This window comes from Aedes albopictus, chromosome 2 (assembly GCF_035046485.1).
Source record: "Aedes albopictus strain Foshan chromosome 2, AalbF5, whole genome shotgun sequence".
Classification (NCBI taxonomy): domain Eukaryota; kingdom Metazoa; phylum Arthropoda; class Insecta; order Diptera; family Culicidae; genus Aedes; species Aedes albopictus.
In genome coordinates, this window is record NC_085137.1 from 291,651,993 (window position 1) to 291,796,171 (window position 144,179).

General features: G+C 39.5%; 6 protein-coding genes across 15 annotated transcripts in view; 5 read left to right on the forward strand and 1 right to left on the reverse strand.

Annotated features, from left to right (window-relative positions):
• The first annotated feature begins 851 nt into the window (after positions 1-851).
• On the forward strand, positions 852-2,692 carry LOC109414219 (negative elongation factor E). Its single transcript, XM_019688015.3, has 5 exons — positions 852-1,014; positions 1,086-1,266; positions 1,337-1,725; positions 1,785-1,896; positions 1,964-2,692. The coding sequence occupies exons 1-5, from the start codon at positions 934-936 to the stop codon at positions 2,038-2,040; spliced, it is 840 nt and encodes a 279-aa protein (XP_019543560.3). The 5' UTR covers positions 852-933; the 3' UTR covers positions 2,041-2,692.
• Positions 2,693-16,973: 14,281 nt separating this feature from the next.
• On the reverse strand, positions 16,974-91,360 carry LOC109414220 (titin). Of its 10 annotated transcripts, XM_062852073.1 has the most exons (8): positions 90,585-91,360; positions 80,841-80,972; positions 50,054-51,777; positions 38,755-40,415; positions 21,004-23,362; positions 20,728-20,930; positions 20,453-20,665; positions 16,974-19,894 (listed from the first exon to the last, which is right to left on the reverse strand). In XM_062852073.1, exons 1-8 carry the CDS (start codon positions 90,613-90,615, stop codon positions 17,617-17,619), a joined length of 8,601 nt encoding a protein of 2,866 aa, XP_062708057.1. In that variant the 5' UTR covers positions 90,616-91,360; the 3' UTR covers positions 16,974-17,616. The 10 variants fall into 10 exon arrangements, with proteins under 10 accessions (XP_062708057.1, XP_029715602.2, XP_062708058.1 ...); XM_029859742.2 differs by lacking the exon at positions 80,841-80,972 and having other exon boundaries at positions 90,585-91,359; XM_062852074.1 differs by lacking the exons at positions 80,841-80,972; positions 90,585-91,360 and adding an exon at positions 90,381-90,468.
• On the forward strand, positions 78,772-79,925 carry LOC109414222 (antigen 5 like allergen Cul n 1). The gene is made up of 5 exons (XM_019688027.3): positions 78,772-78,951; positions 79,018-79,188; positions 79,261-79,342; positions 79,404-79,566; positions 79,627-79,925. Exons 1-5 carry the CDS (start codon positions 78,811-78,813, stop codon positions 79,835-79,837), a joined length of 768 nt encoding a protein of 255 aa, XP_019543572.3. The 5' UTR covers positions 78,772-78,810; the 3' UTR covers positions 79,838-79,925.
• On the forward strand, positions 86,792-87,921 carry LOC109423715 (antigen 5 like allergen Cul n 1). Its single transcript, XM_019698700.3, has 5 exons — positions 86,792-86,986; positions 87,045-87,194; positions 87,261-87,342; positions 87,408-87,567; positions 87,627-87,921. Exons 1-5 carry the CDS (start codon positions 86,828-86,830, stop codon positions 87,850-87,852), a joined length of 777 nt encoding a protein of 258 aa, XP_019554245.3. The 5' UTR covers positions 86,792-86,827; the 3' UTR covers positions 87,853-87,921.
• A 37,397-nt stretch (positions 91,361-128,757) lies between the features above and the next one.
• On the forward strand, positions 128,758-130,616 carry LOC134287130 (uncharacterized). The gene is made up of 2 exons (XM_062848810.1): positions 128,758-129,823; positions 130,043-130,616. The coding sequence occupies exons 1-2, from the start codon at positions 129,160-129,162 to the stop codon at positions 130,201-130,203; spliced, it is 825 nt and encodes a 274-aa protein (XP_062704794.1). The 5' UTR covers positions 128,758-129,159; the 3' UTR covers positions 130,204-130,616.
• Positions 130,617-139,616: 9,000 nt separating this feature from the next.
• Positions 139,617-144,179, forward strand: part of LOC109423717 (TBC1 domain family member 13) — a 4,592-nt gene continuing 29 nt past the window's right edge. Inside the window, exons 1-7 of the mRNA XM_019698703.3 lie at positions 139,617-139,863; positions 139,931-140,004; positions 140,077-140,202; positions 140,257-140,432; positions 143,024-143,146; positions 143,316-143,839; positions 143,898-144,179. The exon at positions 143,898-144,179 is cut by the window's right edge and continues 29 nt beyond it. Of these exons, the coding sequence (XP_019554248.3) occupies positions 139,844-139,863; positions 139,931-140,004; positions 140,077-140,202; positions 140,257-140,432; positions 143,024-143,146; positions 143,316-143,839; positions 143,898-144,012 (1,158 nt within the window). The 5' untranslated portion in view covers positions 139,617-139,843 and the 3' untranslated portion in view covers positions 144,013-144,179. The remainder of the gene's footprint in view (positions 139,864-139,930; positions 140,005-140,076; positions 140,203-140,256; positions 140,433-143,023; positions 143,147-143,315; positions 143,840-143,897) is intronic.

Genomic DNA, 144,179 nt, shown 5'->3' on the forward strand with positions numbered 1-144,179 from the left:
AATATTTTTTTATAACTTTTTACTTCAACTATCTCACGATATATATGACGGCTGATGATTCTGGAGTTTGCAAAATGTATATGAAATTTTGGTGAAATTTGAACCGATTGTCCATTTTACCCCCAAGGTCTGATTATGTTAAAATTATTTCCAAAACTTTTATTTTGTTCAAATATATTCTTCTACGTGGTCTTTATTGGTTTAGGGTGTAAAACTTGTAATAATTTGAAAATAACTTAGGGGAAAACCTTAGCTATAATAGGCCGATTTTACATCATTTCCGATTTTTCACGTGATTTTTAAAGTTTTTGTCATTTTGAAGAGGTTTATTTGATTGTATTATCCAAGATCAGCAAAAGTATAATCACAAACTTATTAAATAAGTTTGTGGTATAATGATTTATGTTTAGGCATAAGCTTCAATCGTTAAAACATTTTGAAAAACAATAACAGCCATGAAACTGTATCCTGTTCATTTTACCCCACCTGTCCACTTTACCCCCACCACCCCTACTAGTTATGTATTTTTGAAATTTGCATACTTGGGAATTTTAGGGTTCATTCACAAATTTCATAACGCCAAAATTGGCCTTTCCTGACACCCACCCACCCCTTCGTAACATTACTTTTATGGGGGAAATTTTTATTTGTTCGGGCTGTAACACCGTGAATGACACCCACCCACCCCCTTCAGCGTTATGACATTTGTGAACAAGCTCTTAATCTAGTCCCTTGCAACTTCGCTTGCAACTTGTATCACCTTAAACGTGACGTCGTCAATTTCTTCCATTCTAGTACTGCATCGAAGCTTTTTCATACAACCATCTCTTATGAAAACATTGGCTGTTTGACAGTCGCTCGTGTTTACAAACAGAATCACAGAGACGCAGTGGGAACTTTCGACGGATTTTACTAAATTTTACAGTTTTTATAATGGTTTACATCCATTTTCCATCAAATTTAACCGAAGAAGAGCTAATGCTCCAAGCAAAATATGCCAAGCTGAAGAAAAAGGTAGGTTTCCGGTTGTCTTCACGCTGCAATAATCGATCACTGATCGCCCGGGAAATGAATTCCATTCGTAGAAAAAAGCGCTACAAGCTCTGAAGGCACCCAAGCAGGAACCGGAGAAGAATCTTATTCCCAAACGGCCCGCCGATGCCCGTGATGCTCGGGAGGTTGCCCGGAAACTTATCAAGAGTGGAGCCATCCAGGCTATCCAGAAACCGCAGGCAAAGCAGGAAAGCTCCTTCAAGCGTCCCAAAGGTAATTTGTAATTATTTGATGTTTTGCTGTGAAGGCGCGGCGCGACCTAATCAACTTCTTTCCCATGCAGGTCAGGAACGAAAACGTTCCCAGCAAGAGTCCAGTCCTGGAGCCCAGTACCAATCGTTTTCATCGGTGGAAACTCCGCCGGCCAATCCGGCGTCCAGTCCCGATACGCCAACGGAAAAGGATCCGGCGCGTACGCCGAATCTGTATCAGCAGTTTGCCAACGAACGTGACAAGGAGGAACAAGCTGGCAAGGCCAACAACGATTCTCCTCGGGACAAGCCGCGTTCGGGCAATACGGTGTATGTTTCCGGCAACAAGGTGACGGAAGATTTCCTCAAGAAGCATTTCATCGAGTTTGGTGAAATACTGAACATTTCCATGGAAATTGAAAAGGGAAGAGGATTCATTACCTTTTCGAAAACCGAATCGGCAGATAAAGCGATTAGTGAGGTGAGACATGGGAATATGCTATCATTGCTGTGTCTATAATAAAATATTGACCATTACAGCTTCACAGCAAGACAGTTGGTGGGATTCAGCTTCAGGTGCAACTTGCAAGACGGCAACCGCAAATAAATCCAATCAACGATGCTGGGTCATCTTCGACGTGGTCTGCATTGGGTAATTTAAAACATATTCAGCAAATGAAACGGTCTTCATTATCCATAATTGTGTTTTTTTTTTTCAGCTACCTATCGTTCACAGAAAGGCAAACATAAGGACAACCGAGAGTTGGTGTGTTATGACCATGATGATATATTTTAGGCTTAAAGTAGGTCGAATAAGATGAAAGGTAAGTGTTCGCATTCTTTTGAATACGCCTTTACGGAAATGATCGAGCCGGTTCGCCTAACTTCTTCCTAAAGGAAGTTTTTTAGAGGCGTGTGAAAAAATTCTCTCGTCAACATTTTACGAAAGAATCGTAAACAAAATTACCTCCCTCAAAGCAAATGGATTACATACATTCAGAGACTTCACCGTAGAGTTTTGAGGCTTCCTGTTTAAAATGTTTTCACAAATCTTGAGCAACATCCCAATAGTTGTTATCAACATAGGTATTCGTATTCGGATTAAATAATGACAAAACATTCAATAAGCAAATTCAAATGTTCGGTTTAAGGAAACTTGTACTTGAATCAATTGATCAGTAGTGTCAGTAGGTTTAATAATTTGCTTTGAAATTTTGAAAATAATTATCTATTTTTTGTAGTTCTTTATTTGCTAATCATCATAAAAACAAATGGTGTGTTAAAATTAAATAAATTTCATTTAATGAAATCATTTCTCACCGACAGGGCGAGTTACTTTTCGCGTTGATATGACGCGATAACTTATCGAAGTATGTATGATTCACAACAGAACTTTATTGTAATTTTAATTTACGTAAAACACTTGAAAATAATAATAGAGAATGAAAGATGCTTACTTTCGATTACCATAGTAAAATATCACTGCATGATTCATAAGTTGTTTTGACATGATTACAAGGTTTTTCGGCAATAAAGTAAAGGTGTTCTATTTTATATACTTGTAATGTACCCTTGGTTGGGGGGAGGAGAATGCATACTACCACATTCATTGTTCAATATTTTTTGCTTTTTTGCTTGAAAAAGTCTTTTGATAAAAAAAAATACATTTCGTACTTTGTATACGTAAAATTCAGCATATTAGTAGTTCCGTGCCAAATATTTAGCCCAATCCACCAAAGCAAACCATATTTACAACCTCTCACACTTGGTCATTTTGTATTAGGTTTTCAGATTTTTATTGCTAGGTTGCGCTGTGAGCGTTTAATAATTATACCCTTTGGTATTATTATTGTCACCTATATGCCTAACAACAAGCACGGTAAAGGCTGGGTATGCTACGCAATTCAGATTCCATTGTGATCCACTAGCCTCTGTCCAGCAACTCCTATCCCTACCTCCACGTGGTACCGACCGGAAACTATGAGCAACCTTAGGGAAGATCGGGTAACCAACCCCGGTGGGAACTTTGGTCGTAGGCTGATAGGGAAGGGGGGGTGTTCTCCAGGAGGAGCGGCTCACAACAGCGTCTGATCCCCATGTTAGGGGCGGCTGATCTACATCCAAGTGCCAGAAAAGGACTCTAAGCTCAACTGTGCACTATGGTTCTCCAGAAAGTAGGGGGTTGGTGTCAGGCCCTACGAGCCAGCCGTAAAAAAACATTGTAGCGGAAAATCAGCAACATAATACGAATAATACGAACCGAGACCAACGGCAACGACCCCAGCGAACAAAAAGGACTTGCGATTGGAAACTCGGTACTTGGAACTGCCGATCTCTCAACTTCATTGGGAGCACCCGCATCAACTGAAGGACCACGGTTTCGGCATCGTAGCGCTACAGGAGATGTGTTGGATCCATGGTGCGAACGTTTAGAGGTAATCATATCATCTTCCAGAGCTACGGCAACACACGCAAGCTGGGAACAGCTTTCATAGTGATGGGTGATATGCAGAGGCGCGTGATCGGTTGGTGACCGATCGACGAAAGAATGTGCAGGTTGAGGATCAAGGGTCGATTCTTCAACTTCAGCATAATAAACGTGCACAGCCCACACTCCGGAAGCACTGATGATGACAAGGACGCATTTTACGCGCAGCTCGAACGCGAGTACGATCGCTGCCCAAGCCACGACGTCTGAATCATCATAGGAGATTTAAACGCTCAGGTAGGCCAGGAGGAGGAATTCAGACCGACGATTGGTAAGTTCAGCGCCCACCAGCAGACGAACGAAAATGGCCTACGACTCATTGATTTCGCCGCCTCCAAAAATATGGCCATACGTAGCACCTTTTTCCAACACAGCCTCCCTTATCGTTACATCTGGATATCACCACAGCAGACGGAATCTCAAATCGACCACGTTCTGATTGACGGCCGGCACTTATCCGACATTATCGACGTCAGGACCTATCGTGGCGCCAACATCGACTCCGACCACTATCTGGTGATGGTCAAACTGCGCCCAAAACTCTCCGTCATCAACAATGAACGGTACCGGCGACCGCCACGGTACAACCTAGAGCGACTGATGCAATCCGATGTTTCCTCAACATACGCGCAGAATCTCGAAGCCGCGTTGCCAGACGAGGGCGAGCTCGATGAGGCTCTTCTAGAGGACTGCTGGAGTACAGTGGAAGCAGCCATCAACGACGCAGCAGAGAGCACCATCGGGTACGTGGAACGGAATCGACGGAACGAATGGTTCGACGAAGAGTGCAGAACGGTTTTGGAGGAGAAGAACGCAGCGAGGGCGGTAATGCTGCAGCAAGGGACTCGACAGAACGTGTAACGTTACAAACAGAAGCGGAAACAGCAGACCCGCCTTTTTTCGGGAGAAAAATCGCCGCCTGGAAGAAGCGGAGTGTGAACAAATGGAACTGCTGTGCCGTTCCCAAGAAACACAGAAGTTCTATCAGAAGCTCAACGCATCCCGCAACGGCTTTGTGCCGCGAGCCGAAATATGCAGGGATAAAGACGGAGGCCTCTTGACGGACGGACGTGAGGTGATCGAAAGGTGGAAGCAGCACTTCGATCAGCACCTGAACGGCGTGGAGAACGTAGGCACGGGAGCCCACGGCAACGGAAGAAACGACGACGCCAGTGCAGCGAAGGACGGAAATGAACCAACTCCCACGCTGAGGGAAGTTAAGGATGTCATTCACCAGTTCAAAACCAACAAAGCAGCTGGTAAGGATGGTATCGCAGCTGAACTCATCAAGATGGGCCCAGAAAAGTTGGCCACCTGTCTGCATCGGCTGATAGTCAGGATCTGGGAAACCGAACATCTACCGGAGGAGTGGAAGGAAGGGGCAATCTGCCCCATTCACAAGAAATTCGACCATTTGGAGTGTGAGAACTTCAGGGTGATCACTATTTTGAATCTTCCGTTGTCTGTCACCTAAAACAAATGAGTTCGTGGGAAGTTATCAGGCTGGCTTCATCGACGGCCGGTCGACAACGGACCAGATTTTTACCGTACGACAAATCCTCCAGAAATGCCGTGAATACCAGGTCCCAACGCATCACCTGTTCATCGACTTCAAAGCGGCATACGACAGTATCGACCGCGCAGAGCTATGGAGAATCATGGACGAAAACGGCTTTCATGGGATGCTGACTAGAATGATTAAAGCAACGATGGATGGGGACTGCGACAAGGTGACGGACTCTCATAACTACTCTTCAACATCGCTCTGGAAGGTGTGATGCGATGAGCCGGGCTCAACAGCCGGAGAACGATTTTCACAAAATCCGGTCAATTTGTGTGCTTTGCGGACGACATTGACATTATCGCTAGAACATTTGGAACGGTGGCAGAGCTGTTCACCCGCCTGAAACGTGGAACAGCAAAGGTCGATCTGGTGGTGAATGCCTCAAAAACAAAGTACATGCTGGTAGGCGGAACCGAACACGACCGGATCCGTCTGGGTAGTAATGTTACGATAGACGGGGATACTTTCGAGGTGGTGGAGGAATTCGTCTACCTCGGATCCTTGCTGACGGCTGACAACAACGTCAGCGGAAGTCGGGCCTACTACGGGCTCCAGAAGAAACTGCGGTCGAAAAAGATTCACCCACGCACCAAATGCACCATGTACAAAACGCTAATAAGACCGGTAATCCTCTACGGGCACGAGACATGGACCATGCTCGAGGAGGACCTACAAGCACTCGGAGTTTTCGAGCGACGCGTGCTAAGAACGATCTTCGGCGGTGTGCAGGAGAACGGTGTGTGGCGGAGAAGGATGAACCACGAGCTCGCTGCACTTTACGGCGAACCCAGCATCCAGAAGGTGGCCAAAGCCGGAAGGATACGGTGGGCAGGGCATGTTGCAAGAATGCCGGACAACAACCCTGTAAAGCTGGTGTTTGCAACTGATCCGGTTGGAGAGCGGCAGCCACAAACCGAGTATTGTGGTGTACTATTGTTGATTATGTCTTATCTTAATGATGTTGAACAAATAAATGTATGTATGTATGCCTAACAACTTTGTCGAAGACCGAAAAGTGATCCATCGTCTGTAAAAAAAATATACCCTAGGCAAAGACAACAACTGATTCAGGTGGCATTTTTCGAAATTTGTGTTTTTCATATAAATTTGGGCAACCCTACACTCCATATCGCGGGTCAGTTCCAGAATCTTCACAGCTCGATTACGTATGTACAAATGTCGTAAAATTGGATTTCGACTTTTTCAATCAGCATAAGACGATCTCAGAGACTGACCTCAGAACTAGGTACCCGCCGAACGTTTGTTCTAAGGCTTCGCACACTGTTTTCATTTGTTCTGAGCATGAGCGTGATTGACCAAAAGAGATTCGAACTTGGATCATCCGAGTGATAACCAAGTGCGTTACTTCTCGCTCATCTCGCCAAACACACTTCTGGTATTTGGTGTGCCCAGCGTTAACCGTCACTTGTTCGTACATGCGTTGCACATCTGTGGAGAAAACGTATTTATACAATCGCCACCGCAGCAGAATGTCAAACAATGGGCTCTTCACTGCCGGTTCCTGCATCATCAACACATCATTCAGGGACAAGTTGGTCGTTGTTTTCACAGACGCGTCAAATACAACGCGTAGTTTTGTCGTTTAAACGCCAGGCTTCAACACGCAGTGATGTGAGAACTAAGTCGGAGTCGTTCAAAACCTTTGCGTGTTCAACCCCCGGATGAAGTCTCCATACCTTTGTTTAATGTCGGGATGCTTCTCCAGTCGATTTCCATTGCCTTGAATGGCTTCTTCGTTTGTGCTTGAGAATCTCCAAGCTCACAAGCACCCTCACGGAATGGTAGTTGAACAACATATCTTCCAGCTTCACCTCATCTTTTTCCGATGGTTCAACCACCTGTTCGTCTATCATCCCGAAGCTCTTCATCAACTCATTCAACTGCCAATTACTGTTGCTGGTGGGAATCATATGGTAGCTCTGAACGCTTGCAACGTTAGAGCATTGCTTACGGGGCCGGCAACCAGCCAGCCAAGAAGACTCTCGCGCAGCCATAGTAGTTCAACCGACATTCGGATTTTGCCCGCCTACATCAATTCAAAGAATACTTCCGCTCCTATCAGCATATCGATTCTACCAGGATCGGAAAATCTCGGATCAGCCTGCAAGTCGTTGGGTATCGGCCAGCCCTTGGCTTCGAGTTTTAGCAGGGGTACCAAGTAACCAATGGCACTACCAGGTAATCCAAAGAAAACTTGTGATCATTCACTCTCGACTTCACTGTAGAGTTGATCTTGAATCTCACAGTTGTTTTGGAGCAATTCACATAGCAGGCCTAGCACGTCGCTCATTCTGTCCGAAACAACACGCCACCACCGGCATCAATCACGTCCACCACAGCAATTGCCAGCAAGACCAGTTTCGATGTAGTAGTAGCGGGAACTTCACATTTCGCCACAACATGGGGTCCGTCGACCTTGCTCGTCGCTTCGTCCTTGTTTTACGCCTTGTCCTTCGGGTTACGGGTTCGCTGTACGGTGTCCTCGCTTCAGACCAAAAAGCACAGCCCAGCTGCTTTGCCTTGGCGTAGGGGAACAAAGCCCAAAATGCCAAGATGGGGTAAAATGGCCCAACTCATAAAATCATTCCTGAATGGGACTTGATCATTACTATAGGTGAATGGTGTCAAGATATGTTTGCATCGAACATTCTTCTAGAAGCTACTCCACCAAACCCACGAAAAATCTTTCGATTTCCCAATGAAAATTGGCAACTTCCGGTTTTTCGTGCTTGCAATTAAGGTTTTCTGGCGATTTCATTATCAGCCAAGTGTTTCCAACGAGATTGAGGCGCCTATGGAAACGCATGGTTGTTGATGTCTACACTTTCCATGTTAGGGGTCATTCAAATATGACGACCATCGTTTTGCGGGGAGGGGGGTAACACTCCATTTATTGAGTATACGAAAAAGCGGGACAGAGAGGGGAAATAGAGTCGGAAATGCCCGAAAACTGATGGACGTAATTTTTGAATGTTTTCATGAAGTGGCATCTTACCCCATGGCAGAAGGTCTTTTTGCACCACTTCCGTTTTACGAATCAGTTTTTAAAATCGCTAAAAATAGATGAAAATACAATAGTTTGATGAATATTTTTGCTGAAGTATCAAGCAAATATTGTCTAGTTGCTGTTACCACTTTGAAAGCCTAATAAATGAGGCTATTTTCCATTGAAAACGATGAAAGTTTGAAAAATGGCATCTTACCCCACTTGACCCTACCGGCTATTAGCAGTCATCTTCTTGAAGTTCTCACAAGCTTCAATCGAATGTCCGTTGTTACAGATGGGACAGCAATTCGCATTGCAATTGATTGGTAGTAGCCGTATGCACCTTGCTAACTATAAGTGGAATGCCAGAACGTTGGTTCGTCACGTTTCTAGGTTTGTTCGTATTCGCATTGCTCCAACATGTAGCAACGTTCTTGCAAAAAATCTAGATCTCTTCATATTCGTGTAGTTGTCCATGCTCCCCAGTGGCTTCCCATGACCTGCTCGTTTCCGAATCCAGACGAGAAATAACCAGATTCATGAGTACCGCCTCAGACAATTTGTCCTGCATCTTTAGGTTGTGCAATTTCAGAAACTCTACTCGTTTTTCCACACCATCAAGTAGAGCCTTCAGTTCCGCATGACTCTCCCTTGTCATTGGTTTCAATGCCAGTAGTTGTGTAACATGGCCTTGGACCACCATGCGGAGAATCTCGAACTTCTTGGCTAAAATCCTCCAGGCCCCCCGTAATCGTTATCATTCAGTGTTTGTTGGTCTATGGCTCCCTTACTTACCTTACCAATCAGGCTAAGGCCGAGGTGGCCTCTGCTGTACATAGTAGCCGTCTCCATTCCACTCGGTCCATGGCTGTTTGTCTCCAGCTCCGCATTCTGCATAGGGTCCGCAGATCGTCTTCCACTTGGTCGACCCACCTAGCTCGCTGCACTCCACGTCTTCTTGTATCGGTCGGATGACTCTCGAGAACCATTTTAGTCGGGTTGCTATCCGATATCCTGATGACGTGACCCGTCCACCGTAGTCTCCCGATTTTCGCGGTGTTGACGATGGTTGGTTCTCTTAGCAGCTGATGCAGCTCGTGGTTCATTCGCCTTCTCCAAGTCCCGTCTTCCATCTGCACTCCGCCGTAGATGGTACGCAACACCTTCCGTTCGAAAACTCCAAGGGCGCGTTGGTCCTCTACACGTAGGGTCCATGTTTCGTGCCCATAGAGGACGACCGGTCACCATGGTGGAATGCAGTGGTGGAAAGCATCATGCGCTTGACGTGTTTTTTGGTTCGCATCAAACACAATCTTTGCTCACGCGCTCGCGAACCCAAAAAGAGAGAACGGTTCACGATTTCCCGAATCGACGAACCAACACAAAACAAATGTCGAACGAGCAGAATCGCAGTTGGTTCGCCAGAAGGATCACAATGTAGAGCACTTGGTTTGTTGCCATTTTTTGTACATTTAAAGGTAATTAGTTGGGTGTTTTATGATTATACCATACCAATAAATGATATCGACGAAAAGTTTACCAACATTCGATTTCATTACAAAAATATCGGCCGCGAACCTCTAAAATAAAAAAGCATCGCGCTTGCAAAAGATGCGATGCACTCGTTGGCGTTCGTGTCGTACGATCGTGAGCCACAAACGTGCGAACACAATCGCACAGCAAAGGTTTGCGATGCGATGGCATTTTTTTATACACGGTAAAAAATCGGCACTGTGATATAAACTGATTGGCACTTGAATTCGCACTACTGTTCAATCAGTTTGTTATCAATTACATATCATTTGACAAAGAACATCCAATGCCTCTTCAATTTTAATGTAACTTCACATCAATTCGTTGTTGACAATGTTTTGATTTCAAAACAAAAATTTAAAAAAAAAATGTGTACAGCCGCACCCAGATTCGATACCACGACCTTTAGAGTCACGATCAACTATTTTGCCACTACACTGCTTCACATCTGTTAGAGAGGTGCGAATCGAAGCGAAGCACTTTCTACCGCCTGTCATCTATATTTACTTTCATGCCCAAGACAGTCATTACCAAATCAACAACTTTTCACTTTGGATCGTATTGCTTTTTACAGTAGTGCAAATCGAAGGGATTTTCTGTTGATTTCTCTGGTGGGTTTGTTTTGGTCCACAAATCAACACTGACAGCATTGCGATCTCAAAGGAAAAGCACTTCTGATCATGTTGATTACGATATTGAATAGGTAAGGGATTTTTCCCTTACATCTAGCGTGCAGAATTTTTACCGTGTAGCGCGTAAGCACACGTTCGCGATCAATTTCCACCACAGCCGGTCACATCAGCGTTTTGTAGATAGTTAACTTCGTGTTACGGCGAACCAATGTTGCAATGGATCTTCTTCGCGAGCATTCATTTAAGCATCTTCGCGATCCAAAATTCGCTGCTGTTCATTTTCTATTTTCGCATCGTGAATACAATTCAAGCAACGTGAATGAAGGAACGAACGAATAAATCAATACGACCACATTGAAAAGCATTCAAGCAAACGAAGCAAACGCAATTCGTCGTGTCATTCATTCCACCACGAGCGTGCTGCCTGCGATGGTTCTGTTCGGTGACAACAACAATTACCGTGCAGACTAAAACTGCGGACAATTGAAACTTATTTTAAGTTTGGCACTGCTCTCCATTCCCGATAAAAAGATTATAAGAGAATTCAAACACAACACCACTATTGTTTTATATGCAATGGCATTAGCTGGCGTGAAAAAAATGCATATTTTGCTCCAGTACCCATTTGTGAAAAACAATTGTTTGAATCATTCAGCAGTCTAAAGCTCGATTCAGGACGGTAGTTTGTTTTCATTTGACACTGTCGGCGGTGGAGTGTCATACTGCAAAATGATCTCTTGTGCACTGTAATGCAGGCCCATTTTTCTTTAAATAAAAAAAACTTTTGCATTGCGGCATGTCAGCGCTGCGCTGTGGATCAATCAAACTTTGCCTGCATCAAACCGGGGAAGGTTTATTGACGGTGCCGCCGCGTCGACGCCTGATCGCAATGAATGTTTTTCTTGCTCTTCACGAAGAGCAGCCAATGCGAATAGCACTGCTCTTCATTTCGAACGATCCATGGATCGGGAATGAAGTACCTTAGGACGATCGGGCTTTCGGTTCATTCTCCGACGACGAACAAAGCACCGAATGAAGAAATGTGTTGTTCGTTGAATATCATGCCAATGCCGAGTAAACATTCATCGTGCTTCGCCAGTTCGATCGCTGCTCAGCAACACTGCGGCGAACTTTATTCGATCGTAGAGTTCTGCGGAGTCCAAAGTAAAGAACGATTTCCTGCCACAATGCGCCTCTGAATTTCTCTGCTGGTGTCGTTGTCGTCGGTCACCAGTGAGCCCAAGTACACGAATTCTTCAACCGCTTCGATTTCATCACCGTCGATATGAATTCGGGGTGGCGGGCGCGGTAATTCCTCCCTGGAGCCCTTTGCCATCGTGTACTTTGTCTTCGACACATTAATAACTAATCCGATTCGCCTGGCTTCACTCTTTTGTCGGATGTACGTTTCCGCCATCGTCATAAATTTGCGAGCCATAATATCAATATCATCAGCGAAACCAAGCAGCTGAACGGACTTCGTGAAAATCGTTCCACTTTTGTTTATCCCCGCTCTCCTAATTACACCCTCTAAAGCAATGTTGAACAGCAAGCACGAAAGACCATCACCTTGCCGTAACCCTCTGCGAGATTCGAAGGGACTCGAGTGTATCCCTGTTACTCAAACTACGCACATCACTTGATCCATCGTCGCATTGATCAATCGTATCAGTTTATCCGGGAATCCGTATTCGTGCATAATGGGACGTTGCATTCGCGGCATTTCTGCAACACCTGGCGGATGGCGAACATCTGGTCCGTTGTAACGCGTTCACCCATGAATCCAGCCTGATATTGCCACACGAACTCTCTTGCAATCGGTGATAGACGGCGACATAAAATTTGAGAGAGTATTTTGTAGGCAGCGCTCAGTAGTGTGATCGCGTGGTAGTTCCCGCAATCCAACTTGTCGCACTTTTTGTAGATGGGACACACGATACCTTCCATCCATTCCTCCGGTAATACTTCCTCCTCCCCAATATTGGTAATGACCCAGTGTAGTGCTCTCATCAGTGCTTCTCCACCGTATTTTAGAAGCTTGCTTGGTAGTTGATCTACTCCAGCGGCTTTGTTGTTTTTCAACCGGCCAACCTCTTGAAGGTCAGGGGCCGGAAGTCTTTCGTCCTGTGCACATACTCCTAGATCTGTTACTACGCCACCTTCGGTACTTGCAACGTCGCCATTAAGGTGCTCATCGTAATGCTGCCGCCACCTTTCGACCACCTCACGCTCGCTAGTGAGAATATTCCCGTGATTATCGCGGTGCATGTCGGCTTGTGGCTCAAAGCCTCTGCGCGAGCGGTTCAGCTTCTCGTAGAACTTTCGTGTGTCCTTAGCGCGGTACAGCTCTGCCATCGCTTCGCGATCTCGTTCTTCCTGCTGGCGCTTCTTCGTCCGGAAGACTGAGTTCTGCCTGTTCCGCACCTGTCTGTAACGTGCCTCATTCGCTCTCGTACGGTGTTGCAGCATTCTCGCCCATGCTGCATTCTTCCCGTTTTTCAGCTGCTCAGATTCGCCTGTAACGCTCTGTACCGTCCAGGGGCTGAATTAAACACCACACGGAATGTGATATCTTTCGTTTCAACAAAGTCCGCGACACCATTTTAATAAACTATATTGAACTTCCACTAACTCACACTTATCTTATAATTTAAGCCTCACTTTTTCACCTTAACATTGTTTAGTCTTTCCTAACAACTTTTTAACGAACAACTTTTTACATTACATTTTTCACTTAATTAGTATCACTTAAGTCCTGCCTCTTGTCTCGACTACAGCCTTTATTTGGACAGTATCTAGAGGTGTCCCATATGGGAGGTCAAGACTTATCCGTAGGGTTTGGCGACCATAGGAATGGTTTAGTGGGTACGAGGAGAGAGTAGTCCTGGATTTTACTTTTGTTGTAGAAGACGGCCTGTCAGACCTACACTACCCTAATCTTCTGTTAGGGTGTCTGTTGAGCAGATTATCCCCCTATGGTTTAGAAGAAAAAAAAAGACTTATCCGATATGCTGCCTGCTCTAACGTTGAAACTGAACTCCCCGCCAAAGCCTCAGTATTTATAGCCTAAATTTCCTAGCAATGCCCGAACCAGCTTGGGCGCGTCTAAAACTTCTACCATCACTCTCGTCTTGCCGAAATAGTCACGATACTTCCTAACAATGCCCGAACCAACTTGGGCGTATCCAAAACCCTACCAAAAGTAAATACTCAAAGTCCAAAACCTATCCTACCCGTCATCAGCATCATTACCATCAGCATCGTTATCGTCGTCGACCCAACCAAGCTTAATCAAAACTGCACCACACTTACCGGACCCAACGCGTTCGATCATGAACAACGTATTGTTGAGCGATCGTTGCCCCGGTCGACCATCCGTCCATCGTCACATGATCGATGATTCATAAAACCAGAGGTCAGTAACGTACGGTGCGATTTCCACGATTCTGAAATTCCACGCGTAGGTAGATGACCTACGATGAGCATTGCTATTGGCGTAAATTAAATTTAAAGCTGTTCTAATGGGAGTGTGGGTGAAATGCACTTTTTTCATTTGAAATTAATTTTTATATCGGAGTGTGTGGGAATATTTAGGTCTATGCACGCCCTCGTACCAGTCGTTTCTGTGATTCGGAGTCGCGAAGCCTAGTGCTGTAGCCGAGGTACTACTTATGGCGGATCGGATGTCCCTCCAGCCATCTTCAAGTGCAGCTGCGCCAAGCTGCTCTTCCGTTGGTAGGGCCACTGCTAACTGCTGCGCGTAGTCTTGAGCCACTTCTACGTTACGAAGTTGCTCGATGTTGAGCCGCGGCGTTCGACTTCGACGCGTGATGATAACTGTCGAAAGTTTTGAGCGCATGTATACAGCGACTAAGTAGTGATCCGAATCTGTATTCGTACTGCGGTATGTGCGGACATTGGTTATATCCGAGAAGAATTTACCGTCGATTAGAACGTGGTCGATTTGGCTTTCTATTTGATGGTCGGGTGATCTCCATGTGGCTTTGTGGATATCTTTGCGGGGGAAGAAGGTGCTTCGGACTACCTTATCCCGGAAAGCAGCAAAGTTTACGCATCGCTGGCCGTTATCATTCGATACGTAGTTCGTCGTAAATTATCCTGTCACATCTTGCAAAACCTAGTGATTTGCAGTTCCATGTTCCAAGTTTCCAATCGTAGTCCTTATTTTGTCACGTGGGTCTTTGCCGATTGTATCGAGTTGTATTTTCTCCTATGTTATTCGCAATGGGGATTTTTTTGGGTGGCTTATTGGGCCTACACCAACACTCCTATCTCGCCGGAGGGCCTTCGTGCCAGTTCTGTTTAACGTCCCAACCAACACTGGGACGACCTGGGCTACCACCTTGGATCTAGCTGGGCGTGGTGCAGCGTTTCTTACTCAGCCGCTGGATGCCAGAACAGACGCTGTTTGAGCCGCACCTCCTTGGTGAACAGACGATCGGGTCGTACCTCCTCAATCTAACTGAAGTCAGAAGGACAACAGTGCCCAGGCTGCACCACCAGCTAAGCACACAACTCTTAGCTGGCGGTCTTTGTCATCGCTTGACCCGTGGAAGCATGAGGTAGGAACTTGTGAGGATCAGAGCTATGTGAGTCCTTATCGACTCACACTCACTCGTTTTGCAGGTCTGTGGCTCCCACCAGCGCCTTATCGAGATAATGCATTTTAGTCGCTTGCGAATTATGCACGATATCCCTGAATCTATCCCGGAATTAGTGCTAGTTGTCATAGTGGCCATCGAACGTCGGTCGACAACGGCGTCTGTTGCAACAAGAGGGACGGCACAATCTGCGCAGGTCTCAGTTCTCCTCCGCTGTACTGCTGAATAGGTTGGACTTCGATCAGCTTCATTTGCCTTTCGACATCCTGGCTTTGGGCTTTTTCGTGCGCTTGGATCATCTTCGCAAGAAAAATTCGCACGGACTCATATATTTCCTCGAAGTCGATGTACTGCTGTTCAAACACAACTCGTTGTGTAGGGTCAACGAGATAAATCAGAATTAGCAATAAAAAATAAAATAAAAATGAAATCGTCGTTTCCACATGGTCGGCGTTAAGCCAGAGAGGACCATGTGTCTTTTTCCTAATTTTGTGAAAAACAACTTTAAAGTTTACAATAGCTTAAAACCGAGCATTTGCTAAGTGATTGATTGAACTAGGTCCACTCTAACTGAATGATTTTTTTATAAACCTACAATCAGCTACATTACGCACTTATTTTTTACATATTTTTGTCATGAGCATGGTGACAGTCGACAGGAGTGTTGTATGTGAATTGAAAGTTTGAAACTTGTTGTTATTTTTGTTATTACACACAAGATAGCATTTTTCAATTTTTATGTTCAGTCAGAATGGACCAAGTACAGCAGTTCAATATTACATGAATAATTGTCAACGAATTATTCATTTAAAAATGCTTAACTTAAACATTTACCGGCTTACGAATTTCGAACTATGTATCTTCATACATAGTTCGGTAAGTTTTTGGAATATTTTAGTTACACAGTACATAACAACTTATTCAAGATACTGACTTTTTTTTTCAAATATTCATTCAGTCAGAGTGAGCCAAGTACAATTCCAAAATTTCTGGTAAAATAAACGTCTCCTTCAAACCGGTGATGGCACAATTCTAAAGAATGCCAAAACATATTTCAATATCTATAGAATAACGAGGAATAAGTAATTCCAACGGAGATTCTGGATTTCTCAGTCTAGGGAATCCAAAAGATTAAATTTGCATTGTCCGTCATTTAGGCCTGATTTATTTGGCTTTTTTCAAGAGTAAAGCTGTCTATCGATTTTTGTTTTGTTTTTATCATTAGTGCCACAGTTTGTTTGGAGCTTCTTGTATCTTATACATGCACAGATCGAAAAAGGAGTGTAAAATTCTATGGCATATGATGCACATAATTGGAGCGTGGGATATATAAGAAGTTTACATGAAATGTCATGTAAAAGTCATAAAATATCATGTAAACTTCCATTATATGTCATGTAATTTAGCATGACTCTGTCTGTGTACATGACATATAACACAAATTTACATGATATGTCATGTAAATCATCTTTATAGTATGTTTGCATGACTAAACTGAAGTTTACTTGACGTGTAAATCTCATTATTTTTATCTGTGTGCTTTTTAAGCAAAATGGACAGAGGCGTATAGTTCTATCTTTCCTTTTCAAAACACCCGGTCTTATTAGCGTCGCGTCCAGCAGTTCCTAGCCTTTTCAGTCTCTTCCATTATGCTTTGTCGGCTGATATAAAATAAATGTTCCATCGCATCAAGATACGGGATGATGATCGACATTTCCAAAGTTTTTATGGTAAGAGTCTTCCGTAAGACATTTTTTAACACATTCTCTCAAAGTTCAGCTCAATAAATGTAATAAATGTTTAAATGTTCTACGACTGGTATAAATTTAATATTACGCGTAATGCAAAGAAGGGTAGTCATCTGATTTTTAATAAATTAGTCGTTATGTTCTTTGTTGCCAAAATGTTTATTATTTCTCTATCGAAATGTGATTATGGTACAAAAACAAATAAATTAACAATGAAGGGTTGGATATCCAGATCTTTACTCCCTATTTACAATCTCTGACTAGCATTGAAACTCGCTGGGTTTGGAACCACGTGTGCTATTCACCTGATATTCGCAATAAGTGTTATTCTGACGATAATTTCTACTGTACACTACTTGGCTAAATAAGAAATCCGTCAGCTAATTCTTGAATAAAGAATGGAAGATTTTTTTTCCAAGGTGCAGTGTTAGATAAAATGTGCAGAATTGATTAACAATGTGCGGGTTTATGTGCGTTGTGTGATAACTGATTACAGTTGTAGCTGTAGAATGGCGAAAATAAATATGATTTAACAGCTTAATGATCGACTTCTAATGTTTAGTAAACGCTCAAATGCAGATTGTAGAAACAATTTAAAATTAACGATGTTCTAAGATTAACACGATGCGTTACAAAAGTTAACAATTCCATATTGATGTAATAAAGAAATCTATGAATTAAGTTAGCTGTGAATGAGTATTTGTATCCAAGAAAAACAACATGGCTGTCGATGGGGACTTCCTATTCGTTTTGCAGGTGGTATCACAAAATCATTCAGTTAACGTCCGCTGTTTCCAGGTGGATTGAAGTAATCCCAATGATGGTGATGGACGGACTGTTCTCCACTCATTCCAAGGGCCATCAGGCCGGCAACAATAACAATAAGAATGATAAGAGCAATGTGCAAATCGCGTTTGTTTTCGTCTTTGCTACTTGCTCGCAAAATAGTCATGAGTTCATCTCCCGTTTCTCGGATTGAAGTTCCACAAGCTCGTATTAGCTGACTGCCCAAAGCCGGAATCGATGGTTCAGGAGAGCGCGTGCCGTGACGTTGCTTTCGTGGCTCACGTGGAATCTCTTCCTCAGAAGTTGATTCTCTTCTAGACCGATGATGCCTTCGACGACGGTGAGGTGCTTGTGGATAAGCTGCTTCATCGTCTGAAAGATTCCTTGTAGGATAGAACGGTTGTGGTGGCAGAGAATAGGGCAGATATTCTTGATATGGAAATTGGGCATGTATTTGAGGACTTATTCGTGGAGGAGGTGGACGAACAGGGATGGCTTCAGCTGCTGGCTTCTCTTCGGACGTTGCTGTTTCACGGACACTTTCACTGACTTCTGATGTTTGAGCTACAGAATCTGTAACTTCAGACTTTTCCTCAACTGCTGCTTCTGCAGGTTCAGACTGATTTGCTGTAGTTTCTCTTACTTGGCTTTCTCTCATTTTGCGCTCCATTTCCTTGAGTTTAAGTAATTCTGCTTCTTGTGCTCGCAACATTTCAGTTTCCCGAATTCGTTGAATTTCGGTTTCTCGAGCTCTCTGAAGTTCAGCATCTCTCGCCCGTTGTAGCTCCGCCTCACGCGCTCGTTGGATTTCAGCTTCCTGAATTCGCTGTTGTTCGAGTTCTCTTAGACGTTGATGCTCCAGCTCCATTGTTCGCTGCAGTTCAAGTTCACGCAATCTTTGGTGCTCCAGTTCCTTAGCACGTTGCTGCTCCAAATCCCGTGCTCGCTGTAATTCCAGTTCTCTTGCGTGATGTAGCTCACGTTCCCTCTCGCGCGCTTTCTCCAGTTCGATTTCGCGTTCACGAAGGAGCTCGCGTTCTTTTTCCCTCTGAAGTTCTCGTTCTTTTTCTTGTTGTTGAAGCAGGATTTGCTGTTGTTGTTGAGCTAATAGCAACTGTTGTTGTTGCTGTTGCTGCTGTTGGAGAAGAGCCATTTGTTGCTCTTGCTGTAGCAGAATTTGCTCCTTAAGCTGTTGTGTTTCGTGTAGCTGTTGGTTTTGCTGTTCTAGTAGCATTTTTTGCTGTTCTTCTAGCTTTTGTTCTTGTAAGAGTCTTTGTTCTTCCTGCTGTTTCCTCAAATCATCCAACTGTTGTTGATGGAGATGCTCCAATTCTGCAATGTGTTGCTGTTCGTTTGTTCTAATGCGTTCCACAATTTCTTCTATAACATTTTGTGGAATTTCTATGCTTGTTGGTATATCTTGAGTTGATGATACCAGAGACCGTCTTCGTGGAGGTGCCGATGGTCTCGATTGAACAGTTTGGATGTCTTCTCTTTGCATATCCTCATTTACTATCATTGATTCAATTTCTCGTAATTTTTCCGGTTCTATTGTCTCAACTGTAGCTTTAGGTTCTTCTGTTGGTTTATGTGGTTTCTTTGAATTGTCAGTTACTTTTTCCTCAGAAACGTACTTTTTCACTAGCTCTGCTATGAACTTATCATCGTCGATGTTAGCTAAATCCTGTTCGGTAAGATTTTCACTGCTCAAACTTGGCATCATTTGAGACGTAGAAGGAGCTGAAACCCTTCGCTCGAATGTCATTGCAGATGGCGTTTCTGGACGACTACCGTGAAGCGATAATGAGGATGTAGAATCTCTGAATTTTTGGATATCCCTCATCAAATTGCTTGCCTCCGCTAGTTGGCGTGCTCGATCAATCTCAGCTTGTTGTTCTTCTTTTAGAATTTCTTGAAGTGTTTTACCGGGTTTGCTGATTGTTTCCGACACTTCAATATCCAGTTCGAAGTCTTCGGATACTGGATCCGTTTGGATGGCGATCTCTACTTCTTCAATAACTCTTGGCTCCATCGTATCCAGTGTGGTTATTCTCTCTGCTCCGCCGTCAAAGTCAAATCGGTCATCATGGTCAAACCTGCGAGGTTTCCTAGTATCCCTTGGCGGACGTGGTGGAGGTGGCAGCGGTCGATCTTTCATCTTCTTAACAACCTCACCAGATTGAAGCGTTTCGTGGAGCTTCACTTGGTTATCAACCGCTTCGATGTCTTCATATTGAGTAATGTCATCCTTGCTGATGCTTGGAAGTTTGCTGAAATATAAACAGATATAAAGAGATTGATCCGAATATAAAATTTGGGGAATATGGCGGCTTCGGCAGTTTCATAAACCATATGGTTTGTCGCGGTGCACTTGGTGAGAATTCTGCTATCCGAGCATGGACATTGTACCTATGTTTTATCCCAGAAAGCAATGGACCAACATTAACCTCATTATCAACGTGACCAACGATTTTCAAGTAAATATTTTGTTTTCTATAGAATTGAGTGGCTAGTGCGAGATGATCCCACGCATGGGCTATATTGAAGAATCATAAAACTGCACAGTAGCCCTAGCCACTTTAATGCTTTAATGATGCCTTATGGATGTACAGCAAGCATTAAAACTAACAAAAAAATGTTAGAAGTAGTCCATTATACCTATAACTTCCTCGGATTATTTAAATGAATGGCTGTATACGTGTAGACAAGAAAAGTCGCGAAGTTGTGGATACTCTCCTTGAGTGTATAGAGAATTGGCTACCGACCCAGCTGCTTCATTCATAGGTCAGAAATTGCGATGCCGTTATTTCCCCTCTAAAACAACTCACCTAGCACTTTCATTTAGACTCGAAATTGATCTACCACGGGGTGGTCTGTTGGGACTGATGGTACTGTAGTTGCGAGACGGGCGGGCAGGAGAAACCGAGTGGAAGTTTGGTAGGGTGCTGAACTGTCGTTGATCCCCCAGAGAACGGGTTGATTTCCTACGGCGAATCGGAGCTGGCGGACGAGGCGGAGGTTCCTTTCGTACAGTTGCGTAGCTGTTTGAGAAAAAAAAGAAGTTTTGTATTGAATACATTCTTGGGATTTGTCCAATGCATACCCATTCGATTCAGACATGTCGATAGCGAGCTTCACCAAAGCGTTGTCTTCGGCTCCGAAAATGTAGGACTCTGCCCCTCTTGATGTTCTATCATCATCCATGAATTTCGACAGCTGTGATCGCGATCGCGACCTTCTGGGTGTTGGTATAGGCGTTGTGAAACTCTCCTCTTGTGCCAACGGGACATCGGCATTGAAAACGTGCTGGAATTCAACAAAGTATAGGTTATCTTATTGCAAGCAGTGTTACGAAAATCATTGAAACAAAACAATGTACCGTTTCGGGTCCTAGAGTAAAGCTATTGTATATGGGTTTGGATGTGAGGCCATTTCCGAATGGGGTGAGTTCCGATGGTGTGACGTCACGGAAACGCTTCTTGCGACGTCTAGGCGGTGTTGGTGGTATGGCTGTGCCGGTGAGGGTGAATCCATTACCAACGCTTTCCTCATCCATGAAACGCTCTTCCTTTTCTGTGCGGATTTCCGGCTGCTCGCTGCCATACTTACGATCTCGGCCGTAAAATTCCACATCTTGTTCCTCTTCCTGTTCGTACGAATCGTAGGGTACCTTTTGGTGATCATCATCGAAATGTTCGTCAGTGTATGATTTTTTATGCTTTCTCATGGGACGATCTGGAGGGAATGTCTTGAAAAAGTCAGCTTGTTTGCGGAATTCGTCAGTGAAGCTTTGCTTGTTGGAAACATCATCCGATTCGACGCTAGGTTGATAGTAGCGTCCCCCGGCACCATGCTCTGCGCGGTATTCCATGCTCATTCTTTCGCTAGCATCTGCTTCGTCGTCATAGTATGCGTCATATCTTCCCATTTCAGCCAATGCATTTTTCGGTGTGCTCAATCCTTCCTTAATGGCGGAGCTTATATATTCACCCATTTGAATGTTATCTTTGGAAATTCCCTTTTGACGGAGGAAGAATTCGTCATCATCGATTTCTTCTATAACACCCTTACGCCGCCGAATTCCAGAACTGCCAGAAGACTGACACTCTTTGTTGGAGTATGGGGTTGTAGAACGCATATCATAGTCCTTTTCTGAGTGTTCACCGGTTGGCTCACCCAGGAATCTTGCCCGATCATGCGCACTTAATCCCAAGGCTTCGCTTTCCCGAGCCGTTCGAAGACGATCCTCCTCATCCAAGAAATCAAAGTCGTTGCTATTCATATCGATATTTTGACGAATCTTCTGCCCAAGCGAGCTAGCCCAGAACTGTTTCTCTTCCTCCGACGCCAGATCTGACTCTTGTCGTTCCATGGGTGGCTTACGCTTCATAAACTCGTCATGTCGTGCCGCGGACAAAAGGTGAATCTCTCGGTTTTCTTTGTCATATTCTTCGAGTTGCTTCTGTTCGGCAGTGACAGCCAGCTCTGGCTCTTCAAACTCTGCCCTTTCCAAACGTTGTCGCATTCGTTTCTCGACTGATCCTTCGCGTTCGCCGAGCTCACTTCCGGTGAAGAAACGTGTGCTACCCGCATCTTCGGACGATTTCTCGGCCCAACGCGATACGAAACCAGTGCCCTTCGTACGAGACGTCTTTCCCGCTTTCGTAAACTCCAGTGGTGGTGGTGTAGAGGCTCGAACACTCGCATTACTTGGCACCGATTTTTGTCGCTTGAATTTGTCCAACAGACGTGGATAGGTACTAAAATCGGTGTAGTTTATCTTCTTCTTGGTGTCTGCTCCATCAAGGGCAGAGGGTGTCTCAATATCGGACGGCGATGCAGCGCTTGTAGCACTGGACAGAACTGGTTCTTTCATAGACTTGCTTCGTTGGATTTTCAAGGTTCCAATTTTTTCGGGCATTTTTAGTTTGGAAAAATCTGGCTTTTCAGTTAAAAACTTTGGCATTTCTGGACGTTTCAGCTTTGGCATCTTTGGCTTGGAAATTTTTGTGAATTCTGGTCGTTTGAAATCCGGTTTATGGAGTTTTGGCATTTTGATTTTGCTAAAATCTGCTCCTCTGAATTTCTTCTTTGCGGCACCATTTTCTGCTGTTGCTTCTTCGATTTCTGCTTGCTCCGTAACTTCCTCACTTGCTGCTTGAGTAGGCTCTGTTTCACCCGTCTCTTGTTCTGCCTTAGGTTCTGCAATAGTGAAATCCAGTTTTTCGATTTCAGGAGTGGTAACAATCTCTGGGGATGCTAGAGGGGCGACATCTTTGTCCTTCTTAATGTTGATATTCGTCATTTTGGTTTTGAATTTGTCGGTCTGTTTGCGTAACTTCTGGTGCAGACTTTTGCTACCCTCCTGCGCTTTGACCATAGCATTTTTGCTGCTTTCTTGCGCTCTGGCCATGGCTTTCTTGCCACTCTCCTGCGCACGAGCCATTGCTAATTTGACTTTGCTAGTCTTTTCCTGTGCAGCTGCCTCGACTGGTTCCGGAATTTCCATTGTCACCTGTTCTTCGGAGGGTCGATTGAAGTACCGATCCTCGATGTCCTTTTGCAGCTCTTCCATGCTGATGGTATCGCCGTCATCCAGAGGGACCCGGAGCGACGAAGTGGACAGTTTTCTTTTCTGGTCATCGGTTGGCAGCGCCAGAATACCTTTGGCTGCCGAAGGTTTTTGTTCGGCAATTTTATCGTCAACTGGCTCACCGATTGGCTCATATTCGTGATCACTGAAAGAAAAAAAAATGAAAGTTGCATATTGTTTAGTTCTCTGTTTTAAACTAGGTGTAAATTAAACATTAATACCACTAGTAACATGAAATCTACGATTACGTTTGTCAAAAAATAATTATCCGTTATATAACCCAACAATCGTAGTGGTGCAGTCTTAGCTTAGCTTAGACTGACTGTACATGCCGTGATTGATCTAAACTGGTGCCAATTGCACTGTAATCCAAATGAATAAGGCTGGGACACTCCACTTATTCTCAAAGTACTATTTAAGCAGCTCGTACATTGTTGATCAAAAACGGCGCCGGCCCTGTCCTTAGAATCAGTTGGGAAGGGAATGCTGAATAGAGTGCGATTGTTGCTGCTACTAAAGGCCGAAAGTATTGTGCGTGCCCACAATCAACACGGATAGTGTGTTGTTAAAGGGGAAGTATGGAAGATCTGGGAGTCACCTTTGGTCGGTGATGCGATCCCTGGATAGACGAAAGGGATGTGATTATGCTTGGTATTACTTTGAAGATGAAGTGGTACAGTTCGCTGAGTTGCACAACAAGCAGGCGTTATGTGACAGATTCACACTGTTTGTGTGTGGAAGTTAAATTTGATTTTGTAGTAACTTTGATAGTACCCTAAAAACACACAATAAAATCCACGAAACCTATTCACAGATTGCAATCTATAGGGTGCAAACATGATTTGAGAATCCGTGCAGAGCATATCAGATTGAAATTTCATATTAAAACATGGATTAACGTCATGGAATTATGTGGGTTTCCAATAAATTGGTAGAGTCATATTCAAAGTAACAGGTATACGATTCGACAACTAATTGGATCACTTCCAGAATGCCATTACAAAAATATACGCAGTAGTAACCCGATTTTGTCAGCTTTTTGACCCGGTATATCCACCTTTTTTGAACAAGAAAAAATAAAATTTGCCTCACTCAGCATTGCCTGAAATCAATATAAATTGAATTGATGTCTTTTGGCTTCATTTATAACACCGTTCAACACTAATTTTTGTTATGGGACCCTAGAAGTGTCATAGTGAAAGATTTTTTGAAAAATATTGGACCGGACCTTCACAGTTCAAAACCGAAATTTGTATGGAGAACTTGGGGTATTCAATTGATATGTGCATTAGAACGCGCTGTGCATATATTTAGGCGTTAGGCAATAACGAAATTAACCTAATTACCGAAAACGCCTAAAAATATGCATGGCACGTTCTAATGCGCATATCAATTGAACACCCCAAGTTCTCCATACAAACTTCGGTTTTGAACTGTGAAGGCCTGGTCCAATATTTTTCAAAAATTCTTTCACTATGGCACTTCTAGGGTCCCAAACCGCAGTTATTTTTTTTCTCATCCCATAACACCAAATTTTGTAAAATTTTGTCGAGTAGTGTAATTTCCGTAACGAACAAATGCGAAACTTATGAAAACGGTCAAATATGTTCGCCAACTAAAACCTTTTCACTCCTTTAGTGCCTAACCCTATCCAACTTTTAAACCAACATATTTTTATATTGGTAAAAGAGTTCTCTCCCTTCTTGGCGTAACGTCCCAACTGGGACAAATTCTGCTCTTCAACTTAGGCGAGTTTTAAAAAGCATGTTTTGAAAAACATCCTTTCGATACGCGAAGATGCTCAAGGAAGTTGAAAAATTTCCATTAAGAAAAGTTCCTGAATCGACCGGGAATCGAACCCGTTCGTCACTCTCATCATGATCTTGCTGAATATCCGTGCGCACACCGCATCGGTTTTATGGGCTGAAAGACTTGTCTTCTCAATAACCTCTGGAACAGAACAAACGTCAAACGTTACCTGTTGATTTAATTATCAGCGAAGGCGGCTAATAATAAGACAGACAGCTCCCACTCTGTCGCAGGCGACATGGTTGAAACGCCCTCAACGATTCACAGCAACATTAAAACTTTGATTGTGTGCCTGTACATGCTAGTAATCCTACATTATAGAGATCTGCGGAGGCGGCCATTGTGAGCCAATCGTGCAGAGAGAACTGTCAAAGTGTGAGCCAAATGAACATGCTTATCGTTCGTAGGAAGGCGTCGTTTGAATGGTATTGCAATCGGAACTAAATAAATAAAAATTATTTATTTTTAATATCGAGAAATTGGCGGCATATGTATGTTTAGTAAAAAGATAAAAATTTATTGATTCTGCTTTCAAAAGCTCATGCTTATGACGACACTTTTGTTGCTGAACTTGTCGAAAGAACTTCCATTGCTGCTTCTTGCTTCACTTCTGCCGATATGATAAGCGTAACACTTTTGCATTGAATTTCAGATTTCTTCGATTGCTCCGCTATTTCAACAAAAAATTGGAAAAAAAATTCTACCATAATTAGAAAATGTAAACAAAACAACTTGCACCACAACGAAGTCACGCAAAAAGTTTGAACATCTAGCTTTGTGGTAAGTGTTGGAAGCTGTTGTAAACAAAACAAACAGCGTTGCCGAATCGACGTATGCAACTTCCGCTCATCTCTATGTAGAGGATTTCTAGTACATGCTAATACGTACACGAGAATTGTAGCATGGCACTCAAACTCATTCACGATGTTGTTCTCTGAAGTCGTTTGCGGCGCTAGTGTGCTTGTAGCTCCTAAAGTATATGGAGCAAAAGGGGAGGTGTCTGTCTTGTTATTAGTCGTCTTCGATTATCAGTAAGACATCGCCACACATGTGACGCTGGGTAGAGCGCAAATCACTTCTTAAAACATCTTCAAGATATGAAAAAGTGCCAATTTTGCTTCTTCTTTTCAGAGATGCATCCAGGAGAATTTCTCCGGGAATTTCCCCTGGTGTTCCCCCGAGAATCCCCCGGAAATTTCTACTAGAATTTTCCAGGGAATTCTATAACGTTTTGGCGTAAAGTAATCGTTTTAAGTAAAATAAAGTTTGAATTCAGTTAAATAAATCTGGATAAATATGTTATATTTAATATTTTAGATTTTTAATTCAAAGTTCGTTTCTTTAAATTATTACTATTTTAGTTAATTTGTGGTTTTTTCTTCTTTTTAAGTAAAATATTATTTGAATTGGAATCGTTAAGTTGACTTTGGATTTGAACCATTTTGTAAAGCTAAAATTATCCGTTTCATGTAAAGTTTGTGTCTAGGCTAATCTAATAACGATTCATGCTACTTATCTTATAGTTTTTTTTTTGATGGTGCTAAATAGTTTTGGCGGCCATGTGCGATTTGAATTTGGCGCACTTGTAAATAATTGTGGTACATCGAAGGGACGACTATTTCAATAGCAGAAATTTACTTGACTAACGGATTGGACTTGACTCCATCACTTCCAAGTTGAGTCGGCTGGTGAACAGAAGTGAGCTTCGGCGACCTTCTGTCAGTTTTTAGATTTTAAAGGTGTAGTGTTTCTTAGAAATGTAGTGTAGTAAATTTGTGTCGTTTGAAGTGAATTTGATTTTAATAGTTTTTTTTTTGTTTTTCGTCTCGTAATGTTTTGATAATTGGATTTTGTCGCCAGAGGCAGACACTCTGTTTCCTGAGCATTCTTTTTATTTTTCAAAAGGTAATTGTTAAAATTGAATTCGTTCTGGTGTATGTTGTTTTAATGTTGCTGTGGACCTCAGCGTCCCAGAGACGCTTTTTATTTGGGCTTCAAGTCACCTTTTCGTGCTCTACTAGTGCTCTTCCTCGCCCGCCAACAGATGGCAGTCTAACGGAGTGAGGGCATACTTCCAGCCTACCTGCGTGCGGTTAACGTACGATCGGACAGAGTACCGGGCCGCCGACACCCCCGCCGCAACGTTAATTCAGCGAGCAGTTAGAGGAGCGCACCAATGTCGACAATTGGCCAAGAGAGGCACCGACAACGAAGAAAACCTGCGCAGGTACGTCACTCATGGCCAACAACACACACAACTTGACGCTCAATGGCGAAAGAAAAAATAGATACAAAATGAATTCGAATTATGATCAGAAGAATTCAGAGGAAGTTTTTGACATTCTAACTACCAATATGATCATCAGAAATATTTCGTTCTTTTGATTATTGGCTATTCTTTCAAGTTTTGCCATTCAATGATTTGTTGGTGTTGAAATATCTTATCAAAGATTTTCCTTCTTTGAATCATACGCTGTTCTTTCGAGCTGATGCGGAGATCAATGGTATGTTCATTGCAGTTCATCATTCATTTTTCGGCCAAACGGCATTCGGCCGAATGCCGTTCGGCCAAAAGATCCGGAACCCTAGACACTACACATTCCAAAATTCATAGAGATTGGAGCACTAGAGTGAAGGTTACAGCACATTACACCGCGCACCCTCCACAGGGATAAGCCAGTGTGCAATGGTTTAGAGGAAACGGCGGAACACGTTTTGTTCGTGTCCCCGCGTTATCGCACAATGCGTGACCGCATGCTTGCCACATGCGGGGAGGATACAACTCCGGACAATTTGGTCCAGAGGATGTGTAGGGATGAGTTTGGCTGGAACGCCTTTTCAACGGCTATTACCCATATCGTCTGGGAGCTACAGAGGAGAATGGCTAGTCCAAGTGCAGTACAAGAGGTGGTCCAGGGGTTCGAAGTCGGCTTCGTAGGTCATACCGGTGCCCTGCGGTCGAGATCGACCTTTACAGCGATTAAGTGGCCGCGGAGAGGAAGTCCCGGTAGCGGTGCTGTCGTGGCGTCGTCTACTGGGTTGGATCCGAGCCCGCGGTTGGGAAGGGGTCCCCGGCAAGGGTCGGGGTAGGTGAGACCCTGCTGTCTGCAACCTAAGGATGCATCTGATAGGGCCTGAAGGGTACAGATACTCTTCCTTTGCGGGCAGGTCAGATCGGGTTGCACGTGGGCATCAGTTCTTGATGTCCGCTCAGCAGTAAGGCGCGGGCGGGGTTGACCCTGCCCGCCTTCCGAGGACAAAGGGAGTGGTGAGGGCCACTCGGGAAACTGGCTAAGCACCAGCATGTTACCGTGATGGACTCTCCAAAGCGAGTCATCGATGTTCGCTGCTGCAGGCTACGCAGCTAACCTTGAGGGTGCAATGTGCACTAGCCCCTCTCTGAAGCAATACCTTCTTTGTGGTTCCGGAGAGACGTAGGGTTTGGCGACCATAGGAATGTGTTTAGTGGGTCGAGGAGAGAGTAGTCCTGGCTTCTAATATTGTGGTAGAAGACGGCCTCAGCCCCACACTATCCTAACCTTCCTAACAGGGATAAGCCAAAGCACAAAATTTTAAACGCGATATCTTGCCGTTATGGTGGATATCTTTAAAAACGATTTGCAAACTTTTGTTTTAAAATTGTTCGTATTTCAAATCTCGAGGTACTTTTTTCGTGATAAAAATCCTTGTTGAACCAAAAAGTCATTGGTTTAAGCGTAAAAAACTTGGAAAAGTATGTTTTAAGTCAACTGTGAATTTATTTATAATTTTTTTATTTATAAATTCAGTACCTCGAGATTATTATTGAACTTTTTGCCTTTTTTTTTGCATTTTAGCCTGTTAGTTATATATTTTACCATTTTATTTTTGTTTATAAAGACGTGGATCATATTCCTCATTTACAAGATATTGATAGTGATCGAACTCATTCCAGAGCTTTAAGGTCTCCAGTTAGCCTAGTGGTTAAGGCTATGGATCGCCAATCCGGAGACGGCGGGTTCGATTCCCGTTCCAATCGAAAAAAAAATCTCGATTCCCTGGGCATAGTGTATCATTGCCCTTGCCTTACAACATACACATTCATGCAATGGCAGGCAAAGAATCAATTAAAAACTGTGGCAGTGCTCAAGGAACAATAAGTTGAAGTGAGGCAGGTCAAGTCTCACTGGGGACGTAGAGTCATAAAGAAGAAGAAGAATAATTAATTTTTCTCCTCTCAAAATTTAGATCGTCAATGATAGCTTTGAAACTCAACCAACAACATTCAATAAAACGTCACCGACAATTATAACGTTGAATGTTGCTGACGTTGAATGTATATAAGACAAAACATTTCGATATTACTAACAATTATCACAAAAACCAAGCCAAAGGCAGTTTTGATCAATTTGGTGTTAATTGAAACGGCAAACGATAGGAACTATCGGTATTTCATATTGATGTATCGTAATTATCATATTATCGCTAATTTCTAGATGACGTTGTCAAAATGATCAATGTTTTGAATTACGCTCTTCATCTAACACAAATTATTCATTGAAATATTTTGTGAGTTATTATCATTGCCACCAGGCTTCACATTTTTTTATTAAATAAAGTGAAAAGCAAAAAAAATACCACTTCGAAGTAAAATTTATCAACATACAATTGAATATCAGTAAGTATGTTTCATACTTTTTCTCTTAAATTTGATGCTTTGAACCCAAATGTCGCATCAAAATGATTGACAGAAGGCATTATTATTATTTGTTTCATTACCCCTTAAATGCCGACGCATCATACACTCATTGCACAATTATGGGTCACACACAATTATTAGTCACTTTCCACTTTAATAGATAAATACTAATTAATTGCAAGCTTTTGTTAGCTATTATTATTTTTCGCACATAAGTTGATTTGTTTTGTGTCACTATACGTATCGCACACGGGCTTATACATCAAAACATACATATTTTCAATATTTTTTTGATCGGCGCAAAACTAGCTGTCAAAGTAACGCTTCGATTGTGTATATCGGACAGTGCGTGCGCTGCTTTCGTAAGCTCTGTAAAAGCGAGCTTCAGTGATTTTCATGTGCGAAATGGTATCGTCACCAGAACAATGGTATAATTAACGTTCTAAATGTAGAAATTCATGTGACTGCAGCCAATTAAAGCTTATTTCTGGCATAATTTAAGTGACTCATTATTGTGCCAAGGAACACCGAAAATCACACAATTATGGGTCACTTTTTGTGCAGCATAATATTGACAGTTCTGCGTACATGGGCATTGCATACTTTTAGGCGTTTATCGGTGGTTGTGTTGGAGATTTTGACCCAATTTTGAAAAATTTATTCCAAATCGTGAAAACACGCTTCGTTAAGAGGTTTGAGACCAGTTTTAGATTCTACTATAGTTGGTCTATCGAGAATAAGTGATCATTCATTGAAAAAATAGACAAAACATTATTTTTGAGCCGATTTCTCTTAAGTGACCCATAATAGGCAACAAATTGACCCATAATTGTTACACAGCCAATTTTGACCCATTATTGTGGTTTTCATTATTCACCAATATTTTAGTAATTTTCACCGCCTAAAATGAATTTTACAAGCAGATTTTTATTTAAAACAATAAAGAGGGGTTTCAATGATGAGAATACAAAATAAAAATAATGAAAGTGTTATTTTTGTATGAAAAACGATTCATATTATGAAATGGTTGTTCCTTGAGTGACCCATAATTGTGCAATGAGTGTACTGAGTGGTGACCACAAACTTTTGGTGGATGAAAAGTAGAGGAAAATAGCTGAAATATCATCTACATAATTTCCTCAAATTCTACTCTAAGTTACAAGTTACAAATATTATATTGGAAAATTATGCATATTTAAGTACTGGGCATAAATACTAAACATGTCTAAATCATGCCTAATATTTCTTTACCACATTTTGTTTTGAGTGAGATGTCAAATCAAAACTGTTTGATAATGGTTTTTCAACGGAGATATTGATGCTACTTCTCGAAAATCACAAGGCAATGCTTAAAAATCACTAACCGTGTGGCTTACCATCTTTGCCATATTCTGTTCCACTTGGGACAAACCTATGTTACACAGCAATTTTTTGTTGCGCGATGGTTCGAAATTGGTACACACAGATTCAGCATTTCGCTGTGAGAACTTAGCAGAACTGATGGGTAAACTATAATCACCCCATCCCATTTCCTTATGCTAATGTTTCGACATTTCACAAAATTTACAACAGTTAAATTCTTACCGGTAGTCAAACATGGTTGGTTTGTCCGAAATCTTCTTTGGTGCGAATACAATAGCCGACTTTCTTGGTTCTTCCACCGAATTCGGAAGCTCACCAGTTCGACCATTCGCCGATTCCTCTTTGGGTTTGTTGTACCGCTGCAACAGAGATGACTTTTCCAGGCGCGTCTTATCCAAGCTGACTTGACTGGTTGACTTGGGAGTTGGCGGTGAAACCGCTACTGTTGCTGTTGGACCGCCAGCCGTGGACGCACTCAGCGGTTTCGGTGTGTACTTTTGAAGTAGACTTGAACGTGTCGCCCGCTGTTGGTCCAGACTACCATGGCTTGTGTGTACGTCTTTGATGAATTTTCGAGCTTCTTCAATGTCCGTGGAATGCGTGAAGTCTTGCGATCCACTACGTTTAGCGTATCGTTGCAACATCTTCGACTGAGCTCCACCAGTTCGATCCAAGCTTTGCTGGCTGCTGTACATAGTTGTTGACATCGCGGGTAGGGTGTGCCGATTAAGAGCACCTTGGCTACCGAGAGGTAGCTTTCCAACCGAAGTGCTTTGTTTGGGTGGTGGTGGTGAAATGCTGTACTGTTCAAGGTGATTTCCAAATTCTATGGTATCCTCTTCGGGTTGTTTCGGTTCAATTTGGTCTGTGGGTACTGACTTTTGGGAAGCGGCCTTCTTTTTCTCTTCCTTCTGTTTCTTTATCTCTTCATTGCGTTTTCGTTTTTCTTCTTCGCGTAGGCGTTTCTCTTCCTCTCGTAATCGCTTTTCTTCCTCTTTTATTAGTTTTTCCTCCTCTTTCGCAAGTTTTTCAGCTTCTTTTTTGAGTTTTTCTTGCTCAGCTTTTGCTTTCTTCTCGTCTTCCTTTCGGTGTTTCTCTTCTTCAGCTTTGATTTTTTTGTCATCTTCTTTTCGACGTCGCTCTTCATCCTTTCTTAGTTTTTCGTTTTCCTTTTTGAGCCGTTCTTCTTCTTTTTTCAGTTTTTCTTCCTCTTTTTTCCGTTCCTGTTCCTTCTTTTGTATGTGTTGTTTTGCTTTTTCTTCTTGCTTTTTCCTTTCGTTCTCTTCTAACTTCGCTTGCTTAGGAACAAACGAGGGATGATAAGTATGATCACGTTTCTTCAGCTTTCTGTTTGGAGGTAATGACTCAATAGTTTCGCCGTCTTCTTCAAGGGCACTTCTTGCTTGTGGGACGGATAATACAGCAATTTGTTCAAAAGCTGAAGCGAGTGTACTTTTGATGGAGTCTCTCTTTTTAGTGAACTTGCTTAGTTCATTTCTGTCGCTGAATTCGTCAATTTCCATTGTTAGTGAGCTGCTTTCGTCTTGGGCTTGGCGCAGATCAGTCATGCTACGTCGACTGCTGAAGTCAGTGATGGGAAGTAGGAGGGTATCCTTGGTCGACGATGACACAGTTCGTGCAGGTGATTTGGATTGTTGCTTCGACGGTGGTTGAAATGGCGGTGAGGATGACAGAATGGGAACGCCTCCATAATGTTCCATGCGATCCCTATTACTGAACAATGGTGGAGATGGATCTTTTGGTACGACAGGTGCATCCTTTTTAGTGGGGATGATGGGCGTTGGTGGTTCGACAGTGATTGTGGTTTTGATGTTGGGAATGGGAATACTCACGGCCGCCACAGTAGCCAAGTCCTTCCTCGGTGGCTTAACCGGTTCTTTGCGTTTTGGCGTTTCCGGTTGGGGTTGGGAAACGACCGGTTGTATTGGCATTGGTGGTAGCGTAGTCTCTGGAAGTGGTTCTTGGGTTGGTGCACTGATTTCGAGCATCGGAGTAGGAGTAACTGCAGTGAGCATGGGCATAGGGAGCGCTGAGGCAATGTTTCCCATAACAGGCACGGAGGCCGCCACTACTGGTAATGTTTCAGGAGTAACAGGTTCAAGTGGAACATTCTCTTTCTGTATTTCTGAACTTCTGAGTGGAGGTGGCAAATCTCTTTGTAAACTTTTACGGTTGAGGCCTTTTGCCACACTTGACGATCGACTACGTAGATTTCGAGCATCGTACTGGTCGAAGTGATCTCCTCCGTAGTCACCTATTGTTTGAGAAGCAGAAATACTTTGTGATGAGTCCTGTTGATCGAGACTTTGTTGACTGCTGTAGTTGCTGTAACTGCTGATCGGGGGAGGTTTATTCCTATCCAAAGACTTCCCAAACCTTGGGGTGTATTTAGACAATAGAGATGATCGAGTCATCTTATCGTGGTCCAAACTTCCACTGCGTTGAAAGCGGGCCACGGGGGTGCTTTCTCTTGGTGCGAGACCCGTAAATTCTTGAGAATTATTGACAGCATTATATCGTTGCAGTAGTTTTGAGCTTTCCAACCTTTTTTGGCTGCTGTATTGCTGTGGCTCTGGCTTTGGCACATCTTGGGAGTCAAGTGAGTTTTGCTTGTTGTAACGTTGCAGCAGTTTCGATTTGTCTAAGCTACGTTGGCTACTTGATCTCTTCGGTTGAGTTGATGCAGTTTCGGGTTGAGTAGGGGGCCCTGTTCGTAGATCTTGAGAAGTCGTTTTCGGGTAATATTTTTGTAGAAGCGAGGAGTTTTGCAGACTTCGCTGGCTGGTCGATCGGGTGATGGGTGCAGAATCCGGTGGCTGTTGCAGTGGATTTTGTGAACCGGCTCCTGGTTGATAGCGTTGGAGAAGTGTCGACCTTCGGTTTTGGAGATCTTGCGTAGACATTGTTCACTACTGTGCACTAACACTGTTTGATTGTTCAAAAATCAAAGCACTTGTAGATTCAAGTTGCAGTATTTTCACTATCACTATAAGCAAAATTTCCGTGCCACATCATGAAATATTAGAGGATTGAGCTATGCTAGTTGAGAATTAGGAATGTTGTTTGAAAAGCATATATGTAGATGCCAATTCAATGGAGCATTTCAGCAAAGGTTTTTTTCGCCTGCCTAAGCTTTTTTTAATGTGGGTGCCGAGGACCTTGTATTTCTCCGGGATAATTTGCTACCCTTCTTAAGTTGCAAACTCGAGGCTTAATCAGTGTGTGATTTTTAATATGTTGTTTATTAGCTTTATTTTTTACCCAATGCATTCACATTAGGCGTGTTACCCAGTGTATTTATGCCGCTGTTGCTTTTCATTCGATACCGAATAGGTTCTATTGCTACTGTTCTATTTTTGTGCTATAACTATAAAAAATCTGATCTTGTGTAGCAGTTTGAGTAGTGGCTACGATAAGTATTCAATTTTCAGCACAAAAGAACAGCAACGAGAAGTCTTTGCGGACTTATGTGGTACAGATTAAGTGACTGTAGTCCAAGAACTTTACTCTCGTAAAAGGAACATATTTCTAGGTAACCTTGTGCACCCGGTGTTTGCTGCTTTCAATAAAAATGAACTAACTTAGGCGTATATGCTTTTCAACATTGCAATAGTTATTCAACTCAACTCTGAACTAACTATCAGATATGTACAGTCGCAATTGATGTATCTGTTGGGAACCTCAACAGGAGATATGTACGTCTATTGCTATTCAGTTTAGAATGCATTTCCAAAAGTGTGGAACTGAGAGGCAAGAACTGAAGTGATGATTGGGTTCCAATATTTGGGTAATAAACATAAGGGTAGATCAATATTACAAGCCTATTTATTCGAACACAATACATGATGACATGCGAGCAACGTGAACCATCGCATTGTAATTACTATAAAGTATTGTCAATTCTTTGCAACAAGCCAGATGATTGTGTAACTTTGGCTTTGTGAACAAGCCAAATATGTGTCCATCATGTCTGTTGACTGGTGTCATTTTACACGTGAATCACTGCACTGTAATTCGTTATGGTAGCACTTGTTCGTTAAGAAAATAGTGAGAAATTTTAGCTGTCATGCGATTGCACCTTGAAGCTGGATCGATCACAACACTTCATAATGGCTTTGGCAGTCTGTCCTCTTAGTTTCAAACAGGCGTCTAGGAGAATTATTTTTGGATTCGTAGCCGTCTTTCAAGACGAAACCGTCTTATTTTAAGCGAGAGCTATTTTTTCGTGAATGCGAAATTTGCATATTCCCTTGCTAGGTGTATTTCGAATTTTCACTCAAAACCTTTGCTGAAATGCACTTTCATTTTCTGGAGCTGCCAAATGCGTCTTCGTTCGTTGATCTACTACTGACTCCGAAAACTCAAAATCGCTGGATCATTTTTAGAAACACACAAGCAGCCGAATACTATCACTTTCTAGTGTGGTTAACTCTGTGCTTAGTCGAGAGGCCCGGGATCTTCTTCTAGCTTCGTTCGCTTCACTTAATCTATCGTTTAACACTGTTTCAAATTTTCTTCTTTGTATTAGACTCGTGAAAAATAAACCAAACTATACGTGATATCCAAAGCAAAACAAAAACACGCGGCCGCGCTCTCGATGTACGAATTTGAACATAAGTCGTAATCACATGCTAATTTGAGATTCGATCGATTTTCGATAATTTTACGAATGACAAAATAAATCGGAACTAAATGAAGAAAAAAAAAACAGAACGAAACAAAAAAAAAAGTGCACAAGGAAAAAAAACGAGAATCCGGAGACACCGTCACAGTGCGAACGCCAACATTTTCTAGCGGACACTAAGAGACGACCGAGTGTTCCCCACCAGAAATTTTCCGAACTTGCTAAATTTAATGTCGCTTAAGTGGGGTACGACGACGCGATCGCGATCGCAATGCCTCAGACCAAGTCGGGCAACATCGGTGGGAGGTGGGAATCGCAGTCGGGAGGAAGGTCGGAAAAGTACGAAGAAAAATTTCTCGAAACGAACGAAGGATGATGAAGATTTTCGTAATATTTTTCGACAGACGGACACAATGCCTACAACAGCTTTGTGGACATTCTGCACGAACGACCACAGGCAAAAGAAAAGAAGGCGCATGTAATTACTAAAAAATAAGATTTATTCATCTTGCAGAGATGTTGTCTTTCGGTGAAACGAAAATACGTATGTGATCTACTTATGGAAAAAGTTTTAGATCCGAATAGATTTAGATGACAATCGATATGTGAGAAGAGCTTAAAGCAGTAGTTCTCAGTCTGATTCTATTTAAGTGTCCCGTTCCTGTACTCAAATGTTTGATGAAGATGTTCATTAGAGTGGGTCATCGTTTATATGGAAAAATGAAAAATTTAATGATATCCCATCAGATCAAAGCTTTTTTGATCCCATTTCAGGACCCAAATAAGTGTGCAAAATTTGGGCACGATCGGTTATGTCTACGTTTTGCGCATCGCGTTTGAAGTTTGTATGGGGTTTTACATGGAAAAACACACTTTTTTGCATTTCTTTTATAAGCTCAAAACCATGTAACCGATAAAGTGAAAACATAGCCTAGAGTGTCCTGAAAAACTTTGTCGAAGACCGCGAAGTGATCTGATGCTTATGAAAAAAGTTATAGCGTTGGCTTTGCTTGGCGAAACAGCATGTTGTTATTGTAATTCCTTTACATGTTAAAACATAAACACATGCATGCGGTTCGTTGGTTGTAACTATTTTCACAAGCATCGGATCGTAGTGCGGTCTTCAACAAGGTTTTTCAGAACATCATAGGCTATCATTTTACAGTATCGGTTAAAAAGTTTCAGACAAACTTTTGCAACTTATGACAAAAATGCAAAAAAGTATGTTTTCCCATACAAAATCCCATACAAATTTCAATTGCAATGCGCAAAGTGTATTGAGGGTAAGTGTGACGAAGAAAATATATATACACTTAATAACTTAATAATAATATATATACACTTAATAACCCCCTTAATAATTTGACCAGGATTCGCATTTTTAAAGAGAATAAAAGAAGCCAAGTTGGTTCAGAAATAACACTTTCAGTTAATGTCCAGCTTTTCATAGGTGCTGCAATGTTCAGCGTGAGTTTTTCAATATTCAATTCCATATTTTGAAGGTAGTTTGGATGTGAACAGTAGAGAATCCTGATTAAGACAAAATAATCATAACTGCAGTCGATGACAAAAGTTAGTAATCGAATGCTAATTTTCCATTAAAAAAAAGCTATAGTTTGGAACTTTTTATCTCAGCGTAGAGTGGTCGAATTCAGCTGATTTTTTTTACCACGATCTATAAATAACGTGAGTTTTACTTTGACGGGATTTTATTGCGTACCGGAATGTGGTCAAAAAGTTTCAGAGGGTGGTTCAATGCCAAAAGTAAGTAATCTAACAAAATCGAAAATTCCTAAGGTTTCTTACTTTTGTCTTCGTACTACCCTCTGAAACTTTTTTGCTCCCCGTCAGAATGGCACGAAATTCCGTCAAATTAAAATTCACGTTATTTGTAGATCGTGGCCAAAAATCAGCTCGATTGAATAACTGTAAGCTGAGACACAAGGTTCCATACTTGTGCATTTTGTATGGAAAAACATAATTTGATTACTTACTTTTGTCACCGACTATATCATTCATTTCTTGTATCGTGCACCTTACTGGACCCTCTCCGCAGCTATATCGTAAGTGGCGGGATCGTGAATAAAAATACGGTTTCACAGCAAATTGTGTCGGTGTATTGAAGAACTGCTGCTTAGTGTTCACCTGGACGGAAACGTTAATAAGTACATTTTAGGAAGCTTAATTATAAGCTCTGTTATATCTACCATCACAATTGCATGTACCATTCTCGTGGCGTTTGCGTTGCCAAAGTAAAAAATTTTGTATCATGGATTTCAAATAGGTAAATCAGTACCAAAGCTTGAATGTACTGTCACCGAAGAATACAATAAATTTGCGCAATGCAGCTCATGTGATTTGCTGTTGTATTTGTGTGCTATTACAAAAAGGTTCGATCAAAGTGTTTGTCATTATTTTGAATTATGTCTGAATCCTGAATGAAATCTTCACAGTACACAACTCTCAGAGGTAGCACCATTAAGAAGTGTCGTTGTGTTGGGTTATTTTTCTTCGCTCAGTCGCAAAAATAGAACTTTCATTCTTGTATTATTGGAGCGCGTCTACATTAGTAGCGCTTTGACTGTGACTTTCAGCAGCAGATCGTGCTCAAATTGACGAATGGGTGGATGCTGTGCTGACGAAATGCTTCTACGACATTGTCGGAGAAACAACCGATAACAGAGGATCGTTTTTCTTTTTTTTTTCCAAACATGATGTTATTTAAATACTCTGACGATTACCCATGCGTGTGTTCTCTTCTTTGTATTGTTTTTTTTTCGGCGCAAAACCGGAGATTTGCTAACAAGCATATAAGTGAATACTTGGCATTGTACCAGAGTTGAACAGAAGCCAACTGCTTTCCGGCTGTGAACTGTGACGTAATTGTCAAAGCGGGCAATGACTACAGACGCCGTTGGTCAACTGTATTCAGCGACCAATTTTATAAACTTTCATTTACTAAGATAACTTCCGCCAGAGGCTATAAATTGGATTGTTTATTCTACATTGAATCTGAAACAGCTTATGATTTTTTCCTACATACCTCATTTTAGACCAACGTTCATCTTGGACTGGCTTGGAATCTTCAGTTGATGGTGGCTCCTTTTCAACCAACGGTTCCGTATTCAGAACCTTTTCTTCGATGGGTGTGATTTGCGCCTTCAAGTTTGCTTCAAACAGCATATGCTCTTCTGCTGGAGTCAGTTCAAGCTGCTTTTCTACGATCTTTTCTTCTGCCATAGATTCGCTGGCAGCCAGTTGATTATTTCTCTCTTCCATTGCTTTCTTTTCTTCGGCCGGTGTCAGTTCTAATTCTTTGTGGCTTTCGTCAACAGCTGGTAGTTCAGCTTCTTTAGATGACTCCTGCTTCTTAAACACGGTGTTATCAATGCTTCCGGTGTCGCTTTCCTCTGCAAGCGCCGACAGACGAGTTCGCCTAGCATCTTCATCCGATGAAGTGGAATCAATTGATGAAATCGGAGCAAGCAGTCCCAAGCAAGGAATTTTGTCCTTTTCTTTTTCATCTTCTGAGGAATGTTGAAGAATTTCATCCAATCGCTTCTTGCGGCTCAGCATATCATTGGCAATCTTTTCATCTTGTAATTGCAGAGATATTTTAATTTTATCATTACCTAACATTTCACCGATGATTGGGTCAAAACCATCAATTTCGTGCTGACGTTGCAGTTTAGAATCAACGACAAATTTGGTATCTTTAGGCTCTTCCTTTGGAGGGACGTAATCATCGATGTCTTCGTAGTGGTGCTCTTTCTTCTTACGTGGGGCTTTTGGAGGAGGCTGTGGTTTGATTTGTTCTGAAATTATTTCCGTTGGAGGCTCTGGAGTTTGGGGTTTTATTTCCGCAACGATCGGTTTTGTAGTTTCGTCCTTGGGTGGTTCAATTATTTCGTACCGCTCTTCTTCGACTTCCATTTTTTCTACTCGTTGTGGCTTTACGGGTTCTGGTGTAGGTTGTTGAGGCAGTTCAATAATCTCATCTGGCACAACTGTGGTTGTTTCAGGTGATGTATTCTCCATCGTCTCGGCATCCGACGTGTCCATAGCTTCGTCGCTTGGTTGCCGTACTACGTATGATGGAATCTCACGGTTTCCAAACCTTGGAGATTCGCGTAGCATAAGGATTTTGTGATCTGGTAAATCTCTTGGTGGTTCTGAAGCAGCCTTGCGTCTCCGAAGTGTATTCATTTGAACCTTTGCTTTGTCAATTTGCCGGTCAGCCATGGACTTGGCTCGTTCTAAAGATCTACTGACGAAAGCCCTTGTACGTCTGCCTTTTCTAGTCAAACTGTTACTGAAGCTTCTAATGCTCGGATGTTCATCGAGGAATTGCTTGGCCTGTGCTTTAACCTCATCCTTCAGACTATGAGGTTCATGGGAGGTAGCCCGAGTTCTACTACGCCGGGGCGAATGTGGTTCACCATTACTTGCTTCCACTGCAACGGCCGCGGCTGCGTCTGGAGAGATGGAAACTTCTTGAGTGGGTTGATCAGTCTCAATTGGTTCATTTGCTTCATAACCATTTTCGGTTTTGGCTTTCTTCTCTTCGCGAGAGTTTCCATCGATCAATTGCTCTTCGACCTTACGGCGGCGATTCACTGGAGAATGCGTATACCGTACAATCACTTCCGGTTCATCATCTGGTCCGAGTGGATCTTTGTATAGGTGTGTCCATGGGTATCCACCCTATTTGTATGAGAAAAAATAAATAAAAATGTTAGAGTATGTGTAACTAGAGAAAGGAAATCTGCTACATTATAAAGCAGTTAGCATTAGCTATGAAGTTCATAAGAAGTTCAATAGATAGAGACAATCCAGGTAATGACAATTCGCCTGATTGTAATGTTAAAAGCATTGTTTTTTTTCAATTACATTCACTAGTTTTCAAATGTAAATGTTTGTTTATATTACTGAGTAATGATTAGTTTAGGGGAGACTGAGGAGACTTGATCCCTGGGGAGACTTGTTCCCCCCATATTTTCTCGGAATCAAAAACAGTTTTCTTCTAGCATATTTTTTCCAAAACTACATCTTGACAGACGACAATGTTTTGGTTACAATTGGTTTTGATTGTACATTGCGTTATTTTTTAATGGCTGATGGTTTGTTTTCAGTCCTTCAGAAATCTTTTAGGCGATTCCGAAAAATCTCAATAACTTTGTAAAAATTGAACCAAATCGTGTCAAACTTTAACAGCACATAGTGTAAATAAAACACTATCAAATGTATTTATTCAAATAAGGCTGTTTTATATATATTTTAATTAATGCAGCTTGGTATATACAACAGTGGCATGGGGAGACTTGATCCCTCGAGGATTAAACACACATTATACATTTTCAAAATACAGCATAACCTTAACAATTTAAGGAAATCTTATAATTTCTTATTCACCATATTCATCAAAAATACAAGAAAACTTGCAATGAAAATTAATAGGAAGCTTCTGGAGTTATTTTCCCTTTAAATTAACCATGTGCTCAAAAGGGGATCAATTGTGGCCCATTTTTGAAAAAATACATCATAAGACATGCCTCCATAAAAACACAGTTTTGAAAACTTTAGCAATAATTTGAAGTCCTTCTGTTGTGTATAAACTTGCAAGAGATGTTTACCTTCTATTCTGTATGAAAAACGGATCAAGTTTTGTGTTTTTCTTGAAGTTACAGGCAAATTAAGAAAAAGGGATCAAGTCTCCCCAGTCTCCCCTACTGAAACACTGTGACCGTGTATATATGTTTAGGACGTGTCAGCACTATGATGAATGTGTTATTATTATCGGACGGATTCCTTGTAAACTATGCGTTTTTTCATGCTAAATTGTTTTTTCTTTTCAATCATCTGAACAAAAATATGGAATGGCATTTAATTGTAAAAATAAATGCCATTCCATATTTTTGTTCAGATGATTGAAAAGAAAAAACAATTTAGCATGAAAAAACGCATAGTTTACAAGGAATCCGTCCCACAGTACCGTACTTGAGAAAGTTGTGATTAGAAGGCACGAAATGTTGCTACTCAATGGAGTACTCAATAATTGTGTTCCCGCCTATGCACGATTTGAATTACGTCATCAAAAAACTGTCAGATTTCCGGAAGGTATCACCTTCTAAATATTGTACACCGTGAATGGAATAATGTGCTCGATAATCGCCATCGCAAGTACCAGAGATCCGGCTATAGAGGCCGGAAGGTTGCACTGACAGTGTGCCATTCACAGTGTTGCATTTCAACACGATCAATTTGCGTTGAAGTTCAAATATCGTACGCTGCGATCAAACAAATTTGAACATTGTTCAGTTCAAAATTTGGAACGCGCGTGAGCTAAAAAGTGAATGCTACCATAGGCGCCAACTTAGGGGGGGCAAGCATGGTTTTGCCTCCCCAATATTTGACGATTTTTCGATTTTCTCTGATTTTCCTATACAAAAAATCAGAAAAACCAGGCTTTGCCAACCAACCCCCCCACCCCACACCCCCAATAATTCGACCAAGTTGACGCGTCTGAATGCTACTAACAGAACTGAACTCGCAGAATGCCAACATGGTACACTGGTACCTTCTAAACTGAAAAGGTCATGTTTCTGCCACTTTTTTCACCAATTCTAGTAATCTTTGGCTGATTCAGAAACTCACCCACACCACTCAACCGGAACCGGTTTGGTCTCCGTGGATTGTGGAAAATCCGGATTTCGGTGCAGAACCTTAATGCCCGATGCCAGAATATTCCAGAGCATTGTGGCGCATATTTCCGCGCCATGTATGCAGATGCGCCACAAAGTCCTAGTGCAGAACCTTGGGCAGGACGCACATAGGATTTGATGACACATTCAAGCTTTTGAACGTTATTTCAGTTCAAATGCAATACTGACGAAAGACAGGTTAGAGTAGCGGTTTAGAATGTGGGAAAGTGTAGGGAGAAGAAAAAACCGGGAAATTCCGGGAATAAATAATGTTACACGTGAATTTTTTTATATACTACTGTGCGAATATAACCTACCCGCATACATGCCGACCCTGAGGTGTTGAGTCTCAGGAAGGCTCCCCTCTGAACTAGTTGGCAGATACAAGTGAAAGAGTAAGTATCCTTTAAAAGAATAAAGAATTCAGTTTTTGCTTAGATTATTCGTTTTCGATGTTTTGTCCTTTCGACGTTATGTCCCTTTCAACGTTTTGGCATTCGATTTTTTGGCATTCGTTCTTTTGGCATTCGACGTTTTGTCCCTATGCCGGAAAATATAAATATAGAAAATATTCTTTAGTGAATTAAATAGAACATATGTTCCATGAAAAGTGAAACCATCCCAAAATGTATAAAGCAGTCATTTGGTCATCCAATAGAAAATTGTCATCCATATAAAATTGTCTAATAATCTCTTCTTTTGTAATTTTTTTGAATAATCTATTAAATAATCCATATAAAGCAAATCAAAGATGCACCTCGTTTTCGATGTTTTGTCCTTTCGACGTTATGTCCCTTTCAACGTTTTGGCATTCGATTTTTTGGCATTCGTTCTTTTGGCATTCGACGTTTTGTCCCTATGCCGGAAAATATAAATATAGAAAATATTCTTTAGTGAATTAAATAGAACATATGTTCCATGAAAAGTGAAACCATCCCAAAATGTATAAAGCAGTCATTTGGTCATCCAATAGAAAATTGTCATCCATATAAAATTGTCTAATAAACTCTTCTTTTGTAATTTTTTTGAATAATCTATTAAATAATCCATATAAAGCAAATCAAAGATGAAACCATCCCAAAATGTATAAAGCAGTCATTTGGTCATCCAATAGAAAATTGTCATCCATATAAAATTGTCTAATAATCTCTTCTTTTGTAATTTTTTTGAATAATCTATTAAATAATCCATATAAAGCAAATCAAAGATGCACCTCGTTTTCGATGTTTTGTCCTTTCGACGTTATGTCCCTTTCAACGTTTTGGCATTCGATTTTTTGGCATTCGTTCTTTTGGCATTCGACGTTTTGTCCCTATGCCGGAAAATATAAATATAGAAAATATTCTTTAGTGAATTAAATAGAACATATGTTCCATGAAAAGTGAAACCATCCCAAAATGTATAAAGCAGTCATTTGGTCATCCAATAGAAAATTGTCATCCATATAAAATTGTCTAATAAACTCTTCTTTTGTAATTTTTTTGAATAATCTATTAAATAATCCATATAAAGCAAATCAAAGATGAAACCATCCCAAAATGTATAAAGCAGTCATTTGGTCATCCAATAGAAAATTGTCATCCATATAAAATTGTCTAATAATCTCTTCTTTTGTAATTTTTTTGAATAATCTATTAAATAATCCATATAAAGCAAATCAAAGATGCACCGCTGTCCGATTACTTTTGCTCATTTTGGGTGCCTGTTCCCGCTCTAATTCGTGATCGGAAACATTTTATACATAGTACCGTGGCAGAATTTAAACTATATTCGTTGCATCAATTCGTTCGATCAATTTTGAGCTATCATTGAATAAATGTATGTACTAGAATTTCAAATAAGTAAATGCTTTAGTATAGAGTATTTTTTTTTAAATAAGTACATATAATTTAACTACAATCATTGAGGGATCGAGTTTCCCCGCATTACTGTTCTAGATACTAAGCTGTACTAAATAAACTATGTTTATGAAAGCCCAATTTTGCCGGGGTCCGTGGCACAGTGGTCCACACGTTCGCTTCATAAGCGGATGGTCATTGGTTCGATCCCAGCCCCGGCACTTTTTTTCGTCACAATTTTTCGTCTGTTGCTCTTTCCCTCCAGAGCAGCTGATACATGATCCTCTTCGCAGCATATAGCTCTAACTCTAACCTGGAATTTGGATATCGGCGAACCGCAACTCATAATGGACGACCCCCAATCGGCTGGAAAAGGAACAGCAGCCACACGGCGACATCATCGTGCTCATCATTCTACCGTGGACAGGGTAGAAAAGTGAAAGCAGCACAAAGGCACCAGTTCGAAATAGTAGAACTAGAAAAGAATACATTTAGGCGCTGTACAAAGTGTAAGTGCAGCTGTCAATTGGAATCGCTCACGTAGTGTCCTAGTGAACAAAAGAGCTGTAAATTATTAGGTTAAGGCGAAACTGGAAGCATTTCCTCATATTTTTGGTTTTTTGATTTTTTATTAAATAACGAAGCAATATTTTCAAAATCGGTTCTCGTACACATGTAGAGTATGGATCAAGGTATCTCCTGATTTTTTTTCCAGGTAGAAAATGTTTTTAGTTTTGGCAGAAACCATTTTTTTGTGAAATTTTGTTTAAAAATGGTTTCTACAAAAACCAAAAACATTTTCCATCTGGAAAAAAAAATCAGGAGATACCTTCATCCATACTCTACATGTGCACGAAAACCAATTTTGAAAATATTGCTTCGTTATCTTATGAAAAATCGTAAACCAAAAAGTGAGGAAATGGATCCAGTTTCGCCTTAAGTGATTGAGATTAAAATGAAAGCCCAATTTCGATGTTTCATACTACTTTCTTGGCACGGTATAGGCTGGGAAGATCGGGAAACTTTTTCCGGTAAGAACTTTGGTCGTAGACTGTCAGGTAAAGAGTGGATTGCTTTTGCAAAACTAAGCGTCTGAACCCCAGAAGGAGCGGCTCACGACAACGCCTGTTCCCCATGTTATAGGCAGCTGATCGACGTCCGAGTACCAGGGAAGGACTCTAAGCTTATCTCTGCACTACGGTCCTCCGGAAAGTAGATTGTTGGTGTCCGGCCTTGTGAGCAAACCACAAAAACCGAATGTCAGCGTAAAATCGGTAACAGTACAATACAAACCTAGACCAACGACAACTCCCCTAGCGATGAAACAGGACGCGATTGGAAACTCGGTATGTTGAACTGACAGTTTCTCAACTTCATCGGGAGCACCCGCATACTCGCCTACTGAAGCACCGTGGGTTCGGCATCTTAGCGCTGCAGGAGTTGGACAAGATCCGTTAGGCGAATATTTAGAGGCAATCATACTATGTACTAAACCTGCGGCAATACAAGCAAGCTGAAGACAACTACCCACGTGATGGACGAAATGCAGCGGGGCTTAATCAAAGTACACAGCCCTCATCACGGAAGCACTGATGATGATAAGAACATATTCTACGCGCAGCTCAAACGCGAGTAGAACCGCTGGAGCTGCCCGAGCCACAACGTCAAGATCATCACAGGAGGAGACCCAAACGCTCAAGTAGGCCAGGAGGGAACCGACCATTTTAAAGTTCAACGCCCACCTGCTGACGAATTGAAACGGTCTACGCATAATCGATTCTTCTATAACAGGGCCGCCATACGTAGCACCATTTCCAACACAGCCTCTCTTATCGTTACACCAGGAGATCACCACAGCACACGGGATCGCAAGTCGACCACTTTCTGATTGTGGAGCGGACCTGGTGTGATGGTTAGAGCACGTGACTATCACGCTGAGGATTCCACTCTCGACAAACTAGCAAAAAATGTGAATTCTTCCTTTGGATGGGGAGTAAAGCGTGGGTCCCGAGATGAACTAGCCCAGGGCTAAAAATCTTGTTAATACAGATAAAAAGAAACTTTCTGATTGACAGACACACAGATCACATGTTCAATATTATTGACATCAGGACCTGTCGTGGCGCTAACATCGACTACGACCACTACTTGGTGATGGTGGCTCAAAGCTTTCCGTCTTTATTCAATGTACGATACCGGCGACCGCCACGGTACAACCTACGGCGACCAAAGCAACCGAACGTCGTCGCCTCAGCTTACGGATAGAATCTGGAGGCAGCGCTGCCAGACGAGGGTGAGCCTTGGGGTGAGCTCGAAGTACCCCCTCTAAAGAGGACTGCTGGAATACAGTAACAGCAGCCCTTGGGGCAAGACACTGTGCTGGAGAGTACATTTTCCTTCACAGAGTTGCTCAGAATTTCTCCGGATTGCTCCCGTTTTTGCTTGGGTGTTGCCTGATTCATCGCAAAATCAAAACAATATTGCCCGATATCCCGCTTTTCTTGCAGTTTTAGGGGTGTTTTTCGACAAATTTCGTCGATCATTGGTAAAAAGAGTTACTCAGAATTTCTCAGAGTTACTCTCGTTTGCACAGTGTCTTGCCCCTAGCAGCAGCCATCAACAACGAAGCCTAGAAAACCATCGGGTACGTGTAAAGTATTATTCGGAACAAATGGTTCGACGAGGAGTGCAGAGCGATTTTGGAGGAGAAGAACATAGTGCGAGCAGTAATGCTGCAGTATGGATCCAGGCAGAACGTGGAACGATACACCCAGAAGCTGAAACATCAGACCAGCATCTTTCGGGAGAAATATACACCGCCACAAAGTAGCGGAGTTCGAAGAAATGGAACCGCTGAACCGTTCCCAACACGAAATTTGTACCAGGAGCTCAAAGCATCCCGCAATGATTTCGTGTAGGGAGCCAAAATGTAAGAATAATATGTAGTAATAAAAGCCTTTTTATGGACGAATATGAGGTTATCGTAAGGCGGAACCAGCACTTCGATGCGCACCTGAATGAGGAGGAGAGCGTCGGCACGGGTCAGCTGGGCACAAAAAAAAATCGTCAGTGCAGCAGAGGATGGAACCCATCCAACTCCGACGCTGAGGGAAGTTAAGGATGTCATTTATCAGCATAAAACCATCAAAACAGCTGGTAAGCATAGTATCGAGCAGGCCTCATCAAGATGAGCCAAGAAAAGTTGGCAACCTGCCAGTATCTGGGACACCAAATAGCTACCAGGGGAGTGAAAGGAAGGGGTAGTCTGCCTCACCATCTTCACCACCAATTCTCAAAAAAATTTTTTGGAAGGAAATTAAGTAGATAGATTCTGTGAAATTTTCAAGATGTGTTTTTTTCGTTCCTGACTTCCTGAGTAATGACCAATTTTGTGGCATGCTCATGATTTCACAAAAAATGTGTCTACGATGCTTCGTTCTTGAGTTATGATTTTGTAGGCATTTTTTTTTATTATCGTACAAATTGGGCCGAAGAGTCTCAGATTTTCATCATTTTTCCACAAGCAGGGCTCATGGATATCTGAACAAAAAAAATTGAGGAAAATTCAGGGTCGCCTATTTTCCCGGAAAACTCAGGTGGAAATTTTATGTTTTCCCCTACTACACTACTTACTTTGAAAAATCATAACTCAAGAACGAAGCATCGTAGAAACAAAGTTTTTTTAGAAAATGAAAGCAAATTTTCTCAGAAATCAAAAAAAAAATGTAAACTGGAAAAAAATTCCCACAAAATTTTCCACAGTTGAGAAAATTCGTCAATAAAAGCCGGAAAAACTATGCCCGAACTCGTGGAAAATTTTCGAAAATTATTTTTGAGAAGGCTATTTTATAAGCTTTAATCGCTGAAATTTTTGGAATGCACTTTTCTTCGTTTTTGAGTTATGGCTAAAATGTCCAAAAAAGCCTTTTTTTGAAAAAATCATAACTGAAGAACGAAGCATTGTAGAAACAAAGTTTTTTAATGAAACTGAAAGCAAATTTTCTCAGGAATCAAAAAAAATATGAAAAAGTTGTGGAAAAAGTTTTCCACAAAATGTTCCACTGTTGAGAAATTTCATAATGAAAAGCCGGAAAAACTATGTCCGAACTCGTGGAAAATATTCAAAAAAATATTTCTGGGAATATAAAATGCTTATAAAATGCTTTGATCGTTGAAATTTTTGGAATGTACTTTTTTCTCGTTACTGAGTTATGGTCAATTATGTGAAAATGATCATGTAAGCCTATATTATATGGTCATTTTTCACAAAATTTGCCATAATTCAGGAACGAAAATTAAGTGCATTCCAAAAATTTTAGCGATCAAAGCTTATGAAATTACCTTCTCAAAAATATTTTTTTTTTTAATTTTCCACGAGTTCGGACATAGTTTTTCCGATGAATTTTCTCAACGGTGAAAAATTTTGTGGAAAACTTTTCCCATTTCATATTTTTTTGGATTCCTGAGAAAAAACTTTGATTTTTCAAAGAAAAGGCTTTTATGGCACATTTGGACATTTTTCAACAAAATTGGCCATAACTTAAAAACGAAATAAAGTGCATACCAAAACTTTCAGCGATTAAAGCTTATAAAATAGCCTTCTCAAAAATATTTTTTCGAAAATTTTCCACGAGTTCGGGCATAGTTTTTTTCGGCTTTAATTTACGAATTTTCTCAACTGTGGAAAATTTTGTGGGAAACTTTTTCCAGTTCATATTTTTGTTTTATTTCTGAGAAAGTTTGCTTTCATTTTCTAAAAAAAACTTTGCTTCTACGATGCTTCGTTCTTGAGTTATGATTTTTCAAAGTAAGTAGTGTCAGGGGAAAACAAAACAAAAATCCACCTGAGTTTTCCGGGAAAATAGGCGACCCTGAATTTTCCTCAATTTTTTTTGTTCATATATCCATGAGCACTGCCTGTGGAAAATGTTTCATGAAAATCTGAGACCCTTCGGCCAATTTGATAATTGAGCGACGTCGGTGGTGTAGTGGTAAGCGTGGTTGCCTCTCACCCCAGGTCTAGGCTTAATCCTAGTCGACGCCGTCTGTATTTCTGGGGCAAAAACATCTGATCATGCCTTCCCTTAGATAGGAAGTAAAGCTGTAGGTCCCGGCCCATGTGTTTATGGATTTGATGTGTTGGGTCCCAGGGGCTGTCTTCCTGGGCATCGGAATTTAAGGCTTAACAACTAGACCAAGCCGACGTAACACAAAACTGGCGCCGAATTGTGCTAGTTAACCCGAAAAAAGATGAAGAAAGATTTCCTCCTTCAAAAAATGTTAAAGTTGCCGAAAAGTTATCTAGGATTTTCGTTATTTTTGGAAACAAATGTGACCTATTAGCCAACTATCTGTAGAGCACGTCGATTAGTGACCGCTTAATGCGCAAAACAATAGGGGTACTCACTAAACAGATTAAATTGCTGCGTAAGCCATGATTTTCTGCTTACTTGAAATGTTTCATGATGTTGCGAATAAAATAATCACAGATTGCCTTGGTGATCGCGACGTTTAATCAGTTTAATCAGTTTACGCTGTTAAGTGAATCCCCCTAATACTAAGTTTAATCAGCAGTCAAAGTTCAAATGAAACGTAGAGTCAAAAAGATAGAGAGAAATAGATTATTTAAATATTAGCTAGCAAAGAGACAAGAATGGTCACACAGAGACTTTTTATTAGCATGGAATGTATGGCATTCCCACTTTAGTATTATTATTATTCGATTGCATCCAATTCTTTCAACCTCGAATGTTAGTGATCAGCGAGCTTTGCGTCAGTAAGCGAAAATTGGCCGATACCTTACATCACTTACCTGTTCCTTTGATTTTTTCACTTCCTCCCACAGATACGTCTGCGGGGGAACGGCCGGCTTTTCGGGATGTTCTACTTTGTCATCATCGGCATGCGATGTGGCTGAGGGGAACTCTTCGATCACTTCACTCGGAGTCGTTGGCAGTTTTTCGACAGTTGACTCTGTTTCTTTGGCGTGAGTTTCTGCAGGTGCTTGTTCTGCGATATCAGCTTGGATGGGATCATGGTTTAAAGATTCAGCTGCATTTTCTTCTTTGGGTAATTCTATTTGGAAGGATTTCTTGTCCTCATATTGAATATCAATGGATGCAGGTTTTATGTTTGTATCAGACACTTTCGCAGTCTCCATCGTTTGGCAAGGGACTGGTACAGTTTCCTGCAATACTTTCTGATGCTCTGGTACCATTTCTTTCTTTGTTTCAACTTTCGATTTCTCTTCTTCATCTTCAGGGGTTGTTTTCTTTTGTGCGTTATCAGCATCGTTTTTCCTCGCTTTCTGCAATACTTTTTGATGCTCTGGTATCAATTCTTTCTTTGTTTCAACTTTCGGTTTCTCTTTTTCATCTTTAGGGATTGTTTTCTTTTGTTCGTTATCAGCATCGTTTTTACTCGCTTCCTGTAATACTTTTTGATGCTCTGGTACCAATTCTTTCTTTGTTTCAACTTTCGGTTTCTCTTTTTCACCTTTAGTGGCTACTTTCTTTTGTTCGTTATCAGCATCGTTTTTCCTCGCTTCCTGCAATACTTGTTGATGCTCTTGTACCAATTCTTTCTTTATTTCAACTTTCGGTTTCTCTTCGTTATCAGGATCGATTTTCCTCGTTTCCTTTTCCTCCTTTTGCTCTTCCATTTCAGTCTTCTGACATAACATTTTTGCAGATTCCTGTAATGTACTCGAAGCCTCTGGTTCTGATTTCTTTTTTGTATCTTCTTTGGTTTTCTCATTTTCGCCTTCAGTCTCTTTTTTGTTTTCACTGACTTCAGCCTTTTTCTTTTCTTTCCTTTCGTCCCGCTCATCATCTTTCATTTCACTCGTTTGACATGAAATTTTGGCAGGTATTTGAACTACATTCAGAAGCACTGGTTCTGGTTCCTTTCTCATATCTGCTTCCAGTTTCTTCTTTTCTTCATGAGCTTCTACTTTCTTCTTACCATCATCTGCCTTGTTCTTTTCCTCCATTACCGTTAAATTTTGTTCCATTGCATTCTTTTGGAAAGAAGCTTTTGCAGGTTCCTCTAAAGTTTTCAGAAGTACTGATTCTGATTCCTTTTTTGAGACTGCTTTAGTTTTCTCTTTTTCCTCAACAACTTCTTTATTTTCTTGGGCATCAGCCTTATTTTCCGTTACTTCCATCTCCTCTGCTTCATCTTCGTCTTCCTCCATTTCTTCTTCCTCTTCTTCTTCATCATCCAGCTCTTCCTCTTCTTCTTCCTCTACTTCTTCTTCCACCTCTTCTTCTGCTTCCTCCTCTTCCTCTTCCGAATCATCTTTGCTTACTCCTACCGCTTTCTCTTTCTGCCCGAACACATTTTCTTCTCGATCAGGTTTCTTTTGTTGAAGAGCAGGGCTTTCAGTCTGTACGGTGTTCTTCAGGTTACCGTTCTCGTCTTGAGCAATGGTCCTCTTTTGAGGGTCAGCTGAGATTTGGCTGACACCACCCAGGCGTTGCTGCTCAAGCACAGTGCGCTCTGGTTCTCCAACATTTCGCAACGACACTAAATGGGAGACGAGAGAAAAAAAACCGATTTTATTACATGTGTTAGACGAACATATTGGCGATGTGATAGTTATTTACGAATGGCAATTCGGTAATGGAATGTAAGGAATATAAAAAACTGTTGATTGAAAATACAGTAAATGCAAAAAATCAAGCTCAATTGATACGATATTTGGTAAATACATATTGTCTTAAATATGAGATGACCGACCTTATTAAATGTTCAAACCAACATTTTTAATTGAATCAGTTTCTGCTAACGAATGGTATTTCGTAATCTGCTACTGTTTAGCTATCAAATAACAAGGGATTCATGAATATTGAATTTCGTAAACATTGAAATGAATCGATTTTTCCTTAGCGGTGTTCCGTAACGCAAAATGGAAACATTGTCAAAAATTCATGCTTGGTATGAATACTAGATACACTATTAGCTTAGATATCACTGTATAACTTCAAAAAGATATCCTAGAGTTGGATTCAATAAACGAAACTTTAATGAAAGAGCTATTTTGCAATAGAACGATTTATACAAAATAAAGAGTGGTCGGTCAAAATTTGGTCACACCATTTTTTTTTTCATAACTTTAGACTGCGTCCACCAAAACAGCTTATTTTTGGACCAGTAATGGTACATCATATGAAGCTTATACCATAAAATTTCCATCAAAATCCATTAAGTAACGGTTGAAATATAAGTAAAACCAAGGACTTTAAAATGGCAAATCTCAGGATTCAACAATATCTCCGCAAATACTAAACCGATTTTGATGAAAATTTTATGGTCGATGCGTTTTAGAACGTAGATTTTGATTACCCTTTTGATTTGGGTCATGTATTGGTATTGAAATTAACTATAATTGTGTATTTTTGCTGTTAGGGGACTCCAAAATCTTCAAAACTACATAAATTATTAGATATATTCGATTACCTACGTTTTCTTTCAATGGATCAATTCTGATACAAACCTACGTTGACTGATGCGATGTGGTCTATTCTCAGTAATCGTCCATAGACCACGTTACGTTTTAGAGTGGGTACACGGAGGTAAGTAAACGATTTAAAATGGGGTCAGATAGCCTCACATGGTGAACTGCGTAAAATTTTAACTTCTTTTTATCAATCTCGTTCAAACGACTTCATATGTCCTTGTCAGAGTTTGTGTTGTAGTGTACATTTATCTCTGTTATCACTTGTCGAAGCAACCAAAACAATCCTATCTATAAAAAACTGACAATATATATTCGCCGTATTTAATGGAGTTGTTTATAACGATCATCAGAGATCGGAAATCATATTGATGAACAGTAGAGCTCCAATAAATATTTTCAAAAACCTTATAACTCTGTTGTCGTTAAGTAGAAACGTGGTCTACGAAATCGCATGAATAACATACAATAAAACATAAGTTTTAAAAAACATATATAAGGGGTTTCACTCAAGAGCGTAAAATGTTCGTTTCATAAAATTGAGATTGAAATAACCAAGAATGCCTTGGTTATCGCATTGTTTACGCGAAAAATATTTAACGTAGCGCTTTACGCCGTTTAGTGAATTCTTTTTATATTTTATTCATAGATGACAGCTGCTTTGAACTGTAGCGATGTGCGTGTAAAGAAGAAACACGTACATGTCGATGAATTTGTGTCACAATATATTGAAACTACGATAATAGTCGTGAATATATTGCTTCCAAGCTTTTTCCACAATTCATACGATTTAGATGTATCGAAGAAACGACCAGTTTCCAATCAATGAGCAATGATTTGTAGTTATTGTTACATGTTTTTCACGATTGTTTTATTTGGCCTTTATTTTTATGGTTAAAAGAGTTAGTTGTACAGGGGGTGGCCACAATGTTTGGGATAGGCAACTTTTTATCTTCCACAAAAAAATTCAACATACTGTAACTTTTCATAGAGTGCATCAAAAAATCTCAAATTTTTATTGTTTATCAATCTGTTATATGTGCATCTTTGGTACAAATTTGGGCTCGATTGAATAATTTTTCGCGGAGTTCGATACGGACGGACAATCATCAAGCCCAAGCTCCCCAAGATCAATTACAAAATGGATCAGAATCTTGCAGCTGCGGTATTGGGGCCACATCATCAGAAGGCCGGAGAACCACCTTCTAAAACTAGCAGCGGAATACAGATTACCGTATCGTAAACGCGGAAGGTCTTCTTTCACATGGTGGGACACCATAGCACAGAGTCTTTGGAGATTCGATAATATATCGGTGGATGAATGGTATGAGTTAGCTGGAGATAAAGAAAAATTCAACAATAAAATAGAAGACCTATATAACGTTCCTGAGTCTGCATCAGAGGATGAGGAAAACAACTCTTGAAAAAGGTAATTGCAGTCATTGCCACACGTACACGAAATGGAACATGAACGCATACATAAATACGCACAAGCAAACACCTTCACAGACACGCTCTCTCACACACACACACACACACACACACACACACACACACATACCCCCACACACACACACACACACACACACACACACACACACACACACACACACACACACACACACACACACACACACACACACACACACACACACACACACACACACACACACACACACACACACAAACACGCACACACACACACACACACACACAAACACGCACACACACACACACACACACCACACTTTGGATTACTGTAATCATCTGTCAACTGTCAACTGTCAATTTGGTCGTCTTGTTCTTCGATAGCGAAACATCTTTCAACCAACGAGTTCACCATTCCATAAATGTACACTTACAAATTTACAGCAACACAATCCATACACATATTCACAATCATACTGCAAACAGCCTCAACACAACCATTTGTGAAAACATACACACACGCACAACCACACATAAACGCGCACACACTTACACACACACACACACACACACACACACACACACACACACACACACACACACACACACACACACACACACACACACACACACACACACACACACACACACACACACAAAATGATAGAAGCAAACATATGATGCACATTTCAGCCAATAAAATAACTTTTGCAAAATAAGTAATAAGTAGGTAATAACCCAAGGAAAATTTCAGTATTTTTTTTTTTTACTCAATGTGCATCTAGATGTGAGGGAGGATGGGTGGATGCTTCTATCATTTGAAACAAGAAAAAAACACATGCAAGCACGTACTATACAAACATAATTCACATACACACCTTAGAATACTCTTTTCAAAACAACATTCAGTTCATACACACAAACTACGAACACAAACATATAAAATGATAGAAGCAAACATTTAATGCGCATTTCAGTCAAAACAAATAAAAGTAGTAAAATTCTTCTTAGCGCATTTAGATGTGAGGGAGGATGGGTGGATGCTTCTATCATTTCAATTGAATTTGATGAGTTTAGTTAATACTTTTTAATTTACTATATAACAACATATCAATATTTTAATTGTAAATCCGAAACGTTTCTAGATGTACTTTTTTTTTTATTTTTATTTTTTTTTTTTTTTTATTTTTATTTTTTTTTTTTTCAATATACTGCTAATTAACATTTTATTTCAGCAGGATTCAGGTAAATTCATCGAATAATATAAAAAAAATATTGAAAAATATGTAACTAGGGCGAGCGTAGCACTGATATGTATTTTATTCGACGTGCAATGTTAATATTATTTTATATTTCAGATTATCAACCGAACAATCTAGTAATTCAACCAAATACCATCAAGACGATAAGGAAACAAGGATGATTCGAGCAGACAACTGATTCGAAGAAGGCTAACAATGGTGTGCCTGAACGTTGACCAAGAGTATCCTTTGCAGTTTACCCTTCCACTAACAACACCCAAATTCCCGTGACACCTAGGCCTGAGAGATCGTAGAGTTGTCTACATTTTTCATAGGTGTCCAAAACTAACCATCCTTTCCCATTCCCCAGCAGTCGCAAGGACGTGGCCAGGACAGTGCTCGACCATTGGAGGATTGCGTCAGTCTTGTCTAAGAGTCAGAGATTAGTCCCAAATCTTTGTGCTTTGGTTCAGACGGGAAGGAGGCAACCCTCATAACAGCGGTCTAGGACTGTACCACCTACGAATTTGTGCGACTCGCTTAATGCTAATGCTAATGCTAATGCTAATGATTGAATAATTTTTCGCGGAGTTAGAACCGTTCGGGTAAAACACTATTTTTTAGACAACTCATTTTTGAGCTGTCATATCTCTGAAACCAGTGAACCGAATTGAATGAATTTTTTAACGTTTATCAACAATGTATTGATACTTAATACAACGTTATGAAATGTAATATTTTTTCACGGCAAATTAAGTTATACCGGGTTGAAAGTTTTACCCATATAAAGGAAAATAAGTCAAATTTACGATACCACACAAAAATTACTAAATGTGTTCTTCCTTTAATCTTAATAGGCTCTAATATATCTGATTAAAGATAACTTGAGAACAGAAGTGGAAAATCTTTGGACATCAACACTAAAATTTATTGACATTGACGTAAACAAATTACATTTTTTCGAGAAAAATTCAAAAAGTGTCAATCCATGATAACTTTTTTCAACGTTCAAAAAGTATCTATGTTTTAATAGTTTGTGAAGCATTTGTATATTGTTAGTGTACGTTCAAAATTTCATTCAATTCGGTTCACTGGTTTCCGAGATATGACAGCTCAAAAATGAGTTGTTTAAAAAATAGTGTTTTACCCGAACGGTTCTTACTTTGCGAAAGATCAACCAATCGAGCCCAAACTTGTACCAATGATGCACATATAATAGGTTGACAAACAGTCAAAATTTGAGATTTTTTGATGCACTCTATGAATAGTTATAGCATGTTGAACTTTTTTGTTAGAGAAAAAAAGTTGCCTATCCCAAACATTTTGGCCATCTCTGTATTTGGTGAAGCAACACCATCTTTAACAATTGGGATGTAGATAGTGTCTAAGTGAATAACGGCTTAATCATTCTTAGTCATCACTCCCCTCTCCTCTAGCTCAATGTTTTTTAACTGAAACACTGTTGTGATTTTCTGTCAAAAAAAAAAATAATATTGAAAAAAAAATCAAAAAAAGGACAGACTGTGACCACCACCCATCACGTTATCAATCAACCCCCCCTCCATATTCCGCTCCCCCTCTCCCTATCACCACGTGACTTAGTGAAGGCCTCTTACTAGAATGGAATGAGGATTTCCTGAAGTCTATTTGGATTATGTGCAGATGAAATATAAACTTCAAACAATATCACTTCCTGCGCACCATGCGGCTCCATTGTAACCTGATAGAAAAAAAAATTCCTGCTTAGCGCAAAAATGCGCAAACAGTCACCTACATATCCAAAAACTAGACAAAATTTTACGTCAGATATGGGATATGGCGTCGTTTTCTGATGTTTCCTAAACGAGTACTGGATCTCTTTAATACGAAGTTTTTCTTCAAAATTTCATAAAAGTCAATATTTTTGCATGTTGTAAAAACATGATAATTTTGTGATTAGATTCCAAACAAACCCTGAAATGTTATGGGTATTTATACCCAAAAACACCAATAATATGGTCGCATTATCCAAATATTCCTGAGTTTCACAACGAGCTCATGATGAAAGCTCATAAAATAAAGACAACTAACACTAGTAAAATACCACACAAAACCTCAACTATGAAAAAATCTACAAGACTCGATTTTTGACCAAATGACTTGAAAATTTGAGGTTTTCTTGGTTGAAGTATCTACAATAGAAGAAAAATATTAGAAAAATAAAAAAAATGAAGTCGATTTTTGAGGTTTTGTCCGGCTTCCGGCCACTTTGCTACGGTCACAGATGAGAAACAGTATTGCAAACAAAAAGGTCCAATTGAATTATCATTTTAACCTATCATTCAACATGCGATTGTAATAGTGGAAGTTGAAACTAGATTCTATTTTTGATTCACGTAAACATCGAGCACATGGTTTTTCTGTCATAATACTGGGTAGAACTGATGAATGCTCTGTATGCGTATAAAATGCTGATATCGTGTCAAATTATTGCTTGTATGCATACGGCCTTATCAGCATCATTAATGTAATTCAAGGGCTTTTATGTATTGCGAATGCTGATGGTGAGCTTATTTGCATTGTTAATACTGCATTAAAGCTTGAAAGTACTATCAATGCTGATTTGAGGCCTATTATTAATGCTAATGGTTACTTGGACCGTTCATATCGATTTCAGAATCTAAGAAACTCGAAGGTCGAACGTCACCACGGTATCGCCTCTCCGTGAAAAGAACAATAGATGTTTGACTCGGATTTACCGAAAGGCCATATTGGCCTTGAAGGACGCTTTGCATCAAATCGAAAAGGGTGCTGATGCCCATACCAAGTAACAGGTTAGGTAGTTAGGTAGTACCCCCCCCCCCCTAGGGCCATCAAGAGATTTGAAAAAAGCAAACCTATGTAATGCCCACACCCACTCAATCGCTTCTATGGTTACAACACTCCGCGCCGAAGCCAGAGAATCATAACTACATGAAAGACATCAGATTCATCCGAAGATGTAATATCCACACATCCGGGAAGTGTGTACTGAATAAACATTCCAAAACTTCCTCAGATTCCTAAGATAAATTTTTTTTATAGTAGTGATAGTAGTGATCTAATACACTTTTATGAGAAGGTGTTACATCACACTTCATATACACTGAAACAAAAACGGAGGTAAAAACCCTTCAAATGTATTTTTTTTTGCCTAGACATTCGTTTAGCCGAGGTAAATGAAAATTTGAATTATTGCAATTTTGTGAGTATTTTTCGAGCATATACACCAAGAACTTTAGTTAATGGTATGTTACCAAGATAATTGATTTTAAAAGTTCATTTATTAGTGAAATTCAAATATATATTACAAAAAAAAGTCCCGATAAAGAGAAACTTAAATGTAAGCTATAGTGGTTGTTTTGAAAAAAATGACACAGAATGATTGTTGGCAATGCTTTAATTATTGCATAAAATGTCATGAGAAAATATTTAATTATTATTTAGGTTTTTGGTTTACGGTCAAAAGAAGCTTGATAAAGTTGAAAATAGACAGATCTGCATAGGTATAAAGATGCATCCTTGAGTGCATAATTAGCAACTAGTTAAAATACACAAAAATAAAAACCAAAAAAAAAAAGATGCATCCTAATTACTCTGTAGTATAAATGTATAACACTAGCATTATTGAATGAATGTGCAGCAATATATTGTGAATGTGTCTTAGTTTTAAATTTTTGAAAATCATTGAAAAATTGATGTTTTAGTCACCTTTCAGAAGTCATTGTATATTTTGTATTGAATCGCTTCAATTAACATATTTTTAATTTTTCCCAAAACTAAAATATTTTAAGGAAATCCAATACACTCTAGAATCATTTTTCCTAAAACTACACGGAAAATAAAATTGTCTATGAAAAAAATGAAAATTAAAATATTTTAACAATAATCATAAAATCTCAAAATCTTTTCGCCTCAAAAAATTCGTCTCCCAAATAGGCTTTCAGGAAAAATATAAAAGTGTGGGGATGTTCAAAAATAAAAATTAGAAAAATCAAAAACCGAAATTCACAAAATCGAGAATTAAAAAAAATCATCTTCCAAAACATGTTTAAATCGATTTTAGATCATGAAAAATGATATTTAGATCAAAATCAAAAAATTGGGTATTAGAGGGTTAAGTGTTTAGTATTGTGTTGTACCATGTTGTGAATGCATACGGTTTGGTTTATTGATGTGTCCTTTGTTGCGTTCAGTTTATTCCTGCGTGGAATGGGCTTAAAGTTTCTGCTCCCTGATGGGGTTGAGACGCGCGACAGAATTTACTAGATATGTTTTCGTATAGAAAAGTGGACGATTGTCGGCGAAAATTAGTGTTTATTGATCCATTGTCTAATCACATCACCATCCATAGGTGACTCCCAGATTGACAATGTACCCTACCAGAGCGTTAATGATTAATCATTAATTTAATCATGATTAATGATTAATGATTAAGATTAATCAAAACCATTAATCATAATCACAAAAAAATCTTATTTAATCATTAATTATTAATCTTAATCACACTGTTCTTGCAATCTAATCATTAATCACTAATCATAATCATAAGAAAAAATACTAATCAATCATTAATCATTCATCACCAAAAATGATTCATCATATAAAATATATGATCCAATTTAAATTGGTTCAAATGCTGTTCTAAATAATATAACTTATGATTCTTTTTTCAAAAATCTCCCGGACAGAGTTACTCTTTACTTTTGAAACTTCAAAAACATGTTAAACAATAAATATATTTTAATCATTTCCAGTTTTTTGTGATTGATTAATCATTTTTAATCATTGTGATTGATTAGCCATTTTTAATCATTAATCATAATCAATAATCACAGATAAAACCAATTTTAATCATTAATCATAATCTTTAATCATCCTTAAAATCAAATTAATCATTAATCATAATCAATAATCACCAAAATTAGAATTTTAATCATCAATGATTAATCATGATTAAAATTTTTGTTAATCATGAACGCTCTGTACCCTACCTTACTAACAAAAATTCCTTCCTGAGACAAACGTGGAGAAGTGATTCGCGGTCTTTATAACAACGTTTGTCTTACTAACATTCCCTCCCATCCTCGATGACCGCAAGGACGTGGCCGGCGCCGTTATTGACCTTACTAAAGTTGAAAGCTCTTGAACTATGTACATTGAGAATAGTAGGCTAATCCGAAGCCCTCCATTGGTTCCTTGTGCAATTCCGATTGCTCTGGTCAATCACGGAGTAGCAACTACGAATTGTGCAGTCATCTATGCTCATGCTCATGCTTATGCTAGAGCGAAGCGGTATATCTTACACTTCCTCTCTAACAGATACTATGAAGGTTGGGCGATTACCTATGTTAAGTAATCTAAGATCTGTACTACGTAAGTACTCCATCAAACTGAGGTTTCTCAAGTTAATATTTGAGCTGCTCCAAATGATACAGTGAGCATTGGTATCACTGCCAACGATTAGCGGAAGGCCTTTTGAAGTGCAGTGTGCAATGACTTTTTTGAGAGCATCCGAAGGAAATTATTCATCATGCGCTAAATAAACCGAACAATAGATGTACTTTCTGCTGATGTTTCAAACAGATACCGTCAAGGCGCCATTCACCGTGTGTCTTCGAATATTTTTTCATTATTTCCATATTATGATTGAATGATATGACAATTTCCCTTCAATTTCACCAATACAACACTTATGTATTGTTACCATGTCAAAACGCTCATTAGAAACATTTAAAAGTATCATTTTGATACTAAAGTGTGTTTACATGAAGCGGGTTTCTGCTCGTTCACTGCATTCATAGTGAAAAAACGAATACTGCGCTAAGGTGATTTAAGCGATAAACTAAATGTAGTAACGTTTTTATTCCACCAAGAAGCAATTAAATTCACATATCAGGTATATATTTTGCATTACCGAAGTAAGTTTAACAAGAAAGTACGATTACTCGTACTTTTTAATTGAAGCAAAAAGGCACGGTAAATGGGTACCCTAAAAATCAATGGTCTCCATTCACCGTGCCCCATATTGTCCCATATATCAAGAAAAAATCGAAAATTTGAACTTTCGTTTTTCTAATAAAATCTTGCAAGTTATTACTTGAAATGAATTTAAACGAAGAAAATTCCCTTGGCTGGGATGTTTTGATTATTTTTAAACAAAGTAGAATAAATTTTCTCATACACGGTGAATGGGTCCCTACTACCACGGTGAATGGTGACCTACCACGGAATTAGGCGACCTTACTACCCTTTACTAATTGTACTATATCACCAAATTTTGTTAAAAATTTTCTACTTCTGTGGATATTGCTATAATTTTAGCCTATAATGAAGGCAATTAAAAGCGGCATCAACAATGTTTATAAGACTGGTGTCAAATGACAGCCCTTATTTACCCCGAATCCTCTTAGATCCACGGTGAATGGTGTCTTGACGGTACATCAATTGTGACAGCATATACATCTCTGGTGTAGCAATGACTGCATTGTTGATAAGTACACAGGCTCGAGACATAACATGCAAGTTTACCATTTCATTTTTACTGAAAGCAGAAAACACCTACATACACGCTAAGAAAAAGTTACTCTAAAATGAGTAAGATTCACACAAAACTGAGCTAAACTGGAACAGCTCAAAAAATGAGTGAATTGCATTTCCATCGATAGCGCTGGCTTAAGTGCAAAAATCCAACTGGTTTAAGCCGTATAATTGCTGGATGGTTCAGCAAGTTGAAAAATAATTGCTGATACTCAGTAATTTGTATTGCTGAATGCAACCAGCACGCAAAAAATGAGCAAAGTTTGCTGATTACCAGCAAAAATATTTTGCAGTGAAGGTCCTTGGACTAAAACCACTTGGGCTGTACCATTTAGCATGAGTCTGTAAAGAATTATCATTGTTGTTCTTTTATGCTGAAGATTGATTTGAACTATTATAATCGCAGCCACCATCCAAACTAGGCAGGATAAAATTCTTTTCAATTACAGCATACTTCGATTTTCTCTTATGTCAACCCCTCTCGGAAATTGTTGGTAATCAACCTGTTTAAGGAGGACACAAATAAATTATAATATAATAATGAAAAATGGCATTTTTTATAATTTTAAGGTGAACTTCGAGTAGCACAGAAAATTTCTTAGCAAATCTGATGACTTAAACAACTGTGTGGGTATTTTTTCATCAAATACTTTAATTATTTATCATCCCCCTTGACGAACCATTGAGCACAGAAAATGAGATTTGTTCCGGCCAATATATTTTTTCTTACTATAATTTAAAATGAGCAAGCCGGGAAGCCTTGATCACTCTTATCACACTTAAGCAAGATTTGGGATCTTCTCACAATTTATAACTTTGATGAAGAGTTAAATCCGACCCAGGTTTTCAAGTGTCAGGCACAATATTTTTACTTTACTTTCAAATCGTTTTTTGTTTTGTTTCTTGTTGCAAAATGTATCTGCATCACCCTCAAAGTTATATCTGAGGTTTTTCATGCGCTATAGGTATCTTAAATTTTACCTATCACTTTTTTACTTCTTTCTTGCTTTTAATTTTTCACTCGAAAAGGATCAGATTTTAAGTATGATACTTATATAAAAGCACTAAAACACTGAATCAGCTATAATAATTCTTCTAAATTGATCTTCAAATTTCGAATAAATTATTTTCAGAAAAAAAAATTACTTTGATATATGAAAACTGCCAATCTCAATATTTCTATGGATTTTTTTATTGATGAGGAAAAATCATCTTCAACAATGCATAAATGAGCGCCAACTTCACACAAATTAGGTCATCCCAGCGGATGGTTCCGTTTCAATCGCTTGCATAAACTATATCACAAAGCGATTAGTTCACCACCGACCGCAAACCAGCGTATAACTTTTGATATTTATTCTCTGTTGATGAAATCGGCGGCTCCCCTTATGACCGATTGAATCTGATTTTAGTGCTACCGGATGTTTTCAAAATGCTGTATTCCCAGACTGAATCTGGTTTATTTTTCCACAAATTTCCCATTTCACTATTACGTTTTCTAAACAGATGAAACACTCGACGTCCGATGTTTGGAGCCATTTTCAATCCACAATACAACACTTCTTTTCACTAGTTAGTTTTTTGGAACAGAGAACTCCCAGCATCAAGCAAAAGTGCATCCGCCTGTCTGGAAAATCAAATGCATTTTGCGCATGATTCCAAATTACCGTAGTTTGCCATCACACCAAAGAATACAACGATCATCTCATGCTCTCGCAACTATGAAATTCTCCAGGAAAACTGCTCTCCAGCATTCAAATTTGTTGCTTCACTATTTTCAGCACACGTGGATTTTTTTACGTTACACTATGTTTTAGTTATTAGGTATTATGAAACAATCCGGTAGAAACGATTATTAAATTGTTATCACATATTTGCTATCGTAATACAATTTTGGGTAATACTTCTACAGCGGTGAGTTGTCTTCTGTCCGCACTGTTTACATGCTGATAAAACTCATGCGGGTGGGTTTAACGCAATATCCTACAACCGCGAATCTACAAACGCGCCATTCCAACTCAGACGTTAATTACACACTATGACGCGAGTGGTAGCGCGGGATTCGGTTGAACTTGAAACCACACAAACATGCTTCCTCTAGGCTGGCCTATTCGATAACGACGATTTCATGTTCGTTACCGGACGGATCATCTTCACGGATTTGAAGGAAGTATTCTACCAACTTTCAAAAATTCTGCCATAGTTTATGCATATATTGAGCATTGTGCAAAGATGGCGTATGCTACTACTGTGTAAGTCATTAATCTAACATTTACAATCTACACATTTAAAAGAGTTGTTTTTTTAACACTTGACCTTTAAATACTTAATATATTTGTAACAATCTTGTTTCGTTGATCCTACACTCAATTTAATTTTTAACAAATTTGAAATGTCTTATCCTGAAGTTAATTTCTACAATATATTGCTCCGCAAATCACGCCATGCAAACCCCCCAAATTGAGCCGAGCCAAGCATAAACTTCTGAATGAGCCAAACAACCAATCTTCTTCGAAATAAATATATTTTTGCCTCCTTCGAGTGTGATTATTTGAACTTGTGTGTCTGGTCTATTTTTCGTCGATGTCTATCCGTTATGCAATGGCATGTGGTATTCTTAGAACATTTCGGAACTGTCCGCGCAAAACTGTTCCTGACCAGTACCTACGTTACTGCCTACTTACTGATTGACGATCGATGCACACCGGCGGCATGATTGAGTACCCTCAGCTCAGGAACGTGCTTATTGGTTTTTTTTGGTCTGGCGATGAAAGCCGGTAGCAATGCGTGACGAACCAATCGATACAACTTATCACCTACAAACTGGTAATGATTTGCACCTTGTACACTATCGTGATGACGGTGATGTACACTTTCTTCGCCATTTCGAGGGAGGCCCTCGGCCGAAGGCTTGATCACTTCTGACGAAGAACAAAATTTTACCGTTACAACTTTTGAAGAGACATGTCTGTGATCATTCAAGCGTACCATTTGTTGTGTCTTCAACGAACTGTGACTTATATTATTCTGTCAAAATCATGAGCGTTCCCACCTATATTTTATTGCTTTGGATCTACAGAGACAATTGCTTCTTCCTGGTTATTCTGATTGTTTGGTAATCATTGATTTTTACCATGTTGTTTTAGTAAATGTGCAATTTCTAGCAGAATGCTAGGGCAAGATTTAGCAGGATAAAAAAAAAACGAGATTAGTCTTGGAGACACTTAAAAAAATATATTGGAATTCCCAGATTAGTCCTATGGAAAAACTTGAGTGAAAGAAACTTTACCGATCTCCGCAGTTGCATCTCCGATGACTATTGACACATCTTATTTTAGCTAGTCTCCGTAGGCCTTATAAAGCTCTCATAGAACTCATCCTTCATATCATCGGGATTATTGTTCGTTGGCGTGCAGATTAGGCTGTTGTTGAAGAATGCTTTCACCGAATACAGAGGATGGCCAAAATGTTTGGGATAGGCACTTTTTTTTTGCTCTCACAAAAAAGTTCAACAAGCTATAACTTTTCATAGAGTGCATCAAAAAATCTCAAATTTTGACTGTTTGTCAATCTATTATATGTGCATCATTGGTACAAATTTGGGCTCGATTGATTAATATTTTGCAAAGTTAGAACCGTTTGGGTAAAACACTCATTAATTTATTTAGTTAACATCAAATTCATGATAGGTAATACTGAATCAACAATTTGCCGCCATAATACTCGATTTGCAGCTGCAGCTCTCCATCCTCGGTCACGCCCAACACTCGCCAGATCACACTCCACCTGGTCCGCCCATCGTGCTCTCAGCGCTCCACGCCTTCTTGTACCAACCGGATGGTTAGCAAACACCAACTTTGCAGGGTTGTTGTCCGGCATTCTTGCAACATGCCCTGCCCATCGTATCCTTCCGGCTTTGGCCACTTTCTGGATGCTGGGTTCGCCGTAAAGTGCAGCGAGCTCATGGTTCATCCTTCTCCGCCACACACCGTTCTCCTGCACGCCGCCGAAGATCGTCCTTAGCACCCGTCGCTCGAAAACTCCGAGTGCTTGCAGGTCCTCCTCGAGCATCGTCCATGTCTCGTGTCCATAGAGAACCACCGGTCTTATTAACGTCTTGTACATGGTACATTTGGTGCGGGGGTGAATCTTTTTTGACCGCAGTTTCTTCTGGAGCCCATAGTAGGCACGACTTCCAATGATGATGCGCCTCCGAATTTCACGGCTCACGTTATTGTCAGCCGTTAGCAAGGAACCGAGGTAGACGAATTCTTCTACCACCTCGAAAGTATCCCCGTCTATCGTAACATTGCTGCCAAGGCTTGTCCTGTCTCGCTCAGTCCCACCTACCAGCATGTACTTTGTCTTAGCCGCATTCACCACCAGTCCGACCTTTGCTGCTTCACGTTTCAGGCGGGTGTACTGTTCTGCCACCGTTCCAAATGTTCTAGCAATAATATCCATGTCATCCGCAAAACAGACAAATAGGCTGGATTTCGTGAAGATCGTACCCCGGCTGTTGAGCCCGGTTCGTCGCATAACACCTTCCAGGGCGATGTTGAATAGTAGGCAGGAAAGTCCATCACCTTGTCGTAGTCCCCGTCGATATTCAAATGAACTGGATAGTTCACCCGAAATCCTTACGCTGTTCTGCACACCGTCCATCGTTGCTCTTATCAGTCTAGTCAGCTTCCCGGGAAAGCTGTTCTCGTCCATAATTTTCCATAGCTCTGTGCGGTCGATACTGTCGTATGCCGCTTTGAAGTCGATGAACAGCTGATGCGTTGGGACCTGGTATTCACGGCATTTCTGGAGGATTTGCCGTACGGTGAAGATCTGGTCCGTTGTCGACCGGCCGTCGATGAAACCGGCTTGGTAACTTCCCACGAACTCATTTACTTTAGGTGAAAGACGACGGAAGATGATCTGGGATAGCACTTTGTAGGCGGCATTCAAAATGGTGATCGCTCGAAAGTTCTCACACATTAATTTGTCGCCTTTCTTGTGGATGGGACAGATTACCCCTTCCTTCCACTCCTCCGGTAGCTGTTCGGTTTCCCAGATCTTGACTACTAACTGGTGCGACAGGTGGCCAACTTTTCCGGGCCCATCTTGATGAGTTCTGCTGCGATACCGTCCTTACCAGCCGCTTTGTTGTTTTTGAGCTGGTGGATGGCATCCTTAACTTCCCTCAGCGTGGGAGTTGGTTCGTTCTCGTCCTCTGTTGCACCAACATAGTCATTTCCTCCGCTGCCTTGGTCCTCCGTGCCTACATTCTCTTCGCCATTCAGGTGCTCGTCGAAGTGCTGCTTCCATCTTTCGATCACTTCACGTTTGTCCGTCAGGAGGCTCCCGTCCTTATCCCTGCAGATTTCGGCTTGCGGCACGTAGCCTTTGCGGGATGCGTTGAGCTTCTGGTAGAACTTACGTGTTTCCTGTGAACGGCACAGCAGTTCCATTTCCTCGCACTCCGCTTCTTCCAGGCGGCGCTTTTTCTCCCGGAAGAGACGGGTCTGCTGCTTCCGCTTATGTCTGTATCGCTCCACATTCTGTCGGGTTCCATGCTGCAGCATTACCGCTCGCGCTGCATCTTTCTCCTCCAGAACCGCTCTGCACTTCTCGTCGAACCAATCGTTTCGTCGACTCCGTTCTACGTACCCGATAGTGCTCTCGGCTGCGTTGTTGATGGCTGCTCTCACTGTACTCCAGCAGTCCTCTAGAGGGGCCACATCGAGCACACCCTCGTCCGGCAACGCTGCCTCGAGATTCTGTGCGTATGCGGTGGCGACATCCGGTTGCTTCAGTCGCTCTAGATCGTACCGGGGCTGCCGCCGGTAATGTACGTTGTTAATAACGGAGAGTTTTGGGCGCAGTTTAACCATCACCAGGTCGTGATCAGAGTCGATATTAGCGCCACGATAGGTCCTGACGTCGATAATGTCGGAGAAGTGCCGTCCATCAATCAGAACGTGGTCGATTTGCGATTCCGTTTGTTGTGGTGATCTCCAGGTGCAACGATACGGCAGGCTGTGCTGGAAGAAGGTGCTACGAATGGCCACGTTCTTGGAGGCGGCGAAATCGATGAGGCGTAGGCCATTTTCGTTCGTCAGCTGGTGGGCGCTGAACTTTCCAAACGTCGGTCTGAATTCCTCCTCCTGGCCTACCTGAGCGTTTAGATCCCCTATGATGATCTTGACGTCGTGGTTTGGGCAGCGGTCGTACTCGCGTTCGAGCTGCGCGTAAAATGCGTCTTTGTCATCATCAGTGCTTCCGGAGTGAGGGCTGTGCACGTTTATTATGCTAATGTTGAAGAATCGGCCCTTGATCCTCAACCTGCACATTCTTTCGTCGATCGGCCACCAACCGATCACGCGCCTCTGCATGTCGCCCATCACTATAAAAGCTGTTCCCAGCTCACGTGTGTTGCCGCAACTCTGGTAGATGGTATGATTACCTCTAAACGTTCGCACCATAGATCCTGTCCAACACACCTCCTGCAGCGCTACGATTCCGAACCCGCGGTCCTTCAGTATATCGGCGAGTATGCGGGTGCTCCCGATGAAGTTGAGAGATCTGCAATTCCACGTACCGAGCTTCCAATCGCAAGTCCCTTTTCGTCGCTGTGGTCGTCGCCATTGGTATCGGTTCGCATTCTTCTCTTGTTGATTTTCCGGTGCTAGTCTTTTTTACGGCTGGCTCGCAGGGCCTGACACCAACCCACTAACCCAGGGAGCTGGGCTTACCTTCCCGGAAGCTACGGGTTCTGCATTGGCATTTCCTCCAACTACAGTGCTAAATAGCTAGGCTCGAGCGCCAGTCTTCGCCGGGGGTGGTGTTTTTAATGGGCGCCCAGGAGAATTTATTTTATTTCACCATCTTCAGCTTATAGCTGTACAGACTGAACAACCTTAAGTTAATTGCCTTATACTATTTTTAAAACTATCTCTACTCTGGTTAAAGTCAAACGTAAAATCTAAACTATTCAAAAGTGTGAAACACTTTTCCATCGGATTATTCTGCCCATATCCAGTGCGATGAAATGCAGTCCAGAACAACGTACGATGTCGTAACCTACGCACCGGAGCCAAAAAGTTCGCCTGTTGCAGGAGGTCCGGGCAGTCAACACGACTAGTGAGAATATCAAAAGCAAACATCCTTCGCAGTTATTCTCGCCGCTGTCGCAATGTTTCCAGTCGTATCAGTTGGCAACGGTGTTCATACGGCGGCAATCTTAGCTGATCGTTCCACGGCAATCTTCGGAGTGCAAAACGTACAAAGCAGCGTTGCACTCTTTCTATTCTAGCTACATGTGTTTCGTGATGTGGAGCCCAGATTTGTACGGCGTACTCAAGAATACTACGGACCAACGAACAGTACAAGACCTTCAACGCGTATATATCTCGGAACTCGTTTGCGTTTCGGCGAATGAATCCCAAAACGGCGAAAGCCTTAGCAGTGGTCTTGGTAATGTGTTCCGCGAAGTTCAGTTTGTTGTCGATTGTTACTCCCAAGTCGTTGATTGATGTTACGCGGTCGAGTGTAATGCCATTTACTTTATATGCGAAACTCCGTGGTGTATGACTTTTACAAAAGCTGATCACCTTGCACTTCATCGCATTCATTGTCATTCCATTAGAAACGCACCAGTCCTCTACCGCTTCTATATCTTGCTGTAAAGCAGCACAGTCAACCAAAGAGCTGATGATTCGATAAATTTTCAGGTCGTCAGCATACTTAAGATTGAATGATGTCAATCGGTGACACAAATCGTTGACGAAAAGTATAAAAATCAGAGGCCCGAGATGGCTACCTTGGGGGACTCCAGATGGCGTGTTGAAAAGACTAGACGAAGCCGGGTTCAACTTCACGTAAGCGGATCTATCTTTCAGATACGAGCGTAGCCATCTGATTAGCCAATTCGGAAATCCCAATCGCTCAAGTTTACACAACGCCAAATCGTGCGGTACTTTGTCGAACGCCTTGGACAAATCCACGTATATACTGTCGACTTGGCCGTTTTTTTCCAAGCTGGAATTTAACTTGCTAACATAGACCATGAGGTTTGATGTTGTAGAGCGGTTCTTCACGAAGCCATGCTGTGACTGCGAAATAATTGGCTTTGCAGCAAAATACATTTTGTCGTTAATTAAAATTTCAAAAGCTTTAGCTAGACAGCATAGTATAGAAATTGGTCGATAGTTCTCAACATGACGAACGTTACCAGCTTTATGGATAGGAGTGATGGCAGCCACTTTCCATGCTTTCGGGAAGACGGCTTCCGATAGCGAGAGATTGAATATCTTACAAACAGGTGGTCCTAGCACTGCAGCACATCGGTGAACAAATACGGGAGGCAATTTATCAGAGCCAGGTCCCTTTGATGGGTCAACATAGTTCAACACGTTGGTGACGTCGGCGACAGAGAAAGTCGGGCACGGAAATCGGATGTCATATGATGGCAAACTATTCAACACAGCCGGGGAAACCGTAGGGGGATTGGAATCATAAACAGTTTGGAAGAAATCTGCAAAAAGTTCTACCGAACCTCTGACATCGTGACTCGTTTTGTCTCCAAATGACATTTCTGGAGGAACAGATTGCGCATTTTTCTGCCTTTGAAGTGACGCCAGAAGGAGGATGGGTCGGTTTTGACTTCCTCTTGGATACGAAAAACATACTCACGGAAAGAAGCCGATACACAATCATCGTACTCAGCTTCGAGCCTTCGTAGAACGCATCTGTTCTCTTCGGTACGGCATCGTTGAAAACGGCGGCGGGCTTTACGGAGAACGTTACGTCGGTGTCGAAGATCAGCATTCCACCAGGGATGTTTATCCAAACGACGAGGATGTATTCGGCGTAGAGGAGTGTGCCTTCCAATCGACCTGAACACAGTGTCGTAGAAGGTGGTGACCATATCATTAACACTGGCGCCTCGAAACAGCTCGTCCCAGTCCAACAGTCGTAACTCATCGATAACAGCATCGTAGTCGCATCGGTTGAAGTCAAAGTTGAAGTCAGCAGTAGTCCCGTCGAAATTGTTCGTTGCAGTTCCTGTGGTCAAGCGTAAAACTAGCGGCTTATGGTGACGGTCAGTGGGTAACATAGCAGAAGGTACTTCGAACAATTCTACTTCGCTGCTGTTGTTAACGAAGGCCAAGTCTAGAAGCCTTCCGTTGGAGTTACGCACATCACAAATCTGTTGGAGTCCGCTAGCGATCATATTCTCTGTAAACACAAGCTCCTGCTCTGAGGAGGCGTTTGTCGGCAAGTACGAACCCACGTCATCGTCATACGACCAGAGAAGACGAGGCAAGTTATAGTCGCCAACAATTATTACAGAGTCTGTGCCGGTTGCTTTGTTCATAATTTGTTGAACGGAATCGGAATGGGCTACGTATTTGCCTGGAACAGATTCCACATACATATACAGCATTATTCATATAGGATAATTTGACCACGACTTGTTCCAGCATTTCGCATCTGTCAAGTTGAACGAGCGCACTTGGAATAGCTTTCTTTACAGCAACAAGCGTACCACCTCCCCTTTGTAGAGAGCTCGTTGTACTGTTACGATCACATCGATAAATATTGTAAGCGGAAGAGAGTTCAGCGTTACTTACATCACTTTGAAGCCAAGTTTCGGTAATTACGATAACGTCATAGTCACTAGATGCGGTCGCCAGGAAGAAACGATTAGTCTTGGTACGCATCCCGCCGGCGTTCTGATAATAGATTGTATTTTACCTGAGATAATATTTTACCTGAGCTTCCACCCCTAAACACTATTTTTCAGATAACTCATTCTTGAGCTGTCATATCTCGGAAACCAGTGAACCGAATGGAATGAAATTTTGAACGTACACTAACAATATGTAAATACTTCACAAACTAATAAAACATAGGTACTTTTTAAACGTTGAAAAAAGTTATCATGGATTGACACTTTTTGGATTTTTCTCAGAAAATGTATTTTTTTTTTACATCAATGTCAATAAATTTTAGTGTTGATATCCAAAGATTTTCCACTTATGTTCTCAAGTTATCTCTAATCAGATATATTAGAGCCTATTTAGATTGAAGGAAGAACACATTTAGTAATTTTTGTGTGGTATTGTATATTTGACTTATTTTCCTCTATATCGGTAAAAAATTCAATCCGGTATAACTTAATTCGCCGTGAGAAAATATTACATTTTATAACGTCGTATTAAGTATCAATATAGTGTTGATAAACTTTAAAAAATCATTCAATTCGGTTCACTGGTTTCCGAGATATGACAGTTCAAAAATGAGTTGTCTGAAAAATAGTGTTTTACCCGAACGGTTCTAACTTCGCGAAAAATTAATCAATCGAACCAAAATTTGTACCAATGATGCATATATAATAGGTAGACAAAATTTGAGATTTTTTGATGCACTCTATGAAAAGTTACAGCATGTTGAATTTTTTTGTGGAAGAAAAAAAGTTGCCTATCCCAAACATTTTGGCCATCCCCTGTATGTAGCTCGCTTCGTCTGCTTTTCGATAACTATGAAACCACGTTTTTGCCTTACCTCTTATGGATATATCTGCACATTCACGCCAACATTCTACAGTTCACGATTGAAGGTTTTCAACAAGCCACCTTACGAGAGGCGCTGTAGAGGCTGCCTCCTTAGGCAACGCGATTCAGCATTTCGTGATACCCAGACTGCCGATGGATGCCAGATCAGATGATGTATGACCCGTACCTCTTTGGTGAACAGACGGTCGGGACGTACTTCCTCAATCTACCTGAAGTCAGAAGGACAACAGTGACCAGGCTGCACTACCAGATAAGCACACAACTCTTGGCTGGCGGCCTTTATCATAGACCGACCTGTGGAAGCATGAGGTAAAACCAGAGCTACATTGGACGCTCCTTCCAGGTTGTCGACTCACCATTTTGTAGCCCACGAGTAATGTTAAAATAGATTCAATAATTGGTCGCAATGACAAACCCGTACAGAAATGCTGCGAATTATCGTTACTATCACGAGATATTCGTTAGATTCGATTTCTATCTTTCCTTCCCAAGTAGGTAATACGAACTTGTGCGCTTCGAAAGCCCGAATTGCGAAAGAGTTTACCATAATTGGGCGGTGAGTCGATAAGGAGAGCGTCCAACATAGCTCTGGTCCTCACAAGTTCCTATGGGTCAAACGATGACATAGACCGCCAGCTAAGAGTTGTGTGCTTAGCTGGTAGTGCAACCTGGGCACTGTTGTCCTTCTGTCTTCAGCTAGATCAGTGTTTCCCAAACTTTTAGGAGGTTTCGCCCCCTTGGAGCTTGCGAAAAACATTTTCGCCCCCCTAAGTGAGATTTATTTTTCTATGATAAAAGGCTGAAAATTTGCTAAGGGAAAGCCTTTGAAAGCCCACTATTTGACACTACTGTGGCAAACTGGTAATTAATGTATCTCAATTAGTATCGCTCTCATATTCGTTGAGTTCTTCTACAAATGCATTGATTGTCTGCAATTGAGAAAAAAAACTAATGTTGCATGTAAAAACGAACGCTCGTTTGCCTCAACCAGATGTTTTACCAGTGTTCTAAAGGTGGGTTCTTCAACAACCGAGATGTTTGGTCACAAGTACTCAAATAAGACTGGTGGGGAATTGAAGAAAACAATTGAGGGGGTTAAGTGACAAAACACACTTTCGAGTAATGAGGTTTTTCTCTGTTTTATTGTAATTTTTCCAAACATCGTAGAAACAATCTTGAAAAGTTCCTAATAGCTTGAAATCTGAAGATTTTTTTGATTTGCTCAGCTCTAAATCGATAAAATGGTCATTTACACCCCTTTGATTCTGGGCCCCTCAATTACAAAATTATCATTTATGCAAAAAGTGCAACTCATGAATGTATTGGTGTATTTTGAATATAGTCGGCTTTGCTCAGTAATTTAAAATGAAATGCATTGACAAGCTTCCTATAAATTGGAGAACTTTTTAATGTCAAATAAGCAGACATGCATTACATGGTTTTGAAGTAATTAAACACTGAATTCGAGAAAAAAAATCCAAAATATCTTCTAGCAATAAGTTACATTAGGAATTCCTTCGGGTAGCTTCTTTGAAATAATTCTAAACAATGTGTGACGACTTTCATCCGAAAAGTGTTTTAAGATTAATCTTGAACTTCATGTTTTTGGTTGAAATTTTCATGAAAAACAAACCACATGATAAAAAAACTTTTTATCACGTAAAAATAAACCCTGTTCCTTTCATAATTTTTACAGAAATCAATCAGGAATTTTTGCCATAGAAATTACTTATTGATAAGATCTCCAGAATAACTAGAATTTCTTTTGGAAATTCATGTAGCAATCGTCTGTTTTTTAAGAATTTTGCCAAAATGTCCACATAAACATCGAAAATTTGAATCATGCAATCGATTTCGAAACAGACATTTTTCAAAAATCCTAGAAACGAAAAATCTTGAAATGTTAGGGAGTTTTAATGATTCAGTTGACATTCAATACAACACATTTCAATACTTTTGATATTCCGCAATTATTTAAAAAAAATCGCCCCCCTTTTTAGTATTTTGGTTTTTCAAATTTTCGCCCCCTTCGACCAGATTTTCGCCCCCTAGGGGGCGATTCCGCCCACTTTGGGGATCACCGAGCTTGATTGAGGAGGTACGTCCCGAGCGTCCGTTCACCAAGGAGGTGCGGCTCAAACAGCGTCTGTTCTGGCATCCAGCAGCTAAGTATGAAATGCTGTATCGCGTCAGCTATACCTAAGAAGGCAGCCCCTTCAACGCAATGTAGGCAGCGCGGCCCCGGTAAGGTTCCCTGCTGAAAACACCCAGAAATGCAATAGAAAAGCAATTACTATAAAGAGGCGCAGTGCATGGTGCACTTGGTATGTGCATTATAACCGAGTTATTCGAAACGAATGAGAAACGAGGGCCCATATAGCCGAGGCGGTAAACGCACGGGTATTCAGCATGACCATGCTGAGGGTGACGGGTTCGATTCCCGGTCGGTCCAGGATCTTTTCGTAAAGGAAATTTCCTTGACTTCCTTGGGCATAGAGTATCTTCGTGCCTGCCACACGATATACGCATGCAAAAATGGTCATTGGCAGAGGAAGCTCTCAGTTAATAACTGTGGAAGTGCTCATAGAACACTAAGCTGAGAAGCAGGCTTTGTCCCAATGAGGACGTTACGCCAAGAAGAGAGAGAGAGAGATTTTCGAAGTCGTGATGTTCGTCGTTTCGCATACCCCTGTGCGTGCCTCTATTTCCCGCAAAAAGATGTGAACAAAAGAGTCATGACAATCATGGTGGTGATGATCGCAAAACGAGGATGGGATTCAATCTTTTCGAGTGTTGGAAAGCGTAAACAAATGTGATACAAGTTTAATTTTATGAGCGTCGATATGACAAGAACTATCATAGTTCGCAGCACTGCAAATAATTTATCTTCATACGACTTCAACTTCTCAATGGCACACACTAATGTTTTAAGGATTATTTCATTAGAACCCCAAGATGACCACCACAAAGTCGAATTTTTTTTAGAGCGTTCAATTTCAATCACAGAATTTTGATTATGGTAATTAAACGAACTTTTCATTGATATACAGTAAACTTTATGGTTAATCACACAAAATGGCTATCATGGTTTGGAACTAATTAACTCGTTCATTGTGTTGTGTCAGGCGTCACTTGTTCACGTTTAGCTCATTCCTACCGTGAATCGCAAATTAACCCTGAAGTATACAAATTCGATTTCAGCCAAGGGCTGAAAGTCTCTATAATAAAAACAAATCAACAAATTCGATTTCAAGCTTAACTTTACAAAACACCGTATGGAACAATTGCATTGATCAGAGAAAATCGTCTTCAAAATTTTAAACTTTTAAAAAAATCATTATGTTTTTTTTTTTTCTAGATAACTTTTAATCGGTCTCAAATCATTAACTTAAGGGTATTAATTTTTGGAAGAGTTTGTTACATAGTTACGATAGAATCTTAGAAGGAATTCCTGGACTAATGCCTGAAAGAACTTCTGTGAGAACTCCTGAATGATCTTCTGGAAGAATTCCTGAAACTCCTTGAGCATCTTTGAATACTCTTATATGCATCCTGGAGAGATCTCTGAAGGAACTTCTGGATGAATTTCTGAAAGAACACTAGGAGAGATTTCTGATTGGAATTCTAGAAGAATTCCTGAAGGAATTTCAGGATGAATCTCTGAAAGATCTTCTGCACGAAGCCTTGTGAAAATTCCTGGACTAAAATTTGAAGGGCTCCTGTGAGATTTTTAGTACAACAGAAGGAATTGCTGGGTGAACTCCTAGACTAATCTCTGAAGGATCTAATATAAAAATCCCTGAAGGAACTTCTGCAGGAATCCTTCAATCTTTCTGGAAGAACCTTTGAAGGAACTCCTGTCGAAATACCAGAACTTCTGAAGGCATTCCTGATGAAACTCCAAGAAGCATCCCTGAATCCTCCTTCGATCGATCGATCGATCGATGAAGGAACTCCTGAAGAGATCTCTACAGAAACATCTGGAGAAATCCCTGATTGGGATTTTAGAGGAATGTTGGAAGAAATTTTAGGAGTAATCTTTGAAGGAACTTCTGGAGGAATCTTTGAAGAAACTCCTGGACTAATCCCTGAATAAACTTCTGGACTAATCCCCAAAGATACTCCTGTAGGAATCCCTGAATAATGTTTTGGGGGAATCCTTGATGGATCTTATGAAGCCACCTCTGAGTCATTCTGAAAAAGTCTCTGAAAAAAAACTACTATAGAGATTTGAATGATCAATTAAATGTAATAAAAATGTGTGGGGCGGACCTGGTGTGGTGTTTAGAACACAAGACTATCACGCCGAGGACCTGGGATCGAATCCCACTCCCGACATACTCACAAAATCTGGGTTCTTCCTTCGGAAGGGAAGTAAAGCGTGGGTCCCGAGATGAACTAGCCTAGGGTTAAAAATCTCGTTAATACAGACATAACAAACAAAAAAAAGAACACTAGAGTTGCGAAGAACACTTGAATGGACACTAGCCTGGTACACGGTTTATATGGGGAAATATAAAAACCGGAAAAACTCCAACTCCTGTATACTTTTTAAGTTCCATTTTGGTCCCATATCAACTGTGCAAAATTTCAGATCGATCAAAGAAACTATATTTTAGCGCCCGCCATTCTTAGTTTTTCATATGATTTACTATGGGGAGAATTTACTTCTTCAAAGAAAAATCGCTAGAAGTCACCCATTGATCCCTAAAAATAAGTCGTTGAATGATTCTTGTAGATAAGTTCACGAGGAATCAGACCTCCGAAGACCGCAAAGCGATGCGACATTCGTGGAAAAAGTTATTAAGCCTTACCCGATCGATAAAATGATGAGATTTTATTATTTATTGTTATTCCTTACATGTTAAACAGCGTTGGCATGCCATTCGGTTTTGAGTCAATAACTTTTTCCACATGCCTTAGATCGCTTTGAGGTCTTCAGAGGGTTTGTTCCTCGTAAAATTTCCAACAGAAATCATTCATCGATATATTTTTAGGGGTTAAGGGGCAACCTGTGGCGATTTTTCTTTGAAAAAGTGATTTTCCTCATAGTAAATCGTATGAAAACTTAAAACGGCTGGCGCTAAAATATAGTTTCTCCGATCGAGCTGAAATTTTGCACAGTTGATATTGGGCCAAAATGGAACTTAAAAAGTGTACAGGAGCAAAATGTCTTTTTGTGTCCCACGCTAATGGACACCCTTTTTTCTTTCATCAGTACGAACCTGGACCAGCCAGCGAAAGTCTCGTTCATAAAAAGATATTCAATAATTCATTCTTTTTTTTCAGGAGTTAATAATAAGAGTGTCCTGTATAATTCGCCTAAACAAAGAAAAGAAAAAGTGGTCAGACCAATGTTCCAATGACTAAACTTCAAATTTCAAGAAGGTAACGTACTGTTTACAATTTAAATATCGCAAGGGTATAACTTCAGTGATTGATTTATTTTTGTTGATTTCATTTCGACAGTATTATTTCCGAAAATACGATCCGTTTTCATATTATTTCATGGTGACCCGCTAGAGAACGGTTTTGACTTGCGTCTAGATCGATTCGTCAATGATCAATCGAGAAATCAAGAAAATCCATAACGAGAAATCATTTATTACAGTCAAACTCTTATAAAAATAAAAATCGGCGCCGCGACAAACAGCGGCGTGTGGCCCGATACCTCGTTTGGCGTCGGCGTAACACAAAACAGTATAGGCGGCGGCGCACAGGTCTAGTTCCATAATCTAAAAAAAAAAAATAAATCTTAAAATTTCTGGAGAAATTGTAAATGATGTTACCGTGGGGTGCCCTAATTTCGAGCGGGTCTAAAATTCACTAACTAATGATATTTAGAGACCATAGAACTAATTGTGCAGTTGTTCAAATTTCACTTTAGCTATAATACCTAAAGTTAAATATGGACAATTCAACAATTATTTCTATGATTATGATATCTAAATCTTAAGCGAAATTTGGACCCACACGAAATTAGGGCACCCCACGGTAACCAATTATAGTTAAATATTTATAACTGACTCACTGACAGAAAACAAATAACAATCTAGAGATTGCACGTTTGTTCACAACATTTTATGATTAGTTGATTCTACAACGTTTCTACTAAATGAATGTATTTACAATAATTGCATTATAAATCAAGACATGAGCTACAGAGCGATTTGATCTTAGATTGCTCAGCTGAGTAGGCACAGCTGTACACTCGCACACTATATGTTGAGGATCTTATTTGCTGAATGGTAGTATAAAATAGACTCTTTCGAAGATTACAGTAGTACTGATTCCTCTGTTTTCAATAATGCATAACGTTTATTTATTAATCGCAATTATAGTGGTTAATTCAGCTCCTTCCTTCGGGAAAAGTAAAGACTATTGCAGTGCTGCATACAAAAAGATATGCGAATATAAGGGAGAACATGTTGGATGTCGACCAAAAGACGTAAGAATATTTTGAAGAGTTGCAGGTTTGTTAAATTAAAATGATATTTTTTCATATTTTTTTTAGTTTTCGCACTATCCCTCGTGCAGTAATCAGCATCCGAAGATAATATCCATGAAATCGAACTACAAAAAGTTTATTCTTAAGCGTCATAATGAGCTCAGAAATAAATTGGCCAGTGGAACCATGACTTCAACTCATGGGATGTTCCCCAGTGCTATGAACATGCCGGAATTGGTAAGATAACTTGAATGTCTGCATAGTTTGTATTGCGTTTCCAGCATAAAAGATTTTATTTCCTTATTCCAGAAATGGGACGATGAATTGGCAAAGCTTGCCGAACACAATGTCAAACAATGTACAATGAACCACGATCGCTGTCGAAGCACATGTAAATTGACCAATGTACACTAGCTCAATAGTTTTGTTTGATGTTATCTTTCTAATTAAAGTAAAATTTCCTGATGCTGGTCAAAATATCTACTACTCGTCATGGTCTCAAAAAAGACCAAAGGATAAGACAAACCTAATTGGGGAAGCAATCCAAGCATGGTGGGATGAACATAAGGATTTTTACATCAACGAAGTCGATAAATATGAAGGCCAAAGTAGAGGGTATGTGCGAATCCTCAAAGTTTTTATTTTTATTTTTTTATGTTTAATACCGCATCTTAGGGTACTACATTTCACCGCAATGGCAGTCGATTATCAAACCCATGTTGGATGTGCCATTTCGGAATATGACTACGCCGGCAGCGGAGACACGTTTCTGATGACATGCAACTATTCGTCGTGGACCTGGATGAGTAAACCAATATACCAAAAAGGTCGTGCGTGTTCCAAGTGTAAAAAATGCGACAAGACTTACAAATCTTTGTGTGATTAGATGCAGTTAATTGATCACAGGAACATGATGGGTCTTGTTAAAGATTTGGAAAATAAAAATGGCATTATCAAACCTGTTTACACAAAAACTGCCAATGTCGTTTATTCTTTGTTTTCTGCGGCTTTAAATTATTAAGTTATTCTTCTTGTCATTGTCGGATCGTCCCTGAAGAACCTACTTTTCAAATAAGAAGATGCATTTTTTTAATATTTTGCGGCAATTTCCTTATGAAGTCTTTGAAGGTAATGCAGGTCTGCAAACCGACTTTGATTAGTAATCAGTCAAGATTTGAGCTTTGTATAGGATTCCGTCTGCTAAATACAATTTTGAGAAACTTAATTCCGGAAAATCGGGTCCTGCACTGGATTTACGATCAAACGCAAAGCTAAATTGCGTAAGTGGCGCTTTTCTTAAACAGTGAATTACGAACCCTAGACGGAATTACTAATGATACAAATGGAAGAAAAGTGAAATTATTGCAAATTCTCATAACTTACATGCAATGTGTTCACCAGAAATATGTTATTTTTGCTTCCAAAGTTGAAAATTTGGCGTTACCTAACCTCACATTTGATCGACAATAGCATCTGAAATTTCGGATGTAATCGCTGACAAGCTATAAATTCGAACTAAAAATTATCTGTATTTTTTATGTCTGTTGAGATCAGGCAATTTCATTAGGAGGGAATACAAATTGTTTGTGTCATCGTTAGTGTGTTTTGAAAAAAAAATATCAGTCGATCATTCCTGGGCAAATTATTGTAGAGGAAATGCTTTCATGCACTGTTAGTGTAAGTAAACCATTTATTTCTCATGATTTCAAACAAGTTGTTGTTGATAAGAGAATCAGCAATTCAAAACCTCTAAAAATGGAGCATATTTACAGTTTTACAGGTTTAGCTGATTCATTCATTCTGTTCAAGTGGCTCCAAAAATACTACAGCATGCGACTTTTCATGATCTTAGATGATTTTCAAGCAGGCTGATATATTTTTCAACTTACTGTTCAACATAGCGGTTGAAAAATCGGTTATAAAAGCTGGTGTGTAAACGAACGATCCTCCCCTCAGCACACTGTTACACATCTTCCGATTTCCAGCCCACATCGGTATCATCGGGGACGAGGCGCGCCTGCCTATTCAGGAAGGAGACAGCGAGAATTGAATTGAATTTCATCATCACTGCGTGAAGTAGACGAATGGATTGTGCTGTCCATTCGAAATGTTATTGGACTTAAAACGAAGGAGTAAGTTTTGGCTGTCATGCTTGCTTATCTCACAATAGGAAATATACTAAACATTGGAAATTTAAGATTACCAATTCAATCTCTCGCTATCGTGCAACATTTACATTGAAGCATGAAATGAGTTCTTACATGATGATTGGCAAACGACCTGGATCAATAAATGATAAAGAAAACAAGCTGTGCTATCTTGGATAAGAATAAATGGGTGCTAATATTTAATGTGTGCGATTGTTTTTCTTTGTTTTATTGTATCAGTCGTTACTGCACAATAATAATGATTCTCGTTGTGTATGATCTAACGCTTGATGAGCACACAATGCACAACATTACACACTTATTTTAATATAATATATGGGCCTATGAGAATATTTAATTTGTTTTATGTTGAAAATTCGAATGAATGGGCTAAAAAATGGCAGCTCATTTTTAATAGCTGATCGTGAGTAAGAAAAACAAAATTAAATGATGATTTTTTTTGTAGTCAACGGGCACAGCCCGTACCACGAACACAGAGCAGAAACGGCAGCAACAGCAACCACCAACCCAAGTAACACACTTGTCACAGAAGAGTCACGGCGGCGCAGGTTTTTGTTACGCAGAAGTCACTGTGACTTACTTCTAACAAATAAACACTTACTTGCTAGAAGTAAGTCACAGTGACTTTTGCGCAACAAAAACCTGCGCCGCCGTGACTCTTATGTGACAAGTGTGTTACTTGGGAATGCTGCACCCGCCAATCTTGCTGTGGCTGATCGACATCAGTCACTCACGTTAGCAGGCGGCCGACGACAGCGGATCATGTGGACGAGGGAGATGAATATGTACGTGATTCGCTGCTATATTGTCTGCACGAGAATGGAGATGAACATGTCCGGCAGATCAGGGATGCTGGATATGTTCAACGAGAGATTCCCTCGCTTTGTGAACCAGCTTTTTTTTTTTCTTCTAAACCATAGGGGGATAATCTGCAAACAGACACCCTAACAGGAAGTTTAGGATAGTGTGGGGCTGAGGCCGTCTTCTACTACAATAGTAGAAGCCAGGACTACTCTCTCCTCGACCCACTAAACACATTCCTATGGTCGCCAAACCCTACGTCTCTCCGGAACCACCAAGAAGGTATTGCTTCAGAGAGGGGCTAGTGCACATTGCACCCTCAAGGTTAGCTGCGTAGCCTGCAGCAACGAACATCGATGACTCGCTTTGGAGAGACCATCACGGTAACATGCTGGCGCTTAGCCAGTTTCCCGAGTGGTCCTCACCACTCCCTTTGTCCTCGGAAGGCGGGCAGGGTCAACCCCGCCCGCGCCCTACTGCTGAGCGGACATCAAGAACTGATGCCCACATGCAACCCGATCTGACCTGCCCGCAAAGGAAGGGTATCACTACCCTTCAGGCCCTATCAGATGCATCCGTAGGTTGCAGACAGCAGGGTCTCACCTACCCCGACCCTTGCCGGGGACCCCTTACCAACCGCGGGCTCGGATCCAACCCAGTAGACCGACGCCACGACAGCACCGCTACCGGGACTTCCTCTCCGCGGCCACTTACTCGCTGTAAGGGTTGATCTCGACCGCAGGGCACCGGTATGACCTACGAAGCCGACTTCGAACCCCTGGACCACCTCTGGACCCCTGTACTGCATCTGGACTAGCCATTCTCCGAGTCCACGCGCCACCTCCTCTGTAGCTCCCAGACGATATGGGTAATAGCCGTTGAAACGGCGTTCCAGCCAAACTCATCCCTACACATCCTCTGGACCAAATTGTCCGGAGTTGTGTCTCCCCCGCATGTGGCAAGCATGCGGTCACGCATTGTACGAAAACGCGGGCACACGAACAAAACGTGTTCCGCCGTTTCCTCTAAACCATTGCACACTGGGCATTCGGGAGAATCCGCATGCCCGAAACGGTGTAGATACTGTCGGAAGCAACCATGACCTGTAAGGACCTGTGTCAGGTGGAATGTAACTTCCCCATGGCGCCTATTAATCCAAATATCTACCCTCGGTATCAACCTATGGGTCCACCTTCCTTTGGTGGAACTGTCCCACGCGCGCTGCCATTTGACCATAGAGGCCATCCTGGCAGTCCTGCGTATGCCTCTTGTGCCGCGCATTTCGAAGCACTCCATGTCCTCACTGATAAGAATGCTGATAGGCACCATACCAGTAATGACGCAGAGAGCGTCGTGTGACACGGTACGGTACGCGCTCGCAACCCGCAGGCACATAAGCCTGTAAGTACTTTCCAGTTTCCGTCGGTAGCATTCAGTACTTAGCGCGGTGCCCCACGCCGGGCCGCCATACCTAAGTATGGACGTAGCAACACTAGCCAGAAGCTTGCGCTTACCGGCGTACACCGCTGAGCTATTGGACATCATCCGGGACAGTGCCGCAATAGCTGTGGAGGCTCTTTTACAGGCATAATCGACTTGGCCACCGAAGGTAAGCTTATCGTCGATCATCACGCTTAAGTGTTTGACAGAGTGCTTTGACATGATAGTGCACTCTCCTACACTGATCTCCGTCTGCTGTGCCGACTGCATGTTGTTAACAATCGTCACCTCTGTCTTGTGGTGAGCCAGCTCCAGTTTCCTGGACCGCATCCACGCCTCCACAACCTTGATCGAGTGGTTGGTAGTCAACTTTACGTCCTCGATTGTTTCACCGTAAACTTCGAGCGTAATATCGTCGGCAAATCCGACAATCACCACTCCCACTGGGTACTCTAACCTCAACACCTCGTCGTACATGACATTTCATAACACCGGACCCAGGATGGAACCTTGCGGGACTCCTGAAGTTATGTGAAAGCACTTCCGACCCACCTTCGTGTCGTAAACTAGTACGCGATTCTGAAAGTAGCTTCCGAGAATCTTGTACAAGTACTCCGGTATCCCCAGACGCAAGAACGCATCGGCAATAGCAGCCCAACTGGAGCTATTGAATGCATTCCTTACATCCAGAGTCACTACCCCGCAGAAGCGAATTCCCCTCCTCTTAGGCTCGAGTGCTTTCTCGGCGGTTTTTGTAACCGACAAGATAGCGTCTACGGTGGACCTCCCTTTCCGGAAGCCATATTGGTTGCTCGAAAGACCGTTTACGCCCTCAGTGAACTTGCTAATCAGCTTGACTTGAACAAGCTGTACAGTACACACGACAGCGAGCAATTATGTCTAGCTGCAGAAGTGGAGTTGATGCTGGAAGCGCAGAGGGAATTGGGAGAGGAGAGGAGAGGATAAGATCGAGCGATACGCCCAGAAGAAGTTTTGATGGGCTGGATGCATCAAACGCAAGCGAGAGTCGTGATTCGACTGCACCCACTGCTCCAGGACCCACAGCAACTACGAGACGAACTAGCGGCCACAGCAGTCACGCAGTTCCGTGGGACAGACCCCATGTCCCGGCACCGAATACCAAAACTGTGGAATTCCTATCGGTCAACAAGTGCAATAAGCATCCTAAACCAGGATATTTTGCCACAGTACTTGGAGGCCGTACAGAGCCTCGAGGATCTGCAGTTTACGGTGTATTCAGCTGCGGTGGCTGTTGTCAAGACGCTGGGATTACGAACGAGCCTGCAAGGAGACGGTGAAGGTCACACACGCCCCAGCACACAGCACCCGCGTGGATGAGACGTTTGGAGAACCGGATCGCTACATTGCAGACCAAGATTAGTCGATTAACACAGTAGGGGAATCGATCAACGAGGCTAGTTCGTTATGTTGCTGAAATTGTGAAGCCTGCAGAACTCCGAGATCTCACAGAAGTCAACATTACGGAGATCATCGACACCCATGTACATCGGTTGAGTGCTCTTGCGAAACGATTGCGGCGTTATGGAGAATGTTCGAAACGGAAAGAACAAAACCGGATATTCAATATTAACGAAAGTGAGTTCTACAACTGCATCCTAAACGACAAGCCTGATTATGGAAAAAGCCTTCCGGAGACTGGCGACGTCACACAGTTCTGAGCCAATCTATGGGAGGTCCCTGTCCAGCACAGCGACGATGGGATGTGGTTAGCAGAAGAAGAGCGTCAGTGTAATGGAGTTGGAGACATGACCGCGGTCGCAGTAATCGCCCAGGATATACGTGAGGCTACCCGGTATACCAGAAATTGGGCTGCACCAGGACCCGATTTCGTGCACAATTTTTGGTATAAAAACTCACGACGATTCACGGGCGGAAGAACCCACGCAGCTACCAGAATTCATTACCAGGGGTATCACTCATCTTCTGCCGAAGGACCAAAACATAGCTGATCCAGCGAAGTACAGACAATGTCCTCATTCGTGCCAACCGGCCCGACATTGTGGTTTACAACAAAAGGATGAAGCAGGTAACCCTCATCGACATCGCTGTACCGTTAGACCATAATGTCCAATTAACGTTCTCCGGCAAGATAACCAAGTACCACGACCTAGCGGAGGAGTTGAAGCAGATGTGGCACCTGGAGAACGTCCGTATAGTTCCGTTTGTCCTCTCGGCAACCGGAGTCGTCCTCAAATTTCTCCTAAGGTCCCTAGATGAGCTGCAATTGAAAAAGAACCTGTACAGCATCCTGAAGGCGGCGATTCTTAGTATAGTTAGGCGGTTCCTGAATCATCACAACTGACATCCGAAGCAGACTGATTGGGATATAAGAAAACCGGCTAATGAGATCCACAGGGGATCAGGCTCCAATTGCCCGGGGTAGGTGAAAGTTTCCAGCAATTTTTACTGGGAAGTTCCAAAACTCTATAATAATAATAATAATAAAAATAAAGATAATAATAATAGTCATACGGGAACTGCAAAAAGTAAAACCTAACCAAAACTAGTAAAAGGAATGCCTGATGGAAATCCCAGAGGAATTTACACTAATGTGATACCAAGAGAATGGTTTGGCAAGCTTGCAGTTAAAATGTTATGCAAAAAATAGGTGTTTTTTGCGATTTCTTATTAAAATTTAATCTTGATTGAGTTTTTGGAGGCACGTTGGTTTTGTCTGATTTTGAGAGAAGCCTTTCTATAGGGCTTGGTGAAACTCTTCTAAACGAATTCATAAACGTGATAGGAATCTCTCGGCTCTGGCTGTCCGAGTTGGTAGGTTAAATAAAGATAACATAAACGTCAGATATATGAGCAAAACAGCCTTTTACTACCAACTTAGACTGCCAGAACCAAGAAATTCTCATCACGTGTAGAATCCACAGTCGTAAAACCAAACAAACTCATAAAAAGCTAATTTTTGAAACTTTTGAGACTATTAGAAATTCTTATAAAAATCCTATTAATATGTACATCAACATTTCAGGGCCCATATAGCAGAAAACGCGCGGGTATACAGCAAACTGAGAGTAACGGGTTCAATTCCCGGTCGGCCCAGAATATTTTGGTGCGCTGGTTTTGTTTAGGAAGAGAATTGTGCCCTCGAAATCGTGAGTAGATACCAAAGTCGGCCATTATGGCGGCCATTTTGGGATTCTAACAAGCCTGTCCTTAATACCACGCTGTTTCACCTTATGTTTGCAGTCGATCTGAGTTGGTCTTCAAACGTATCACATTGTGATGGTTATGTAGATGTAAAAGTCTTATTTGATTTGATAATTAATGAGTTGATTTGTAACTGTCATAGAAGTTAAATATTTTCTAAGCAAAAATATACAGCTGTCGATATAGCAAATGACATCAATTATTTTACAAGAATACTACTTAAACAGTCCAACGTGCTATACACCAGAACAGTGTTGGAAGAAATGGAGTTCACTGCAAATTGTGTTCGGATGCATCTTGCAGTGTTGATCATAATTATCGCACATTTGGACCAAACAGAAGCATTTGGCACATCGAATTATTGTGCCAAGGGTGTTTGTCGCGATGACGCAAAGAAACACATCGGATGCAACTCCAACAGAGTAAGTATTTGAAATTCCTTTGATGATCAACATGAATAAAAGATTTATTATTGAGCAGAATTTTTCGCCTACCTGTATTAAACCAGCATTAGTTCCCATGTCAACAAAAAGGAAAAACCTAATACTGATGATGCACAATCGGCTACGGAATTTTGTAGCGAGTGGAAGTCTGAGTAAATTTGAACCCGCTTCAAACATGTCATTGATGGTAAATTATACTCTTCTGAAGTGTATTTGATATAACTATTTTTTTTATAAAATTTATAATCACAAGGTTTGGGATGACGAATTAGCATATTTGGCTGAACTGAACGTAAAGCAGTGTAAAATGAAACACGATGAATGTCGTAGTACAGGTGATTCCTATGATACACTACATAGAATAAAATAACAACATGTATTGTTCAATCTTTTTTAATAGTCAAATTCAAGGATGCAGGTCAAAACTTGGCCTATTCTTGGAAAAGTGGATCATTGAATAAACATAACCAGAATATCCGGCAAAGCATTCTCGGATGGTTTATGGAACACAAAGACGCAAAAATGGATCATATACGAAAGTACGGACGGGCAACAAAAACGTAAGTGTAATATGAAATATGATAAATGATGATTGCATATCTAATACCAACATTTGTAGAATTGGTCATTTTACTGCGATGGTTCGGGACGTTTCCAGCCATATTGGATGTGCTATTTCAACTTACGATCAAACTAGGAAAGGTTTCAAGGGAAAATCGTTCCTCCTGGCTTGTAACTATGCCAATACGAATTTCATCAACAAGCCCATTTACACGGACGGAAAGCCATGCAGCCAATGTCCACGATGTCATAATATCTATAAAGCTTTATGTGATTACAATTAACCCTTCATATATGATCCCAAAAGAAAAATATCTGTATAAAAACGTACACTGTCTTCGTTAAAGTTATTGTTGATTCATTTGAAATATAAGTGAACAAATTTCATAACTATCACAGCCTTAGTTACGGAGAACGAGATATAAGAAGTGAGCAACTTCGCCCTAATGGACAAAAGAGCTGTAAGTTAAGTTAGGTAGTTAAGAATAAAAAAAAGTGTTTTACAAGAACAGTTCTAGCTTCGCGAAAGATTAGCAAATCGAGCCGAAATTTCTACCAATGAAAAGTTACAGTTTGTTGAACTTTCTTTGAGAGAAAAAAAGTTGTCTATCCCAAACATTTTTTGGCACAAATGTCCCAAATGGAGGATAACGTGCCTCTGGAGCCGGCCTTCTGATACCTGATCCCAAACATTTTTTCCGCACCCTGTATGTTCAGATGGAAAAATTATTAGTGAAATTATGGAGTCCTTTGCCATCATGTACTTTTGCTTCGACACATTAATGACTAATACGGTTCACTATCATCAGCGAAACCAAGCAGCTGAACGGACTTCGTACCACTCGTGTTAATCCTAGCTCTCCTTATTACACCCTCTAACGCTTTTGAACAGCAAGTACGAAAAATCATCACCTTGCTGTAACCCTCTGCGAGATTCGAAGGGACTCGAGAGTGTCCCTGATACTCGAACTACGCACATCACTCGATCCATCGTCGCCTTGATCAATCGTATCAGTTTATCCGGGAATTCTTATTCGTACATAATCTGCCATAGCTGTTCTCGATCGATTGTATCATACGCCGATTTAAAATCGATGAACAAGTGATGTCTGAGCACGTTGTATTCGCGGCATTTCTGCAACACCTAGCGGATGGCGAGCATCTGGTCCGTTGTAGCGCGTTCACCCATAAATCCAGCCTGATATTGACCCACAAACTCTCTTGCAATCGGTGATAGACGGCGGCATAAAATTTGAGCGAGCATCTTGTAGGCAGCGCTCAGGAGTGTGATCGTGCGGTAGTTCCCGCAATCCAACTTGTCGCCCTTTTTATAGATGGCACACACAATACCTTCCATCCATTCCTCCGGTAATACTTCCTCCTCCCAAATCTTGGTAATGACCCAGTGTAGTGCTCTCACCAGTGCTTCGCCACCGTATTTTAGAAGCTCGCTTGGTAGTTGATCTGCTCCAGCGGCTTTGTTGTTTTTCAAACGGCTTACGTCCTCCTCAATCTCTTGGAGGTCAGGGGCCGGAAGTCTTTCGTCCTATGCACATACTACTAGATCTGTTACCACGCCACCTTCGGTACTTGCAACGTCGCCATTGAGGTGCTCATCGTAATGCTGCCGCCACCTCTCGACCACCTCACGCTCGCTCGTGAGAATATTCCCGTGATTAGTTCAAGGAGCAATTTATAAAGTTATGGATTTTTGTAATGCTAAATTTTACGGAAAAAAGGAGGCATTTGACAATGTTTCATGGATCTAAATGACTGCTTCATGGTTTTCTGGTATGCTTCTATGGAATATTGTAAAGTTATCAATAAATCATTTGGCAATTTTTCATGGATAGTTTTATTAGTTTAACGGCGAAAACATTGGGCTGCCCAAGCCAAATGTGTATCTTTTTCTTGATTAAAATAGATAAATTACACGGCATTTCAATTGCTGTAGGGAAATTGAAATGCAGCGAGGTTGTGGCAGCCAGCGGCTTCACATTTCGTCTAAATGAAGTTTAGAAATCAAGTTATGAATGTGCAACCTCCTTGCTCTAAGAGAAAATTCATAGAGAAGCTTGGTTGTTTATTTTTGCTCTCCAGTGCGCGTTCTAGACATTTATAAACACTTTTGTTGTAATGACATGCTTTTGCGTGACTAACCTGTGAGTCTTCCATAATAACAGTTATATTTGATTAAAAAATGTGACTCATATAAAAAACATTTCCAGTTGCTTAAACTTATATCATACTTATAAGTAGTTTTATTAAAGGTGACTTGATGTAGCAGGAAATCATTCCACATGTCGAGCATAGTATATACATAGTATTTACATAGCCTCCATTCATGGCCCAACAAGCCTGAGTATTTTCCAAAATATTTACGTCTCCGACGCGCACTTTATCGCAGAACAATCTACATGCGCGAAGAAAAACACCTACACGAGTAAAAAAAGCTGCTGATTCGTATTTATATCGCCATATATTTCACTCCTGTCAAATATTGCTAACACTGACTGCACACAAGAATGAGTGCACGCGGGTGATGAAATGAGCCTGGATTTTTATGTGGAGCCACCTAGTCATTATTTGTGACACTGACCGACCGGTGTGCGAATGGTGGGAATATTGAAGTGCGGTTCTGCTCGATGTAATGCGCTGCCGGTCGAGTTTAAAGTGAATGTATAATTTTAGAACAGAAACACGGCGACTACGAGAGCATGTCAAAGGCAGCCAAGTGGGAAAATGTATGAAGATGGCTGGCGAAAAATGAACAAATCGAACGGAGTTACGTGCGGTACTCTCATATATTTACCCACAACAGGTGCCACGTAGAGTAGCGTTTGAACGAGAGATGCTTTCTTGCTGGTATCATAAGGGGGGCTCATTGCAACGGAAATCCTAGCTGCAGGATAGGTTCGGTTCAAAGGGTTATTAGCTTGGAGGTGCTTAGGAAGAAACTAACTAGGTGATTTTAAGCTGAATTTTAGTCAAGAGCCAGACAATCTTACGGACTTACCTCTATTGATATCACCTTGATCTTTATCCATTATGATTGTTATGTCCAGCAGAAGATCATTACTTGTTGAAGAGCTTCTGTGTAAATTGAAGATAAACTTCACTTGCGGCTGTTTTTTTTGCTGCTATTGCAACTTATATACTATCACACTTATTTATAGCGAATTTTCGTTGACGCATTCCTCTCGTCGTCGGCCGCACTGAGTAAAATTCTCCTTTGCAGAATTTTTCTCGTGAACGAGCACAGATTTCGATTTTTTTTTTCGTAAATTTCCTTAACTCACTAGCACAAACTTACTTAATGTCCTGTTCAAATAATCGTGCCAATATGCAGCAGAATGCCTTAAAATCCACTATTCGAAGCACAGTAACCGATGCACTTAAGTGAAGCGTAACTAACGACACCTGCCGCAAACCGAATCCAGTTGACCAACGTAGACGTAATAATGTCGTTGATGCCACCGCGAACGCCTAGAGCGTACGTATGAAGATCGTGCGTGCGTGAAAATGTGATAACCGATTCCCGCGACAAGCGCAATAATGGAAGATCGATCTGCCGGACGGACACGTGCGAGTGGGTCGGAAGGACGTCGAGACGCGAGGGAAATAAAAACAAGGATACTCGGAAACGCCAAGAACAAAAAAGTCTGAACACAAAAACAGTCGTTTTGTGTGCAAATCTCAACGCTCAAAGAAGCAGAGTAAAGCGTATCACGTTGGCACAGGCACGAGCATTTGGTTCGGCTCGCGTTGCTTTATTTTTCGTAACAAATTCGGATTCGCCTTTGCTGGTGTCTGTAGGCCGGAACACTAGACCGCCTTACGCTATTCTGGGTTTCAAATATAGTTGACGACAGTCAGTGTGCCAGTGCTGGTCGGTTCCGGTGGTTCCCAACTGTTTCCGAAGTTGCGTTCCACTTTAGTCGCCTGTTTTTTTTTTTTCAATATACTAGAGATCGAGTATACTTCTGTATCTCCAAAAATGATTCTCCATGGTTGTAACGAGAAGAAATTTTTGTTAATGGGAAGGGAGGAACAAATGTACCGTAAAACGGGGTAACTTTGATAGTTTTTCAGCGAATTTTCCTAATATCTTTCCATGTGACTGTATTTCCCCTAGTTTTATATTTTTAAAACAAGTACTGGGCTATCAGTTATCAATTGCAATTGAGAGATTTGATAATATTAAATGTTTTGAGTGACTTCTAGTTTTTTTGAGCGAGAATCAGATTTTCATTTTGAGGTAACTTTGATAGTTCCCTGTAAAACACATCAAATCTTAAAAATAATCACAGATTGAAATCTTAGGAGTATGAACATGATAAGAGAAGGAATGTATCAAATAGAATTTTTATATCAAAACATTGATTTTTTGCTAAATTCTACATATAAAAATGAGTTTGTGGAGTACTGAGTGAAAAACACAGTGAATTAAGCTATCAAAAATTATTATCTTTGTAAAAATATACAGGGGATGGCCAAAATGTTTAGGATAGGCAACTTTTTTTCTCCCACAAAAGAATTCAACATGCTGGCTAGATTTTTGCGATTTGTTTTTCTTCTCTGCGGGGCATCGACGACGGGACGCCAAGCAGTCAGTAGTGTGCGGTAGTTCGGCAGCAGCAAAGTTTCGCGCGCTCGCTTTGCTAGATTTTTGCGATTTGTTTTTCTTCTCTGCGGGGCACCGACGAAGGGACGCCAAGCAGTCAGTAGTGTGCGGTAGTTCGGCAGCAGCAAAGCTTCGCGCGCTCGCTTTGCTAGATTTTTGCGATTTTTTTTTTCTCCTCTTTCTGCGGGGCTCCGACCACGGGACGAGTGTGCACGCGCCGTGGTTGAGTCGGTTCCGAATTTTTCGCTTCCCTTCGGCGCTAGTTTCCAATACACTTTTAGTTGATAATAAATATTTTCTTTCATTTTTTGCATTTACACAAAAGAGTAAAAAATGTTAGTTCGGGTTCGCCGGTCGAGAAAAAATCCGGGCGCCGACAAGTCAGTCGCGTTCAGTGTATTTCTGTGTGGAATAGACTAAAGGTTTCTGCTCCCTAGTGGAGTGGGTTACGTACAAAAGGCTGAATCACATAAGGCTGAATGATCAAAAGGCTGAAACACATAAGGCTGAATGATCAAAAGGCTGAAAGCATCAAAAGGCTGAAATATATCAAAAGGCTGAAAGATATCAACATGTTGAAAAGTTTTGAAAGTTGTAGAGAATCGAATGAAATGACATTTTGGACATTTATGGTTAATCTATTGGTCTTTGATAAACATTTGACTCGACTTGAACATGATCATAGAAACAAAAGAATCTTTGCTCGAAAGTACATTTGGTCAAACGGTCATTTGGTCAAAACCCATTTTACGGAAGAGGAAATATATGGCATTCAATCGATTTGACTATTCATCGAATGGACATCTGGTTACGTGAGCTAACTCTAACTGATGAAAAGAACATAATGTTATGGATTTCGGTATCATAATGTCTATGTTATTTTACTTTCTTCAGTATCATATCGGCCAATACCCCGCTAATACTAAACTATTTTAGCTCAAATTGACAAAGGATTTCGCCAACAGTTTATTTTCACTCGTTTGAAGTATTATGTGTGTCAACTCGGAAACTAGGTTGAATGAGTCTTAGATGTTAACAATTGTTCGGGTAATTCGGGTAATAAGCGGTAGTTGAGGCAAAAACTATTGTTCCTAACTGTTGCTCAAAAATGTTTGAACTTTGTTCAGTTCTAAATTTATAACGCGTGCGAGCTCTAAATTGAACACTAGCGAAATCCGCGAAACTTAAATGGCCATATCTCCCTACCTGTTTCCACAGATTTTAAACATTTTGAGCTCATCAGATTCAGAAATTCTTCTGCTATTGGAACCATATCTGAGCGTACCAGTCCGGTCAACATGGGTTTTGGAAAATCCGGATTTCCAATCATATGATTTAATACAATACAGTAACGGAGTTATTGGCATGAATTATCGAAAATCATAAAATTGCCTAAACCAATAGAGTCTGATCGTCGGTCCATCAGTTGGCCATTCCTGATTAAGTTTCTCAAGAAACTCCGGGTGACTAAACAGGTTTATTAGCATCACATGTCGACAGAAACTATTTCCCCCAATGTTGTGCGCATAAGAATTCAGAATCGAATTGCAGCACTGCTGTGTGAACGCGTTCAATTTGCATTGAAGTTCATACTCGGCACACTGCGATCAAATATATTTGAACATGCAAATTGAGCGCGTCATGAACTGGAAAGGACTGAACCCGTAGCATGCTGACTAACATGTTACCCTGGTATCTGTGATACTCAAATGGTCATATTTGCGCCATTTCACCCTTCAATTTTGGCAATCTTTTGGGCTAATTCAATCTCCTTTTATTGAAGAGTGAACCAGTGTGTTTCGAAAAATCTAAATTCCTGGAGCTGTATTTCAATATCCGAGACCACAATGTCGTACCAAAGGATCTATGATGCATTTCCCTGTGACATAACATAATAACGTCCAAACATGTAGATGCGGCATAAGGTTCTAGTCCTAGGAAAGAAGACACATAGGATTTAATGATGAAGATAAGCGCATGTGAACTCAGAGTCGAATGGGAACCGAGCGGGCGCTCTTAAGCAGCAAAAGCTCTGACAGGCAAGTTCAATGCTTTGTCGACCAAAAAATTTAAAGTGTACAGTTCATTTTTGGCTCACGTTCTGTTCGAATACAATACTGCTTGAAAGAATAGCCTATTTTATAAGAAGGAGAAACATCTGGTAAAAAGTAAGCGGCTTCAACACCTGAACTTAAATTATGGTTCTTCCAACATTTTAAAAGAAGGAAAACCTTTGATAAAAAAGATGCAGCTATAACATTCAAACACAGTAAGAACAGCCTATGTTCAAAAGAAGGAGAAATCTCCGATGAATCGTTTTTAAGGAATATGCGCACGCAGAAGCTCGCTGCATTTTACACATTGGTAAGAATGCCAACACTGAATATATGCAAATACCTCAAAAGAACAGCCTATTTTTAAAAGAAGGAAACATCACTCACGGGTGAGTTATTAGTATGCAGATATTATCATCAAATCTTTCCGCTTGGTCGTTTTACTGTACTATTTGCGGCCACAATACTTACTCTTCCATTAGAGATTTTTCCCGCTTTTTTAGAAAGGCTGTTCTTTCGAGGTAAATGCATAGATCATAATTTAACCATTCTACTAGGCTGCCTAGTAAACCTCCTTTGCATTAAAATCATTATAACCCATTCGCCTTAGTGGCATTTGAGGCCTGATATCCTTCGGCATAATGACACAGCACCAACGGGAACGACATTTCGGCAAATGCCACTCCGGGGAATAGCATTCCGGAAAATATAATACCTTGTGTAATACCATCTTTTAAATCATTAAACCCTCAGCTCAGATTCTATAGAGTTCATTATTATGCATATTTCAAGTTTTGGAATTTGCCATGTTTTCAGCCTTTTGTTATTTTAGCCTTTTGTAATTTCAGCCTTTTGTTACATATCCATAGTTTCAGCCTTTTGTATTCAGCCTTATGTGCATTCAGCCTTTTGAAATTCAGCCTTATGTTACCATCCCAGTGGAGTGGAGACGCGCGATAGAATTTTCTTTTTGGCTAGTTCTTGCGTCGAAAAGTGGTCGGTTGTTAAGGACAAGGTATTTGGAGTACATAGCTGAAAATTTCCAGAGCACAGTTTTTTAGAACCGTTGAACGGATTTGGATTAAAATGCATCACGCTAATTGTTCAGTGGTTGTCAACAGCGTGATGCATTTTAATCCAAATCCGTTCAACGGTTCTAAAAAACGGTGCTCTAGAAATTTTCAGCTATGTACTCCAAATACCTTGTCCTTAACGGCGGTTTGTGTATATTGATCCATTGTCAAATCATATCACCAACCATAGGTGACTCCCGGACTGACAATGTACCTTACCCTACTAACAAAAAATTCCTTCCTGAGACAAACGTGGAGATGCAGCGATTCGCGGTCTTTTTAACAACGTTTGTCTTACTAACATTCCCTTCCATCCTCGATGACCGTAAGGACGTGGCCGGCGCCGTTATTGACCTTATTAAAGTTGAAAGCTCTCGACCTGTGTACATTGAGAATAGTAAGCTAGTCCCAAGCCCTATTCATTGGTTCCTTGTGCAATTTCGATTGCTCTGGTCAATCACGGAGTAGCAACTACGAATTGTGCGGTCATCTATGCTCATGCTCATGCTCATGCTCATGCACAAAAGAATTCAACATGCTGTAACTTTTCATAGAGTGCATCAAAAAATCTCAAATTTGGACTGTTTGTCAACTTATTATATGTGCATCATTGGTACAAATTTGGGCTCGATTGCTTGATTTTTCGCGAAGTTAGAACCGTTCGGGTAAAACACTATTTTTTAGACAACTCATTTTTGAGCTGTCATATCTCGGAAACCAGTGAATCGAATTGAATGAATTTTTAAACGTTTATCAACAATATAATGATACTTAATACGACGTTATAAAATGTAATATTTTCTCACGACGAATTAAGTTATACCGGATTGAAATTTTTACTAGAGTGTCCATTTCCCGGCCAATTTTCTTGTCCCGGGATTCGGGACAAAATACTCAGCTAATCCCGGGAGATCCCGGGATCCCGGGATTTTTTTTAATTTCAATAAAAACCTAGAAATTTGTTTTGTTTTGCTCTTGTGCAGTTCAAATATTATTATTTATTTAACACATTTATATTTTGTTTTCATTATAAGCCATTTTATCCAATTATTGTACAATGTAATGAACCATTATTCTATGTAAAAAATCATCTTTAAAGAGAAATAAAGGATCAATGTTAAGTTCACCAAGAAATGTCTGTTTTCAACTCTTTAGTAGCTAATTTATTGCAAGTTAATTTTCTACAAATATCTTATATTTTGAGTGGAAAAAGCATCATAATCCGTCCAATATCGCTACGGATGATGTTTGTATTTTTGGTGTATTGTAAAAAAAAACGCAACTGTTCAACCTCATTGCAATTTTAGGGATCTTTTGAACTCATGGTTTTATGAATATTTCAATATAGGAGTTTTCCTTTTTTTGCAATTGCGGTTTTTTAATAATTTTAAAGACGTTGTACTCGTTTTTGAGATTCATGAATTCTCTTCTAAAAAAATTGGATAATTCACATAATATAGTACGAGTTTGGACTCAGGTTTCCAAACATTACAATGTAATATAATATTTTGGTCACGTCCAGTTAGTTCTAACCGCCACTGAATAAACCAGTATAATTGAGAATTTTATTTTAAGGCATTATATAAAACCAAGAGCCCATATAGCCACAGCTGTAAAGGCGTGGGTATCCAGCATGACCATGCTGGGGGTGACGGGTTCGATTCCCAGCCGGTCCAGGATCTTTTCGTAAAGGAAATTTACTTGACTTCCTTGGACATAGAGTATCTTCGTGCCAGCCACACGATATACACATGCAAAATGGTCATTGGCAGAGGAAGCTCTCAGTTAATAACTTTGGAAGTGCTCATAGCTGAGTAGCAGGCTTTGACATAGTGGGGACGTTACGCCAAGAAGAGAGAGATAAAACCAAATTTGTCGTGAATGTTTTCTTAAGTATAACCTAGTGTCCAAAGCCCAATGGGTATGTGAGAAAACCGATAAAATTTCAAAAGTGAAAACAAGGTTTTGCTTGGATATTTGGCAGCTTTAGCTACGAATGATCTGCATTCCGGGATACCCGGGATTGTCGGGATTTCTAAAATTATATCCCGGGATTCGGGAAATCCCGAAATCATTCAAATCCCGGGAATTCTTGTCCCGGGACGTCCCGGGAAGGACACTCTAATTTTTACCCATATAGAGGAAAATAAGTCAAATTTACAATACCACACAAAAATTATTAAATGTGTTCTTCCTGCAATCTAAATAGGCTCTAATATATCTGATTAGAGATAATTTGAGAACAGAAGTGGAAAATCTTTGGATATCAACACGAAAATTTATTGACATTGATGTAAAAAAAATACATTTTTTCGAAAAAAAAATCCAAAAAGTGTCAATCCATGATAATTTTTTCCAACGTTTAAAAAATTCAAATGTTTTAATAGTTTGTGAAGCATTTACATATTGTTAGTGTACGTTCAAAATTTCATTTAATTTGGTTCACTGGTTTCCGAGATATGACAGCTCAAAAATGAGTTGTCTAAAAAATAGTGTTTTATCCGATCGGTTCTAACTTTGCGAAATATTAATCAATCGAGCCCAAACTTATACCAATGATACACATATAGTAGGTTGACAAACAGTCAAAATTTGAGATTTTTTGATGCGCTCTATAAAAAGTTATAGCATGTTGAACTTTTTTGTGAGAGAAAAAAAAGTTGCCTATCCCAAACATTTTGGCCATCCCCTGTATGTTTAACGGTGCATCAACATATAATTACATGCTATTCATGGTGAGTTTTATTATTATTTTTTTTAGTTTTTGAATGTTTTACTAACAAATTTCAAACAACACAGATTTCTTTTTTTTTTTTTTTTTCAAAGTGATTACGGCGGTAGCAACACTGTGCTTATGTTCTACACCGCACCCTTTCCCTACATTTGCTTCTAGGAGCCTCTATTTTTGTTTCAACACACAGAAGTACGTAGGCATGCGTGGCCCAAGTCGACACTGTTTTGGCCTGCGTTGAACAAAAATAGTTTTAATAAAAGTTTCCCCTTTTTTCTTTTTGTCAATTGTTTTTTTTTTGTAGTATGGTCCATGTATTTAGTAAGGTTCTTGTCAATTTGTCAGTTATTCGAAGTAGATCTCCAATAGTCAATAAGTCAATTAAGTCATTCTGATCTGTTCTATCATAACAGCTTTAGTCTTTGCTTTATTGAAGTGTAGTTTTAATGGAAATATGCTGAATATCGTTATTAAAAAGAGACGTCTGGAACTGTGTCCTGCTAGTTGTTCCGTCATGCACATACTAAATATTTAAAAATGAATATTAATGCTGTCTAGCGCATTGTTTCCTATCGGCCATTATTGTAGTATAGTCCCAACTGCAAGCTTTTTTCCAATCTTAGCGTCAATAATGGTCTTCTAGTTACTTCTAGACAGATTCATCGAATCAGTCGAACCCGTATGTTAAAATATAGTCGATTCTGTGTCAAATTGTTTTTTTTTGATATTTATTTCTCTGTGTTCATCTCTTGTGTCCTTAAAATGTTATCGGTCCAAAACCTACAGAAACATGTAACTGAACTTCTAATATTTTTTCTGTTGGTGTCATAACATCATCTAAGAGATAAACAAAAATTGCTTGTCAACTATTATGTATTCATCCCCCTACAAATACTATGAAAAATATTCAAATTCGTTCTGTCCTATCGGTCCTATCAAGATAAACCATGTCATTTTCTCATGCGTGGCCTAGAAATGTCAACCTAGTCATACAAAAGTAACGTTGTTCAGTTAATAAAAAGCAGTCAGTTTTTTGTCCAGTCCAAACTGTCACGTCAAGTGTTCGCACGTTAGCTTCGAATCTATTAGCACAATTAAGTGCTGCAAATCTCCTTCCCACTATTAATTTTTTGGTTGATTTTAATTGCTTTATTTAAATAAAATATAATAAAGTATAACATTGTAGAAATTCGAAAAAGCGACTATGACATTAATAAATTACTAATCAAAATCAACCGAGAAACGTGGGAAATAGAGCCCAAACAACATTTTGAAGTCAGCTGGCTGTAAAAGGTTCCAAAACCAGTCACAAATCCTATAAAACTTTTATTAGGATTTGTAACTATCATCAAAACCTTCTCAAATCCAACCGATTTGGAACTATTGCTTGGGAATAGACTCTACTGAGCCCTGGCGGTTCCTCCGTGTTTATCTAGCATGTCTGATGCATATGATCAGCCATACTCCATCTGCAGCAGCCGGTTCGTGATGAACCGTTGGAGGCGCATTAAAGTGTTAAAAAGGTGATATGTTTCACTAAAGAACACTACATTACAATAATCAAAATGAAACTCCTTCACTTTAATACCGTCAACCCCTGCGAACTTGGCCAGGGAATTTCAAACAACACAGATTTCTATACATGAAATTACAAGGGCATTGCATTCTTTTTTGGCGTTTTTTCGATGTATGGAGATTTATGTCCCAATTTACAAAATTGCTTCCATTTCGTAAAAACACACTTCGTTAAGAGATTCAAGGCTAGATTTGGAATCTACTATGATGAGTTCTCGATAGACTAATAAGAGTCCATTCATCAAAACAATAGTTGAAACAAAGTCGTATAGCAGATTGTTTGAAGGGGTTGACAAATGACAAAAATATCAACAGTTTCTATTTTTTGTCAAAAAGTTGTTTATAAAGTAGGTTTTAATGAAAATACGTCAAAGACGAACATTCATATGTATAGAATTGGCCTACGTTTGCCTTTTTCTTAACTGGTTGAAGGAATCATAGTTATGAGATAAACAAACTATGGGCAATTCTCGCTGAGACCGGCCCACTATTTATACCTTGTCTTCAAAAATATTTAAGGTGCTGATTTTCTGAAAGTCCTCGCTAAAATGTAAGGAAAGTGCATTTTATTACTTGAATTGACAGACCCCCCGTTACTTAGAGCAACAACAATTTTTGCAGACCCCTCGATTTTGGTCAAATTGTGACTCATTTAAACCGTTATAACTCGAAAGTTTTTCCAAAAACCACCTCAAAACGAATTGTTGTTGAAACGAGGAAAGATAGAGCTACTATTCACAATAATAAAAAGTTGGGTCGCGCATATTGATTTTGGCCGCCATCATGGATTTTTATACCAAAACATTTTTTTCACCACTGATTTTTAAATTTTTTGCATCAATTGAAAGCTGAGACATTTATACATAACATATAAAAAATAGAAATGTCTTTTTCTTCTTTCAAAAGTTATCTGCCGTTTTGTTAACCATGCCACTTTTGCGCACTGGGCCCGGTGCCGGCCGTTTACATAAATGCAGCGTTATTTCGCAGTGTTTACGAACACAAATTTAAAATCAGAACCCACTAATGAAAAGCTGAAGGTTTATGCTTTTTAAAACACTATTGTCGCGCTTATCTTTTATTAGAGTCCTGCGGCGGTCGTACGCTCGCAAGGCATACCGCCGCATGACAGTCGCAAGGCAAAACAAAAGAAAAAGTGTTCCCGCCAAAAACAAAAGCACGTGGGTTTCGCGAAGTGACAGATGTTTTTGAATGTATTTGTGACGAACGGCAAGAGTAGCTCAGTGGAATGAGTGTTCTTGCTGTCAAACTCCATATAGTGGAATTAGATACTTTTAAATCTGGTGACGCTGTTATGATTAGTGACTGTCGCGCTGATATCAGAAGCCAGAGGCAGATAATCGCCATATTCTTGAGAGGCATAATAAAAAAAGTTAATTAAGCAATGCCCGCATCATTGAGAAACAGTCAAAAACGGAAACGAACCTCCGATTTGCCCTAATTTTGCGGCAGGTGCCTTTGTGTATACATGCAGGCGTAAACTCGGATGCTATTGCATGTCGTTGCCGGTGCGCATGGAAATGTATGGAGAAAACTTGGCTTAATTTACAAAACTGAAGATAACTTTTGATTGGTAAAAAAGACTCTAATTTTTTGATAAGTTATCTATAAATGTCTCAGCTTTCAATTGATGCAAAAATTTTGAAAATCGGTGGTTGCCATCATAGTGAAAAAAATGTTTTGGTATAAAAATCCAAGATGGCGGCCAAAATCAATATGGCCGACCAATCTTTTTATTTTTGTAAATAGTAGCTCTATCTTTTCTTTTTTCAACAACAATTTGTTTTGAGGTGGTTTTTGGAGAAACTTTCGAGTTATATCCGATTAAATGAGCCACCATTTGACCAAAATCGAGGGGTCTGCAAAAATGGTTGTGGCTCTAACTAACGGAAGGTCCATCAATTTGAGTAACCAGATGCATTTTCCTTACTATTTAGCGAGGACTATCAGCACCTTAAACATTTTTGAGCATGAGCATGATTGACCGCCCGCGGTTGCTCCTCTGTTATTGCAAGGACAACTGCATTTACACAAAAAACCAACAGATGATGCTTGGGATTAGCTTTCTCTTCATTGTGTAAATGCTGCAATCCCAATACTTTTCAATAAGCAATACCAGCACCGGCCGCGTCCGAATGCAGGTCAATTGAGGATAGGGAAGGAAATGATGACGTGATTCTCGCTTAGGCCAATAACCGAGGAATTCTCTGCGTTACTACGAGAAATCACTAGGAGTTTGGACAGGGGAAATGGAGATGTGTTGAGGATTTCGACGTGGTAAACGAATGTAACATTTTGATTCGCGATTAATAATGCGCTCGCGAAGAAATATCCTTCTAAACCTTGGACGATGAACGCGATCTATTGTGCCTCAAAACTCACCCTACATAAGTTATTCATTCGCAACTAAGGAGAACACAATGCTAAACACCGACGCATCTGTAGTTTGCGTTTCCGCGCGAGACAATGCTGAACGCGATCGATTCACAAGTATTAACAAAATAACACGGGATAAATAAATCAGAAAGATCTTACCGCATGGTTCGCCGTCTATCTTTTACCGACCCTCTCTTTTTTTCAGAAATTCATGCAACGTTTATTTGAGTCAAAACATTTATTCATTTGGACTAAAATATTACAAATGTCGACACCGAAGATGACGAACCATTCAAATTTTTGTGTACATGCAAAAAATGAAAGAAAAATATTTATAACCAACTAAATGTGCAAATAGAACTGCGCCGACACATGACGTGACCAGGGTGGCCACAGACTCGGGAAATTCGGGAAATGCGGGAAAAAGTCGGGAATTGGATTTCACCGGGAAAAATGCGGGAATTAGTCGGGAATTTTGTTCATGATCGGGAATTTTTTAATTGATGTGTAACGGCTGTAGAATTTAAACCCAAACCTAGATTTAGCACTCAACTCACAAGTTCAAATTATTACACAATTTCACAATTATACCTCACTTCAATCAACCAGATTGAGGCTTTGAAGGTCACGCTGAAATTCTAAAATCCAAACATTTGATGATGACCGTTGCTTTCTGAATCATGAGTGATTTCTTGTTTAATAGAGATCATCCGGATGACATTTTTATATTGTTCGGATGCTCAAGTCAACGATTAAATCTTAAATTTACGTAATAAGGTTATGAATTCCTGTACTCGAAATTTTGCCAGAAATAAATGTAACTATTTTTCGCACAATACAGAGCGTGATTTGCCGAGACACCTGTCCGAACATTATCGAGGAATCACGAAGATTTGCTGGGTGTCTACTAAAAACTGCCTGAAAAAAAAACTAGGTAAATTTGGAAATATCAAAGAAATTAATTTTTGCTGGAAAATCTTAAAATTGTGGAAGGGTTTTTGACAATGAGATATTTCGTTGATTTCGTTGGTTGGTATATCTATAAGTTTTTCAATACATGGTTTTAGCTCATTTTCTACACATTTAAAATCATATATCTGCAGTGCACTTATTTTATTCCATTTTCTTTAATTTACATAGTAAATACTAACTATAACAACGAAATTTAAAAAAAAATGCACAAGAAGATTTTATAGCTAAAACCTAGGCAAAAATAGTTTGTTTCTGTTGTAGTTCCTGCTGATACAATTTAAGGATTTTTGCCGACCTGGATGAGTTTTGGGCTTAGTTTTAGTTATTAACTAAACTATTTGAACAATTCCTTAATTTGTTAGTAAAAGAATTCCTAAAACTATCGCTTACGAATTTTTAATGATATTTCTAGCAAAATTTCTGAATGAGTTCATAGAAAAGCTCCCTGCAATCGCCAAATAGTAAGAATTTGGGATAGCTGCATTTTTAATGGTTTTGGAAAAGTTACTATAGGCATAAGAATTCAGTCGTTTCGAAAAAGTTTCTGGCATTTTAGCAACTTTTAGTAGAAGCCTTGGATGAATTTATAAATGAATTCCTAGAGAATTCCTTTGCAATAACTGACATAAAACGGAAACGAAATTGGACGTTTAAACCAGAAGACTGGATTGTCTAGATGTTTTATGATATCTTCCAAATTATTGCCTACAAATTTTCAAGAAAAACTCCTGAAAGAATTATTGTTGTAACCATTGGAAAACATGAAACGCTTCTTCTATGAATTCTTTAAAACATAAATGTGATCATTGTGAAGGATTTTTTTTCACCTATTTGCTAATGTGTATCTGAAGAATTACTTCATGTTTTTATTGGAGCTATTCATAAAAGCTTTTCTGCAAGATTTTTGTGCGAGAATTGTTACTGAAATCTTGAAAATCATAGAAAAGAAGAACACCTCATATACTGGAATAATTTTAGCTCTATTTCTTAGGCCTATAAACCTACACTGCCCTTATTCGCATGTCCGTCTCATGGCGTTTCTAATACGAATTATATTTTGACACTAACGAGTTAATTTAAAACAAATTTCCAACCTCTCCCGCCTCATTTCACAACTCAATATGCCACGAAGATGGTATGCATGAAGTGAATACATTTTTTGAAAATAATTGGAGTTATAGCACAAAAGGTAGGCACTTTGAAACACAACATGGGACTGACATGCGAAGAGGGGCAGTACATTCGATATATCAGATTTTTTTTTGCGTTATCCTTGAATGGAAGGTTAATCCAGTGCTCTGAATACAACTCAATTATGACCGTACAAGATTCATTTTAAACTCTTAGAGACATTTTAATAAAAGATTAGATTTTTCGATTTTGCGATATTTTTAATATGTATCCACTATTCATCAGTTTCTACCTGAGATTAGAAATTAAGTCCAAAGTATATTTCGAACAGTTGTTACGTTAGAGTTATCAATGATTTGTCTTTTATTTTCAGGAGTTTCTTTACACTTTCAAATAGAAGATATTTTTAAAACTTTTGAGAAATAATACTCTCAAAGAATTTGTTGATAGTGTTCTCATAGTCTACCCTAAAAAATATGATTTTTTACAGGAATTTTGTAGAAATACTTGAAAATCTCAAGACATTTCAGCAGAAGTTTCTCTGAGTTCTGCATTTTTTCTGGACACAATTTCAGAAGCCAGTTTTGCTAGTTAATTTTCTTAGAGCTTTGCCACATAAGTTTCCAGGGAGATCTTGAAAAACCCCTTTCTACGAAGTATTCAACTATGTAAAATTTAGAATTATAAAAGAATTAAATTATCAAACAATTAAAGAATTTTCACCAAAGCCAGATATTTTGATAAATATTTTTTATCTGCCTCATCAAAATGCAAAATTCAACCAAAAAAAAAATTGAAGGGGGAGGGGGGTCAAAAAGGTAAATCATTAAGAAATTTCATTATCATTATTATGTATAAATTCAATTATTGAATAGACTTCCTGATTTATTACAAGCAGAGTGTGTGAGAAAATATCACATAAATACATACATACATACATACATTCAGTATTTTTGCACTCAACTTCTTCCAGGAAATTCCTCGAAAAAGTTCACCATAATAAATTTTAAAATTTCTATTGGAATTATACCAGAACTCCATCATTCACATCTCCAGAATTTTCGGGATACCGTAAAAAATCTGTGAAGAACTCACCAGAGAATACTTCAGTTGTCCGACCAGATTTGTTACTGGAACTTCACCAAGTAATTCTTAAGAAGTCGACGAAAAATATTTTGGGAATTCCAACACAAATAACTTCAAGCATTAGTATCGTTATTAGTCCTCTACTATAAGAAGCAAATATCAAACATATGTTACATATAAAACTGTTTTGATATGTTTTAACGTCTTCAAAAATTGCATAACTGTTCCAGTATCACCGTAAATTTTACAAATCCACTTAAATGTTTGGGTTCTTAGATGTTTTACAAGCTCCACAAACATTTAAAGAAAAGTCGGGAAAATTTCAAATCAATGCGGGAAAAAGTCGGGAAAAATGCGGGAATTTCATTTTTGATTTTGTGTGGCCACCCTGCGTGACGAACTTTTCAATATTTGTTAGATAAATACACAAAACCGAGTGCAGAATTTTATACATCCTATAGCATTAATTATTGTGATAAAATGGAACGAGCTCACCAATAAACATCCTTCGAAGTGTCCAGTGCGTATGTGCTGCAGCATCTTCCACAAACTGGCCTCGAAATCACACTGAACCGCTACAACAACACACGGGTACGACGATGTGCACATTCAAATTGTCGACGACGACGCGGCCGATTCGAATGAAAAAAGCGGCACTTCCACTTTGCCTCCAAAAACACACTTAACCGCCCCGTACGAAGACGAGCACGCGCACAGGACGACGACGCGATGCAACGACGAACCAAGACAGACTGAAATGTCATCCGCTGCTGGCATCACACGACCGATTCACGCGAAAACTAGTTTTTTCCTCTAACAGCACACACACACAGGACGACGACGCGGATGCAACGACGAACCAAAACAGACTGAAATGTCATCCGCTGCTGGCATCACACGACCGACTCGCACGAAAACTAGTTTTTTCCTCTAAAAGCACACACACAGAACGACGACGCGATGCAACGACGAACCAAAACAGACTGAAATGTCATCCGCTGCTGGCATCACACGACCGACTCGCACGAAAACTAGTTTTTTCCTCTAACAGCACACACACACACAGGACGACGACGCGGATGCAACGACGAACCAAGACAGACTGAAATGTCATCCGCTGCTGGCATCACACGACCGACTCACACGAAAACTAGTTTTTTCCTCTAACAGCACACACACACAGGACGACGACGCGGATACAACGACGAACCAAAACAGACTGAAATGTCATCCGCTGCTGGCATCACACGACCGACTCGCACGAAAACTACACGGAGAACTAAAACTACCTAATTTTTGAGTTTATTTTACTCAAAACTAAGTATATCGATTAAACTTTCTACCCAAAATTAGGTTGTTTTCTCTTTCTCCCCCACCGATGTTGTCAAAAACGAAGCGAGCTGCATCGACCCACCGGGGGTACTTTGGCCCAATAAGCCAATTTTGAGTAAATGCCGTTTTTGTCAAAATTGGGTTAAAAAAACTCACGTTTGGATTAAATTTACTTACGCTTGAGTATATTTTTTTGCTGGAGTTAAAGGCAAACTACCTAGTGAGAGTTTATTCGATTTACTCAAATTTGAGTTATTGGGCCAAACTATGGGGTTGCGTCAAAAGAACTTAAATTTGGGTAGTTTGGCGGCTCCGTGTAGTTTTTTCCTCTAAAAGCACACACACACAGGACGACGACGCGGATGCAACGACGAACCAAAACAGACTGAAATGTCATCCGCTGCTGGCATCACACGACCGACTCGCACAAAAACTAGTTTTTTCCTCTAAAAGCACACACACAGAACGACGACGCGATGCAACGACGAACTAAAACAGACTGAAATGTCATCCGCTGCTGGCATCACACGACCGACTCGCACGAAAACTAGTTTTTTCCTCTAAAAGCACACACACAGAACGACGACGCGATGCAACGACGAACTAAAACAGACTGAAATGTCATCCGCTGCTGGCATCACACGACCGACTCGCACGAAAACTAGTTTTTTCCTCTAACAGCACACACACACACAGGACGACGACGCGGATGCAACGACGAACAAAGACAGACTGAAATGTCATCCGCTGCACTCAGCCAAATAACCTTAAGATTTCCATAAGGCCCAACTTATGAAACGGCCTTTAAATAATTTATAATGATTCGGATGAATTTCATAAGGTCATTCTATGACGTAAAATCGTCACACAGCTTGGCTTTTATTCATATTTAGCAACAAGGTATTCTCAAGCGTCGGTAGCCGCGTGGATACAACACGGGCTCGGTGATCTCGACGTTCATGGATCGAATTCAGTCTGCATCATTTTAAGATTTTTTTGTTCTTTTCATAAGTCTATCTTATGAAATTTGTCATAGCAAGCACGATCAATTTTCATAAGGTATTCTTATGTCATCCATAAGAATTAGTTATAGCAAATTTTCATAAGGTATTTCGATGAATTTCGCTAGTTTTTTTCGCTGAGTGTGCTGGCATCACACGACCGACTCACACGAAAACTAGTTTTTTCCTCTAACAGCACACACACACACACACAGGACGACGACGCGGATACAACGACGAACCAAAACAGACTGAAATGTCATCCGCTGCTGGCATCACACGACCGACTCGCACAAAAACTAGTTTTTTCCTCTAAAAGCACACACACAGAACGACGACGCGATGCAACGACGAACCAAAACAGACTGAAATGTCATCCGCTGCTGGCATCACACGACCGACTCGCACGAAAACTAGTTTTTTCCTCTAAAAGCACACACACAGGACGACGACGCGGATGCAACGACGAACCAAAACAGACTGAAATGTCATCCGCTGCTGGCATCACACGACCGACTCGCACAAAAACTAGTTTTTTCCCTCTAAAAGCACACACACAGAACGACGACGCGATGCAACGACGAACCAAAACAGACTGAAATGTCATCCGCTGCTGGCATCACACGACCGACTCGCACGAAAACTAGTTTTTTCCTCTAACAGCACACACACACAGGACGACGACGCGGATGCAACGACGAACCAAGACAGACTGAAATGTCATCCGCTGCTGGCATCACACGACCGACTCACACGAAAACTAGTTTTTTCCTCTAACAGCACACACACACACAGGACGACGACGCGGATACAACGACGAACCAAAACAGACTGAAATGTCATCCGCTGCTGGCATCACACGACCGACTCGCACGAAATAGTAGTTTACGCAACAAGGTGCAGAATGATGATTTTTACAGCACGAGCCGTACATTTATCCAACGAGGCTTGCCGAGTTGGATAATTACGATGAGTGCTGTAAAAATCGAGTTCTGCACCGAGTTGCGTACAACGTTTTTTGCAACTTCATAAATTACCACTTGAGGATAGTTTTTAACAAAACTTTTTCATCAGACTGCACACTGATGTTCATAGTCATGATTAAGGAAGTCTGATCATAGCAGGTTACTGTGCAGTTGTCACAATTTTTCAAACCTGCGTCCAGAAAGCATCAATAAGTTGATCAAAACTGAAAACAGTGCTGTAATGGTTCATTACGCAACGCAAATCAGTGCTGTAATGAACTATTACAGCCCTGTTAATTTGGTGTGGGAAAGTAGGCCTTTTCCTGTCAGATTTGCGTGAGGTAAAATGGCCTATTACGATGAGAAGTTGCAAAAACTAGTTTTTGCCTTTCTCGTACACTAAGTGTACTTGAAAGGCTATATGTTCACTCCAAAAATGACTTTTTGATAGAAGGCCCGGAGCGTCGACTCACATATACCAATTTACTCAGCTCGACGAATTGAGGTGATGTCTGTGTGTATGTATGTGTGTGTGTATGTGTGTGTGTATGTGTGTGTGTATGTGTACAAAAAAACTCACATCACTTTTTGGCAGTAAACCTCAACCGATTTTAATGACCAACGGGTCATTCGACGCGGAATCTGGTCCCATTGTTTCCTATTGAAAATGGTTCGGATCGGTCCAGCCGTTCCGGAGTTATGGCCATTTAGGTGTTCCGGACCATTACCCTTGGAAGGGACCATACATAAAAATGTAACAAACACATACATGCGACACATCAAACTGTGGCATTTTGGATAACCTGATGAACGTTTAGCAGGAAAACAGTCTCAGACCATATCTGAACCGGTAGTGTTCCGGAACCGGTTCCGGATGTCCCGCCGGAAGTGGCCAAATATAAAAGTGAACTAAAGCCATGCATGCGACACATCAAATTGCGGCAATTTCGATAACCTGATGAACAGTTAGCAAGAAAATAGTCACAGACCATATCTGAACCGGTTGTGTTCCGGAACCGGTTCCGGATGTCCCGCCGGAAGTGGCCAAATATAAAAGTGAACCAAATCCATGCATGCGACATATCAAAGCGCGACTTTTTATAACCCAATGACAGGTTGGCATTAAAAAGACTCATACCATATCTGAACCGGTAGAGTTTCGGAACCGGTTCCGGATGACCCGCTGGGAGTGGTCAAATAAAAAAGTGATCCAAACCCATGCATGCGACACATCAAACTGCGGCAATTTCGATAACCTGATGAACAGTTAGCAAGAAAACAGTCCCAGACCATATCTGAACCGGTTCTGTTCCGGAACCGGCTCCGGGTGTCTTGCCGAAAGTGGCCAAATATTAAAGTGAACCAAATCCACGCATGTGACATATCAAAGCGCGGCTTTTGTGATAATGAAAGGTTGGCATAAAATAGACTCAGACCATATCTGAGCCAGTAGTGTTGCGGAACCGGTTCCGGGAGTTCCACCGGAAGTGACCGTATATAAAATTTGACATAGTTTTTACATGCGGCACATCAAATCACAGATTTTCCGACAATTTGATGACCTTTTATGCTAAGACCACATTATGGACTGTCAGTAGTTCCGGAACTAGTTCCGGGTTTCCCTCCGAAAGCGGCTGAATATAAAATTGTACCAAACCCATGCATGCGACATAGCAAAGCGCGGCTTTTTTGATAACCTAACAAACGTTTGCAAGCAAATAGGCTCAGATAATTTAAGAGATTATCAGTAGTGTTCCGCAACCGATTCCGAGCCGAAAGTGAAAGCAAACCCGTACATGCGATTAAGGTATCGCGGCTATTTAGGTAACATGATGAACAGTTGCAAAAAATAGACGCAAGCCATATCAGTGTGTTACGGAACCGATTCCGGTTGTCCCGCCAGAAATGGTCAAATGTAAAAGAGAACCAATATATGTAACTTATCAATGACTTATTCAGTAACATGATAAACGACAGCCAACAAATAATCTCAGACCATATTTGGGAGAACCGGTAGTGTTCCAGAACTAGGGACGAGACGAGTAGCCCACCGGAAGTGGTAAAATATAGAAGGGAACTGAACCATAGTGGCGTTTTTTTTATAATCTGATGTAAGGCCAACAAGAAAATAGTCTCAGACCACATCTAGAACTTGTAATAATATTTCGGAATCGGTTGCGGGTGTTCCTTCGGAAGTGATTTAATAGAAGTCTCCAGTTAGCCTAGTGGTTAAGGCTTTGACTCCCTGAGCATAGTGTATCATTGTACTTGCCTCACAATATACAAGTTCATGCATTGGCAGGCAAAGAAAGCCCTACAATTAATAACTGTGGAAAAGCGCTCAAAGAACACTAAGTTGAAGCGAGGCAAGCCAAGTCCCAGTGGGGACGTCGAGCAATAAATAAGAAGAAGAAACCAAAATCATGCATGCGATACATAAAATCGTGGTTTTTCAAAAAATTGTTGAACTGTTGCAAGAAAATAGCATCAGATCACATTAACTTTCAGCTTTTTAGTTAACTCGATGAACAGTTAACAAGAACATAATCTCAGACCACATTTGAGACAACCAGAATTGGTTCCAGGTGTCCCACCGGAAGTGGTCAAACGTAAAATTTAACAAAACCCATGCAAGCTGCACATCAAATAGCGGAATTATAAAAGTGAACAAAATAAATGTCAAAGCGATAAATCAAATCGTAGCTTTTTTGATAGCCTGTAAACGTTGGGTAAGATTATAAGTGAAGAAATGGTCAAAGTCTTCAATATGCAAGAGAACAAAATCGTGACCAAAGTGATATCTTCAAATCACACCATTTCAGATTCCAGCGGTGTAAATGCATAGTAGGATGGATCAACGTTTTATGGAAAAATTAAATTCTAATCGCATCAACACCTTATCAATTTTCAATCTTCAATCTACTTTTGCTTCTAAAATTACTGCTCACAATTTGGGTGCGGCTAGTTGAGCCCTCGCTCTTCTCATTGCGATTGAAATTTGAATGGAAATTTTTACATTTTCTGCATTTTTCTCGTAAGAAGATCACATTTTACATAAATCGTGTTACATTTGGTAATAAAATATAGCCTAAAGTGTACTGAAATAAACAATGGCGAAGATCACAAAGTGATCTACGATTGTAAATAGAGTTGACCTTCTTCATGCATTAGCTGACGCTCACCCCGCTGCCGTAGTGCATGGAATGAAGTCATAATGACCCCAATCAGAGATGCCAGATTACACAGCGTAACAAAAATTAACTTTTTGTCTGTCTCAAGAGCAAACTTATGTGTCTCCGAAGGATTTTGGGCCGCTGAATCCGAATCCGGGCTCAGATTTGCTCTAACACGTCACAATTTTGAGCTATACCTCAATTTATAGGGCAAAATATGCGATTTTGGGCTTTTTTGACTGCAAGCCATTAAGCAAGGAAATATTTTTTTTAAATAATCAAAAGGTGAATTGGTCAAATAACATCTAAATTAACGACTCATGCAAAATATTTTGTTTTACCAAATTGAATTTGATAGTTTTGAGCGATTTATATTAGGTACGATATTTCCCATATAAGTCACCCTCCAAAAGTTGCATGCATACAGTGTATAACATTTCAAGATTCTGTATTTTTCTGTACTCTATATCTTGTCTGTATAGAAGGTCAAAAATCTGTATGATACAGAAAAATCTGTATATCTGGCATCTCTGACCCCAATATACGACCAGGGTTAAGGTGGTCAAGCAGTCAACTGAGATGTCTGATATTTTTCAGCTCTGCTTTGATCTTGAACATTACATCGGAATATGTACCATGAATAAGTTTCCAAAATCGATCATGGATTTGTTAAAATTGTTGTTTTTTTATATAAAGTATTATCAGGATTCAGGAACATTTTGGCTAACGTCGACAGAAAGTTCATGAGTACATATTCGACGAGAAAGGCACTATCACCACTAGGTGGATAAATCTGGTTTTTTCCTCTAAAAACACACACACAGGACGACGACGCGGATGCAACGACGAACCAAGACAGACTGAAATGTCATCCGCTGCTGGCATCACACGACCGACTCGCACAAAAACTAGTTTTTTCCTCTAAAAGCACACACACAGAACGACGACGCGATGCAACGACGAACCAAAACAGACTGAAATGTCATCCGCTGCTGGCATCACGCGACCGACTCGCACGAAAACTAGTTTTTTCCTCTAACAGCACACACACACACAGGACGACGACGCGGATGCAACGACGAACCAAGACAGACTCACTATCAGCACCTTAAACATTTTTGTGGACAAAGTGTAAATAGTGGGCCGGTCTCAGCGAGAGTTACCCCTATACAATGCCTGTCGCACTATCAAAGTTACCCGTATTATCAAAGATACCCCGTTTATACGGTACACCCATCTTTGCAAAACAATTTAGAAAATAACACTATTTGAAGAAAATGTTCATTAGAAAAGTTGTAAAATAGGAGGTTACACCGAGACTGGTGTAGACATATTTGACCAGTTGTCAAAGTACCAAATTATTTTCCAAACCATCCATTCTATTTATCCAAATGCATATTCTTTATCCAAATGCATATTGTACGTTTAGCACTAAATTGATTTCCGAAAAAACTTCATCGACTTCCGCTGCCTTTCCCATGCGTTAAACATAACGTCGGAAGTAGTGCGCTGTACAGTAAATCTGGTTTTCTATACAGCGCACTACTTCCGACGTTATGTTTAACGCATAGGAAAGGCAGCGGAAGTCAATGAAGTTTTTTCGGAAATCAATTTAGTGCTAAACGCACAATATTCTTTTAAATGCTCAGGGAGGAGAACTGGCAATTCACATAAAAAAGATAATAAAAATTCAAATGTTCACTGTGAAATGCATGGAACGAGCTCACCAATGTATATGTATAAATATTGCTCTTCATCGTTGACCAAACGCAAATGTGTCAAATGAGTCGTCACGGACTGGATATACCGAACCCCGAAAACAGTTTCAACATTCACACTTCGTGTCCACCCCACTGAAGTCTGCCGTATTTTAGTCGTTTCTTTGTACACTTGATACAACTCGTGATTCAGGAGTCTCTGGCATACTCCAATTTCTAGTTTTCCACCGAGAATTGCCCGTAGTACTTTGTGCCGGAAAGCTCGGAAAGATGTTCGGTCTGCCTACTTTAACGATTCTATAGAGGGCAACTGGAAGAATCAGCGTCTTGTACAAAGCGAATGTCAATTAGGGGTAGGCGGGGCATTATGGACACCCGGGGCAGAATGGACACCCTCAATATTTTGAAATATGCGAACTTTTTTGAACTTTTAATGAATGGAGAATATAGTCCATTTGTCTAAAACGTAGTTCCAGGAAAGAAACATTCGAAATTAAAATTATACTTGATTTTACACGAAAAAGTTGCGTCCTCCGTTTTTTGTGCATGGAAATTATAATTTTCACACCATCTAAAATAAGATTTAGTGGTTAATTTATTGCAGGTCGATTAAAACCTGATATTTCTAGAATACATGCAAGTAGTTTTGCTGTATCTACATGCTTAACATGTTTACATTTTCTTCTTTATCATATCAAAAATCAAGTTTGAAAATATCTTCTGCTGCCGGGGCAAAATGGACACTCACCTTTTTGAAAGAAGCGGCAAGGGAAAAATATAACCTAAATCACAAACCAACCAAATCCTTCGATTTCAGTACATTTTCGGTTAAATGTTCACTATAGTAGACATAGGGTGAAACAAATTGGTCAAAAAACGACAGAAGTGGAAAATAGTTGTTCTAGGCACAACTGTACATGCCGACAAAAACGAAGTTTTATTCAAAACAGCCTGAATTTAAATTAACTGAACAAAACTGAACTACTTCGACGTATTATTCATCCATAATAGTTGTTTTGCAATGAAATGACTTTATAGGTGTAAATAATGTACGGAATTCGTAAAAGTCTCATGGTGTCCATATTGCCCCATGGGGGTGTCCATTCTGCCCCGTATGCTTGAAGACGGTCATGAAAAACTAACATTTTTCATAACATTTTTTGAAGTGGATAAATCATTTTTCTTCGTGAGCATTCTTATGCAATAGATGCTAAATAGCCTTTAAAAGGATACATGTATCAAAAAACTAAACTTTTTTGACATCTTGCCAGGTAAAGTTGGCAAAAACCTTAGGGTGTCCATATTGCCCCGCCTACCCCTACATTGAAAAATTACGGGACCTAATCTGCCTGTGTTTCCAACGAGATTGAGAAACAAATGGAGGCGCATGGTTGTTGTTACATACACTCCCGATCGAAAGTTTGGGGTCACCATTTTTTTAGGCCCATATCTCCGCCAATTTGCGTCGGATTTCAAAACCCTATGTCTCATTCAAAAGATTATAAGTCAAAGTAACTTTGAACATGATTTTATGATGAGAGCGGTAAAATAACCTGTTTTCTATTGGTTTTCTACTGCTTTTTATTTACTTACTTTCAGTCCTGGGCACCCACGGTGGTGCAGAGGGCTGAATTGAAAGATTTCCATCCTGGGCGATTGCCAGCCATCGCCTTGACCTGTGGCCAGGTCAAATTTCTGTCGACTTGCTTGATTCCGTTATTGAGGCTGCGCTGCCATGAGCCTCTGGGTCTGCCTCTGCTGCGATGTCCTGCTGGGTTCCAGTCTAACGCTTGTTTGCAGATTTCGTTTCCGCCCCTGCGTAGAATGTGCCCGACCCACCTCCACTTTCGCTCCCGAATTTCCGTCGCTATCGGCTCTTGATGACATCGACGATAGAGCTCCACGTTGGAGATCCAATTGTGAGGCCACCATGCACGAATTATACACCGCAGGCATCTATTGATGAAGACCTGCAGCCGTTGAATGTTCTCCACTGATACACACCAGGTTTCACTGGCGTATAGCAGCACAGATTTCACGTTCGAGTTGAAAATTCGGATTTTAGTGCGTCGACTAATCTGGTTGCTTTTCCATACATTTCTTAAACTCGCAAAAGCAGCACACTGATATATGTTGCCCTTTACTGGCATTTACCAGATTAGCTGGCATGTCATAAACGTACAGAAAAACTTGTAGTTAGAAGAGACAGAATGTTGCTAATTGACAAATTGAGGGATGAATTTTTGAAAAAAATCGCGTTCTGGTGGGATTCGAACCCACGACCCCGTATTCGCTAGACCGGTGCTTTAACCAACTAAGCCACAGAACAGGTGATAATTCTGCGGAATAGAAAGCCAAACTGAACCCGAGCCCTCACCATGAACATTCACTTTTTCAAGAACCATCTCTCTTTCGGCTTAGATGTCAATCCACAACACAGCCTCGTTTGTGCCCAACAACTACAAGTGAGAGCGTATTATTTTTATTTGAAGCCGAGACTTACTCTCGCACTCCGCATACCTAGCCACCAAGCAGTCTGTTTTGCTGGTGTCTAATTCAGTATGCGTCGAGAGCTCGGCACGGTCGCACGCTCCACGACCAACTGCGCCGATGACGCAAGGTAGGGTACACTGATATATGTTGCCCTTTACTGGCATTTACCAGATTAGCTGGTATGTCATAAACATACAGAAAAACTTGTAGTTAGAAGGCACACAATGTTGCTAATTAACAAATTGAGGGATGAATTTTTGAAAAAAATCGCGTTCAATTTGTCAATTAGCAACATTCTGTGTCTTCTAACTACAAGTTTTTCTATATGTTTATGACACACCAGCTAATCTGGTAAATGCTAGTAAAGGGCAACATATATCAGTGTACCCTACCTTGCGTCATCGGCGCAGTTGGTCGTGGAGCGTGCGACCGTGACGAGCTCTCGACGCATACTGAATTAGACACCAGCAAAACAGACTGCTTGGTGGCTAGGTATGCGGAGTGCGAGGTGAGGGCTCGGGTTCAGTTTGGCTTTCTATTCCGCAGAATTATCACCTGTTCTGTGGCTTAGTTGGTTAAAGCATGGTCAAGCGAATACGGGGTCGTGGGTTCGAATCCCACCAGAACGCGATTTTTTCAAAAATTCATCCCTCAATTTGTCAATTAGCAACATTCTGTGTCCTTCTAACTACAAGTTTTTCTGTCGCAAAAGCAGCCCTCGCCTTCTTGATCCGTGCACCTATGTCGATCTTGGTGCCGCCATCGGCCGCCATTTGGCTACCAAGCCACATATTCGAAGCTTTCAACATTCTCCACTGATTGCCCAGCTACCGTAAAGCTGGAAGGGTTGACCGTGTTTACATCCAACGATTTGGTCTTGTTGACGTTGATGGTAATACCTGCCGCTGAGGAGCGATTGGCAAGATCATCGAGCTTGCTCTGCATATCAGAGCGCCGTTGAGCTAGGAGAGCAACGTCATCAGCCAGTTCGAAGTCATTAAGGTGCTCCATAGTAATAAGTTGCCACAGCAATCCACGATTTGGTTCACGGTCAATCGCACCTACCAGGATCTCGTCGATGACGATGAGGAACAGTAGCGGTGATAGTATACATCCTTGCCTTACCCCAGCAACGACCCGGATGGGATCGGACAAAACACCGTTGTGCAGTACTCTGCACGAAAATGCTCTGTACTGTGCTTCAATGAGGCCGATGATTTTCTCAAGGACACCCTTGCGCCTGAGGGCTTCCCACATGTTTCCGTGATTGAGACGGTCGAAAGCTTTTTCGTAATCAATGAACGCCAGGTAGAGAGACTCTTGGAATTCATTGATTTGCTCCAGAATGATACGGAGCGTGACAATATGGTCCACACAGGATCGTCCGGCACGGAATCCTGCTTGCTGCCGTCGGAGAGTTGCGTCAATCTTCTCCTGTATCCGGTTAAGGATCACTTTGCAGAGGACTTTGAAAACGATACACAGCAACATGATGCCCCGCCAATTATCGCATACAGTCAGGTCACCCTTTTTGGATACCTTTACTAAGACGCCTTGCATCCAGTCGGCCGGAAATGTCGCGGTTTCCCATATGTTGCAGAATAATTGATGCAGTAGTTGTGCGGATACTACGGGATCAGCTTTGAGCATCTCAGCTGATATGCAATCGACCCGTGGGGCTCTGTTCGATTTCATGCTACGGATAGCTGTTTCTATCTCCTGCACTGGTGGAGCTTCGGTGTTGACACGGGTAATGCGTCGAACCCTTGGCGGATCATGCTGAGGTGTTGATGGCGTGACCTACACTTGAAAAAGGTTTCCAAAGTGCTCGAACCAGCGTTTCAACTGGTCAGCCGGGTCGGTCAGTAACTGTCCAGACATGTCTTTAACGGGCATCGTAGCATTCATCTTGGTCCCACTAAGGCAGCGTGAGACATCGTAGAGGAGACGGATGTCGCCTGTGTTTGCGGCTTTCTCACCTTCGTCGGCTAGAGAGTCCACCCACGCTCTTTTGTCCCGTCTACATGAGCGTTTCACTTCCTTCTCGAGAGCCGAATAGCGCTGACGGGCTACGGCTTTGGCTCCTCGTGTTTTCGCTCGCTCTATCGCGGCTTTAGCGTTCCTTCGCTGTGTTGAACCGGCGTGTGTTGTTCCTTAAGTATGTTTTTTTTTTTAATTTTTATTTCTGTGTATTTTAACTTATGCCAATTCTACACTTTTTTCCTTCAGTAGTTGCTCCAATGCTCCAATGTGAGGATTCCTTCAGATATTTCTGCAGGTATTCTTTAAAAGTTTTCTTCACTCAATTTCTTCGATTTCTTGAGTACATTCTGGGATCTCTTCAGGAACTCCTTTCGTAATTCCCTCAGGAAATCCTACTGGGATTTTCCGGAATTCTTCCTGGGATTCCTATATCTACCTAAAATTCCTTCAGGGATTCCCACCCGGAGTTCTTCTAGGGGTTTCTCTGGGAATTCCTCCAGGCATTCCACCAGGATTTCATCCAGAAATTTCTCCAAGGACTCCAATTTATCTAGGAATTCCTCCAGGAATTTCCCTAGGAATTACTCCAGGAATTCATCTTTCAATTGTTTCAGGAATGGGGCGTAGTCGGTGTTGTACTAGATTTGTAGTAATGAGCTATAATGAGTAATGAGCAAAACGCGTGGGTATTATGATTTCTGACCAAATTTGATGCTGTTTGAGCAAAACTTTGGGTAACTGTATGGTTTATGTCGCAAGAAATTGAGAAAACAGCATACATGATTTCAGAACTTCCTCTAGGCATACCCCCAGGACTTCACTCAGGAACCCCTCCAGAGGTTCCTCCTAGATTTCATCTAGATATTTCTTCAGAAATTCCTCCAGGGATTCCCTTCAAGAATGCCTCTAAAGATTACTCCAAAAACTCCTTCAGGAATTCGTTCTGGGATTTCTCCAGGGTTTCCTCCAGGAATTGCTCCAGGGATTCCACCAGGAGTTTGTCCAGAAGTTCCTTAAGGGAATCCTCCAGGATTTCTTCCGGAGATTCCTCTAGTAATTCCTTCAGAAATTCCTTTCGGGGTCTCTTTAAAAAAATATTCAGAGGTTCCTTTAGAAATCTCATAAATTCTTCCATAATATTTTCGCTTATAAATTTCTTCAGAATTATATGAAGATGTTTTTGATAATTCAAAGGATTTCTAAAGGAATTTCTCCAGTGATTTGTATTAGAATTCCATAAGATAATTTAAGAGTGATACATACAGAAGCCAAGCCTTTACAAGTATCTCCATGAAATCTTTTAGGAATTCATTAACTGATTTGTTCAGGAATCTCCAACCATGAATTCTTTCAGCTCTTGCAAAGGGAATTCCTTCAAGAAATCATCCTGTGATTCTTTCTGGGCTAGTCCTAAGAAGAGTTCGTATTTTCTAAAAGAGTTCAGCTATGATTACTTACGAAAGTTCTGTAGATATTAACAAAAAACTATTATAAGCTTCAGAAGAAATAATTCACGAGTATACAAAAATCCTTAATCTTCCAGAAATTGGCCACCACTACCAGCACTAGGTTGGTTTGTGTATGACAGTCGAGTTTTTTTCATCGTGTTGTACAAAATACAACAGCGTGACTACTGAAAAGTTAAATAATGCTTATAGCATATTAAGTTATAATATTTTATTTCATCGTGTTACGTTTAGTTATTAAAGCTAGTACGTATAAATTTTCTATGCTCCCACCTGAACGAAAAACTAACTACGCCCTTGAGCATTTATAGCATGCGAAGACCGACAACTATTGACAACTCAATTGGTTTTGTTCAGAATTTTTACTTTATCTCATTGAGCAAACCCAAGTTGATTGGGAACGCCTTGTGGGCCTATACCTACCTACTGCAGTGTATAGGTTTAAGTTTAGTTTAATTTCGACATGGCTTTTCCTCACCGATCGAAACACAACCAGCGCGCGCATTTATTTTCTTGTTTTGAATTTCTTTTGGATTTGAGTTTTTCAATGATCCAACATTTGATAGATGTATGGTAGCTTCATTGATTATTTCTTTCTCACTTCTACAGTTGATGTGGATGCGTAGATGCGAGATACGAGTTCATCATTGCTTAACCGCTAAACTGCACGGCCATTGCAAACATCATCAACAGCTACAATCCACGTATTTTCGATCGTTTGGAGTGATCGAAATAGCATTTATTAAAAGATGGAAGGTCATATCTCATCTTTATATGTGTAAACAAATATTCTTTTCTTTTGTTTTAGTCTTTGAATCATGTGGTTATAATCTGCTTTCCTGCATAGATTTTTGTACACTTTCATTATTCTTGATTGAAAAATTGAGAACTTCTTCGTTGATTTTTGCATTTTGAGACATTACATACTAAGCTTTTTAATTTGGTTGACAACTGCCAAATTTTCGTATTTCGTCTTGTTTGGTCAAAACAACTGGAATGTGTTAAGATGGTTTACATATATCTGAGATGTGATCTTCACACGCCGGATTAATTAACATCCCCAACACATTCAGCAGTTTACGATTAGATACGTTTCGTGAATTAACCACGTTGAGTAACAAACCGGACAGCAATGCATCTATTCCGATTCCCTTTAAATGATGTATATTTAGCTGGCACATTTTTATGTAGGGCAGTCAATCATGTATCATGGTGTGAACACATATTGTAGTACATGTCCAACAATACAACGGGTTTAGTCTCTATTCTTATCGGCTGTTTCCATTGTTTGAAAATGTAAACATATGGAGGAAGAATATCCGGAAGTTTTCAGAATCGGAATGATAAAATTCAACATTGCTTGAAAAGTGATCATTTTTCGACATCATGTTCACCAGATGATTTGTTCGCAGCTTCTGAAACATGACGTCACCTTCGGCAACTTCGTCCGGTTTTGGCTTGCCGAAGTTGGCATGGCGCAACTACTACTTCAAAATAATCATATCACAAACACCACTTTGGGGGATGGACCGAACCTGTGGAATGGACAACATTGAGTGTGGGGTTAAGGCCGTCTTCTACAACAAATAAAAACCAGGACTACTCTCTCCTCGACCCACTAAACATAATTCACATGGCCGACAAGCCCTTCGTCTCTTCGGAACCACCAAGAAGGCATTGCTATAGAGAGAGGCTAGTGTACATCGAACCCGGGAGCGGTCGCGTCGTGTACTGAGTACACGCACCATGAAAAATGTAGCGTGAGCGCGACGTCGCTGCATGTAGTCAAAGGCGCAACTGCTCGAGGGTTAAGGTTAGCGGCGAAGCCTGCAACAACCAACATCGAAGACTTGCTTTGGGGAGTCCACCAAGGCAGCTGCTTAACCGGAGTGGTCCTTACCACCCCCATTGTCCACGGAAGCAGCTTCTCCACAATCGGAAATTGATAAATATTTCATGCTGTTGGTCGCGACACCTAGCGGTTGAAATCACACATTTTACACGGAAAATTTCAACCGTGTTGACACGAAACAGCAAAGTTTTTCGGAGGCAGGTACACCAAGTCAAAAACTGATTCGCAAAAAGATTATATAGAATATATTTCGGGGACACAGTCAAAGTTAGAGATAAGCAACTTTGACTGTGTCCCCGAAATATATTCTATATAATCTTTTTGCGAATAAGTAAATAAGTAAACAGTAAATAGGGTACGCCTTACAATAGTTGTGGAAATATGTATATGTGATATCATTATAATTAAGAAAAAATAGTAAAACACCAATAGTATGCTTTAACAGCCTGCAATTGCAAAAAAAAAATCTGGTACGTCTGCCATATTATTGAAATTGTGGTCGAAACAACAATTGATACGCTCTCAATGATTAAAAATTCGAAAAAGAAGAGAATATGACATCATCTATTCATTTATTTTGATTATTCATAGGGGCAAGACAGATCTAACGAGAGAAAATCTGTGCACGAAGTATTGTTCAGAATTCTTCACAGTTCCTCAGATTTTCTCCCATTTATACCAAAGTGTGATCTGGCACCAATGTCAAACTGCAAAGTGTTGCGTGTGCTTAATGAAAGCTGCCGTTTTGGGGATGTCTTTCAACAAATGTCGTCGATCATCGATAAAAAAGAGTACTTAACTCAGAATTTCTCAGAGTTGCTCTAGTTTTCACAGTGTCTTGCCCCTAGGATTATTCCTGGAAGTAATCAATAAACTTTGAGCCATGCAGTTGTTTTGACGTTTATAAATGATGAAAACGAAATGGGCAGAAACAAAATATTGCATTTTTCATTCGCTGATAGACATTCGAACAAATCTTCGAAGAGGGGAAAGTGAGGAACTATACATATGAGTTCAATCATTTTTCTGGAATCAGTCTTGTACCTTTTAAGGACAAAAGTCTTGAAATCCCGCTTCAACAGTGCATCAGAACTTCAGACGCACAAATCTCAAGAAGCAAGTTTTAAACAATAGTGCATTTTATTATTCTGTTCTTGCTCACTTGTAATAAGCTTCAAATAAAAAGATAAGGTGCACTCACTGGCGTAGCCACGGGGGGGAATGGGGGGTTTAGGGTTAAATCCCCCCCCCCCCCCCCCCCCCCCAGAGCCAAAATTTGTGGAACAAATTTTCAATATAAAGCGCTTTGCGATGAAAAAATTTTTCGGCTGCGCCGCTATTTTCAAACTACCGTCGTGCGGGGCTACTTTTGAAACACGGGGCTACTTTGGACACTTTTGAATATGGATTTTTTGAATTTGAAATATGGTTCAAATCTGTTTGATGTCTTTGGGACTATTATGACGCAATATTTTCCCCTTCATTTGGTTGAAATTGTTTTTCAAACAAACCCTTAATTGCTTGTCAGGAGGCGAAAAAACATCGAATGAATCATAAAAATATACATAACGTATCAGAACATTTGCTCTGTAAGCATTGTTTCTACAGTTCATAAATTTCAGAGGGTTGCTCAATTCGTGCAAAAAGTATCGACGTAGCATATACAATCGAATATTTGTATCGATACACATTATAAATGACCGTTTAACCTAAATAAAGGATTGATGGCCCCCAGACAGCCTTTAAGTCTATATTAAAATATCGCGCTGCTCATAATACCAAAGGTAGCACAGAACCACCTAAAAACGCATATATTTATTGAAATCATGTATGATATAGTACACAACAGTACTGGTACAAAGTAGTATTTTAAATAAACCCGGAATTTTAACTGCAGCTTTGTTTTAATTATAAATGTCCAAAGTAGCCCCCCTTTGGTTCTATATGAGATGTCTCCGATTGGTGTATGGGCAACTTTTTTGTTTATTGATGGATTTAGTTCAAATTTTGCATGCATCCTACATACATACTCACAATTATTATGTGTAAAAATTGTGGAAATACATTCACTATTCTGGGAGTTATAATGTCATAAAGTTGAAAAACCATTAAAAAGTGTATAAAGAAGCCCCGCACGACGGTACGAATACAATTTCTTATTACTGTTAACAAAATGTACGTGTCAAACCAAAATAGGTATCATTGACCGTTGAAAACCCCTCCCAGAGACAATTTCTGGCTACGCCACTGGGTGCACTTATTTTGTTTACGAAGAGATTTGTGCGCTCGAAAGCGTGAGTAGGTGCAAAAGTCGGCCTTTGTGGCGGCCATTTTGGGATTCTAACAAGTCTGTCCTTAATTCCGCCCTATTTTGCTTATCCTTTGACAGATACGCGCATCTCGACTACCACTTGTAATCTTTCTCAGTGTCTGTTATCCAATTAAAAGGTACAAAACTGATAAAACTCATTTGAATAGGGTATTCTGCTAAGAGGGTTCGAAAAGTTGGTACAAGATCATTTTTCTTGGTCTCGCAAACAACTGTTGGAGTTCGCCAAGGTTGATATCATATACGTATTCTATGGGTTGAGTTAAACAGCATACCATTAGCGTACATGGGTAACTCTCGCTGAGACCGTCCCACTATTTACACCATGTCTTCAAAAATGTTTGAGGTGGCGATTTTCTGATGGTCCTCCTTAAAAAAGTAAGGAAAATGAATTTGGTTAATCAAATCAATGGACCCGCCGTTAGTTAGAGCCACAAGCATTTTGGCGGACTCCTCGATTTTGGTTAATTGTTGGCTCATTTAAACCGTTACCTCTATCTTCTCTCTTTTCAACAACATTTCTGGCGAAACTTTCGAGTTATAACGGTTTAAATGAGCCAACAATTGACCAAAATCGAGGAATCCGCCAAAATGCTTGTGGCTCTAACTAACGGCGGGTCCATTGATTTGATTAACCAAATACATTTTCCTTACTTTTTTAGGGAGGACTATCAGAAAATCGCCACCTCAAACATTTTTGAAGACATGGTGTAAATAGTGGGACGGTCTCAGCGAGAGTTACCCACATATTTGCTGCTGAGCTTGGATTTTTGAAAGCATAATGGTGTTTAGTGTACACTATTGATGTAAAAAATTGAACATGACTGACCTAATTGGTCATTAATTTCAATAGGTACCTATACATTATCAATGTTGAAATCTTTCTGATGTAGCTTGGAATTTGTAATCTATACTACAAGTTCTGAATTGGTGTCTTGCCACTGTTAATTTATCAACAGACGGTGTCTGAAGAAAAATATTCTTCACAAAGCTGATGTGAAAAATAATGTTTAGGTTGTAATATCGAATGCTTGATTAAATGTTAAATCCTAAAACCGAAACATATTGTTACTGTTAAGCAGTATGAATTAGTGCTGGTCAAAGCAACCCAATTATTTATAAAATTCTTCAAAATGTGTACTTTCACGTATAGTTATGTCACACACTTGTCGTTTGCTGTTTTATTTGAATTGTGGTCAGAGAAACTAGTGTATAAAAACAAACAACTAAAAATAATTGGATTATTTGATTGATTTTGTTAATACTTTCATAACAATATATCAATCCATGAAGGAGATGTAGGGAACTTGAAGGGTTTAGAGAATAGTGTATAGAACCTAAGAAAGGAAAAAAGAGAAATTCATGTTTTGATGATCGTAGCAGGCGAGTTGACGAAAATGAAAAATTTAAAAATTCAGTTTGTTGGTTACTTTCGAAGTGATTAAATGTTCCGAAGTTGAATCTGTGTGTTTTCTGTGACTTCCCTGGTGATTCCGAAAGAAATGGCTGGTCCGTGGGCTGATCACTACAGGAGATAGCCCAAAATTGTATTTGGTTAAAATAATCTACATACAATTTGCTACAAAATAAGGGAATTGCTAGATGCTAGATATTTGAAATCAAATTTGATGACCTGAATTCCCTCCAAAACTTGTTTGCAGAACCAAGAACTATGATTAACTGAGATTGATTAGTATTATTTGATTTATTTTTCAACTCGTATAAGCTATTTTTGGTCGTTAATTTTTCATGAAACCTTTGTATCTAACGTATGCAGCATAACTGTCCCATGTTCCATGGGATTCCCTATTTACATGGGAAAACTTTGCTGTACACGGCAGCATAGCTTCTGCTCGATAACTGGGCTTTGACGACAGTCCCAGTTAGCGAGCACCGCTCAATAAACTGTACTAACCTCTCTTTCGAGAGATATCTTCAGGGGTACCTCTAAGTATTCCGTTGCATTCCTTCTAAAATTCTTGATAAGATATCTTTAGGAAGTTCTGCTGGAATCCTTCAAGCAGAATTTACCATCAGGAATTCTTCCAAGACTTCCTCAATGGATTCCTCCAGGGATTGCCGTAACAACTCCTCCAGGAATACCTATGATGTATCTCACACGGATTTCTGTAGGTATTCCTTCAGACACTTCTCCAGGTAGTTCTTCAAGGAATCCCCAGGCATTTTACGAGGATTCCTGCAGGAATTCTTCGGGAATTTTCAATGTGGTATTGTGGAATTCAGTTTTGTTGTAGAGAGTTGTAGATAAGTTCTTATAAAAAGTATTATTCCAATATTATTCACTTGAAAACATTTTTTTTCGTCTTTCAACAATCACTTGAGTTTTTGTACATAAATCATACGTTATTCTCCTTTTCATTCTTTGCTAATTCGAAGAAACAAAATATTGTTTAACTATTAACTGGATGAAAGAAGGTTCAATTTTGTCAGCCCAAATTTCAACAAGGAGCTGACAAAAATGGGTCATCTTTGTATTTACTACATCTGTTGGCGTAATCATACTGATAATGTCTTAGTTTCTAGATCTTTGATTGAACTTACAATATGTCCTCCAAAGTGATGTTCTTGAATATCAAAAAACGTAGCGTTACGCTTTATTTTATCTTATTTATCTTTATTCGAATTTCGCCTCTCATGCCTGATCCTTTACAATTTTACACTTTTTTTGCATTCGTATTTGTATGGCAGGTACGATACATAGGTAGACAAGAAAATCAAGAATATTTCAATAACAAAATGATCCTCCCTAATAAACCAACGACATACACGAACTGTAATGTAGACGATCCAACAATACCACATACTGTTCAAATTGAATCTGATTTTTCACTCTCAGCCTGACCGTACTATTCCACACAAAATTAAAATTGTTTTTTTTTTTATATTAATTTTACATTTTATGGTGCCATTTATGGTTTAACAAGTCGTCGTCGATGTCCGTCATCATTGGACATTAGAACACAGGTTTCTTCTTCAACACTGAAATGGGGCTGGGACCATTTGGGCATGGTGACCTGTTATGGGAATTTTCCGCTTTATCTCAGTCAAATTAATGCCAATTGACATGAATTTAGGTACGTACACAACTAGAAAGTAGAGCTTCTGAATTTTCAGTGACCAGTGATGTTAACTTTTTTATCTGTATGCTTATAAGATTTTCAGCCCTAGACTAGTTCATCTTCGGACCCATGTATTATTTTTTTAATGGAAAAACTCACACTTTGTGAGTTTGTCGGGAGTGGGATTCAATAGCTGGTCCTTGGCGTGAAAGGCATGGGCCTTAACCATCACACCAGGTCCGCTACCCAAGTGACGACAATGATATCAACAACTGGTGGTTCAATCTTAAATTGAATCCTAGGAACAGGACACTGTGCAAACGAGAGCAACTCTGAAAAAACTGAGTTACTCTTTTTATCATTGATCGACGAAATTTGTTGAAAGACATCCCCAAAACTGCAACTTGCATTCAGCACACGCAACACTCTGCAGTTTGACATTGGTGCCAGACCACACTTTGGTAGAAATGGGAGAAAATCTGAGGAACTATGAGGAACTCTGAACAACATTTCGTGCACAGATTTTCTCTCGTTAGATCTGTCATGCCCCTAGATTGAATCATAGACAGTAAAGAAGACATCATACATATTACCAAAGTGCATTACATAAAAAATGTATATTTTAATGGTGCAGTTGTATGCGTTATGGTGCAAATGATTTTTTATTGTCATCTATACTAAATTTACGATGGATAAAATTCAGAAATTTTGTGGTATAGAGCACCTATAGTTTATTATTGTGTAGGTATTTTATAATTATTAAATGGCCCCAACTATTTATTTTATTCTACTCTGAACACTTTTTAGTTTGACCCCCGCTGATCTGCACATCGTTCAAATTTAAAATGGTTCAAACGTCATTCTGCTTATGGAACGGGGTGAAACGGAACGTAGGATCAATACAAAACAGCAAATAAGGTTACCAATAGTGTATTTTTAGATGCCCACAGGGTTACTAGTGTTGGCGTAGGCGACCCTATTGCCAAATATACGCGAGTACACCCCTGTCCATACAGTCAGGATTCGCTGGTTGGGTCACGACTGCGCTCCGATTAGCGAATCGTGTTCGTTCGTTGGGGCAACTGACAATTGATCAAAATGCTCTAAACACACGCAAGTGACGAGAAATACGTCACGAAACACTCACATACTTGCGCAGACGTTTTGTATACAGGAGTTGTGATGCGACGGCGGTCAGACGTCAAACTCGTTTTGACATCTATTTTGGCATTGACAGTGCTTTTTAGTTGGGTTTTGCCCCAACCAGTGAACATTCAACCATCGAGACAGCCCATCTAACGAGCTCTCAACGAACGAATCGCCACTGTATAGCACTAAAAGAATGACATTTCTATTATTACGTTTTAAGATCTGTACACCTTTATATGTATGTATATAAGAATGGCCATGAATTAAAGAAGACTAGTTGATTTCTGCACTTTAATAGCTCCGTACTAATTCGTGTTCGGTTTCGTGATAATATGGCTTTATTCCCGGGGTAGTGTAGTTCTCGGATGTCCTGGCCGCCCACAACTAGAAGTTCAAATTAAAAACAAACCCCGTCGGTTTGCATGAGGTGCAGGGTACTGTTATGGTCTTCTTGTTTTGTTACCCCGCATTAAAACAATGCTGCTGTGTTGAAAGATAGGTTGTCAGCTCGAGCCCTATTGGGCCGTTTACATATTTGCTAGTCCTTGGCGACAATTCACTTTGGGATAATTAATTGTCTGCTAATAGTGTTCACATTGGTGCTAATATTTTAGCTACTAATTTACAATGCTAATAGAAAATTCAAGCGGTAGAGTATCAGTTTCGTTCAAAATGGCGTCGAATGAAGATGGTTTCGCGAACGCGTTGAATATTGTGTGTGATTTGGTGGAAGAGGAAATTTTGAAAACAACATCGATTCGGAAGAAACGGAAGCGCTCGAAACGGAAAGTGTGGGTCAGACCATGGATTGCACGTCGAAAAAATCTTGGATTCAGCGCCACATTACTTTCCGAGATCAGAGAAGAGGACCCAAAATCCTATCGAAATTTCTTACGCATCAGTCCGGAAAAATTTGACGAATTATTGAACCTGGTTGAGCCATACATAACAAAAAGTGACACATTCTTCCGCGAAGCAATACCGGCAAAAGTGAAACTGGAGGTAGTCCTACACTGCAAATTTTGTTTGCTGGTATTCAGCAAATTTTGCTGATTTTTTTTGTGCTGATTTCATTCAGCAATATGAATTTACTGAATATCAGCAATTATTTTTCAACTTGCTGACCCATCCAGCAATTTTGACAGTTGATCAGCAACGTTGTGCTGAAGTTCAGCAAAAATTTTGCTGAAATTCAGCAATTTATTTTGCTGATTTTTTTTGTGCTGGAAGCGTTTCGAAAAATTTGGTGTGTAGCTTACCTAGCCACCGGATGCAGTTTTGGCATGTTGGAAGCCTGTTTTCGCATACCCAAGCCGACAATATCGAAGTTTCTTGTGCCAGTGCTTCAGAGTATTTCTAAGGTTCTCGGAAAATACATGAAGGTTTGTAATAAAAGGTATCCTGTTGATGTATTTTCTACCTAAAAATAACAAATTTCAGGCACCCTCCACATCCGACGAATGGCATGCGGTTTCAAATGGATTCGACAGAAAATGGAACTTCCCCAAGTGTTGCGGTGCTTTGGACGGGAAACACATCCGAATTCAATGTCCTCCTTGTAGTAATAGCAACTACTTCAACTACAAAGGCTACTTCAGTACGATTCTGTTTGCCCTCGTGGATGCAAATTACAAATTCATGTACGTTGATATTGGCAAAAATGGCCGAGTCAACGACGCTTCTATCTTTCGTAACTGCAGCTTGAAGAAGGGTATTGAAAACGGAACGATTGGATTTCCACGCGGAAGTATTTTGGTTGGAGATGATGCTTTTCCGTTGTCAGCTTATCTGTTGAAACCGTACTCGCATCATGGATTATTGACAGCAGCAGAAATAATATTCAACTACAGACTCTCGCGTGCCCGGAGAGTTGTGGAAAACGCATTCGGAATACTTGTGTCACGTTTCCGAATTTTCACACGACCGATTGATTTGATTCCCGAGAAGGTAGATGAGATTGTGAAAGCTGCTTGTAGTTTACACAATTGGTTGCGGGAAACAAGTCCAACTACATATTTCCCATTTGGATGTGTCGACCACGAAGACTTGGAAACTGGTGAAACTATTCCAGGTAAGAATACATGCAGCGAGTTGCAAAAATCTGTTCTCTAGTAAATAGGATACAATATTTTATGCAATCATATTTTATTGCCCAGCTCTGTTGACTCATTAACATAACTGGAATGAGTTACAACAAATATGAATTAAGAAACTAAATTGCATAAAAATGCATACTTGCATTACATTCTATAACAAACCTATTATTCAATTACTATTTTCTCTCATTTAGGAACATGGAGGAACGAAATATCAGAGCTGGAATCAATGCAACCATCCAGCTCCAGAAACTACACTAAAAATGCAGCGTCAATTCGAAACGCCTACAAGAAGTACTTCATGGGTCCAGGTGCCGTTGAATGGCAGTGGAAGCAACTGAACCGCAAAAAATAAGACAGATCAAGTTCATGGTCATGGTTAATCAATAACACATATCATCATTACACATGTCATTCAACAATGAGAAATAAAATAATTGGTTCACAATTTTGTAGCAGTAGTTGCGACAAGAAAATAATCAAAAATTATATTGCGCTTCAGGATAAGTAGATCACAAAAGTATGAAAATTTTATTACATACTTATGAGAAGGTTTCTCTTAATTTAGTAGGAAGAGAGTTCAAAGAATGCTTAACTGATGCAGGCTGCCTAACTTTGGGAAAAAATCTTCTAAGAATTTTCTTAGGAACTTTCAGGACTTTGTGAGGAAAGTGCCTTGATTTTGCCTTAATATTCTGTTAGTTAATACAGGTTAATACGTTTTAAACTCATTAAACGTTAATTCAATAATATTTCGGATCAACAGAAATACGCTACATAGGGTGAGCGACAATTTAGGAGGGGGTTCTATTGTGTACACTTCCCTGCTACACAGTTAGATGCTGCTCCTATCTTACCGTGCACAAAAAATAAATACAATCATTGTTGAAAAACTGACCCGTGCAATAGCGGAATGTCAAAATAGGATCCCTTGATCAAATGAACCCGTACCCTACCTACCAACATACCACTTGCAGCGAGCCACCAGCCAGCATCAGAGACCAAAACCAAAAAATCCATTCGTAGGTTTACCTGTCTATAGACACTTATGTTTTGTTAGGATTGTTCCTGTTCAAAGCAGAGAATTTGTTATAGCTGTTCAAAGGGCAATTGCAGCCACACATTCCGGAATGCCCTGTACTTTGGGCAGTTTTGCTAAAAACGAAGACATAGTTGATGAAAATGAGAATTATAGCTACTATCAGTAATGAATTTACCCCACACACAACCCTTGAAATCGTGGATTTCTTATCAAAGCTATTTATGGTGAACGTAAACGAAAGGACAATGTTTACCAGTGGTAAATTACAACACACGAAAAACACACTTTCAAGGTTCCATCGCGTTGAGGATCGATGCATTTGAGCTGATTCGAGTGGTACCGTGTTTACTACAGTTTCACGAAAGTATTGATACGGTGTTGATATTGATATTAACACTCACGGGCTACGACGCGAACTCCTGTCAAATTTTTATTCGTGAAATGAGCGATCAGCTGATCCGAAACATCTCGTAAAATGGCTCATTGCAAAAAAGTTTTCACACACACGCCGCTACTCAAAAGTCAAACATGAGTTCCTGCTGATAGGTCAGGGTAGATCCGGGCAGACACTTTGCCGTATGTAGTCTGAATTTGATCTTGGAATTTGATACATTCTCGCTTAACTATTTAAATGGTCTGATCCTGAGAGTACTATCACGGGAACCGAAATGTATTGGAACATTATGTGATCGCATTCATATTAAAGCGCAATTTCGTGTTCAGCCCAGTTTCGAGTTCAACAGGAATCGCTCAAGAAATTTCTTGATCGATTCCTGGCCGAAACTTTCTACGGTGACTGCCATTTGGATTGTCATTTCTTCGCAACTGCGTACTGCGATCGAAGAACTCACTTCCCATCGTTTCCCTTTTCAACGGATTATTTAAATATTCCGTAGTTCGCAAATCGCTCGTTCATGGCACTCGCATGGCTATTTCTCCTGGTTGACGTTTGCTCACTACCGCCATCTACTCAGTGGGTTTGCGTACCACAGCATAATTAGCATTGGGCGATTATGTTTGCGTGACTATGATTTTTATTGCATTTTGTTCCAAATAATATGTCTGTTTGTCTGTGCTACCACATTTTAAACTTGATGCATTTTTTTACAAAGCGAAGCATAGGAAATTAAATTAAAAGTTCTAAAATTCTAAAATTCTAAAATTCTAAAATTCTAAAATTCTAAAATTCTAAAATTCTAAAATTCTAAAATTCTAAAATTCTAAAATTCTAAAATTCTAAAATTCTAAAATTCTAAAATTCTAAAATTCTAAAATTCTAAAATTCTAAAATTCTAAAATTCTAAAATTCTAAAATTCTAAAATTCTAAAATTCTAAAATTCTAAAATTCTAAAATTCTAAAATTCTAAAATTCTAAAATTCTAAAATTCTAAAATTCTAAAATTCTAAAATTCTAAAATTCTAAAATTCTAAAATTCTAAAATTCTAAAATTCTAAAATTCTAAAATTCTAAAATTCTAAAATTCTAAAATTCTAAAATTCTAAAATTCTAAAATTCTAAAATTCTAAAATTCTAAAATTCTAAAATTCTAAAATTCTAAAATTCTAAAATTCTAAAATTCTAAAATTCTAAAATTCTAAAATTCTAAAATTCTAAAATTCTAAAATTCTAAAATTCTAAAATTCTAAAATTCTAAAATTCTAAAATTCTAAAATTCTAAAATTCTAAAATTCTAAAATTCTAAAATTCTAAAATTCTAAAATTCTAAAATTCTAAAATTCTAAAATTCTAAAATTCTAAAATTCTAAAATTCTAAAATTCTAAAATTCTAAAATTCTAAAATTCTAAAATTCTAAAATTCTAAAATTCTAAAATTCTAAAATTCTAAAATTCTAAAATTCTAAAATTCTAAAATTCTAAAATTCTAAAATTCTAAAATTCTAAAATTCTAAAATTCTAAAATTCTAAAATTCTAAAATTCTAAAATTCTAAAATTCTAAAATTCTAAAATTCTAAAATTCTAAAATTCTAAAATTCTAAAATTCTAAAATTCTAAAATTCTAAAATTCTAAAATTCTAAAATTCTAAAATTCTAAAATTCTAAAATTCTAAAATTCTAAAATTCTAAAATTCTAAAATTCTAAAATTCTAAAATTCTAAAATTCTAAAATTCTAAAATTCTAAAATTCTAAAATTCTAAAATTCTAAAATTCTAAAATTCTAAAATTCTAAAATTCTAAAATTCTAAAATTCTAAAATTCTAAAATTCTAAAATTCTAAAATTCTAAAATTCTAAAATTCTAAAATTCTAAAATTCTAAAATTCTAAAATTCTAAAATTCTAAAATTCTAAAATTCTAAAATTCTAAAATTCTAAAATTCTAAAATTCTAAAATTCTAAAATTCTAAAATTCTAAAATTCTAAAATTCTAAAATTCTAAAATTCTAAAATTCTTAAATTCTTAAATTCTTAAATTCTTAAATTCTTAAATTCTTAAATTCTTAAATTCTAAAATTCTAAAATTCTAAAATTCTAAAATTCTTAAATTCTAAAATTCTAAAATTCTAAAATTCTAAAATTCTAAAATTCTAAAATTCTAAAATTCTAAAATTCTAAAATTCTTAAATTCTTAAATTCTTAAATTCTTAAATTCTTAAATTCTTAAATTCTTAAATTCTTAAATTCTTAAATTCTTAAATTCTTAAATTCTTAAATTCTTAAATTCTTAAATTCTTAAATTCTTAAATTCTTAAATTCTTAAATTCTTAAATTCTTAAATTCTTAAATTCTTAAATTCTTAAATTCTTAAATTCTTAAATTCTTAAATTCTTAAATTCTTAAATTCTTAAATTCTTAAATTCTTAAATTCTTAAATTCTTAAATTCTTAAATTCTTAAATTCTTAAATTCTTAAATTCTTAAATTCTTAAATTCTTAAATTCTTAAATTCTTAAATTCTTAAATTCTTAAATTCTTAAATTCTTAAATTCTTAAATTCTTAAATTCTTAAATTCTTAAATTCTTAAATTCTTAAATTCTAAAATTCTAAAATTCTAAAATTCTAAAATTCTAAAATTCTAAAATTCTAAAATTCTAAAATTCTAAAATTCTAAAATTCTTAAATTCTTAAATTCTTAAATTCTTAAATTCTTAAATTCTTAAATTCTTAAATTCTTAAATTCTTAAATTCTTAAATTCTTAAATTCTTAAATTCTTAAATTCCTAAATTCTTAAATTCTTAAATTCTTAAATTCTTAAATTCTTAAATTCTTAAATTCTTAAATTCTTAAATTCTTAAATTCTAAAATTCTAAGATTCTAAAATTCTAAAATTCTAAAATTCTAAAATTCTAAAATTCTAAAATTCTAAAATTCTAAAATTCTAAAATTCTAAAATTCTAAAATTCTAAAATTCTAAAATTCTAAAATTCTAAAATTCTAAAATTCTAAAATTCTAAAATTCTAAAATTCTAAAATTCTAAAATTCTTAAATTCTTAAATTCTTAAATTCTTAAATTCTTAAATTCTTAAATTCTTAAATTCTTAAATTCTTAAATTCTTAAATTCTTAAATTCTTAAATTCTTAAATTCTTAAATTCTTAAATTCTTAAATTCTTAAATTCTTAAATTCTTAAATTCTTAAATTCTTAAATTCTTAAATTCTTAAATTCTTAAATTCTTAAATTCTTAAATTCTTAAATTCTTAAATTCTTAAATTCTTAAATTCTTAAATTCTTAAATTCTTAAATTCTTAAATTCTTAAATTCTTAAATTCTTAAATTCTTAAATTCTTAAATTCTTAAATTCTTAAATTCTTAAATTCTTAAATTCTTAAATTCTTAAATTCTTAAATTCTTAAATTCTTAAATTCTTAAATTCTTAAATTCTTAAATTCTTAAATTCTTAAATTCTTAAATTCTTAAATTCTTAAATTCTTAAATTCTTAAATTCTTAAATTCTTAAATTCTTAAATTCTTAAATTCTTAAATTCTTAAATTCTTAAATTCTTAAATTCTTAAATTCTTAAATTCTTAAATTCTTAAATTCTTAAATTCTTAAATTCTTAAATTCTTAAATTCTTAAATTCTTTAATTCTTTAATTCTTTAATTCTTTAATTCTTTAATTCTTTAATTCTTTAATTCTTTAATTCTTTAATTCTTTAATTCTTTAATTCTTTAATTCTTTAATTCTTTAATTCTTTAATTCTTTAATTCTTTAATTCTTTAATTCTTTAATTCTTTAATTCTTTAATTCTTTAATTCTTTAATTCTTTAATTCTTTAATTCTTTAATTCTTTAATTCTTTAATTCTTTAATTCTTTAATTCTTTAATTCTTTAATTCTTTAATTCTTTAATTTTTAATTCTTTAATTTTTTAATTCTTTAATTCTTTAATTCTTTAATTCTTTAATTCTTTAATTCTTAAATTCTTTAATTCTTTAATTCTTTAATTCTTTAATTCTTTAATTCTTTAATTCTTTAATTCTTTAATTCTTTAATTCTTTAATTCTTTAATTCTTTAATTCTTTAATTCTTTAATTTCTTTAATTCTTTAATTCTTAATTCTTTAGAGTCTTTAATAGTATTAAGTCGTGATCTTAATTGTCGATCTTTAGACGTCGCCACCGCAACATCTCTTGCTGGAAAAGATAGGAGGGATATAAGTGTCAAAGCGAAGCGTGTTATGAAGTATAAGTATGACAGTTTAGATACCCGACATGTTTCGGAACGAGAACAAAGGGAACAGCAGCGACATTCGTCCTCTATAGTTTATTAAATAACTCTATTGAATCAACCGAATTCAACCGAATACGCGAGAAAAGGTAATGCGACCACCTGAGAGACTAGGACAACCCATGTTTTCAGATCTTACTCATTTTAGTGTGCGTTTTTGTCAAGAATGTGTAACTCAAATGCTTCGTGTTTATTTGATGTTTAGTAATTCCTTGTTTTGTTGATGTTCTAGCCGGTAAACTTTTAGCTCTTTTATGAAGAATTTGATTTAGTTTAAAACCCATGTGAACTTCCCAAAAATAAGAATTGGTACGTAGCACATTTGTCGGATAGTGTTTCTTGCTTCTGACGCATTTATATTATTTTTTAGAGTCTCAGTCTAACTACAAATTGCGCTGTGGTGATGGAGAAATAATGGGAGATGCAAATATCAAATCAACAATTTTGAAAGGCCCGATAAACTACAGACGAATTCCTCCAAATAACAGCAACGTTCTCTCCGAATATTCTTATACATTTATGCAGGCTCAGGTACATTTTTTCATAACTTGAGCTTTTTTTTCAGGTGTGAAAGGTTCCAGACTATTGTGTCAAGTATTTTTCAATTTGCATGAGATTTATTTAATTGTTTGTAAACAGGATCAAATTTGAATTTCTGAATTGCAAGTCCGATTCCAAATATTGTTGGTAATTGATTCAAAGTTACCAAAGCACTGAGATTTGGGGCTCTTCACTAACTTCAATACAAGATTTATGCAATCCTCCCACAGCGGAGAGCTGGCCATGTCCTTGCAACAGCTGCAGCTGAGGGATGGGAAAGGAAGATTGATTAGTTAGACACCTAAGGGGCGATTTCTTCACCCTGGCTTAAGCGTTAAGCTAGGTTTACCTGTATGGGTAAAACTGGCTTACCGGTTAAGCCGAGGTGAAATAATCGGCCCTAAGAAAGGTATGCAGAGACCTCTGCATTCTTATTATCGGAATACATTATTTATCCCGATATGATATACCTAGATGATATTGATCGCCTGAAAACAAAATATTTTGATGTAACGTTAAATGGAAAATACTTACCACTGGGGAGACTACTTTCATTCAATACTACATGCACTATCAGAAATTGTTTTATTTCGAAAATCTTTAATACGAAAGATCATGAAAATGTTTCACATAAACTAAAAAACGAGTTCAAACTGATAGATTAAAAATAAAATAAAATTCATACCAACAAAACGAAACAAATGTTTCTTACAAAAAAATAAATAAATCAAAATCAATCAACGTAGGTTCGAAGGTTCGAAGTTGTGACATGACATCGGAAAAGTGCTTGGAGTAGCAGATCTAGTGAGTGTTCCCAAATGATGATTGGATCAGCTGAAAAAAACAATGTTTTGTTTTTGAATATATTACGAATATAAATGCTATCATACCTGTGAAAGTTTATCTCCTGCTTGGGTACCACTGCTCGGTTGGGATTCTCCAAATCCAGAATCAACCAATTCAGATATAATAATCGGCTGGTCGAACTTGTAATATTCTGGAGCTTGGTTTATCTGGTCTGCATTAATCTGTTGCAAATAAATTGGAACAGATATGTTTTGGTAGTACGGGACTATTGGCGTCGAAACCCGGATTTCCGGATCAGCGTCATTCATTTGGCTCGTCGACGGATCATTTGATGCCAGAGTATTCCCTTCTTCTTCGGCCACCGTGTCGACTTGCTCATTCGTCAATTCACCAGGACCAATGAAGAGCATTTCGTCATACGGATTTTGAAATGCAACTTCTCTGGGCGAGTCTGCTGTCGGCGACTGAGGGTTTGGCGGAGGAGTAACAGGTGGTTCGCGGTGATAATCATCCCTTCTTGTGAACGATGGAGATTCCATTGATGATGCACGGTCGGCCGGTTCATTACTGGCAGTCATACGCTGTTTTTGCCGACTCGATTCATACTCGATTCGTTCGAGAGCAACCATTCTCTGCAGTTTGTCCTGCAGCACCAATGCTCGTAGCTTCGGCATGTCCCTTAGTTGCGCAGCGAGATTTAGTCCGAAGTATTGGAATTCATCCTGAATAGGTGGCGACACAGATGCACGGATGTTGTCCAATTTATTTAGCGCTGACGTTATGTGCGGAGGAACATTTTCGTCGGAGGTCGCTTTCGGTTTCACAGAGGACAATGCAGAACGGCGCTTCCGTTTCTTCGGAGTTGCGAGACTGCGAGTGAAACTCGACGACGCTACCGGAGACTTACGTTTCTGTCCGGCAGTTTGAACCGGACTATGCTCTTCCGATCCGTATTCTTTATTATATTCCTCCTCGTACCGCTTCAGTAGGTCAGCAGGGTCATCTCCCGATTCCGAAGATGATATTGATTGATAAAGCTGATAGTCTCGGACTTCGGGCTCAATCAATAGATCTTCGACAGACTTCTTCGATTGTTTGCAGGTGGATTTCTCGGGCTATGAATAGAAGGGGCATTATTGTATACCGGAAGTTTCAAGACAAGAAGAACAGAAGTTTTCCGGAACAGTAAATAGAATATATGTACTTACAATGTTGCTGTACGATTCTCTGGCTTCGCATACCGAAAGAAACTCGTGCGCTGTCTTGTACCACGAAAGCCGGGTGTGATAAACGTCTGCTGTTCCTGCGCCGGACTTTTTCGAACTGCTCATTTTGTTTTTTTCGATGTTGTAGGTATCACGGACCACTTTAATCCTCCTTTTGACCTCATCCACGGATTCAAGGTCCATTGCTGCACGGATTGTTTCCAGGGCCGCCAGCCTTTTCTGCTTATTTTTATACAGCTCGTGGCTGTAGTTCCACAGCAGCTCATGTTCCCTGTAGAGCCCCAGCAAGTGGACAATTTCGTCACTTGACATTCGCTTCTTTCGAATAGCCATTTCAAATTTCACCGATTTTAAAAACTCACAAATTTCCACGACGACGGCGGCGACAGCAGCGAGCGCGAGGACGAGCGAAGCAAACTGAATGAAACAAAGTTGTTTGTGTGTGTGCGGCACAATCGCAGAGATGCCAGTGTGTGTGACAGTTATGATTATTGTCTGCTAGTTCTAGCGCGAAAATCAGAACCTTCTAAAATAATCATGATAATTTTATTGTCTGCTAAAAAGTGTTTACACTGTGCTAATTAAACGCTACTAGCGCCAGTTCATGCATTGTCATGTAGTTTTAGCAAAGGTGTAAACGGGCCATATACCCCTCACTTTTGGGTACTTTCGTTTTTCCGTATACGCTTGAGCCGCTTGAGCCACAGTTATGTTGGCTACGAAAACATTGCATTGGTAGGATAGGGATGCCAATTCCTTGATGAGGTGTCGTTCAAACCAACGGGGGTAATCGAACGGAACATGACTCATTTTGCGGTGGAAACTAACGACAAAACATTTGGGGATGCTTAGTTGCATCCTAGGTTGCATCTTATTAGCACGGCACCACGCTGCAAAATAATCGAGCACAGTCTGGAGTTTGCGACAATCATCAATACTATTTACTAGAAGCTTAAGATCATCAGCATATGCTAAGCAAAAACCGTCTACTAGATGCAGGATAGCATCATTTATCTATATAAATGAAAAAGAAGCGGACCCATGTTGCTTCCTTAAGATACACCCGAACTAACGCGAGATAGACGAAGCAATTTTCACTGCTAGCTAGTTTCCTACCGCAAAGGTATGAACGCAGCTTAGTTAAAAAATTAAATCGCTTAGTTAAAAAATTAAGAGGTCAGAAAGATAGACCAGCCCGCTTTTCGGAAATTATTTTTAATAAAGCTATAAAATGTGAAACACTTATTTCGATTTTCTTTGTAGCGTTATCAGTTGGCTATGGCCAAAATAACCATTTGCCTTTCCTTAATGCTGCTCTGTTGTATGCTGGCCATCTGGTGTCCAGCACTAGGCACTATTGACATTAAAATTATAATAAATCCAATTGGAAAATCTTTTCTTTCTCGTTTTGTTTTTCAACACAACATTGCCGCTGACTGTCAATTCTATAGCCATGTTGTCATTGCGATAGTTCAGCTGGTTCGATACTTGGTTCAGTATCAGTTGGTAAACAAAACGAACAAATCATGTTCTAATGGTAGAGATCGCTAGTATTCAATGAAAGCGAAACTAATAAAGAGAATCATCCGACGGATTGAGTTTGTCGTTCCTGTGAAAAAGATTACACTGCATCGCAAAAGTGATATATTTTCACATTCCATTTATTTAGTACCATTTATGCATCGAACATGTCTCTCTACAAAATAAGGTAAGCAAATTGACGACCTCATTTGATCAATTAAAGCCTATCAATGGAATAACTTTCTCTCTTGTAGGGTTGCTGGTCTGGAAGATATTTTGCAGCAAGACGTTATAGATTTGAAATCACTCAGAGACTTTTGTTTCTATGGTTTGTTATACATTCATGAATAAAATCAAATTCTCGACCTTTAAAAACGCCCCCAAATTGTTCTTCTTGTAGGTATTCCCGATTGTAATGGGTTGCGTTCTCTATGTTGGAAATTGATGCTGGGTTATTTGGGTCCGAAAAAGGACACTTGGTCAGCAACCTTAGCCAAAAAACATGAACTGTATAAGCAATTTATCGGTTGGTTTGAAATAAAACCAATTTATGTTTGAAATAACATGATCTTATTTTTAGAGGAAATGGTCATTCCTCCCGGTGACGGGGAACAAGACCGGTCCGGCTGTGTCGATCACCCACTAAGCGATGGTCCTGAAAGTAATTGGAACACGTTTTTTAAAGACAATGAAGTGTTGCTGCAAATCGATAAGGATGTTCGGCGGCTTTGTCCAGACATATCGTTCTTTCAGCAGGTAAGGTTTTTTCTTTTTTAAAATTTCGTAAATTTGCTCTAGAATTTGGGAGTCCTTCAGAAAAATTTTCAAAGTATCCATGAAAAAATATTTGAACTAATTTGGTGATACATAACAAAAATTAAAAATCGTGAAGTCGCAAGCTACACTGAAATCAATTTTGTTGTAGTTACTACCGAATCCATGGTAAAATTAAGAACTGCACCCACGATTTTCAACCGAATGCAAAATTCTGTTAATTGTACTGAAACATTGTCAATATTACCATGCGTGCCGTACCGTTGACTGAAAATATTCTTGATGCTACTATTTTGGCATTGTTATTTTGACCACGTTTATCTGAGACGCCCATCATTCGAGTCGACGTGGTCGAAATTAAAATGCCAAAATAGTAGCATCAAGAATATTTTCAGTCAACAGTACGATTCGCATGGTAATATTGACAATGTTTCAGTACAATTAACGGAATTTTGCATTCGGTTGAAAATAGTTGGTGCAGTTCTTAATTTTACCATGGATTCGGTAGAAACTACAACAAAATTTATTTCAGTGTAGGCTTCAGAAACAGTAAAAAAACAGACCACCAGGTTTCTGGAACATCCGGAATCTCTAAAAATAATCCAACAATTTTGTTTGGCAAAATTTTGATAGGGAATAGCGCCACTTGGGCGGTGGCTTCTATATTCGTCTGTTTTCCACTATAACTCAGTCAAATTTGAACCAATTGACACAACTTTTGGAATGTGGTGAGATAGATATAGTATCTACCCGTGTACAACATTTCAAGTCAATTGGTTCAAAATTGACTGAGTTATAGTGGAAAATAGACGAATATAGAAGCCACCGCCCAAGTGGCGCGATACCCTATGTTACAATCTAGGTACCAGTCCATATCTTGTCAAAAATTGGCCATTTCTCTGGGGGCTCTAGGTTTATGGAACATTCGGAGACGTGGTCGATGCATCCAAAATCTCTTGTAACATGTTTCAACAGTCTTAACGCGCAAGCTAGGTTGAAGACCCGAACTCAAATTTTAATCTGTTTTATTTATTTTATAATAAAACATACACGAATAAAAACAATAAAAAAAAACAATTTAGGCCTTTCCCATCCGACTAGAAAATTATATCAAGATTACATCATATTGTGTTATGATGTTATAACATTTTTCAATAACTTATTATGTTATAAACTAGATGCAGGATGATGTTATAATAACTAAAATCGTAACAAAAACTACACTGGCCTTATCAAGATAATAACCTATTTTGTTGTAATCTGATCAAAATTATAACAGAATGAGATACGAATATTAGCTTCAGGGTTTCTAATTTCTATCAAAATGTGATACAATTTTGTAATATTTTTGTCTAAATGTCGAAAAATCAAAACTAAATTATATTACAATGAGTTGTCAAACAACATTTATAACATAATGTGATATATTTGAGATATAATAAAAACACCAAGGATGTTGAACATGATTACATCACAATGAGTTATAAGTTATAAATATCATGGTTTGTTATAATTATGTTATATTTTTGTTCGAACTTTCAAGTCGGGCATCCATAACATTTTTCTATGTTTAAACATGTTTTTTTTAATTATTTTTTACTCAAACTGGTAGAACAAACCTTATTTTCTATGCATAAATTGTATCCCAAGGCTACTATAACACTAGTTTACAGCATTTTTGAACTCGGTAAGCTGATGATCATTTTTGATGTAGAATCATGCCCTGAGTTCGAAAACGCGAAGGAAAAAAATTACAGTAGAGCGGATTTTTTTTCGACTTTCCATACAAGGTTGATGATTTGAAATCGATTTTTGTTCTATTTTCAAGCAACATCGCTCACTTCACACATCTCATTCTCCGTAATCAATGCTATGATTGAGCTGAATTTTTTACTGTAACTCGCCTACATATGATATGTCAAATAAACGTTGAGAAAGAATTTTTAGATTGTTTTTTTTTCTTATTGAAAATAATACATTTCTTGAAATATTTTTGGAAAATTGGCTAAAATTTAAGGAGATCGTCCCTAAAACTCGCCAATATCATGAATTTCATCAAACTGAAGCAAAAGTTGCGTTCAGATGATCGAATAGTATTGTATTCAGCTTTTAATTTATGGAAAAAGATTTGAAATTGATTGAACAAAACGCAAGATATTTGAATTTTAGTAAATTCTATATTTTATAAAAGTTGTAAAACTCAATATTGAGCTGAACCTAAAAAACTGCTCTACTTAAAATTTTTTGAAGCACACGGTTTCGAAATCAGTGCTAAATTGTGCTTCAAAAATTTTGTTCGTTGACAGAAGTTCACGACTTTCGTTTAATTTTGTAAACTAGTGTAATTCATAAATCCATTACGATTTGAAACGAATTGTTCCCAAAAATTAATAACTTCTTAGTTATCAGAATTCTAGAATTAGATGCTAACAATGATATCATGGAGAAAATATCAGACTACTACTACTAGGGCATTGGCCAGACAACCTCCCTTCCATTCCCCTAAAAAGTCTACATGGTTTTGAACGGCCCCATAGGTACATTGATATTTTATATGTTGTTCTTTCTTCCAGGCTACAGATTTCCCATGTGAGTCCGTCGTTAGTCATAACCGGGAAAGAAAGCTGCATGTTAGAGTTGCACCAACAACCCTCAGTTCGGCTAATGTCGAGAGGAAAGGGCTAGGCGTTACCAAGGTGGGTATTTGGTATATGTATATCTATCTGTGCTCTAATGTGTCAGTCTTATACTAACCTTCTTCACAATAAATGCATTAACAATTCTAAATGGATAAATAGCAAGTATGTTTTGGCTTTCACCTTTAAATCAGAATTTCGATGAGCATTATAAAAGTTCCCTTTCTAGATTAACCTAATAACAAAAAGGGCTAACGAAAGTTACGAAGCAATGGACGAAGGACAGGAAGCACATTGGGAAGTCGTTGAACGAATACTGTTTCTGTACGCAAAGCTAAACCCTGGCCAAGGCTATGTGCAAGGCATGAACGAAATCATTGGACCAATCTATTACGTGATGGCTTCGGATCCTAATTTAGAGTACCGTAAACACGCGGAAGCTGATTGCTTCTTTTGCTTCACCGCCCTAATGGGAGAAATAAGAGATTTTTTCATCAAAACACTTGATGAATCGGAAGATGGAATCAAAGGTATGATGGCCAAACTATCAAACTTGCTAAGGGAGAAGGATTTGGAGGTTTGGACCAAACTGCGAGACCAAGAGCTCTACCCACAATACTACAGTTTCCGGTGGTTGACACTGCTGTTATCACAAGAATTCCCACTGCCAGATGTTTTACGAATTTGGGACTCGGTGTTTGCTGATGAAAAGCGATACAGTTTTCTAGTGAAAGTGTGTTGCGCCATGATTGTGTAAGTATTTAGTGATTTCTACAAATGACAATGCCTAAGATTTTTTCTCCTTTTACAGATTACTCCGTGAGCAAATTTTAGAGAATGACTTTGCCAACAATGTGAAATTATTGCAAAACTTTCCACCCATGGACATTAAAGTTGTCCTGAAGAAAGCAACCAGCCTTGAATAGATTTGAACAATAAGCAACGAACAATCAATCTCTTTTCAAAATCTTTTAGATTGAATTTATGATTTGCATATTTAGAATTTTCAAGAATACGACAAATAACTCACTGACGACACATTTCAGTACAATATATCGAGCAAACCTATTACTTTTTTTATAAGATGTAATTG

Coding starts and splice junctions, on each gene's coding strand:
- LOC109414219 (XM_019688015.3), top strand. CDS start 934: ATGGTTTACATCCATTTTCCATCAAATTTAACCGAAGAAGAGCTAATG. Junction 1,015..1,085: donor ATGCCAAGCTGAAGAAAAAG/GTAGGTTTCCGG, acceptor TTCCATTCGTAG/AAAAAAGCGCTACAAGCTCT. Junction 1,726..1,784: donor CAGATAAAGCGATTAGTGAG/GTGAGACATGGG, acceptor TGACCATTACAG/CTTCACAGCAAGACAGTTGG.
- LOC109414220 (XM_062852072.1), bottom strand. CDS start 64,926: ATGGTACGCTTGAATGATCACAGACATGTCTCTTCAAAAGTTGTAACG. Junction 51,778..64,619: donor TGTGCATCGATCGTCAATCA/GTAAGTAGGCAG, acceptor TCTCCCATTTAG/TGTCGTTGCGAAATGTTGGA. Junction 23,363..38,754: donor GAACGTTGGTCTAAAATGAG/GTATGTAGGAAA, acceptor TTTTTCTTTCAG/TGATCACGAATATGAGCCAA.
- LOC109414222 (XM_019688027.3), top strand. CDS start 78,811: ATGCATAACGTTTATTTATTAATCGCAATTATAGTGGTTAATTCAGCT. Junction 79,189..79,260: donor CTATGAACATGCCGGAATTG/GTAAGATAACTT, acceptor TCCTTATTCCAG/AAATGGGACGATGAATTGGC. Junction 79,343..79,403: donor CGATCGCTGTCGAAGCACAT/GTAAATTGACCA, acceptor TTCTAATTAAAG/TAAAATTTCCTGATGCTGGT.
- LOC109423715 (XM_019698700.3), top strand. CDS start 86,828: ATGGAGTTCACTGCAAATTGTGTTCGGATGCATCTTGCAGTGTTGATC. Junction 87,343..87,407: donor CGATGAATGTCGTAGTACAG/GTGATTCCTATG, acceptor CTTTTTTAATAG/TCAAATTCAAGGATGCAGGT. Junction 87,568..87,626: donor TACGGACGGGCAACAAAAAC/GTAAGTGTAATA, acceptor CAACATTTGTAG/AATTGGTCATTTTACTGCGA.
- LOC134287130 (XM_062848810.1), top strand. CDS start 129,160: ATGTATTTTCTACCTAAAAATAACAAATTTCAGGCACCCTCCACATCC. Junction 129,824..130,042: donor AACTGGTGAAACTATTCCAG/GTAAGAATACAT, acceptor TCTCTCATTTAG/GAACATGGAGGAACGAAATA.